The sequence below is a fragment of the Pinus tabuliformis genome, chromosome 7, assembly GCF_031772625.1.
Source record: "Pinus tabuliformis cultivar Carrire ecotype Pingquan chromosome 7, CPIR1, whole genome shotgun sequence".
Classification (NCBI taxonomy): Eukaryota; Viridiplantae; Streptophyta; class Pinopsida; order Pinales; family Pinaceae; genus Pinus; species Pinus tabuliformis.
This window is the reverse complement of record NC_142293.1, coordinates 1,141,550,974-1,141,695,152: the sequence shown is the minus strand read 5'-3', so window position 1 is coordinate 1,141,695,152 and position 144,179 is coordinate 1,141,550,974. Positions and strand designations below refer to the sequence as shown.

General features: G+C 39.9%; 1 pseudogene across 4 annotated transcripts; it reads left to right on the top strand.

Moving 5' to 3' along the window:
- Nucleotides 1-48,623: 48,623 nt before the first annotated feature.
- On the top strand, nucleotides 48,624-135,605 carry LOC149251540 (pentatricopeptide repeat-containing protein At3g12770 pseudogene; annotated as a pseudogene). Of its 4 annotated transcripts, XR_016266899.1 has the most exons (5): nucleotides 49,249-49,384; nucleotides 49,470-52,052; nucleotides 134,193-134,263; nucleotides 134,389-134,458; nucleotides 135,172-135,601. The product of XR_016266899.1 is annotated as a pentatricopeptide repeat-containing protein At3g12770 pseudogene, transcript variant X4 (transcript). The 4 variants fall into 4 exon arrangements; XR_016266897.1 differs by having other exon boundaries at nucleotides 48,624-52,052; nucleotides 134,193-134,253; nucleotides 135,172-135,605; XR_016266896.1 differs by having other exon boundaries at nucleotides 48,624-52,052; nucleotides 135,172-135,605.
- Nucleotides 135,606-144,179: the final 8,574 nt, after the last annotated feature.

Below are 144,179 nucleotides of genomic sequence, written 5' to 3'. Positions count from 1 at the left end.
CACAAATAAATACAAAATATATAGCACTAACCTAGGAACCATTGCATTTGTTTCACACCACATAAATAGAGCAAATAATAAGGAAAAAATTCTTTATGACTCAACAAAAATAGAAATATCTAGAGAAGAAAGTCTAGGTGGGATGTGTGTAGAAGGAAATATAAATTCTTGTAAAGGATTGCCCACTTCTCTCCTCTCTCGCCCACCCCCTCAGCTAAGAGAAGAGATCGCCCACCCCAACTTAGATATAGGCGGTATTAGCTTATTCATCTTCTCTCCTTGTGAGTGTAGGAAATATTTAGCTTCAGTGACCTTGAGCTTCTTATTGGTCTCATGTAGCTTCAAAATTCTTCTAAAAGCCCTAGGAGTAAGAAACAATGGATTCTTCTCAGAATTCTACTGGATGGTTCTAGTCTTTGAATTAAATTGTCTTGCACACTAGTGCTTTATTTACTTGAAGTCAAATACTTCTAGAATGCATGCAACATTCACTATAACTCTATGTCCCAAATTTTATTTCTTTGTCTCTCTTTAGGGACTAGGTTAAGTACCATTGAAATTCAGTAGACTTGTGGAAACTTTTTCTTTGTCTGGTTTAGGAGTTGGTTGTGTCTCCATAACTTATTCCTTTCTTCCCTTAGTTTCCATACTTCTCATTGCCTTAATGTATTATGGAGATGTGTGGCAGATTAATAATGCATGAGTGGAAGTCTTAGTTGTTAAATCCCTAAGTTACAATAGTATTCAATAGGATATCACATTTTCATGTACCACCTTCATCCAACCATGTGATAATGATAATGGAAGTTAATAGCTTACAAATGATCTTAAAGAGATGCAATAGAAAATAATTCATGTATACAATGTCTACGTAGTCAGTTAGGTAATCCTATAGTGACACATAGATAATTCACATAACTTGATATCAAGGTGGAGGCAGATATGGTTCATGTAGTATAATATAAATAACATTTTTTCACCTCGACGATCAAACTTAAGTGAGCTTTCAATTAGCCTAAAAAGGAGGAAATGGTTTATTTTTCACTATGTCTGGAACAAAAGTGGAAAAGTAAGTTATGTATCTTGTGCAGAAATGTGGTTGTGTGGAAGGTTGCTTCTGTAGAGGATTGAATGTGTGGGATACTGTGTGTGTGGAAGGATAGATGTGTGGGGGAATAGTTGATGAATTGTTTCACACACAAAGGAAAATGACTAAGTCAAGAATTTTTTGGGATATGATAAATACAATAGGAGTACACAAATACATCAATAGTGATAAAAATGAAAAACCAAGTGCAAGATCCATAAATTTTGAAGGAAGAAAAGATCCACCGTAAAACACAACATATGCGTCGAATTATGTAATGTATGCATCATGTCATACTTGCACCTAAAAACTCATGAAAAAACTTCACAAATGTGTTAAAATAAGGGACACGGGTTCCACTAAACATGCCATAAAGTGATTTGCAAATAAAATCAAATAAATATGAGTGAAATCACAATATGAATCAAACGCAATTTAATTATCCCAATAGACAATGAAGTTATAATTGCACAATTGAAAGAATCAAATCTAAGAAATGCAATACATTTCCAATAGAATTCACCTAATTGTGATCCATTTTGAGTGCTTAAGAAAATAAGTATGTGGGAGGCTCAATATGCTTGAAAATAACTGAAAACTATTTGGTTGGAAAGTCATAGGGTAATAGCTCTAATATGCAAAATGCTTGACCCTAGATATTGAGGTGAGGGTTGTATTTATGACTTGTCAAGCATTAATCAATGATCGAGATTTCATGCAACTAATTGAAGATCATTGGATAAGGTTTAATGAGAAGACTTGATTTAAGGAAGGTTACCAATTTTATTATATACTTAACTGATTGTGTGAACTAAGAACACTAAGTGAGTTGTAGTTAAAAGTGGAAGTGTGTTAAGCCCTATATAAGCCCCATGTTAACCCAAAAACCCCTTATTAAGACCTATATATTGAGTGATTACATTTCAATTTATATATTGTCATGTAGGCTAGAACCCCTCATAGTCCTATTTTATTATAATTGTACCCCTTGTATCTTATACATATACTAAGGAGGCCTAGCCTTAGGATCATCAAATATTGTCATGTTCATTGTATTTATTGTAAAAAAAGGTTTCCCCTTTGAAGTGGATTGTAATTATTGGTTTCTTATCATTTTTTTAACACAAATAAGAACAACTTTGTTATTAATTTTGTGTCTAGTCACAACAAAATACTCGAGATATTTACCTCATGTTCAGAATGATCAGGCATTTAGAAGGAAAGAAGGAGGTTTCTCTACTAAATCTAGTTAGTTTTTGCTACAATCCTTTCTACTACAATAGCTTATAATTTTGCTGGTGTAAATTCTACAAAATTGGCCACTAACCAAAATAGATTTGCATGGTAATATCATAAGCTTATGGTGTTGGATATATTGACATTTGATCTGTTGGGGCACTATTTGTGGTGCTTCTAGAGTCTTCGTTGTTCCTTTGGGCTATAAATTTTGCTATCTGAAGGAGCATTCCATCCATTTTGTCTTCCATAAGATGAATTGTATCCTGTTGGTTTTGTGCAGTCTCTGACAGAGCCAGGATTCGTTGACGAGTCTTTGAAACCTTGACATACCAGTCAAGTGGAAGATGAGGCATAAATGGCAGTGATGATCCATTGGACCAAGTGCACCTTTTTTTTTGGCGAGTGAAATCCTCAAAGTACCAGCGACTACAATTCTAAATGCCTTCTGAGGGTGAGAGACCACCAATGCCAGAGATGACCCAAGCATTCAAACTTAGAGCTATCTTTTTAGTTAAGACTAAGACCCTAAGATTGCTCGAGCACTAAGATCTGAGAGAGAGGATATGCCATAGTGGCAACAGAGGTTGCCAAGACACCTGTAGGTGAGGATTTGTGTAAAATGTTGTTAACTTCCCTGAAATAATTCTCTTCATGTTATGCTCTTAACCTGCAAGACGATACCAGAATACCAAATATACGAAGAAATATACCCAGAACATAGAACAATGAGAAATAACAGCAAGTATTTTATTATTCAAAAAGCAATGTTCACTTGCCTCTTCGAGGGGGCAACCTTCAATAGAGCTGAGCTCAATACAAAATAAGACACGATGCTCCTCGAGGGGAGTCTCTATCCTTTATATAGGATTCATACATGCAATACCATGGGGCAATACCATGGTTCTTATTAATACCATGGCCCATTTGCAACTAACTGTGGTCCCTTCATTAAATGTGGGTTAACCACTTACAATTATTAATATGGGCTTTATTGACTCTTTACTTAACTATAACTATGACTCAAACCTATTACATAAATAAGGGGGTTAGGGTGGGAACCTAACATGCCCTCCCCCATATGAATAGCCTTGTCCTCAAGGCTGAAGCTGTAGAAACTACTGAAGAATAGTGACTGGTTCCCAGACTGCATCTTCCGGAGAGGTGTCTTTCCACTTGACGAGGACTTCCTTGATCATGCGGCCATGCAGGTGTCGTTCTTGTGTGTCCAGAACCTGTTCAGGTTGGAGCCAGATTGACCCTTCTTCATCCAGTTCAATTAGACTGGTTTGAATTCTACAATTGTTCCCAATCACTTTCTTGAGGCATGAGACATGGAAAATTGGATGGATTTTTGCAGTGGGTGGAAAAGCTAGCTTGTAGGCAACTTCTCCAATGCGTTGAAGAACTTGATACGGTCCATAGAATTTTGGAGATAGTTTCTGACAACCCTTTTCTTTGAGTGATGTTTGCTTATATGGTTGCAGCCTCAAAAATACCTGATCCCCTTCTTGAAATTGGTGTTCTAAGTAATGCTGATCTACCTGTTGCTTCATGCGGTTTTGAGCTTGATGAAGATTCTCTCTAAAATGGGCCAGCATGGTGGTGTGGTTCTGTAGGAGTTGATCCACTGCTTGTACCTTCGAGCATCCCTTGATATAAGAAGTAGGGGAAGGAGGGAGTTGACGATAAACTACTTCATATGGAGTCATTTTGGTGGTGGCATGATAGTTGGTGTTATACCACCATTCAACTAGAGGTAACCACTGTAGCCAAAGATGTTGCTTTTCTGAAGTGAAACACCTAAGGTAGGTTTCTAGACATTTGTTGACTGCTTCAGTTTGGCCATCAGTTTGTGGATGATAGGAAGTACTGATTTGTAGTTGGGTACCTTGTAGTCGGAAGAGTTCCTGCCAAAAGTTACTGGTGAAGACTGGGTCACGATCAGACACAATGGAAGTGGGCATGCCATGCAATTTGAAGATCTAATACATGAAAGATTGAGCAACCAAAGTCGGTGTAAAAGGGTGGGGTAGGGCATAAAAATGAGCATACTTAGAAAGTCTGTCCACAACCACCATGATGACTAACTTGTTTCCTAACTTTGGAAGACCCATAATGAAATCCATAGAAACCTCCACCCAGATTGATGCCGGGATGGGCAATGGTTGTAATGTGCCCGGGGATTTGACTGTTTCTCCTTTGTGGCACTGACAGACGTCGCATTCAGCTACAAAAGTAAGAATGTCCTTTTTCATGCCTGTCCAAAAAATGATCTTCGAGTGCGAGCATACGTCTTCTGAAAGCCTAAATGTCCTGCAGTGGGAGATGAGTGCAACTCCGCCAAAATGTAGCTTTTGAGGGTGGATATTGGTGATATTACGACTCTGTCCTTATAGCGAAGAACCTCAACTTGTCACGAGTAGCCCGCTGTGGAATTTGGATCCACCTGCAATTGAGTGAGTTGGGAGAGCCAGGGATGTGAAAACCATTCCTTGTGAGCCTCTTCAATCCATTCTGGAATGGGAAGGGAAATTTCGAGCAAGGTACTTTCCTCCTCAAGTTGGTAGGATAATGAATCTGCTACAATATTTCCGTGCCCTTTCTTGTAAATTATCTCATAATCATATCCCAGCATTTTGGCAAGCCATTTATTTTGTTGTGGTGAGGATAGTCATTGCTCCAAAAAAATTTAAGGCTTTGATGGTCTGTGCGCATTTGGAAACTTTTCCCCAATTAGTATGGTTGCCAAGTATCTACTGCATGTAAGATAGCCATCATCTCCTTCTCATAGGTAGATTGTCCCAGATTCTTCCCACTTATTTGTTGGCTCATGAAGGCCAAGGGTCGACCTTCCTGCATTAAGACTGCCCCAATACCCGTACCCAAAGCATCACATTCAATAACAAAAGATTTGGTGAAGTCAGGTAGTGCTAAGACTGGAGTGGAACACATTGCATGTTTGAGAGCTATAAAGGCCTATTGTGCTTCATCATTCTAGAGGAATGAATTTTTCTTGAGGAGTTAAGTGAGAGACCTAGAAATGCGACCATTATTGTGGACAAATTTGCGATAGTAGCCTGTCAAACCCAAAAGTCCTCTCAAGCTCTTCAAGGTCTTAGGTTGAGGCCAATCATGTATTGCCTGGATCTTTTTTGGGTCCACCCTGACACCTTCACGCCCCACAATGTGGCCCAAATACTCAACTTCTTCCATGCCAAAAGAACACTTGGACATCTTGACAAATAATTTATGCTTGCGGAGTAGTTGCAAGAGCAGATCTACATGCTGAAGATGTGTGGCCCAGGTGCGACTATAGATGAGGATGTCATCAAATAAAACAAGGACAAATTTTCTGAGATATGGTCTGAGCAGGTGGTTCATAAGGCTCTGAAAAGTGGATGGGGCATTACAAAGACCGAATGGCATGACCAGGAACTCATAATGGCCTTCATGAGTTCGGAAAGCAGTCTTTGGAATGTCGACTTCTTTCATGCGAATTTGGTGGTAGCCTGAGTGAAGATCAAGCTTAGTAAAGAATTGAGCCCCATTTAGTTCATCCAGCAAATCATCGACAACTGGGATGGGAAATTTATCTTTGGCTGTCAACTTATTAAGGGCCCTGAAGTCTGGACACATACGCCATTCCCTATCTTTCTTGAGCACCATGACCACTGACGATGAATAAGGACTAATGTCGAGACGAATGATGCTTGCTACCAAAAGTTCCTTGATTATTTTTCTATTTCATTCTTTTGGGCAAACGGATATCTATGTGGGCGCACATTTGGTGGTTAGGCCCCTGGGACCAAAGTGATGCTATGATCATGTTCCCCTCTTGAGGGAGGAAGCTCATGAGGCTTGTCAAAGACTGGCAGATGGTTATTTAAGATCTATTTCATCTCAAGATGAATATGAAGAGAATTGGGTTCGAAGCCCTGGATGGCACTAAATTGAGCTATAACTCCATGGTGGCCCTTTTTTAACAATTTTTCCATCCGATGTGAGCTAATGATAGAGGGGGCTCCGGCCTGGAGTTCGTGGAGGGTATGTGTGTGGTTGTTCTGCTTAAAGCTCATATATAACTCCTGGAAATCCATTGTGATTGGGCCAAGTGTGTGAAGCCCTTCAACAACACCAAGGACAATGTCACACCCTCCCTTGTGTACTGTTAGAAAATTATATATTACGAAGCAATAGAACACATAAAATATTGCAGAAATATAAACACAGAAAATGCATAAAACAAGAGAGACACAGATATACGTGGTTCACCCAGTTTGCGCTACGTCCATGGAGAAACAACTAGTCCTTCCTTTTATATTATCTAGCAAACTAAAGAGATACAACCTACAGCAGATCCGTTGTAACACCCTCTTTGCTCTCAATCTCCTCTCTCTTCCTCACTTAGAATACAGATATGCATAGACGCAATACAATTCCCTCATATATACTGAGGGGTTGCCTTCTAGGCAAAAACCCTAAATTAAACATAACTTCTACCGTCAGATCATCCGCCTAATGAACGGCCCAGATTGACTAGAAATTACTAGACTTTTACAAGGCAATTTTACATCTATTTTTAGCTTCGAGGACGCTGCCCCCGGACCCCCCAACCGGGGGGGATTATCCCCCTTGGATCCCCACGGGGGGGACAAGTCCCCCCCCCCCCCCCCCCGCGTGGAGGGGTGTACAATCTTCCTGGGGTATACATTCAGCTGAAACCTTTGAATACAGAAGATAATCAAGCTCCACACCCAATAATCTCCCACTTGGAGACTAATTATAGCAACTCCACCGTTGCTTCATTTGCTAGACAATAACTCCACTTTGGACCTCGCTATTTCTCATCTTCTTCATCATACTTGAAGAACAATTGAAACTGAGCAGATTCTCAGTTTCTCCCTGGTTACAACTTTTGTTAACATATCTGCAAGATTCTGGCAAATGTGTATCTTTTCTAGCTTAAACTATCCATCTTCCAATGCTGACCGTATGAAATGGTACTTGAGCTGTATATGTTTAGTCTTGGAATGAAATGCAGATTTCTTTGCAAGATGTATGGCACTCTGGCTATCATTGTATAACCTGCCCAACTCCTGCTTCTTGCCCAATTCATCCATAAACCTTTGTAACCAAATCATTTCTTTACTAGCCTCTGTAGCATCAACATACTCTGCTTCTGTTGTTGAAAGTTCAACAACACTTTGGATTTTTGAAACCCAACTGATAGTTGCTCCACCTACAGTAAACACATACCCTGTTGTGCTCCTCCTATTATCTCTATCACCTGCCATATCTGCATCAACATATCCATGTAGAGCAATGTTTGAACCACCAAAGCATAATGCTTGATTTGTGGTACCTCTCAAATACCTGAGAATCCACTTCACTGCTATCCAATGTTCTTTTCCTGGATTGTTCATGTACTTGCTTACAACTCCCACTGCATGTGCAATATCAGGCCTTGTGCAAACCATTGCATACATTAAGCTTCCAACTGCTGATGCATATGGAACTTTAGACATATGAGCGATTTCTTCCTGAGTCTTGTGACACGCCTCCTTAATTAATTTGAAATGGCTAGCCAAAGGTATACTAACTGGTTTTGCATTCTGCATATTAAACCTTTTCAACACCTTTTCTATGTACTCACTTTGAGACAATGTTAATTTGTGATTCTTCCTGTCTCTAGTTATTCCCATACCAAGGATTTGTTTTGCAGCACCCAAATCCTTCATTGCAAATGAGTTTGCCAATTTCCTTTTGAACACATTTATTTCCTGCATGTTAGAACCTGCAACAAGCATGTCATCTACATACAATAACAATATAATATAGCTGCCATCATTTTGCCTTTTGAGATAAACACAATGGTTAGAGTGACATCTAGTATAACCTTGTTCAGACATAAACCTATCAAATTTTAGATACCACTGCCTTGGAGCCTGTTTTAAGCCATACAAGCTCTTCTTCAACCTGCACACTAGTTTCTCCTTCCCTTTTACCTCATATCCTTGTGGCTGTTTCATATAGATCTCTTCCTCCAAATTCCCATGGAGAAAGGTTGTCTTTACATCTAACTGCTCAAGATGCAAATCTTCAGCTGCTACTAGACTTGAAATAGTTCTGATTGAAGTCATTTTAACAACAGGAGAAAATATTTCATCAAAATAAATACCTTTCTTCTGTGCAAACCCCTTCACCAAAAGTCTAGTTTTGTACGTCTATTTTCCCCCATCTTCTTCCTTCAGCCTATAAACCCATTTATTCTGCAATGCTGTTTTACCTGCAGGAAACCTGACTAAGTCCCAAGTCTGGTTATGTGCTAAGGAGTCCATCTCTTCTTTCATGGCTTGCTCCCACTTCTTCCTCGTTTCTACCTACACTGCTTCTTCATAACATTATGGTTCACCAGAATCAGTCAACAATACATAATATAATGAAGGAGAGTATCGTTCAGGGGGTCTACTTATCCTGGCAGATCTTCTAACACCACTTTCAGGTGTTTGAAGTGCTTGTTGCTGATGTGGTTGTTGTTATGGCTGTTGGTCATTATGATTTTCAGGCACCATCGCTTTTCCTGTGATATCATCAAGCACTGTGTATTCTCTGTTTTCTTTTTCTTGTTTCTTTTCCTGCAACTGATTCTTATACAATACCTTTTCATTGAATATTACATCTATGCTCCTAATAATTTTGTGATTTTCATAATCATATAAGCGATAACCAAAATCATTAACACCATATCCAATAAAGGTACATTTCTTTGATTTTTCCTCAAGCTTTGTTCTATTTTCTTTGTTAATGTGGACAAAGACTACACAACCAAAAGTCTTTAAAAATGAGTAGTTTACCTTTTTACCTATCCATGCCTCCTCTAGAATACCAGCATCCAAGGAACTTGAAGGCCCTCTGTTTATTAGATAAACAACAATATCTACGACATCAGCCCAAAATTGTAAAGGCAATCATGCATGCAATCTCATGCACCTTGCACACTCCATGATTGTCTTGTTCATCCTTTCTGACACACCATTTTCTTTTGGTGTTCCTGGAACTATATTCTCTCTGCGAATTCCATTCTCTGAACAATACCTATCAAACTCTTTGCTGTAATATTCACCTCCATTATCTGATCTGAGACACTTCAACCTTTTCCCTGTCTCATTTTCAACCAAAGCTTTCCATTTCTTGAAAGTACCAAATACATCAAATTTATTTCGAATACAATAAATCTAGGTTTTTCTAGTTGCATCATCAATAAAATTAACATAATAACGAGAGCCACCAAGAGATGATACCTGAGCAGGTCCCCATACATCTGTATGCACAAGCTCTAATTTTTCGCTCTTCTTTTCTTTCCCAACTCTAAGGAATCTGACTCTCTTCTGTTTTCCATAAACACAATTCTCACAAAATTTTAAATCAACATGCTTCAAACCTGGTAACAAATTTCTTGAGTGAAGAATATACATCCCCTTATCACTCATGTGCCCGAGCCTATGATGCCACAATGCTGTATCTTCTCCTGTAGAGGTTAAAATGTTAACAAAATTAGAAATACCATTGCATAAATACAATGTACCAACCTTTTCTCCTTTTGCTATTACCAGGGATCCTTTAGTGACCTTCAAGGTTTTATCTGTGAAAGTAGTTGCGCAACCTTCACTTCCCAACTGCCCTGTTCAAATTAGATTTTTCTTCAGATCTGGAACATCACTTACCTTCTTCAATAGCCACTGATTTCCATTTTTCTGTTTTATGAAAATTGTACCCATTCCAACGATTTTACAAGGTTTATCATCACCCAATCGAACTTGTCTAAAATCTCCTTGAACATAATCATGAAAATGTTTCTTATCAGGTGTGGCATGGAATGAGGCCCCTGAATCTATCACCTAGGCATCAATAATATTTTCTAATGAAAGAATCAAAGCATCTTGCAACACATCACCTGTTACATTCACTTCATGATTAGTTTCTTGATGCGCATCTCCTTCTTTTCCCTTCCGAGACTTGCAGTATTTCTTCAGGTGTCCTTTCTTCCCTTATTTCCAGCACACTATCTCCGATCTGGACTTGGATCTGCCTTTTCTTGACTTACTGTGATATCCTAGGCTCTTGCCTCTTTCCATTTTTCTTCCCCTAGTCTCTGCAGTCAAAGCATTACCTGATGTCTCACTGGAGCTTTTTTGTTGCATTTCCTCACTAAGGATTGCACCAACATCATCATCAAACTTTAAAGTAATAGATCCAGAGACAGAGTTACTAACGGCCATAACTAAACCATTCCAACTTTCTGGCAATGAACACAGAAATAACAGAGCCCTAACTTCATCATCAAAATTTACCCCTACAGAACTTAACTGACTTGTAACTGTATTAAAATCATTTAAATGATCTGCAACAGATCCACCTTCTGACATCTTCATATTAAATAAATGTTTCATAAGAAATACCTTATTTGAGGCCTAGGATTTTTCATACAGTTTGGCCAATGCCGACATTAAACCCTGTGTTGTCATTTCCTTTGAAATATTAAACGCTACCGACGCCACTAGGCACAGCCGTATTGTTCCAAGTGCCTTTCTGTCAAGAATATCCCCTTCTGTGTTTGTCATACTCGTCGGCTTCTTTTCCTTTCCGCTCAATCGTAAGTACTGATCTCTCTGATACAGATAATCTTCCATCTGCATCTTCCACCACTGGTAGTTTTGGCTGTCGAATTTTTCGACCCTAAACATACCATCTTCTGCCATTGCTCCCACTCGAACCAAGAACCCTTCTCTCCTGCGAGTTTATCAGCCAAATAAACCTTTGGCTCTGATACTAGTCGTTAGAAAATTATATATTATGGAGCAATGGAACACATAAAATATTGCAGAAATATAAACATAGAAAATGCATAAAACAAGGGAGACACAAATATACGTGGTTCACCCAATTTGGGCTACGTCCACGGAGAAACAACTAGTCCTTCCTCTTATATTATCCAGCAAACTGAAGAGATGCAACCTATAGCAGATCCGCTGTAACATCCTCTTTGCTCTTAATCTCCTCTCTGTTCCTCATTCAGAATACAGATATGCATAGACGTAATACAATTCACTCATATATAGTGAGGGGTTGCCTTCTAGGGCAAAAAACCCTAAATTAAACATAACTTCTACCGTCAGATCATCCGCCTAATGAACGGCCCAGATTGACTAGAAATTACTAGACTTTTACAAGGCAATTTTACATCTATTTTTAGCTTTGGGGGCGCTGCCCCCGAACCCCAGCCGGGGGACCGCTGGCCCCCAGACCCCCCAACCAGGGGGGATTAGCCCCCCGGGACCCTCGCGGGGGGGACAAGTCCCCCCTGCACCCCCCCTCGCATGGAGGGGTGTACAGTCTTCCGGGGGTATACATCTGACTGAAACTTTTGAATATAGAAGATAAGCAGGCTCCACACCCAACAATCTCCCACTTGGAGACTAATTATAGCAACTCCACCACTGCTTCATTTGCTAGACAATAACTCCACTTTGGACCTCACTATTTCTCATCTTCTTCATCATACTTGAAGACCAATTGAAACTGAATAGATTCTCAGTTTCTCCCTGGTTACAACTTTTGTTAACATATCTGCAAGATTCTGGCTAGTGTGTATCTTTCCAGCTTCAACTATCCATCTTCCAATGCTGACTGTATGAAATGGTACTTGAGTTGTATATGTTTAGTCTTGGAATGAAATGAAGAGTTCTTTGCAAGATGTATGGCACTCTGGCTGTCACTGTATAACCTGCCCAACTCCTGCTTCTTGCCCAATTCATCCAGAAACTTTTGTAACCAAATCATTTCTTTACTAGCCTCTGTAGCAGCAACATACTCTGCTTCTGTTGTTGAAAGTGAAACAACACTTTGGATTTTTGAAACCCAACTGATAGTTGTTCCACCTACAGTAAACACATACCCTGTTGTACTCCTCCTGTTATCTCTATCACCTGCCATATCTGCATCAACATATCCCTGTAGAGCAATGTTTGAACCACCAAAGCATAATGCTTGATTTGTGGTACCTCTCAAATACCTGAGAATCCACTTCACTGCTATCCAATGTTCTTTTCCTGGATTGTTCATGTACTTGCTTACAACTCCCACTGCATGTGCAATATCAGGCCTTGTGTAGACCATTGCATACATTAAGCTTCCAACTGCTGATGCATATGGAACTTTAGAGATATGAGCCATTTCTTCCTGACTCTTGGGACACGCCTCCTTACTTAATTTGAAATGGATAGCCAAAGGTGTACTAACTAGTTTTTCATTCTGCACATTAAACCTTTTCAACACCTTTTCTATGTACTCACTTTGAGACAATGTTAATTTGTGATTCTTCCTGTCTCTAGTTATTCTCATACCAAGGATTTGTTTTGCAGCACCCAAATCCTTCATTGCAAATGAGTTTGCCAATTTCCTTTTGAGCACATTTATTTCCTACATGTTAGAACCTGCAACAAGCATGTCATCTACATACAATAACAATATAATATAGCTGCCATAATTTTACCTTTTGAGATAAATTCAATGATCAGAGTGACATCTAGTATAACCTTGTTCAGACATAAACCTGTCAAATTTTAGATACCACTACCTTGGAGCCTGTTTTAAGCCATACAAGCTCTTCTTCAACCCACACACTAGTTTCTCCTTCCCTTTTACCTCATATCCTTGTGGATGCTGCATATATATCTCTTCCTCCAAATCCCCATGGAGACAGGTTGTCTTTACATCTAACTGCTCAAGATGCAGATCTTCAGCTACTAGTAGACTTAAAATAGTTCTGATTGAAGTCATTTTAACAACAGGAGAAAATATTTCATCAAAATCAATACCTTTCTTCTGTGCAAACCCCTTCACCACAAGTCTAGCTTTGTACCTCTGTTTTCCTCCATCTTCTTCCTTCAGCCTGTAAACCCATTTATTCTGCAATGTTGTTTTACCTGTAGGCAACTCGACTAAGTCCCAAGTCTGGTTATGTGCTAAGGAGTCCATCTCTTCTTTCATGGCTTGCTCCCACTTCTTCCTGGTTTCTACCTGCATTGCTTCTTCATAACATTCTGGTTCACTAGAATCAGTCAACAATACATAATATAATGAAGGAGAGTATCGTTCAGGGGGTCTACTTATCCTGGTAGATCTTCTAACACCACTTTCAGGTGTTTGAAGTGCTTGTTGCTGTTGTGGTTGATGTTCTGGCTATTGATCATTATGATTTTCAGGCACCATCACTTTTCCTGCGATATCGTCAAGCACTATGTATTCTCTGTTTTCTTTTTCTTGTTTCTTTTCCTACAACTGATTCTTATACAAGACCTTTTCATTGAATATTACATCTCTGCTCCTAATGATTTTGTGATTTTCATAATCATATAAGCGATAACCAAAATAATTAGCACTATATCCAATAAAGGTATATTTCTTTGAGTTTGCCTCAAGCTTTGTTCTATTTTCTTTGTTAATGTGGACAAAGGCTTCACAACCAAAAGTCTTTAAAAATGAGTAGTTTACCTTTTCACCTGTCCATGCCTCCTCTGGAATACCACCATCCAAAGAACTTGAAGGCCCTCTGTTTATTAGATAAACAATAATATTTACAACATCTGCCCAAAATTGTAAAGGCAATCCTGCATGCAATCTCATGCACCTTGCATGCTCCATGATTGTCCTGTTCATCCTTTCTGATACACCATTTTCTTGTGGTGTTCCTCGAACTGTCTTCTCTCTACGAATTCCATTCTCTGAACAGTACCTATCAAACTCTTTGCTGCAATATTCACCTCCATTATCTAATCTGAGACACTTCAGCCTTTTCCCTGTCTCATTTTCAACCAAAGCTTTCCAATTCTTGAAATTATCAAATACATCATATTTATTTCGAATACAATAAATCCAGGTTTTTCTGGTCGCATCATCAATAAAAGTAACACAATAACGAGAGCCACCAAGAGATAATACCTAAGCAGGTCCCCATACATTTGTATGAACAAGCTCTAATTTTTCACTCTTCTTTTCTTTCCCAACTCTAATGAATCTGACTCTCTTCTGTTTTCCATAAACACAATTATCATAGAATTTTAAATCAACATGCTTCAAACCTGGTAACAATTTCTTGAGTGAAGAATCTGCATCCCCTTCTCACTCATGTGCCCGAGCCTATGATTCCACAATGTTGTATCTTCTCCTGTAGAGGTTAAAGCATTAACAGAATTAGAAATACCATTGCATAAATACAATGTACCAACCTTTTCTCCTTTTGCTATTACCAGGGATCCTTTAGTGACCTTCTAGGTTTTAACTATGAAAGTAGTTACGCAACCTCCACCTCCCAACTCCTGTTCAAATCAGATTTTTCTTCAGATATGGAACATGCCTTACCTTCTTCAATAGCCATTGTTTTCCATTTTGTTGTTTTATGAAAATTGTACCCATTCGAACGATTTTACAAGGTTTATCATCACCCAATCGAACTTGTCCAAAATCTCCTTGAACATAATCATGAAAATGTTTCTTATTAGGTGTGGCATGGAATGAGGCCCCTGAATCTATCACCTAGGCATCAATAATATTTTCTAATGAAAGAATCAAAGCATCTTGCAACACATCACCTGTTACATTCGCTTCATGATTAGTTTCTTGCTGTGCATCTCCTTCTTTTCCCTTCCAAGACTTGCAGTCTTTCTTCAGGTGTCCTTTCTTCCCTCATTTCCAGCACACTATCCCCGATCTGGACTTGGATCTGCCTTTTCTTGACTTACTGCGATATCCTGGGCTCTTTCCTCTTTCCATTTTTCTTCCCCTAGTCTCTGCAATCAAAGCATTACCTGATGTCTCACGGAGCTTTTCTGTCGCATTTCCTCGCTAAGGATTGCACCAACAACATCATCAAACTTTAAAGTACTAGATCCAGAGACAAAGTTACTAACGTCCATAACTAAACCATTCCAACTTTCTGGCAATGAGCACAGAAATAACAGAGCCCTAACTTCATCATCAAAATTTACCCCTACAGAATTTAACTAACTTGTAACTGTATTAAAATCATTTAAATGATCTGCAACGGATCCACTTTCTGACATCTTCATATTAAATAAACGCTCCATAAGAAATACCTTATTTGAGGCTGAGGGTTTTTCATACAGTTTGGCCAATGCCGACATTAAACCCTGTGTTTTCATTTCCTTTGAAATATTAAATGCTACCGACATCGCTAGGCACAACCATATTGTTCCAAGTGCCTTTTTGTCCAGAATATCCCATTCTGTGTTTGTCATACTCGTCGGCTTCTTTGTCTTTCCGCTCAATGGTAGGTACAGATCTCTCTGATACAGATAATCTTCCATCTGCATCTTCCACAGCTGGTAGTTTTGGCCATTGAATTTTTCGACCCTAAACCTACCATCTTCCGCCATTTCTCCCACTCGAACCAGGAACCCTTATCTCCTGTGAGTTTATCAGCCAAATAGACCTTCGGCTCTGATACCAGTTGTTAGAAAATTATATATTACGGAGCAATGGAACACATAAAATATTGCAGAAATATAAACACAGAAAACGCATAAAACAAGAGAGACACAGATATACGTGGTTCACCCAGTTTGGGCTACGTCCACAGAGAAACAACCAGTCCTTCCTTTTATATTATCCAGCAAACTGAAGAGATACAACCTACAACAGATCCATTGTAACACCCTCTTTGCTCTCAATCTCCTCTCTCTTCCTCACTCAGAATACAAATATGCATAGACGCAATACAGTTCCCTCATATATAGTGAGGGGTTGCCTTCTAGGGAAAAAAACCCTAAATTAAACATAACTTCTACCGTCAGATCATCCGCCTAATGAACGACCCAGATTTACTAGAAATTACTAGAGTTTTACAACGCAAATTTACATCTATTTTTAGCTTCTGGGGCGCTGCCCCCGAACCCCCGCGGGGGGGGGCCAAGTCCCCCACACACCTCCCCCCCCCCCCGCGTGGAGGGGTGTATAGTCTTCCTGGGGTATACATCCGGCTGAAACCTTTGAATACGGAAGATAATCATGCTCCACACCCAACATGTATGGCAAACATGTGGGTCTTTAACTGATAATCCCCCATTTGAAGTCTGACATTTTCACAACAGCCTTCACATTTCATTCTTCATACAGAGGCAGGATGACAGATAAATAAGTAGTGATAGCTGCACAAGGCCTCTTGTACTTTACCCAACTTGTTTCAAGACTCATACATGGTTTCATGCGAAACTTACCTACGAACAAAAACAAGCAAACAAACCACAGAGCAAAGCAAAAGTAGAAGCAATTGCAAAATGAGTAAACAAATAAATAAGCAAGCAAAGAAAGTAAGTAAACAAGCATGCAAGCAAGCAAATTGAAAGCAAACACTACTCCTACTCCTAAGCTAATAGAGCATGGGTTGTCTCACGTGAAGTGATACTTCCAATGTAGCCACCGGTGCATTGGTTGACCCATGTCGGTGAAGGCATGGTTTATGAACAACACAGCTGTGTGAACCAACAGATGTGAAAGATACAACAATGAAAATAGACACACTCCGAACTTACAAGCGTCCACAGAACAAAAATGAGTGAAAGCGCATGACATGCACTATGTGGGATTGCCATGGTGTTGTGCTACATTGTGTGCAGATGTTAAGCATATGCACACTCTTGACCGTGACATGCAAGCAAACGTGAGAAATGTAGACCACTTACATTGTGCAAGTTTTCTTGCTATGTAAGATTCCTCGAATGCATGAGCGATGGGATCGTGTAGTTCGAATGGAGGAAGTGAAATCTGAGTGTTGGATTGTTCTTTAGTGCATACATATGAGTGAGGAGCCTTAGGTGTTTGAACCATTTCCTGATCGAAAGTGAGACCAACCTCAACATAGCGAGGGCCTGACATAACCATCAGCTCGGGCTAAAGTGCCTCGACAGTTTGGGTGGTTTCGACTTCGTCGATAGATAGATCATCATAGACCAATGGCTTAGAGGGATTATCAAAAAATGAATCAACATCGTGATCAAATGATGAGGTAAACATATCACGACAACCAAGATCAGAAAACTCAGGATGTTGGTTGGCATCCTCATGATTTGATGAATCACACACAGGGGTAGATGAGAAGAAAGGATTTTCACCCTCTGTGTTTATGGAAAAAGTAGATGAAAGATCAAGTGGATTTTCAATGAATGATTTGTCCTCTCTGTTGTCGGATGATGGTATGACATCCGGTGTGTCCTACGAATGATCAACAGCGGGTACATCTGTGTATGGAGATGCACATGAAAAATTAGGAATGGTAGGATCATCAAGGATTCCATGAAGAAACGGAGGAGGTACAGACAGACAGGGATGGTCCCTTGCTGCCACTGGATGTTTAAGTTCCTTGTTATGCTCTTCATGAATGCCAACGCATGTTGATTGTGCAACACCAACTCTGTCGATAGATCAATCCTCTTTCAAAACAAGTGTGGAGTCTGGAATGGAAGAACACAAAACAGTGTCATTCGGAGGATGATCAGAATACGAAGACATAGGTTGAGGTACAAAATACATGTGACGAGGTATGGGACTCACAACCAAGTCTGCGCAACAATCGGAAGGAGCAATGTTGGGAAGTTGTGACGGTTCAACAAATGTGTGTTCATGCTCTCCCACATCACTCTGCGATGGTGGAGCTGTTTGATGAGGGGATGACGTACAGTCACTTGTGACAATGACCGTGTCCGTTTGTGATTGCGCAGCTCCATCACTGAAGTATGCTGAGCGGGGTTTGAGCTTGAACTTCTTTGTTATGAAACCAGCTCACAAAAAGATAGAAAAGATAGATGAATGCCTTAGAAATCAGCCTCTTCGAGGGGGCAACCTCCTTTACATTACACAAATGAACAATTCTTGGATGATACAAATGACAAGACCTCCTTTCTATATATAGGAGTCTAAGGGGTCATAATATAATCAGAGCCGACATAACAATAATAATGTAAGGGCACAATAATAACAATATGGGGACTACATGGGCACAACAATATTTTAAGGTAGTTGTACTAATAAAAATAAGGGGTTACACTAGTAGTATAGGGACCTAACATGCCCCTCTTCTTCAAAAAGTGTTGTCCTCAATGCTTGAGTAGTTCTTGATACTTCTGTATAAAATTCTCATCCTTCCATGTGGAATCTTTAATGGGTAAGTTCTTCCACTTGATTAGTACTCTGAAATTGATCAATTTCGTAGTTGTCGACTTTTCTGTTCTGTGAATGCTTCAGGTTCCAATATGATTTTTCCTTCCTTGTCAAGTTCTGGCAATATTGTTGGAACTGGGATCTTCGACAACTTTTGAATGAGTTCCCACCATGCTTCACCATTCTTCCATTCATCCCTTGCTTTGTTTATCAAATTTGGTTGGATAATTATACCAACCTCTACCATTTCTGCAACTATATCTTCAATTTTACTCCTTTGCGCATATGGATATCTATAAGGCCTGATGTTTGGAGGAACACTTCCTGGAATCAAATGAATAGCATGATCATGATCACGAATATGTGGGAGACCTTTGGGAGTCTCAAATACCTTGGAATGATTGTCCAAGACTTTTTGGAGATCTGGAGAAATAGATGATTTCGATATGGGAACCATTAGCAAACATAATTGTGCAATTACCCCTTGTTGTTCTTTTTTTAGAAGATTTTTCATTCCTTTAGAGCTGATTATCTTTCCTGGTTTCCCTATGATACCCCTTAATTCAACTTCCTTTCCTTCTGAAGAAAATTTCATGAAAAGTTCTTGAAAATTAAAAGTTATTGTACCCAAGGATTGTAGCCATTGGACTTTTAGTACAACATCAGTACCACCCATTGGAACGGAAAGCATTGGGCTATTCAGTACATATTCTCTCATGGATATCTTGATATTATGGCACTTTCTAGAGCAATTTATGGTTCCTCCACTTACAACCGTCACTTGACAGTCTGGTGCTGGATATAGGAAGCAATTCAATTCCTTGGTTATCTTACAATGAATAAAATTATGGGTACTACCCGAATCAATCAACACTATTACCTTTTTCTTCTTGATATGTCCTTCTATCTTTATAGTTTGAGGAGTGGTAATTCTAACCAATAAATTACAAGATATGGTCAGATTCATTTCTTCTTTCTCCGGGGTTGGTTCCTGGTGAGTATCCTTTCCTTTTGATGTTTCTTGATACTTTTCTTCCTGATATTTCACTGATTGAACCTTCTTCTTCTTGATATGTCCTTCTATCTTGAGAGTTTGAGGAGTGGTAATTCATGCCATTGCAATACAAGATATGGTCGGATCCATTTGTTCTTTCTCTAGGGTTGGTTCCTGGTGTATATCCTCTTCTTTTGACGTTTCTTCATCCTTTTTGTCATCCGCTTCACAATCAATGTAAAATAATTTCTTCTCAGCACACTTATGACCTTTAATATATATTTTTATCACAATTGTAACAAAGCCCTTTTGATATTTTTACTTCCAATTGTTGTGGTGTCAACCTTGTAGGTTGTGTAAGGCTAGGAGAACCAACACTTCCATCTTTATAGTTGTGAGGTGTAGACATTCTTGTTGCCATAATTTTGCTTTCCACTTTTGTTTCCAACCTGAATTCCTTCTCCAATGAATCAAGTTCCCAAAGACGAGCCTCATGTTAAATGTTATCCTTTAAATTCCCTATGGAAACATCAACCCTCTGCTTCTCTGGAATATAATTTTCCCTTATATTCAACTTTTGAAAGTCCTCAATGTGCTTTGCCATTGACCACTTTTGTTTGATATTTATCAATTGGCTAAAGAAGGTGTTGCTCTTTGTATCCTCATCATGTGTTATCATTTCCTCCGTGAAAATTGACCACGTAACAAGTGGTTTACAAGAACAAAGCCCTTTATACCATAGAAATTGATCCGGTTCTAAATATGAAGATGCAATACGTACCTTTTGTAATAGTGATACACCATGCAGATCAAAATATTTCTCCATCCGTGTATCCAATTTATCGGATCCTTGCCATCAAACTTCCTCATCTCGCATTTTCTTGATTTTAGGAGCTCGATATTGAAACGAATGTAACTCTGTAATTTCAGATCTTTAAGTTATGAAATTTCTTCCTGTAATAGCCCTTTGAGTCCTCTTTCTAATTCTGTAGTTCTGATCGCAGTTGGATTCCCGAAGAAAGATTTATTCCCAATCTCCCGCGATGACCTAATTATAGACTAGTTCAATAGAGTGAACTTGTACGACGTGACACATGTCACTATTTCAACCTTAGGTTCTAAAACTTATACCCAAACAAAATACAGTCTGTCCTCTTTCTGTAACTTCTTACGAAATTTCAATCTGATGCTCAGAGAGAAAGTTATGATGATTTTCCCAAGGTCACCTGTTTAGGATGTAATTCGGGAGTTTGCAAAAACCCTAACTTCCTCAGATCATATATCCAAAAATATAGCGAGCCAAGATTTGAAATTCGGACCCAAGGTTTAGACCGATTTCTTCTCAAATGGGTTTTTTTTAGCTTCTGAAACTTCGTAGTGAAAACGTTATAGCGAAAATTCCACGATGACTTGTTTTAGATGAAATTCTGGAGCTTGCAAAAACCCTAAATTCCTCAGATCATATCTCCGAAAATATAGCGATACAAGATCTGAAATTCAGATCCAAGGTTCAACGCAATTTTTTCTCAAATGGGTTTTTTTTTGCTTCTGAAACATCGTAGAAACAAAGTTATAGCGAAAATTCCACGATGACCTGTTTGGAGCAGCGAAACCCTAGAATCCAAAGCTCTGATACCAAATGTTATGAAACCAGCTCACAAAAATATAGAAAAGATAGATGAACGCCTTATAAATCAAACTCTTCAAGGGGGCAACTTCATTTACATTACACAAATGAACAATTCTTGGATGATACAAATGACAAGACCCCCTTTCTATATACAGGAGTCTAAAGGGTCATAATATAATCAGAGCCGACATAACAATAATAATGTAAGGGCACAATAATAACAATAGTGGGCTTCTATGGGGCACAATAATAACAACATGGGGACTACATGGGCACAACAATATTTTAAGGTGGTTGTACTAATAAAAATAAGGGGTTACACTAGTAATATAGGGACCTAACATTCTTCTTGGGATGGGTAGATTTCTTAAGACAATACTTGAATCTATCCCAAAGATAGGGAAATTTCATCTGACTCTTCAGAGCTTGAAACTGTAGATCACAGAAGCGCTGCCAAAAATCCATAGGCGATTCATGCAGAGCCTTCCGTTGTTGCAACAGTTTTTGGTCAAGGTGTTCTGCATCAAAATGATAAAAAGTGTCTTCAATGAGATCACAGAAGTGCTCAAGTGAGTGCACGTTGTCAGTTGATAGGCTGCACAGCGACCGATGTGGAGATTCACGAAGTGTGTATGCAAGCAATAGACTGGCATGTTCGTTAGAACATCCATCTTCCTCATGAAGCATGGAGAGGAAGTCATGTAAGAACTTAGGCTAGGCCTCTTCGACTTCACCATCATAAGTGAATCTAGACAAGAGATCGAAGAACTCCCTCATGATGGTGATAGATTCGGCATGCAAAAAACATTGTGGAGGGAGGAGAGTGCAAGCCTCCATGATAGATATGCAAAGGTTCAAAACAAGATGAGAGGGCACAAATTGTCATCTGGCCCTCCTTCTAGCACCAAAAATGTTGACGTGCTAGACCCGCCAACATGTCAGGGGATCTCCCTGGTAAGAAGTCCCAATTAGACCTCAGACCATTTGGTGTAGGAGTCCCAGCAGTGGGTCGTACGGTAATGCCTTGACCGTGGTTTCGCATAGAGGCAAGTAAGATGTCCTTGTTGGTGGCTAGGGTTTGACAACTGCAGTAAATCAAGGAAGGTGCATGAGAGGTTCTAATAAACGGAGAGCGAGGTAAATGTGCCCCTTGGAAACCTGTAATAGTACGCAGCTTGGAAGGGAACACACGAGCGAAGATGCACCACAAGCTAGAAAGCAAGATAGCGAGCAATCCAAAGTGATGTTTAAACCAACAACACATCTGCAACAAGATTTATACAATTGCATACAAAATAGTTCATACATAAATGCATAAGTTAAATAACACACATTGCTACAACCAGAATAGTCCAACTACAATAACAACATATGCATGAAAACATGCTAGCTCTGTTATATTAAGAAGTGTAAGTTCCGGTCATAAAATACATCCATGTCCAACCACTAGTTCCGATAGCGGAACATTACAACCACAACCGCCTGCTCCTCTAAAGAGATATACTAGCTCTGCACAGTGGAGAAGACAAGGCGTGTTGTAATATTATCCAAGCTTTCTCTAAGATACTCCTATCGAAGCTTGGATAACCAAAAGCCCTTACAATGAGTTATGAGGTACGATTTATAGCAAAGGGTGGGGTGACCTTTGAAATTCCCCTTTGAGATCGTTCATCTATCCTCATGACTCTTCAACTACTCTATGACTGTTACATTCAACTATTGACACTTGAACTTCCACTGGACAAGACGTTACATTACAATGCACATGTGCCCATGTGAGACAAAATGTCTTGAGCAAGCCATGAAAGACATCACTGGCATTCAGACTGTTGTGGTGAGACCAACTCTTTGACATGCTTGTGATGGTCGAAGGTGGTGAGTTGATGCCAAGCTTGGTTGTCCGTGACGATGTCCATGCGCTCAATGGTGACATCTTACTGAAGCAAACTCTTGCCTTCGTTGCATCTGGGTGCACTGATATGGCTCCTCTGTCCAACTCGTTTGATAGCATGAGCATAGTTGTCCTAGTGCGACTGGACTGGAAACACGTTGATGCATAGTGTCTACATTGCTCTCTAAGCATGTGCTGGTGGCCATGTGCATCAACTTGTCGAAGTACATGTTCAGCTCCAGTCGAACTTGCTTGTTGTCTTCACCTCAGTGAGTGTGCCGAATGGGTGGGATCGCATGTGTGTGCACAATGACATGCATGCTGTTGCATTCCCTTGCATGCAATCAACAACATTGCTCACCTTGTCTGCTCTGTGCCAGCTGCTGGGATGGATCTATAACTTATACGGGCGCAGTTTCATCTGTGAGTGCATGTTGTGTCCCCTGTTGTACATGTTCCTGCTGCAACTCATTCTCTCATCTATACAACTCATGTTCTTCCTTGATTTGCTGCTTTAGCACATGCAACTCCTTCTCTGTTGATCAGGTGCTCATGTCCTAAGTGTCGTAAAATGCTCAAAATTTAAAATGCTCAAAACTTGTTCAAAGTGGAACGACTGGAAAGTGCTCGTCTTCCTGATTCCAGGGCCGTGAATGGTTCGAAAAACGGTCGCCGTATGAGGAAGTTATGGCAAAAAGAAGAATTTCTCAATAACATTGAAAATTTGAATTTTTCAAAAAAAAAATTAAAAAAAGAATATTCCATAGAATATTCCTTGGAATATTCCTTTTTGGCAACCAATCACAGGCTGCCACGTGGCCTGGGTGACGTCAGCAAATGGCTGTTGGTGCGCATGTTAAAATTTTGGGAGTTCAAAGTTTTGAACCCGCGACCTCCATTGTAACAACGCAGTGCTCTACCAATACACCACCGCAGGTAGACTTGTCATGAAGGCAGGCGGAACTTTAGATAAGTTTTAAAGTTATATTAGGCAGGGTCCGTTGGGGGCCAGCCCCCATACCATGCGACCTCGGGCCCGGAACCTAGGGCTTAAGCCCCAACCGCCAGCACAATTAAACAATCAGCGCGCAATCCGAGGTAAACCGTTCACATGCGCATTAAAGACCGACAGTTAAATCCGGCAGTCAGGTCAGATTTGGTGGCGGAATTGGCGGACCGCCAAAATTGGCGGGCTTATCTGGCCTCCAACTATAGTTAGCTGGAGTTTTTCTAGGCGCAGGCTGGAGAAACTTTAATTGGCCATAACTTTGGCTAGGAAAGGCGGTTTTGGACGAATTTTTATTTTTATTTTTTATTTTGGGTATTTTCGACCTTCTGAAGCCATTGGTGTAGGTCTTACAGCCATCTGAGGTCATTTGCAGAGGTTTTGGAGCCGTGAAAGTTCTAGGAGCCACCAGGGCCCAGTATTGTGAAGACTGTATAGGGTTGCAGGTATCCATTGGAGGTGAACCAGTAGTCAATCCTGAAGGATTCAAGTGTTCTGAATCCATTTTTACCATCTATTCCACCTGTAGATGCTTCTATTCAGCTGTATATTCAATTTGAGCATTTAATTAAAACAAGGACAGGCCCATTTGGGAGCTTTGGACCCAGCAGACGTAGCCCAGGAGGGGTGAACTGCTTCATCAACTTCTTTTGCATCTGTGGTTGATTTATTTTGCAGAAAAAATTCGTTTTAGTGTGTTAAACAATAAAAGGAAATAAATCTGCTATACTTAAATGCGTCATGAACAACTGAAAATTTCATTCGTTTCTTTTCTGCAAGACATCGACATCATTTAAAATGTATATTTCTGAATTGAATACCTTGCAAACAATTTACAAGTAGTTTCAAATTCAGATCAAGTTGGTATCAGAGCTATGTTGTTGTTTCTTTGTATCAAAAGCAGTCAAATAAACTATAGACAGAGCCTGAAACGAGCCAAGAAGCCTTCGAAATGCTCTTGTTATACAATTGCAAAGTAGATAAATGCTCTTTCAGTCAATCTCTGGTGTAGTTGTCTTTTGATTGTTTTTGTGCAAAGATCTTCTAACTGTCTTGCAAGTATTGATGCTTACCAGGTTGAAACTTAAAAGAGGGGAAGGACAGTTGACTAGAGAATGAGAGAATCCTCAGTCAAGGAAGGCCAGAGAGCCATCACCTCCACCTTCAATTTCACCCTCAAGAGTCTCAGCAGAAGCTTCAAGAATGTATGCACATGAAGGAGAAATTCCTGCAGACATGGATCCAAAAGAAGAAGAAAGAGTCTTCAGAAAGGCTTTCTTGGACCTCACTGAAATGGTGAGGATATTGTACCAAGAAAGAAATGAGAAATTGGCTGGAGAAGGGTCCAAACATCCACAGGAAGGAGAGGGCTCTTCAGGAGGTAAGAAGGATGATGCTCATTCCAAGAAAGGACATGGAGGTAATGGTGATCCACCATCCCCATCGTCACCTTCTTCCTTTTCATCCTCGTCTTCTTCTTTTGTGCATAAGCATAGATCCTCTGGAAAAAGTCCTTTTTTGAAGCTTGATGTAAAATTCGAATTACCTATGTTTAATGGTGAAGTGAATGTAGAAAAGCTTGACAACTGGATTAGGCAGTTGGAAGTTTACTTGAGGATCCAGAATATGCATGATGATGCCACCAAGATTCAGTTGGCTTCTTTGAGAATGGATGGAGCAGCATTGGTCTGGTGGGAGGCCAAGACTAAAGAGGAGATCAAGAAATTTGGTAAGGTTACCTTAACATGGCCTGAATTTCTGTTAGCCATTAAAAAACAGTTTTATCCTCTTGCTCACATGCAGAAAGCCATTATGAACTGGCAAAATTTCAGACAACTTAAGGGTCAGAGTGTCCAAGACTACACCCAAGAATTCAGGAGAAGAGCTCTCTTGTTAGGGGTAGATTTACAGACCCAGGAAACCTTGCTGAAATACATTGGTGGCTTGCATAGCTACCTTAGACACACCATCTTGATGTTTAACCCTACTAGCCTGGACGAGGTTTGTGTCCAAGCTACCCATTTAGAGGCAAGGGGAAAAAATACATTTGAAGAGGGTAGAAACAAGCCCCCCAAGGGGAAAAACAAAGAGAAAACCTCCAAGGGAAAGGGCAAAAAGAATGCATCTGTCAAACAGGAGAGTGAGAAAGTGATATGTAAACACTGTTCTAAACTAGGCCATGAGGAGAAAAACTGTTGGAAATTACATCCTGAAAAAAGACCTCAATCTAACAAATCCAAAGGGAAACAGAAAACTGCTACTACTACATCTACACCACAGGATTTAGGGGATGATTCAGGTGATGAAACCAAAATTGCAGCCATGGGTTTGAAAAACTTGAAGGGAAAAGAAATTGAAACTCAAGCCAGCACTAGTACCTCAAACTGCCATGTACAAGCTCCTAATGAGGAAGAAAGAATTGAACTGTTTCATGTGAGGGTGATTTCAAAACATACTAAAATTGACACACTTTTTGATAGTGGGTCACAAGCAAACCTTATATCAGAGGACTTGGTCAAGCAGCTTAAACTTGAGACCGTTCCACATCCGAAGCCATATCCACTTGGATGGATTTGCAAAGATGCAAATTTACAAGTTTCAAGAAAGTGCACATTGCGCTTTGCAATTACTGCACATTTTATTGATACAGTTGAACTTGATGTGGTACCTTTTGATATAGCAGGAATTGTTTTGGGAAGTCCTTACTTGTTTGACAGGAAAGCTATCTTTCATCGCCATGAAAACAAATATCATCTTTTCAAAGATGGCAAGGAGTTCATTGTTAGAGCTCATTGCAAGAAGACAAATATAGTGATGGTGAATGCAGGACAGGTAAAAAGGCTGGTCAATTCAAGTAATAATTTTGTTCTTCTTATGATTAAGCCCAAGGTTGATGTGAATCATGAGTCATTTGACAATTGTGATCCAAAACTTAAGTGAGAACTGTATGATGTAGTTGATGCATATCATGAGATGTTTCAGGAGCCAACAGGTTTGCCTCCTAAGAGGGAGATTCAACATGAAATCCATTTGCATCCAGATTGTCCTCTTCCAAACATAGGCATGTACCGCATGTCTATTATGGAGAATGCTGAAATAAAGAAGCAAATCAAAGGACTTGTTGGACAAGGGTTTCATAAGGCCAAGTACTTGTTGGCGTATGTGTGCTGATTTCAGGGCCTTGAACAAGATAACGGTAAAGAATCGTTACCCACTCCCAAGGATAGATGATTTGTTAGACCAGCTGAAAGATGCTCGATATTTCACTAAGTTAGACTTGTGCAGTGGATATCATCAAGTAAGAATTGAAGAAAGTGACATTTGGAAGACAACCTTTAAAACCAAACAAGGACTCTTTGAGTGGCTTGTAATGTCGTTTGGTTTGTGCAATGCACCTGCAACTTTCATGCGGGTAATGGATGATGTCTTGCATCCTTTTCTTGATGATTTCGTTATTTTCTACTTAGATGACATCTTAACTTTCAGCAAGTCTAGAGAAGATCATGTCATGCATGTTAGGAAAGTACTTGATGTTTTGAAGAAGAATCAGTTATTTCTTAAAATGTCAAAGTGCGAATTTGGAAAGACTTCTTTGGTTTATTTGGGACACATAGCAGGAGGAGCTGCTTTGAGAATTGATCCTGCTAAGATCGAGGCTATTGTGAAGTGGCCTATTCCCAAATCCATAACAGAGGTAAGAAGTTTTTTGGGTGCAGCCCAATATTGGAGGAAGTTCATCTCTAACTTCTCTTCTATAGCAGCTCCTATGCATGCAGTGACAAGTGTGAAGCATGATTTCCAATGGGGAGGCAAGCAGCAAAAAGCTTTCGAATCTTTGAAAGAGAAGATTAGTTCAGCTCTGGTCCTTGCATTACCGGATTTGAGACAGCCATTTGAGATACAAACTAATGCTAGTGATTATGCCATGGGTGCAGTTCTTCTACAACATGGTAAGCCTATTGCTTTTCATTCTGAAACTTTTAATGGTGCTGTTGTAAATTATCCTACATATGATAAGGAGTTGTATGCATTGGTACAAAGCATCAAAAAGTGGAAACACTATTTGATGGGCAAACAAACTGTTATACATACCGACCATCAGCCCTTACAATACTTGCAATCACAAAGCAAGTTACAACAGTCACGATACTTCAGATGGATGGGCTTCTTGCAACAGTTCCATTTGGTAATAAGGTACAATAAAGGTACTCTGAATAAAGTTGCTGATATGCTTTCAAGGCCTATTATTGGTGTTGTTACTTTACTTAAGAATGATTCCATTGTACATGATAGTTACATAGAACAATATGCATCTGATGATGACTTTAAAGATGTGTATGCTAACTTGAGTAAAGGGAATCATGTAGAGGAAAATGACTATCACATGCATAACAATTTGCTGTTTCATTTGGGCAAGTTATGTATACCACAGGGGGAGAGAATAAATGGCATAAGAGAAGCTCATTCTTCTCTTATTGCTGGCCATTTTGGGGTAAGAAAAACAGTTGCACATCTACAGAGGTATTGCTATTGGCCTCGCATGGTAGATTCTGTTTCAAGGTTCATAAGAGGTTGTTCATTATGTGCTACAAGCAAGCCTAGTAATAGGAAGCTTGGTTTGTATACTCCTTTTCCGGTACCTTCTAGACCATGGGAGAGCATCTCTATGGATTTTGTAGGAGGTTTGCCAAAATCTAGAAAGCAGCATGATTATTTATATGTAGTAGTTGATCGTTTCAGCAAAATGTGTATACTTATGCCTTGTAAGAAAACTATAACTGCTGAACAAACTGCTGAATTATTTTTTCATCATGTATGGATTCACTTTGGTTTGCCTACTTCCATTATTAGTGACATGGATTCCAGATTTGTGGGGAATTTTTGGTCCAACCTATGGGAGATGATGGACACAAAGTTGAAGAAAAGTACTGCTTTCCATCCGCAAACAGATGGACAAATAGAAGTTGTGAACATAACCATTGTGCACCTCTTGAGAGGATATTGCAGCAAGCATCCCAAGCTTTGGGATGAACATTTGCACTACATACAACATGCTTACAACCGTGCCAAGCACTCTTCCACAAACACCTCACCGTTTGAAGCTTGTTTTGGTTACTTGCCAAAATCACCTCTTGATTTCATTCTTGAGAAAGATGTTGCCATTGAGGGACATAGTGATATTGACAAAGCTCGTTCATTCATTGAAATAATTCAGCAAATACATCAGCAAATTCAAGAACAGCTTGAGAAGAGTCAAGGCAAGTACAAGGAAAGACACGACAAGCATAGAGTCGATCACAAGTTTCAATAAGGGGATGAGGTATGGCTATACATTAGTAAGGAAAGGATGCAAGGAGAAGGTAAAAAGCTAAAGCCTATTCATTATGGTCCATTCAAAATCCTCAAGAAGGTTGGAAATAATGCTTTTCAATTAGATTTGCCTTCCTACATGCAAATGTATTCTTTTGTCAATGTGGAGAACTTACGTTTGTATGAACCTCCTTTGATTGTTGATCATGAAAGTGCTGTTCAGCTGCCATCTATAGAAGATTTCTTGCCAGAATTCTTAGATGAGCTGAAAGAAGATACAATCCTTGACAGAAGGACACGCACTTCAAGGAGGGGCAGTGTAGATTATGTTCGGGTTGGTTTCAAAGGCAGCAAACCGAACAAGGCAAAGTGGATGGAGGTGGACAGAGTGAGGGAGCTGTATCCTCACCTCTTTAACAGGTAGTTGAAGGCTTTTGGGGTCCAAAAGCTTCCCAATGGGGAGGCGTGATCAGGTGCTCATGTCCTAAGTGTCGTAAAATGCTCAAAAATTTAAAATGCTCAAAAGTGGTTCAAAGTGGAACGACTGGAAAGTGATCGTCCTCCTGATTCCGGCGCCATGAACGGTTCGAAAAACGGTCGCCGTATGAGGAAGTTATGGCAAAAAGAAGAATTTCTCAATAACATTGAAAATTTGAATTTTTCAAAAAATAAAAATAAAAAAAGAATATTCCACAAAATATTCCTTGGAATATTCCAAGGAATATTCCTTTTCGGCAACCAATCACAGGCTGCCATGTGGCAGGCCCGGAGGCCGCCACGTGGCCTGGGTGACGTCAGCAAATGGCTATTGGTGCGCATGTTAAAATTTTGGGAGTTCAAAGTTTTAAACCCGCGACCTCCATTGTAACAACGCAGTGCTCTACCAATACACCACCACGGGTAGACTTGTCATGAAGACAGACGGAACTTTAGATAAGTTTTAAAGTTATATTAGGCGGAGTCTGTTGGGGGCCAGCCCCCATACCATGCGACCTCGGGCCCGGAACCTAGGGCTTAAGCACCAACCGCCAGCACAATTAAACAGTCAGCGTGCAATCCGAGGTAAACCGTTCACATGCGCATTAAAGACCGACAGTTAAATCCAGCGGTCAGGTCATATTTGGTGGCGGAATTGGCGGACCGCCAAAATTGGCGGGCTTATCTGGCCTCCAACTACAGTTAGCTGGAGTTTTTCGAGGGGCAGACTGGAGAAACTTTAATTGGCCATAACTTTGGCTAGGAAAGGCGGTTTTGGACAATTTTTTATTTTATTTTGGGTATTTTCGACCTTTTGAAGCCATTGGTGTAGGTCTTACAGCCATTTGAGGTCATTTGCAAAGGTTTTGGAGCCATGAAAGTTCTAGGAGCCACCAGGGCCCAATATTGTGAAGACTGTATAGGGTTGCAGGTATCCATTGGAGGTGAACCAGTAGTCAATCCTGAAGGATTCAAGTGTTCTGAATCCGTTTTTACCATCTATTCCACCTGTAGATGCTTCTATTCAGCTGTATATTCAATTTGAGCATTTAATTAAAACAAGGACAGGCCCATTTGGGAGCTTTGGACCCAGCAGACGTAGCCCAGGAGGGGTGAACTGCTTCATCAACTTCTTTTGCATCTGTGGTTGATTTATTTTGTAGAACAAATTTGTTTTAGTGTGTTAAATAGTAAAAGGAAATAAATCTGTTATACTTAAATGGGTCATGAACAGCTGAAAATTTCATTTGTTTCTTTTCTGCAAGACATGGACATCTTTTAAACATGTATATTTCTGAATTGAATACCTTGCAAACAATTTACAAGTAGTTTCAAATTCAGATCATCTGTTCCGTTCTTTGCCTTCGCGCAATCTTCATGTCACACCGTCACCTCATAGCCTGAGTCTCCAAAGTTTCTTTCATCACAAGTGGATCTGCTTGAGCTTGCAACTTTGTTCCGCCTCTGTGTTGTCAACAACCTTCCTCTTGCATTCGTTGCATTCGGTATGCTGCCTTCAACTACTATTGATGGTGCTGGTTTTTGTGCTGTTGCTACCGTCATATCTTGATGTCCTTTTCTATGAACAACTTGATGTCTTCGTGGGTAGGAAAGTTCATAGACACTTGATCGACTGCATCCCCAAGTGTGCTCTGAACAGTGTCTTTGACTCTGCTCTCCTGGAAACCATTGTACCTGTGTTGCTGAGAGGCAGATGAACACCTGCAATACCTGGAGACATGGCAACACTCATGGCAAACAATCTGTCAGTTGAAAACCAAAATGAACTTGAGAACTGACTTGCAACATACCTGTGTGACTGATCATGAAGATTGCGCAATTTCTGTCGAGAGGTCAGGAGACTGACTTCAAAAACTGTGCAAGGCATAGTCCGGGCTGTCAGGAGGGAGACTGACTGCTGGAACTGCACAATGCACAGTCCAACATGGCCTACTTAGGACTGATATTGCGCAATGCATAATTTCAGTCAGCAGTGACATGCAACCAACAAATTGCATTGCGCAATTTCTGGGGCCAATAGGATGCTGCCTCCAAGAATTGCGCAATGCAAGCCTAGAGGTCAGTGCCTAGCTAGAATTACACAATTTCTGGAGGAAAGGCAGAGCCTTCGCTTCCGGAAATGCGTTGTGCTAGCCGGGCAAGGCATGGTCCGGGCCAAGGCAACCTAGTCTGGTCAACGGGCGACTGAAAACATGAGAAGTGTGAATGCATGATGAGAGATAAGTGCAAACAAGAGTGAATGATCATTCATGCAAACATTAAGTGCATGATTCAAGAAACAGGGAAGCATGGATGTGTGTGAAGCCAGTCTCCGCAAAGACTACCGTTTGTGCAAAAACAATTTCATGCATGCGACAACAGTGAGATGTTAAGGAAAATTGAAACGGTGCTAGTACAAGCTAGTATGCATGTAAACGATAGCAAGCGCTCACTGAAATCAAGTAGAAATCACTCACATAAAGCGAAACACAAAAAAATGACAGAAATGCAGCACAAGTCATGAACAACAGGCTTACCCCTAGACAACTGAGTTGAACGTGCTGACAACTCCTAGATGTAATGTGGGATGTCAGAGCTACAAGATCGATGTGAGGAATGAGCTCTACAATGTCCAGTTGATGAGTTTTGATAAGATCGAGGTTGTGACACGCATGCCACACATCTAGGAAAAGCGACACTCAGTGGGAGGTTTCTCAAAAGATCCTTGCATGTAACCTCCGACTGCTAAAAGTAGATCTCTGAATCAAGGGATGCCTTTTCATGCTGCCTTGGGAGAAGCAGTCCATGCATACAAATCAGTTTTGCTCGGTCCCAGAGGGAACCGGTCAACCCAACTGCACATGCAACAGTTTGCTCAGCTGAGGGAAAAAATGCGCATTTCTCGGAGGGAGCTGGGCTGGCTTCCCAAAGGGATTGCACAATTTCTGGGCAGAGCAACTGACTGCTGCCCAAAATTGCGCAATTTCTGGGCTGAGTAGCCCTGCTGGGAGGAATTGCACAATTTTCTCAATGAACAGTGACAGTCAGATTTGCACAATTCTGGAGCCTAGCAAGTTGCGAGACATAATTGCGCAATTTCTGGAGGGAAGGCTGGTTTCCCTCCAAAATTGCGCAATTTCTTGAGGGAGCTGCTCAGCCTGCAGCTGGACCAAGTCTGGTGAAACAACCTGTGAGGGGGATGCAACAAGCTTTGATGGACAGGCTGTCATTCTGCAAGAAAATCACTGAAGCTTGTACTTGACAAGGCAAGACATGCTGTTGTGAAAGGTTGGTAGGGAGGCTCTAAAACGAAGCTAAGGCAAAAATTTGGAGGGTGGTTGTAGTCGTTACAAGAGTTACATATATATGTGCAAGGATTTTTTTTATATGTTTTATAATATTTTATTTAAATTTTTAATGTGATGTGTGTGTATGTGCGTGTTTGTATGGGAGGCGATGGTAAGTGTTATCCAACTTAGGGTTTCTAGTGTAGGTTCTTTTTGTGGATGTTGATCAAGTGTGGATGGGCCACATGGATGAGTTGGGCATGTGTTGGTTTCCATTGATTAGTGAAGGAAAGATTAGTCTCTCTTATGGTGAGGATCGACAAAATATATGGTTGGATGAGGGAGTGGTTTGATTGACGCTCTCCTCAGATCACTACGTGAAATCAAAAGGATGAGCAATGAGATCTATGACATCAAACGAAGGGGTTCTTCAGGTCCTCAACCCTCTGTTGAAAAGTTTTTGCCATACGCATCTCCAAAACTGATAAACATGTTTTCTGAGGCAAGGTTTAAAGTTGATCCAAATATGGAAAATTTTGGTTCTCCATCGAAAAGTGTTGAGTGGCAGTATTATTCAATTAGACCCATAAATATTGTGGATAGATATGATTGTTTTCCAACTTTTTTCTACTATAAATTTGAAAGCAACTCAACCTTGTGCCAATTTAGTTGGGTTTTTACAGATCATGAAATTTTTTAGATCTTCATTTAAAATACAAATGGGAAGTCTTCCCTATTCTGTATTAGGGACTCAAACTCGATGAAAAATTTGAGGCAACACATCGAGAACAAGCTAGGCATACCGACGAATTCTCAGTCCTTATTTATTGAATGGAAGATGCATCAGGATTTATACCAAATGAAGGACAATAATATTGAACTTGAGGCTACAAGGAGGAACTTTGGGACCCAGAAATGCGAGTGGATCTACCTCCTACAAGGATGCGACACAAGGAAAGGCATCTAAAACAATAGATCAAACTCAATACAACCTAAGACCCTACATTGTAGAACAAATGAAGCAAGTGCCTGCCATGGAGGTTAAGCTTCTAGAAGTAAGCTACCTTTTTTCTGCTCTCCAATCCAAGGCTGTGATATGTAGGTTCAATGGTTTTTGGTCTAGATATCATGCTTTACATCAGCAGGTATTTTCATCCTGAACCCCCCACTATGATATCTATTTATGTTCCAAAGGCTTTTTTTATAATCCAAATTGACTCTTAATGCCTTCGTTTTGGGGAAGCACTGGGCTCTTCATCACCCCTTCGTTCCCAGATTTTGATGCCACAAAAATGGTGGTCTCAACAATGTCGTTATGGGTGAGGCTACTAAATCTCCCCCTCCCTTTCTAGCACAACAAGGCTCTAAAGGAAATAAAAAACACCATGGGAAAATTTAAAAAAAGATGGATCTCGAAAGAACAGTGAAATGCATATTTACCTTCGCCAGACTCTATGTAGAAATAGACCTCAACAAAGGCCTACTTGATCACATTCAACTGAAACATAAAAGCGTTTAGTGGACCCAAGTATTAGATTATGAAAACATGACATTTAGATGTTGAATATGTAACCAAATATGACACTTGCAAAACACGTGTCCACTAAAGATCCCAAAAAAGAAAAAGGGGTAGCCTCGCAAATCAAAAGGATGACAATCCTTTGATCTCAACCTCTCAGAAGAGGAACAAGAAGAAACCATGGAGAATCCTCCAAATCAAGTTGAAGAGGATGCATAGGTCCAAAAGGGAACTGTAACTCATACGAACGATTCACAAGAGATCTAGTAGGCATAGAACAAAAGAAAAATGAGATACATATAGAAATTGGGTCGGGTTTACAAAGAGAGTACATGTTTCTAAGAGCTCAGACTCAGATAAAGAATTCCCATTGAAGATAATAGGAAGTGAATTGGCAATGGTTCTAGTTGTTCCAAACTCAAGGGGATGGAAGAAAGTGCAAAAAACAAAAGAGAAGTTAAGTGATTATTATCACACTTAACTTCGAATCTTCATATGTAATTTTTTTCATTCTTTTTTCTCTTTAGATCACAAACTATGAGGCTTATGTTACAAAATGCTTTCAACATATGCAAAATGTAATTTTGTTTTTTTTTCAAGATGAACAAAATTATGAGTTTTTTTCTTGGGGATATATATATATATATAGAGAGAGAGAGAGAGAGAGATTATTGTAATTATTATTATTTTAATATATTTATTAAATATAATTATGAAATCATCAAATATTGTTGTAATGAATATCAACCATCATTATTTTTAATTATATTAAAATCCTTAAAATACATATAGCTATATGTGTATAACATTTTTTTGACATGTTTTATTTATTTGTTTTTTAATGTGATATATATATCTATATATATATAGATATCAACCATCATTATTTTTAATTATATTAAAATCCTTAAAATACATATAGCTATATGTATATAGCATTTTTTTTTGACATGTTTTATTTATTTAATTTTTAATGTGATATATACATATATACATATACATACACATATATATATATATATATATATTAACCATCATTTTTTTTAATTATATTAAAATCCTTAAAACATAGATAGCTATATGTGTATAGCATTTTTTTGACATGTTTTATTTATTTATTTTTTAATGTGATATATACATATATATATACACACACACACATATATATATATACACACACACATACTCACTCACACACACATATATATACACACACACACATACTCACTCTCTCACACACACACACACATATACGCTTGGTAGGACTACATCTTCATCATGTCCAACTTCTCACCCCTATCGGAGGGGGGATATATATATTTTGTAAGCTTGGTATGACTACATCTTCATCATGTCGAACTTCTCACCCCCATTGGGGGGATAGCACAAGATTTGAACCCAAGACTTCCGGTTTGGTGAGATTTCATTTCCACGGCCATTGCCAATTGAGCTTCCCCAAGCACACACACGCACACACAATTTTTTTAAAAACAATGTATTATAAGTATTAAGTCTTTAAATCATTATTAACTTAATTTAAATATGAAGTTGTAAATGTTATGGTTACAAAAATGAATCATTATTATTTTATTTTTTTAAATGTGATATGCATATTCTTAATTTTTTTGGAAAAAATTGTTTATAATTTTATCAATAAAAATTTTAAAATATAACAAATTAAATTGAGCTAGACTTATTACTTTTATTGTTACTTTAATTAAATGGACATTATGTTTTATTATTATTAATTATTTTTTATTTAATCCTTCACTACAACAACTCTCCATTTACTACAACAACTCCCCATTTTGGGTTGTCCAACCCCTCTCGGAGCAATAAAGGATATGCTCAAGGCCAATTGAATGTTGATTTTCCCCATGGGATTTCAAGGGAAAATCATTCTCAATTTGCGTTAATATTCTTCTGTCGTTGAGTATCCTACTAAGTTAACTTGTTTTGTGGATTATTTATTTACTAGTTGCAATTTAGTGGTTTCTCTATAGATTATTAATCTTTGTTAAGTAATTAATGAACTAAGTGCTTAGTATTGTTATTGTGTGAGTTTTTCTTCATGTTATAATGGTTTAATGGTGGTACACATCTTAACAACTCTCTATCCTCCATTTTTAGGTGATTTTGGAGCTGAGAAATCAATTGTTCTCATTTCAAAGTTATTGCTATTAGTTGGGAATTGCTAAATTGGTTTACAAAGATGTAGGGGGACTTCTCTTTTTTCCAAGGTTACCCTTTCACTCCTTAAGTCGAATTGGCAATGGTTGGCCATCTTTTCTTTAACCTCGGGCTATCTACAACAATCTTTTGCTTAGTGGGCATGTTTCCTTTGCCCATGGGCTGTCTACAACAATCTATTGCTTAGTGGGCATGTTTCCTTTACCCATAAGCGATGCACAAGATTCTATTTCTTACTAGGCATCTTTCTTTTGCCCATGGGTCATCTACAACCATCTATTGTTTGTTGTGCATGTTTCCTTTGCTCACAAGCTATGAACAACATTCTATTGCTTGTTGGATGGATCTTCCCTTTGCTTGCAAGTCATTGGTCAACTCATTTTGTTATCTAAATGTTTCCTTCACTATTGTTCAATTCATTTTGTTATATAAGTTTTTTTCTTCATTGTTGTTTGGTTCATTTTGTTTTCAAAGCATTTTTCCACTATTGGTGGACTCATGTTATTCTTTGAGTATTTCCTTCATTATTGGTTGACTCATTTTATTATGCTAGTGTTTTTTTCACTTGCTAGTCAACTTATTTCTTAGGCTAAGCATTTTCTTATTGTCAATTGATTTACCTTATGTTAAGATATTTTAAATTTTGTGTAGATGTTTTTGATTTTATGATAGTTTTAATGAATCATGAACACAACATGCCTTATCCATGTTAATTCATAACTATATATATAGTTTACTTGAAAACCCTAGTTATTGATACTAGTTAGAAGATCGAAGATGCTTTTTTTTAATGTGTAAGTGAATTTAAAACTACATTGTACTAATGAGTTGTTAGAGTAGTGCTTTAAAATGTTAAGCATGCAAGTTCAAGATCACATTCAAATTTTTCTTTAAAACTTATTTACATGTGAAATAAAAAAATATATTCATAAATTTAATAATTTAAAAAATTACCAATTTTATATATTAAGATATATATATATTTTTTTACACGAATAATTTCATAAAATATCATATTTTAGATATTATATTATGTTTTTAAAAATAATTTATATCAATATTTAAAATTAAAAATTAAAAAAATTAAATTCATAACTTAATATTTTCTAAAATTTTTATAAGAAAAATAAAAAAATTAAATTATTATATTTCTAAAAAATAATTTAAACAAAATAAAAAGTTAAATATACTTTATGGAAAAAAATAATAATTAAATATAAATTAATCCAAATGGATATTAAGATACAGAACCTTTAAGGAAAACTAATATGCTTATTCTATTGATTAATTAAAATATATTATTTTTTTGGTATCTATTAATGGTGTGGAAATAGATTCAACGCTATCAATAATCCTTGAAGCATCCATAATCTTGAAGTTTGACAAGCACAACCCAAAATCTTGAACAATCCCTAAGCATCCAAAATCTTGAAGTTTGACAACGACAACTCGAATTTTCAAAAAATTTAGTGAAATTTTATCAAAATCTTACCCATATTTTTATGATTTTCCATGCAAAATTGTAACCTCATTAGAATATCCTTTAACTATTTTGAAAATTCAATTTGCAAAAAGATGAAATTAAGTATTCAATTTGACTTTTCTCTCTTATTCCAAAGTTTAAGTTATATAAGAACAAAATTAACTAAATTAATGAAGTGTTGGGAAATAAATGAAATATTCCAAAATTTACAATCAGATCCAATCCAATAGGAAGTGTCTACATATGGAGGAATTCTCTGGAAAGTGGCTAGGCAAAAAAATTTCAAAATATCTCACACTAGCCGTGTTTGAATCATGTTTTTAATAATGGAAATAGATTAAGTATCATAAAAAAATCACAGGACACCCAAAACCTTAAAGTTTAACCTAGATTTACAAAAAATACCCAAATTTCCGTAATTTTCAGGGCAAAAAACAATTTAATTAGATTAAGACAATCCCATAAAAAAATCACAAAGCACCTAAAACCTTAAAGTTTAAGGACGGTAACCTAAATTTACAAAAATCCCTACCTAATTTGTATCGATTTTCTTTTCTTCTTTTCCAAGTAAAAAAACAGTTTAGTTTAGTTAGAATACGGCAATCCAATCCAATCCAATATGGTCAGATTATGACATGCATGTAGAGCGCTGCAACCCAATTTCCAAGATGTCGATTTAATGAAATGAAGGGATATATAGTGTTTCTGAACTTGTTTGTGTAATGAAAATAATGGCTATAGGGGAGGGATTCCTATTCTTGTGCAGGGACCAGTAGTTGATATAATACTGGTCCCACCAAACCACCAGTGATTAAGACTTGTGAAACCAAATTTTAAACAGAAATAAATAACATTATGTATAAATAAGTTTTAAATTATGTCCAAAAATCACCCATACATTGACTGGGCCCACAACTGTCCATAAATAGTATTTTACTACTTAATATTGCAAAACATATTGACCCAAGTAGAAAACAGCTAGAGCCATAAAGGCTTCCAAACTGGTCTATTCCAGAAGTACAAAACAGCAGTCACTTCAACCCCCACTCATGAGAACTCCAACTTTGCATCCCAAATAAATATGCCTACCTGCACATAACAAAAGGAATGTATGTCAGCCATAACTGCTGTGTTGTTCAACAACTAAGCACCCTATGTTCAATAAATGACACCCAACCCAATAACAATTAAATCCAATTTGTTCAATAAATGACACCCAACCCAATAACAATTAAATCCACTTTGTTCAATAAATGACACCCAGACCCAATAACTGCAATAAATGACACCCAACTCATTGTATTTCTCATTAAAACAAATCAAAGCACATGGATCAACAAATAAACAATTCCCAACCATTAGATCACAGCAAATTAAATCCATACCACACATTCAAAATGAAGCCATTGCAATCCATGTGCATCCATGTCCACCAATTAAAATCAAGTCCCCAAAACTATAAAACAAATCCACCCACTGTTGAAGTTGCATCTTATGCTTTCAAACTATTCAGCAAACTTGAAGACAACATCACAAAACAGTGGCCAATATATTCAAGTTAGTTATATCTTCTTACAGTTCTGTTTTCATTTATCAAATTTTTCTTACATTACAGTTCTGTTACAGTTCTGTTTTCATTGTTTTCATTTATCAGATTTCTTACATTACAGTTCTGTCCATTCATTTATCAGATTTCTTACATTACAGTTCTGTCCATAGGGTGGTGACAGTTAACCTATACAGTTACAATTAACCTTTTTTATACAGAGTTTATAGATCATTTTTTCTAGGATTACAAACAAATTAGTGCAGTAAGCTATCAAACATATTGCTCAGAAAGACAGCAAATCAAATAAGAGGACAAGATGCTATTAGATTTTAAGTCTGCTTAATAAAACAGGTGTTTTTAAGTTTAAAAATACTTGGGCTAGGGGAGGGACGCCATTACCTGTGCGCCCTCCCCTCCACCTGGCGGACAAGCACGTTGCAGGCACGTGGCCTCGTACGACACCACGCCAACTCAATCCGCCACCTGTTAAGGAACGTGTCAAGGGTTTAGTGTTTATTTAACGACCATGGAGGGGCTCATTTCCGCCTTTACCGCGCGATGTATGCTCCGACTGTGGGTTATTTTTAAGTCTGCTTAATAAAACAGGTGTTTTTAAGTTTAAAAATACTTGGGCTACATTAGTAATCCAGCTCGCTATTAAGCCATAGCTGCAAAACTCAAAACTTTAAAGGTGCCAATTTCATAAATACTAGTTTAAGTTCAGTTACATTTTACAATGGTCGCGCTTAAGTGGTATACCAGGAAAAACAGATACTGAAGAAACCCGTGAACTTACATGATTACGAGAGAAAATTTCACAAATATATCAAAATATAATGAAAAGTGAGACCTCTCAGCCGAATTTTAAGTTCAGTCACATTTTACAAAGGTCGCGCTTATTTTTGCTCATGCAACAAGCACATGGAACAAACTAAATAGGATTTTAGTGAACTATCGGTGAAGTAATATGAGGAGATGCAAGCCATTTGTTTCAAAAAGCCTAAGGACAAATTAATTGAAAGAAGAGACAGAGTAACTGTAAAGGAAACAATCAAAACAGGGCACTGAATCCAAATTTCCAGTAAGCATGGTAAACACCAATAAAATACTAAGCACTGAAGCAATAATTTCAACGATTCAAATTTCCAGTAAGCATGGTAAACACCAATAAAATACTAAGCACTGAAGCAATAATTTCAACTCTTTTGAAATTATGTAAAGATAGAGAAAACGACTCATTTAGACATTACATGAAAAACTAAAATCAAACTCACAAATTCCATATCAGTCAAGTGGGAAGCATTTCTAAGTTTTTGTAACCAGATATGCGAAGCAGAGGAAGACATGTCCCAATAATGTAAATAAAAGCACAAGTTTACCTCCATCGTAAAAATCTTGTTTTGACCTTATTTGTTGACCTTATTTGTTGCTTACCTTACAGGAAGCACTGAAGCAATAATTTCAACTCTTTTGAAATTATGTAAAGATAGAGAAAAAGACTCATTTAGACATTACATGAAAAACTAAAATCAAACTCACAAATTCCATATCAGTCAAGTGGGAAGCATTTCTAAGTTTTTGTAACCAGATATGCGAAGCAGAGGAAGACATGTCCCAATAATGTAAATAAAAGCACAAGTTTACCTCCATCGTAAAAATCTTGTTTTGACCTTATTTGTTGACCTTATTTGTTGCTTACCTTACAGGAATTGAAGGTTAGCTTACAGGAATTATTCGATCATCAGCTTCATAGGGATAATTTTTGCAGAAGTAATAAAGCATAATTTAACATATATTCTAATGTCTAAATGCATGCAATAATTTTATAGGTTGTTGCATCTATGGCAAAAGGAAGTTACTCTGCTCGTACAAGGAGAAGTGGCAGGAGAGTGACAAGGGGTGCGCAGCTGCGATGCACATCGTCCGATGATGACAGGCCAGCTGATGTCGATGCCAGCAATGCACCAGGGAACATTGTTGAAGATGACCATGTGACAGCTGCTGATGTTAACACACCATCAGCCACAGAACCACCATCAACAACAGTCCAAGGGGCAAGCTCAACTAAAAAAATCAGTGCTATAAGAGGATGGACAAAAGAACAAATGTTAGTTGCAATTGACGACATAGAGTTTAATGGATACTCAGTTCGGGCATCTGCAAAAAAACATGGTATTCCTCCCTCATCAATACATTATTGGATAAATGGACTGACTCATACAAAACGTAGAGGGCCTCTTACAGTTATGACTGAGGATGAGGAGGCCGAGGTGGTTGAGTGGTGTAAAGAGATGGCCCAACTGGGACATGGGCTAGAGTTGATACAACTCAAATCAACAGTTGCTCAAATCTGTCAAGGGAGGCCAAACCCATTCAAAGATGGGTTTCCTGGTAAATCATGGTGGTTTGGGTTTAAAAAAAGGCATCCAGAACTTGTATTGCGTACTGCTGAGGGCCTTGACAGAGACAGAGCATTAAATTTGCGCCCTGCAGTTGTGCAAAAATTCTATGACACACTTTCTAGTGCTTATGATAAACATTCTTATGGAGCAGACCATATATGGAACTGTGATGAAACAGGTTTACAGGCAGGGAGGAATTGTGGCATGCGGGTAATTGCCAAGAGAGGGAGCCGAAATGTGCCAAAGATTTTGCCCAAGAGCAGGGAGTGGATAACTATTTTATGTTGTGTTAATGCAATTGGTACTTCAATCCCAGGATTTTATCTATTCAAAGGTAAAAATCAACTGAAAAACTATATACAGAACTGCGAACCAGGTGCATGCATGGCTGCACATCCCCATGCATGGATGACTAAAGAACTGTTTCTAAGTTGGCTTTTTCACTTTGCTGCATCGGTACCAGGTGGCGTCTCGCCTAATAACAGACACCTTTTGATATTAGATGGCCATGGGAGCCACATGGCTGTACAAACAATTGAGGAAGCAAACAATTTAGGGATCGACCTATTGACATTGCCAGCTCATACCACTCATAGACTGCAACCCCTTGATGTTAGTGTGTTTGGCCCTTTCAAGAACTATTTCAGGTCGGAGCGTGCTGCATGGATGGCAAAGAATCCAGGGGTTGAGGTGAAAAGGTTTGAGCTAGCAGAGCTTGCAAGTAAAGCTTTTAAAAGGGCTTTGACACCATCAAATATCAAGGCTGGCTTTAGGAGGACAGGAATCTGGCCACTGAACTATGATGCTCTCATGCATGATACTGGTTGTAGCCAAGCGTTTCATGTGGATGGTCAGGAAGAAGGGAATGCCCAAACAGGTGTTGAAGTGCAAGAAGTAGATGACCAAGATGATGTTGTTGCAGCTGGTAATATGATTTCCTTGTCTCAAGGACACTTATATGCTGAAGATGATGAAACTGTATGTGAAACACAATATAACAATGAACAAATTCGCAGTAACATGGAGATTGTTCCACCAACTCAAGAACATGAAATTCCTGTTGTTGATATTGTTAATGTTATTGCTGAACATGCAGTTGACAATGACCAATTGACATTGCCAAGCCAAGTAACCCCACCTTCATGGCTAGCAGAAGCAATGATCAATATGAATGCACATAGTGTCTCAGCAACCAATGAAGAAAGCATGAACATGCCCTCACAACCAGCAGAATTGAACAGTGAAATTGTTCATTTTTTTGTGGACAATATATCAATGGAAGAAGATGAAGGACATAATGAGGCATCAAATGAAGATAATGATATAGTTCAATCAGTTCCAACAGAAACTGGAAGGGAAGTACCAAGCAATGACATGCAGGTGGGAGGGGTGGAGAAGACACTTGGACAATTCCTAAAGCTACCAGTACAGAGAGTATCAATGAAAAAAAAGCAAGGTGCACCAGGTAGTCTTCGTCTGGGCCGAAGCTCACAGTTACTCACCTCAGAGGACTATATAACCCTGTTAGTTGAGTCTGAAAAAAAGAAATTTGAAATGCAAGAATTAAAACAGAAAAAGAAGGATCTAGTCAAGGAGAAGAAGGCAGCAAGGATTGTTGCCGCACAACATCGAGCAGATGAAAAGATTGAAAGAGATAAAGCAAGGCAAATTAAGGACCAACAAAAGCAAATGGCAAGACAGGAAAAGGAAAAACGAAAGGCACAACAAATGCTTGAAAAGGAACAAGGGATGATCAATATGGTTGACAATGATACAAGAATAGCTAATGAAACCAGAATTATTTCAAACTCATTGGACTCCATTGCAGATAATACACCATTATTCCAAGATCTCATAAACATTCAAGTGCCTCACTATACTACTGAGGGTTTACCCACTTGCCTTATTCCTACCAGAGTTGGTGCCAATTCTATGTATGCTCATTACACACCTCCACTTAATGCAGGGACCAGTAGTGCAAATGTGAGGTATGGGTACTCAATACCTCCATGGTTGGAAGCTGCAAATTGGAGTCAATCATATGGCAGCAATCAACCATTTCCTAATCAACCCTTGACAGGTAGGCCAACCTACTTGGCTCAAGAAGGTAACTCGGGGAGTTTTGGCACTCAAGATTCTCAGGGCCATAAAGAATAGGGGTGTCATATGTTTTTGTTTGTAACCACATTATGATGTGGATTTTGGATGGATTGTGTCTTTTTCTTGTCACAAAAACATTCTGGCTTACAACCTAGGTTGTTTTATTGCTTTGAAACACTAACAACATTATGGTGCTATGCATTCACTACATTGAAAAGCCAACAGCAGCTTGGTTGGTTGTAAAGTAGTTTTATTTGCGAGTTAAGCACAAATGATATCAGTCCACAAAAGACACTACAATGATAACTTAGATACTTATTTCCCTTTTGAAATTGTTATGTCAATTCATATTATGTCTTGGGGCATCTTTTTCCACTGCAAAGATGAACTATATTTCACAAAATAAATCACTTAATACTTCACCATTAGCTTCAAAATGATGCTCCCAACACTGATAAGTGATTTCTTATGGATATTAAACCTTAGCAAATTGATTTCTTCTTACTAAAACAAGTACACCAGATCTCGAAAAGCATATTTCAGATATCAGAAAACATATACCAGACCTTAGATAAACACTTGGAAAGTCACCAACAGAAAAACATATGACTTTATTAGTCTCTTATGGTCAATGTGCAGTGGTCTTGGGCTTATTATTATTGTCTTATGGTATTTATGCAGTCACCGTAGCAATATGCTTTAGATCTAATTATTCATTGCAGTCAACAAGTATCATAGAAAGCAGGCCACTGTAAGCAGTTTTTCAACTTTGAAAGAATAACCTAGATCTAAGTAAGCTTACCTACAAGCACATACTTCTGTAAAATATCCCAACTCTCAAACACATCCATCTTCTATTGAATACAGAAAGAAGTCAATACACAACAATAGCTCAAAACCAAAACTGAACTAAACTTAAAGCCTACACAACATATTTACTCCACAAAGATCATAAAGAGTTACAATTGGAACTACTGGACTCTTTGAAGTCATTTTCTTCATTTTTGAAGTAATTATTATTTAAATTTGTTGAAGAAAACCTGAAACACTGAGATAATAAGACACAGAGCTGCAAATAAATTCTCAACCATAAATAAGTAAATAAATCCAACAAATCTGATTTTAATATAATCAAATATGTAGTCATATATAGTTCTAAAATAATTGAGCTAAGTATTTTTCCAAGGAAACGAACAAAATGCATGTGATAGACAAAATTGAATGGCATAGGCAAACATGGGAGATAGTCTTTAGGAACCTAACCCAAACTACTGCAAGCACTATATCGGTATTCATCAGATTAGTCCCATGGAAGTGAGAAGCTAACACAATGCTTGAATAAGAGTACTCATTGTAATCAATTCAATGGGAATCAGAGCCATATGTGTGAAATAGTTATAGGTATAAATGTATTACAGCTTCTACTAATATGGAGTTTAAGCTTAGTCAATTATATATGGTACATCAATTGATCCCGTGTAAGTGATTAGACTATACGCTTCATATTCCATATCCTTACATTGAGCTTATATCAGTAATATGTAAGAGTTATGATATCACTGTAATCAAGCTATACTAATACAGGAACAAGAGCTTATCGTAATTAAGGCATGTAGATTATGTGAACACTGTCCATAAGGTTATGCATTGTCATTACTAGTAACCAATACAGAGAAACAAGCTATCATAATATATGAATAATACGTAAGCTGCTTACACCATAGGCTCTAGTATCCTTCAAGAAGCAAACCAACATTCCGAAGAAGGACAGAGACAATCTGAAGATGGTCTGAGACATTAGCTTAGAAGGACTGAGGAAGCTAGATCTTTGGAATGAAACACTAGACCTTGAATCCTTACAATACCTGCTTAGGAAGGAATCCGCATACCTTCTTATCTGTATAACTCCCTTCAAACCCTCAGAACAAGACTAGACGCAGTAGAACCCTAGAAACAGCTTAGCCACCTTAAGACAGTCTGACAAACTTCCTACAAGCAAACAACCTTACATCTCATAGAAAACATAAGGTGGAAAAACAAAAAGAAAACATCCTAGAGCATGCGTTAAGGTCCCAAAATATTGTGAAAAAAGAATATAAGAAAGTGAAACAATCTAGTAGTCATAAGTTAGACTACTCGTAAGCTCAACCACGCTTCAAGAAGATCCATGTAATGATAGTGTAACTTTACCCACTATTTATTACTTTATGGTTCCATATAAACATCAATTCAATTCTTGTATTGCGTTATGGCCTTGGGCAACTCCTCCAAAGTCTTTGATATTTCTGTAGACTTTATCCCTATTCAACTCCTAGTAGAGTAAATGTAAGAGAAACAATGTTAGAGCTACTTGTTGTTGGAGATACTTTCCATCTAGCGATACAAACAAAATACCACAACAATCTTTATTGGACAGAACTAGCGATAAGAATAAAATACAACAACAATCATTATTGGACAGAACTAGTGGGGTACTCAATTAACACTGTTCAAAGCTTAGGTATGATAGTGTTAACACATATAAGATGTATTCAAATTAGTAGCAGTAACCTTGTTCAAATCATGATATCAAAGAACTAGTGGTTCAATTCCAATACCTGCTTAGGAAGGAATCCGCATACCATCTTATCTGTATAACTCCCTTCAAACCCTCAGAACAAGACTAGACGCAGTAGAACCCTAGAAACAACTTAGCCACCTTAAGACAGTCTGACAAACTTCCTACAAGCAAACAACTTAGAACACCACCGGCTTAGGAGTCTTACAATTCATGAAGTATGCCTAAATTATATGGAATGGTACAGAAGCTCGAAAGGCAGTTGAAACATTCTCTGTTCATGCTCCAATATTGAAAGGCAGCCTATAATATGGCAGGGACCTGAAGCCTCACAATCTCCTGGTGGATACGCGAAGAGGTGTAGTAAAAATAGCATATCTTGGCCTCGGAAGAGCATTTACAATTCCTATTAAGAAATATACACATGAGAATCCAAAACCCTAAACCCTTCAACAAAGCAGCTAATAAATTATACCTTCAACAAAACCAGAGGGCTACCATTATATCAGAAAACCATTATATCAGAAAAAAGCACAAGACCTTAACACCGAAAAGCTACAACATCATTTCCGTATGTTCCGAGTCTCACACTAGCTGCAAGCTTTGGAGATGGCAACCAAAACCAAGCTGCCATTAGAATCCAAAACCCTAAACCCTTCAACAAAGCAGCTAATAAATTATACATTCAACAAAACCAGAGGGCTACCATTATATCAGAAAAACCAAGCTGCCATTAGAATCCAAAACCCTAAACCCTTCAACAAAGCAGCTAATAAATTATACATTCAACAAAACCAGAGGGCTACCATTATATCAGAAAAAAGCACAAGACCTTAACACCGAAAAAAGCACAAGACCTTAACACCGAAAAGCTACAACAAAACTTCCAATAAGCGAGGTGAGGTGTTGAGAAACACACGGTGAGAGGTGTTGAAAAACACTTCAGAAAATGGCTGGTAGGATAAAAATCCTACCGGATAGAAGCCATCAGTCCAGAGCTCGCCACACATTCGGCGGACCTTCTCCAGTGCTCGCCGGACCTGCCACACCTGCAACAATTGGAAAAAATTAACAAATGAGCAAATGCAGAAGAAAAAAACCCAAAAAACCAGTGAAATACCACCGAAATTTGCAGTTACCTGTAAATTGGTACTGGCTCCTCCCCAAACAGCAAATAGCACGAATTAAACCACCGACGGTCCTGGCTGAACAGCAATTGGCGGACATGAGCTCAACAATGGCGGACCACCCTAAACCACCGACGGTCCTGGCTGAACAGCGATTGGCGGACATGAGCTCAACAATGGCGGACCACCCTAAACCACCGGCGGTCCTGGCTGAACAGCAATGGGCGGACAGGAGCTCAACAATGGCGGACCTCATGCACAGGTAATGGAGCCCTCCCGCGCCATCATCGGCGGAGGGCTTCGAACAACCACCAGACCCGAACAGAAAACCCACAGTTGGAGCATACATCGCGCGGTAAAGGCGGAAATGAGCCCCTCCATGCTCGTTTAATAAACCCTAAACCCTTGACACGTTCGGCAACAGGTGGCGGATTGAGTTGGCGTGGTGTCGTACGAGGCCACGTGCCTGCAACGTGCCCGTCCGCCAGGTGGAGGGGAGGGCGCACAGGTAATGGCGTCCCTCCCCTATAATGCTGTCTGAGCTCGTTTCATGCAAGAAAAAGCTATCCTCTGTGTTACTATTGATTTGTGATGCTGCCAAATAGTTGTGCTCTCTGAGAAGGCAAATTATTGTAACTATGTAGTACCTGGTTATAAATGTGACAGTATGTGAGAAACAGTATTAAGCAGCGAGTTTTAATGGGATTCTACATTTTGAATCATACAATATATATTTCATTGATTCTCCCATTTCATCTGCTGATACGTTGCCATATGCTCCTCAGTTGAGTGGATCCCTTCCATTATGGTCGTTGTTACAGTCCATAGAAAGTAAATTTGAATGGTATCATAGCTCGCAATTGGGTTCTCGGTCTGCCGGCAGCTTAAAAGACTTGTGTCATTGCAATTACATGAGGCTACGACTTCAAACAAAATACAAAACTAAAAAAAAACAGAACATAACGCTGATGACGTCCCAATCCCAATTGCAATATCTACCCAGCACCGATGGGTTGGCGATGCCTGTTTGTGTTGTCGTTTTTAAGACCATACAACAGAATCAAATTAGGCTTCAAATTCATTTATAACGTAAAGATTACTTCTTTGAGCAGTGGAATTTACAGTACTGAACTCTCTCCAACTCTTTCGTCCAAGCATGTGAACAATCTGGAATTGGGCCGAAATGGGGTTATTCGTGAGAAAGCCCAGTCAAAAGCGGCATGTAGTATTTGCCCATCTACTCCAATTGATGATTTTGTTTATATATTGCAGGGATGTGGTGATACCAAATCCTTGGCTCAAGGTAAATCAGTGCATGCACACATGTTTATATATGGGTTTGAGCATGAACTCATTTTAATGAGTAAGCTTGTGACTATGTACGCCAGGTGTGGAAACATGAATGATGCACGCCAATTGTTTGACAAAATGCCTAAACAATCGGTGTTCTTATGGAATGAAATTATCAGAGGATATGTGAGGTATGGCTTCTACGAGGAGGCTCTTGCTCTCTACCATCAAATGCAACATTTTAACATGAACCCCGACAATTTCACGTTTCCGTGTGTTCTCAAGGCCTGTGCTGGTTTATCAGATATGCAACAGGGCAGGGAGATCCACGATCTCATAATGCGTAGTAGATTAGAGTCAGACCATTTTGTGGGCAATGCTCTTGTAGCAATGTATGCCAAATGTGGGAGTTTAAAAGATGCACGCCATATCTTTGACAAAATGCCTCAAAGAAATGTGGTTTCATGGAATGCAATGATTGCAGGGTATGCTCAACATGGGCATGGTAATGAGGCTTTGGAACTCTTTCGTGAAATGCAGAGAGAAGGCGTGAAACTGGATTCATTTACCATGGCTACTGTTCTCTCAGTGAGCAGTCGAATGGGAGCTCTGCAACAGGGTAAACAGATTCATGCTTGTGTCGTGAGAGGTGGGTTTGAGTGCGATGTTTTTGTGGGCAGTGCTCTGGTGGACATGTATGCAAAGTGTGGAAACATGGATGATGCAAGCCAATTGTTTGACAAAATGTCTCAACGAAATGTGGTTTCATGGAATGCAATGATGGCAGGATATGCTCAGAATGGGTGTCACAGGGAGGCTTTGAATATCTTGCGTCAGATGAAACAAATGGGAGAGATGGCGGACTCTGTCACGATTGGATGTGCTCTCTCTGCGTGTGCACAATTACAAGCTCTCCAACAAGGCAAGGAAATCCACAATAACATACTCAGGACAGGGTTAGAGTTTGATGTCTTTGTGAGCAGTGCTCTTCTAGACATGTATGCCAAATGTGGGAACCTGAAAAATGCAGTAGAGGTCTTTGACAGCATGTGTTATAAAAATGTGGTAACATGGAATGCCATGATTGCAGGATATGCTCAAAATGGCCACGAGAGGGAATCTTTGGATCTTTTTTACAAAATGCTACAGGCAGGAGAGAAACCCGATTCAACAACTGTGGCTAGTGTTCTTCCAGTATGTGCTCATTTATCAGCTTTACAAAACGGTAGGGAGATTCACAGTTACATATACAGTAGTGGGCTTGAGTCAGATATTTATGTGGGGTGTGCCCTTATAGATATGTATTGTAAATGCAAAACGATAGAGCACGCACATAAAGTGTTTGACAAAATTTATAAAAGAGATGCAGTGCAATGGACTGCACTGATTGCAGGGTATGCCCAGAATGGGCAAGGTGATCAGGCCATTAAACTCTTTCACCAAATGCAAGTGGAAGGGATTAAACCCACTTCGACCACCATTGCTAGTGTTCTTCCAATATGCACTGACTTAACAGCTCTTCGAAAGGGTAAAGAGATTCACAACTACATATTAAGAAACGGATTTGAATCAGATGTTTTTGTGGGGAGTGCCCTTGTAGATACCTATGCCAAATGTGGAAGTATAGAGGCTGCACACTGGACTTTTGATAGGATACTTCAAAAAAATGTGGTTTCATGGAATACAATCATCGCAGGTTATGGAATGCATGGATATGGTGAAGATGCTCTCAAGCTCTTCCATGACATGCAAAAGGCAGGTACGAATCCAAATTACATAACATTTATTGCTATTCTGTCTGCATGTAGTCATGCAGGCCTAGTGGATAAAGGTTGGCAATACTTCGAGTCCATGAGTCATCAGTATGGTATCACCCCTATGGTGGAGCACTATACATGCATGGTTGACATTCTTGGACGCGCTGGGCTATTGGATGAGGCACTTGACTTTATCAAGAAAATGCCACTGCAACCTGATGCTGGTTTGTGGGGAGCTTTGCTTGGTGCCTGTAGAATCCATTGCCATGTAGAGATAGGGCAATATGTGGCACAACACATTTTTGAATTAGAACCACAAGACACTGGATATTATGTACTCATGTCAAACATGTATGCTGTGGCTGGTAGGTGGGATGAAGCAAAAAGAGTTAGAACACTGATGAAAGACAAGTGGCTGAATAAAAACCCAGGATGTAGCTGGATTGAGGTCAAGAAAAAGGTTTATGCATTTATTGCACGAGACAGATCATACCCCCAATCACAAGAAATCCATGCAATGCTAGAGAACTTGGCTGGGCAGATGAAGGAGGGAGGCTATGAACCTGCAAGGAACTTTGCACTGCAAGATGTGGAGGATGAAGATAAAGACTCCGGTCTCTGTTGCCACAGTGAAAAACTTGCTATTGCTTTTGGGCTGATTAATGAATTTCCTGGGATTCCTATCCGTGTCACTAAGAATCTTCGTGTGTGTGGTGATTGCCACACTGCCACAAAGTATATCTCCAAGATTGTCAGACGAGAAATTATCGTGAGGGATGCTAGCCGTTTCCACTATTTCAAGGATGGTGCATGTTCCTGTCGGGATTATTGGTGAAATGAATCAAGAAAACCAAGAAACTCAAGTTTAAACTTCACAAATAGGCTACACACATTCTTTGCGTTCTTTTCATGGTGTATGACCAGGTATGATATGTTATTTCTGACTTTGTATATCTTATATTAGATTGTTAGTGCATGATGTTTTGCGGAAAGATATTTGTTTAGTGGCCTGTTTTTTTTTTTCCATTCTATACAACAATTACTGGTATAAGGGATACAGCCTTAGTTGCCTCAATAAAAAGCTGACCATTGTTTTTCTTTCTAGTTAATGCGTTACTTGGAATTTCTCTCTGGATCACCTGGAAGCTTCTCATGTGTTGATTGTTGCAGCACCATGAAGTTTATCTCTAGGAGGAGAATGCAATTACTCTTCAGATCACCCGGATCTCTGCCCTGCTTTGACTGTTACAGTACTACTGCTATCAAACTCATCTCCTGAGTGAGAGGTTATGGGAGATACACTACCTGTTTCCACCATTTCCAGGATGACATGCATTATTTGCTTTAACTGATGTTAATTGAGAAATCCATCAACCATAAGATTACATCGCAAGAAGGTTATCCATATTACTGTAATGTCCCCTATGGATTGATTGCCTATGGGAGGATGAATTAGCCTATCAAACCCTGTAGGCTATAGTCTTGATAAAGGGGGAAAAACCCAATTATCCAATGTTTGGGGCAAGATTAGGTAAATTTTGGGTCGGATGTGACAAAAAGGCTCAAATTGGGGTTGCACTTGCAACCCCTCACATTAGAGTGAACCCCATCAGAAAATCTATAAGTACTGTAAAAGGGAGTTGGAATCATTTATCACCATGAATTTGGATTGGATATCTCTATTTTTCTTGAGCTGAGGCTCTAAAGGTTTAAGACCCCTTCTCTTTCATTAGCTTCGGTGGAGGTGATCCCACCCTATCTAATCATCTGTCTAGTTTCGGTGGAAGTGATCCCACCCTATCTAGACAGTTTTGGTTTAGTTTAGGGATTGGAGATTTTACCTTGTCCTGGCACAACATATTCCTTGGAGCAATTAGGTCTAGTCTGAGGCAGATTTGTTGTGCTTTCTCTGTACAATTAAGCGATTGAAGACATAAAATCTGTGCAACAATAGTGGGTACCTTCCAGGCAATTAATTAAGAAATACTACCTCATAATCAGCAGAAGCGACAGTGAATTTTTTGGAGGCTGTAAGGCCACAGTTGCAGGGCCTCAGGCTAGGGCCGCATTTTCTGTCCGATCCAGCACAACTTGGTAGCATTTCCAATCAGTTTTATTGCTCGTTCTTGGACAAATTGAGGGATTCTGAGGCAGCGAAGACAACTAGTGGAAGAGCTGAACTATCCAAGAGGCAACAGCCTAGTATTCCATCCTCTTAGTGATTCAGATCTTCATAGAAGGGCAGTTGAACTTACAACAGAGACGCCTAACCTATTGTGCATTCCTGATGTGGCTTATAATTCTATAAAGTGAGCTATTTAAAGACGTTTTTGAGGATAGATGCAATTTTCTGAGCTGCGGGTACCCTCAGGAAGGTGGCCGAGCATATTATAACTACTCTCTCAGACTAGTGAATTAATAAAGGGCAGTCCAGGTTTAGTACAAGAGAATAGAGTAAAATAGATATCAGTAGAACTCAGCTAAATTGGTTTAATAGTGGATCTGGTTATTTACATTTGCAAATAGCAGAATATTGGTGGAATATTGACTGTGTACATTCCCTGTTCATTGGACAATCAGTACTATTTATTGTCTGTTTGAGGATATCATATTGCTGTTGATTAGATTATTCATGCATTTATACTGTTGTTGTTGAATGACTTGTATATTATATGAAGGAAGGTTCGCTGTTGTGTGAGTAAATGAATTTCTGTTCAATTGGAAATCCTAGCTTGAATAAGAATGCTAAGCTGAAAAACTACCTTAGGATATTACAGTGGTATCAGAGCTAGGTTCACCTTGCCAGCCTATGATCAATTAGTTTAATGTCACTGACCAAGATCGTCAGGGAAGGATTCAATGGAGGATTGGCAGAAGCGAGCTTGGCAAAAAACTAGGCAAATGATAGCTGCTCAAATGCAATAGAACCAACAACCGATAATTCAGCTTCTGGTCACTACATCACAACATGTAACCAAGCCATTTGGCACCCTTCAGGCAATGCCTTGGATGACTAGTGGTCAAAGAGGGGAGTCTTCTCCTTTTGTTCAATCTGGAGTATCTAGTCTAGCCGTTAATGAAAGACCTATGCAAGTAAGGGTAACATCTCTGTTGACTCCAAAGGCATATGGTTGTTAATTTTTCACAATGTTCTATGCTGTAACAATTATTCAAACAATTTCTTCTTCCAATAGCATTCACTTTTCCAATATAATATTCAATCACCCAATAACAATAAGCAATTGCAGATAGAACAGTAAACAGTATGCACAATAGAAGACAACTAGGATCAATGGGACACAGAGATTTAGGTCAAAGACCAGGGAGAAACCCCAACTAGATTCTTCTTCTATTAGATCAAATGTTCAGCAGAGAAATAATCCAAATAGTACATCCATCAACAAGTCAAAGTCAAGCTTTGACTATCCCAATTCAACCAATCCAAAAACCATTCAAAGATGAGAAATATAGTCAAATCTGGTCAAAGTACCAATCTGCAATTTTCGAACCTGTAAACAGTCAACAACTGTCAATGACTTGCCCTAACCAATCAAACTGAACGGTCCAGCTGCTTAGAAAAGTTCAGTCAAACCAGCAATGAATGTGGCCTTCCTTCCTTAGTCAAACCCAGTCAAAACAGTCCACAGACTCTGCCAACAAATCGGCCAACAATCACAGTCAACCAGTGGTCAAACCCTAGCTCAAATCTACAGTCAAACCAGTCAAAATATGCCGAGAAGTTCAGTCAAAGTCTCCTTGATTTCGGCCTCCCAAAATAGATTAGAAATTTAGTCAAACCAAGTCAAATCAGCCCAAGTCAATGCTGGTCAAAGAATGCCCAAAACAGAAAGTCAATGCTGGTCAGTAGAACACATCTCTCCTTTGCACGTGTGAACTCGTCCCTGCAGTTTTCAAAAGTGTACGAACCATTTGATGAATGTGTGATGTGATGATGATGTTTCCAAGTGAGGTCAACGAACTTGTATTTATATGGGTTGGAGGAGGGTCAATTTCTCTCTCTAGGCCAACTTGACTTTTTCATGCTGACTTGGACTAGCATAATAATAATATTTTCCATGTGCAATTTGAATTTTCTCAAGTAGAAGAGGGGTCTCTTCAGGGGTTGTTGGGCTTCTCCAAGGGGGAAATTGCTCCCTCAACTGCCAATTTTCAACACTCCCTCTCAGCTAGGGAGGAATTTTTCCATCTGCATTATAAGTCATCTCGGATGTACATGTCTCATAATCGCTACATCCAATGTCTTCTCATCTCTATTGAAGAAGAAGAATCATCACAGGGGAGGTCAATTTACCACTAAGGTAAAGATCCTCCAAACCCTATATCCATCGACTGATCTTCATCGACCATAGGGGAGATCAATTTACCACAAGTGGTAAAGATCCTCCATACCCCATGTCATATCCAACATGATCCAGAGTGGTCAAGTGGTTGAACACCATGCATCTCGAATTTAGGGAGATCAATTTACCTGATGTGTTTGCCATAGGTAAAGATCCTCCATACTTAAATCTCTTCACTCATTGGCCAGATGAGTGGCAATCCCAACAAGCCCGACTTGTGGGTAGGATGCATGTTGGGGTATTTACTCCGCCAAGTCCCAAAATTGGCTAGGGGAGATCAACTTATCAAAGGATAAGGATCTTTTTGTAACACCTCCACCCCACATTTACCTGCTTTTACATGCCCTCCTGGTAAATGTGAAGCGGAGTGCCACTATGAGTGCCACTATGACATGACCCAACCTCCTAGTTCCAATTAAGGAAGTGGGGTCTACAAATTGACCACAAACTGACATCCTGTAGGGACTACAAATCACCTCGGGGCTGAAGAAACTCTCCACGTGGTAAATCCTTGAGATGCAACCTTGTTTCACTGACCTCGACCCCCAACAACACCCTTGACACTGCTTCCATGTAGTTATGAGGCTATAACCGCACTCATAAGCCTAGCTACCCATAGTTATGACCTAAAATCCTTGGTTCAATGCCTGTGGTCCCGAGATCTGAGCTACTTTTCTAGGCTAGCCTCCAGACCACTGCCCAAAACTTCCTGTAACTTTCCATAATCATATCTCTCATGAAGACAAGGCTAAACATTCAAACTTGAATAAAAAACTTGACGTACACTGACCAAAACATACTAGGCATTTCGTCAAACACATGGTAAACATGTAAGCTACAGGTCATGAATGCATATCTGAGTATAAACCGCTGTACTGTAGCTGAGAATCACTGAGAAGGTCTAATGCCCTCTTAAGTAGCTGCAACAACACTTGTTAGCCCATGCATTCATCAACTTATCAAACCTGAACAAGTGCCATAGGTAAAACATATTATAGAACCATGCTTATAACTAGCATATAATAAAAATATTAACCATGACAGAACCACCATCAAATCAACATAATAACAAGTACAAATACTCATAAATCACAATAGGAAAATAACTCTTATTAACGTATGCAAAAGCCAACCAAATCAGGGACTTCCACATACCACCTGACCATAGATTGAGCTGAACCAAATTTTTTTCAGCCAATCACCCCTGTGCCATATTGTTAAAATTGGCAACTAGGGCCAAACTCCACATGGGTCATCTTATTTATGACAGCTGATATTTTTATTAGATTCCTCTCTCGGAGAGGTGTAGGATTGATCTAAAGATCATCTGATTCTAACATGTACAAATGAAGATATGAATTTATTTATATTATGGACAAATTGTCAAGGTCGGCCAACAAGCAAAATAGGCACACAAGCCCCCAATTCATCCTCAACGTTGCATATAAAAAGAAGGAGACCTCAAGTCATTTTCACCATCATCTCATCACACATATCTCTCTCTCCTCTTGTGATTGGGCACACTATCCGAGGCAGTCTTCTCTCTCTCCACACGTGTGAACTAGGGTTTCCGTTTGCTGTGTTGACCGAGCTGCTGGGAGGCTATGTGACTTCGTTGACCTGTTTTGACTTCGGTTTGGGTGAGTAATCTCTAAGCAGGCTGTAATTCTGGGCATGAAAATCAAGGAGTTTTGACCAACATTGATTGTGGTTAGGGTTGACCGCAGGTTGACTGTTTGACTAGACTTTGACTGGGCAAAATTCCACTGTTTTGAGGGCTATTTCATTTTGCTGTTTGGAGGCCGAAGTTGATTGAAGTTGATCGAATCTTTGAGGGTCAAATCTTCCCTGTTGACCAGTGTTGACTTTTCTGGTTAGGGCTATTTTACTGCTGTTATAAATTATTAGAATTTGTAAATTGTACTCTCTCTGCTGAACTATTGAAGACTAAAAGAAGATTTGATCAAGGGTTTCCCCACATTGGGGTTTGTCCCTGGTTGGTGCTACATCTTGTGTCCTCTTGTCTTGGCTTGTCTTCTATTGTTTATGTCTATGTTCTATCAACATTTGACTTACATGTTTATGTGATTGCTAAATTGAAATTGATATTGGGCTCATAAAGAAATTGAATTAATTGCTTTAAAGCATAGAACATACCATTGTTGCCTAAAATTAACATGGTATCAGAGTTGAGGTGAAGACAAAGCCCAAGCAAGAGTGAAAGAGCAATCACCAAAGACAGTTGGACAAGGACAAAAGACTCAATGGGTTCCTCATCTTAATTCCCGGCTGAAGACAAGCTCCATGATAAATTTGACTATCATGGATGGAAGATGTCTCTTGACTTGACCTTGGAAGAGAAGGAAGTGATGGATTATGTGCAAGGTAAAATCCCTGAGCCTCCTTCAAATGCATCGGTTGTTGCGAAGACCAAGTACAATAAGACTGAAGTCAAAGCGAAGAAGATTATTAGGGTTTCCATTGACAAGCATCTGGTGGCCTATATCTCCAAATTGAAGACCTCCAACGAGATATACGACAGGTTGGTCAATATGTTCAAGGTTAGTAATGCTAATCAAATTCTCTTTCTCAAGAATAAGTTGAAGGATATTAAGAAGGGCAAGGATGAGGACATTCAATCCTATTTCTTGAGGATCACTGAGATCAAGAATGATCTACTCTCGATTGGAGAAGTCATTCCTGACAGGGAACTTACTCTCACCACCCTTGGAGGACTCCCACCTGAGTGGTATGTATTTAGAACCACTATACTCAACAATGATCGAATTCCAGGGTTTGAAGAATTGATGTTGAGATGCATTCAAGAAGAAACAAGAATGGTGGAGCAAGAAATGCCTTCTAATAGAAGCAACCCCATTGCATTCTCCACTCATGCCAAGAGGAAGAACAATGCAGGTTCAAAGAAGCAAAGTCAAGGAAGATCGGGATTCAAAAATGGAAGGAAGGGAAGATGCTTTGTTTGCAATAAGTTTGGCCACTATGCAAGGGAGTGTCCTAATAGAAGGGATACACCTCGAGATGATGACTATCATAACAACTCCAGGGGCAACTTCAACAACAACGATCAAAGGAATGGCAGGTCCAATAGCCAAGGAAAAAGGAATGCGGACATCAAGGAAATGGTCGACCCTCCAAGAAATCAAGGAACTCCAGGTATGATGAATCCAATGTTGTTAACTATAATAAAAAAGAGTACTATCTTATATTGGCCTTCTCCACTGCCTCTCCTCCAGACACTTTGGGAAATTGGCTGATTGATAGTGGTGCCTCAAGGCACTTCACCGGATACAAGGAAACCCTCTCTAATCTGATAGAAAAGGAGACAAACTTGGAGATCATCCTTGGAGACAATGCCACCTATCTTGTAAAGGGAGTAGGGAATGTTACCCTTCAACTGAATCAAGGTAACACTATTCATTTGCAAGAAGTACTATATGTACCCGATCTTAAGAAGAACTTGGTGTCCATTTTAGCAATGGAAGATAAAGGATTCAAGGTGGATTTTATCGATGGAAAGGTATGTGTTTGGAAAAGAAATTTCAAGGATGCTTTTACTCTTGGGTTCAGGGTTGACAATTTGTATCATGTTGGAGGAAGTCCATTGGGAACCATGTCTTGTGACACATCTCTACAATCTGAACTATGGAACCAGAGGTTCGCTCATCTTCATTATAAGGCCCTACCCGATGTGAGACAGATGGTGACAGGTATGCCCGAGTTAGAATCCAATGAATTCCAAGATTATTGTAGAGAAGCTGGCATTAAGAGGGAGACTACAATGCCATACACTCCCGAGCAGAATGGTGTGGCTGAAAGGAAGAATCGCTCTATTGTAGAAGCTGTCTGTGCCATGCTTCATGATCAAGGCCTTCTGAAGTTTCTATTGGGTGAAGCTGCAAATATTGCCGTGTATGTTCAAAACTAATGCCCTCATCAAGCATTGGACTCCCGAAGAAATGTTCACTGGTAAGAAACTCGACGTCTCTCATTTTAGAATTTTTGGAAGCCCTGTATATTTTCATGTGCTGAAAGAGAAAAGAAGCAAATTGGGTGCATCTGGGAAGAAAGGAATCTTTGTGGGCTATAGTGAAAATTCTAAGGGATATAGAATTTATGTGGCTGGTTAAAGGGAAGTTGAGATAAGTCATGATGTCACTTTCGACGAAGATATGGCCCTTAAGAAGATCAACAACCTTCCCATCTGAAGGAAGGACAAAGACGCTGACACAGGAAATCAGGGTGAAAAAGAGGACGAAACGATGCTTGATGTTGCTGAACCTATGGATCCTATTTATCCACTCCCTCATGAGCCTTCCTCCTCCAAGAGGAGACCCTCATGGCTTAGGGATACTCTCGAAGATGTTGAGAGGCACATTGCACCAAGGCAGACTTTCCGTGAAAGCAAGAAGCCAAACAGGTACCAAGGATATTTGATCGCCATGAGCACTATCATTCAAAATGAGCCTTCATCATTCGAAGGAGCCGTGAAGGAACAAGTATGGAAGGATGCTATGAATGAAGAATACGAGTCAATTATGAAGAATGATGTCTGGGATATGGTCCCTAGACCCAAGGACAAATCCGTTGTCACCTCGACATGGCTCTACAAGATCAAGCATGGAGCTGATAGAAGTGCTGAAAAATTCAAGGCTAAATTTGTTGCTCGAGGCTTCTCTCAAAAGGAAGGTGATGAGCACCAGTATTGCAGCAAGGATGCTGCAACTCCTGGGGCTACCACTTTACTTCATCAACCCAGGGTTCGTAAAAACTTGGAGGTGACAGGGCTGTATACACAAATAGATGTAATTGGTCTACTCTTTGTCACTGCTGAGCTGGGGCAATAGATTGCTAGGGTTTCTCAAACCAACCTTCTATTGACTAGAAGAAGTCTGATTACCACTTTGGAGAAGGGAAATTTTTAATTTACCCTAATTGGAAGAAAATAAATGTTGTCTATTGCATGAAGGAAAGACTGAAAGAAATGCTTGCAAACCAACATGAAATCCTTAATCTACTTGCTAATCTACTTTGCTTGCAAAAGAACCCTATTTTAACACGTGAGGTTTTAACTAGTCTAAGCATGAAATCTGATCTAAAGAGTGCTAACTGCTGTGTGCAAGAACAAATGTAAAAGAACTCTTTTTCTTTTTATCTTCTTGCTTGAAAAATGTAAATGCTAATCTTGCTCGGTTAAATGGTATGGGAGACTAGGTGTGAAGGAAAAGGAGGACAATGGTTCAGATGACTTGGAGGGCAAGTAGGGACCTAATCCAGGCTTTTAGTGATGAATTTTCTCTATTTGGGCTCAAAACATGCCACTACAGGTTTTCCTACAAGATGTCTACAAGAAGTACTAGTTTACCTACATGATCCCTTGTTGTACTACAGGAACAGGCTAAAAGCTTAAGGAGTGGTCTAGAAGGTGGGGTGGAGCTTGGAAAAGGTGAATAAGGAGGGAATAAGGCATGGGAGTGATAGGAACTTACTTAGAACTCAAGCCAAAGCTTTAAGATGGTTGGATTTGCTCAACAGAGATGGCTAGTTTTCCTCGTAAGATAAGAATTCGAATTGAGACCTTAGTGACTTTTGGCAATGATGGGTGGATATGGCTTGGCTGAGGCTGATGAGATGAGGTCTTCCTGCAATTTAGAATCTTCTACAATCAACAAACATCATTCTTGGCATTCATATATGAACTCCTCAAAAACAAGAAAGGTGTATTCGAGTAAAAGAAAACAGAGTTATCACCATTTACTTTGCTAAGCTCATGCATGGAAATGCTTGGAACCAATATGAAAGCGAGATGAGATTAGTGCAAAACTTAAAAGATTAGAAAATACCAACTGCAACTTATCTACGAAACTGCAAGATAATGACCTAATTAGCAAGAAAACCCTAAATTACACAAAAAGCTAGAATTCTGTCTTTTTGGGCTGCATGAGAAGTATTCCTCAAACCATGATCCCTGAAAGGGAGAAATGAGGTGAAAACCACTTGCTGTCAGCCTTTTTGAAATATATTCTTATCACTACAATGCTACTCTTAGAACTATTCACAAATGGAAGCAAACTAATCAAATCTACCAATACTTGCAAATTAACAATACCAAAATCAGTTTAACAACTAACTATGAGATAACCTAAGCATACATATACAATAAGAGGAACCTCTGCTGCTAGGGTTGGGCCCTAACCCAAGAGCTTCAGCCCTTTGAGTCAACTCAGTGTTGGATCAAGGGAATACTGCTCATTTTCATTAAAGAAATCAGAAATACATAAGAGTGCTTGGTTACAATGCTTCAACTCGAAAACTGCTTAGCTATCTTGAACAAAAAATCCGAATCCTAATGAGGCCCTAGGCCTCTTTATTTATACAACTGAAGTTACCAACAACTTCCTTAAATTTACGGAGGCTTGGCTCCAATCTCGAGATCAACTGGTCTTCAACTGTCACTAGCTTGGCTGCTAATGAACTTCATGACTCGACTGCTTGCAACTCCGAGTTGATGAGATTTGATTGAGGAATCTTTGAGTGAGTGAGGAGTTAAGGAGGGAGATCCTGTCTCCTAGAATCCCTCTTGCTTGTCTCCATTCGAGTTCCTGCACTTTAATTAGCCAAAATTTGCTCCAAAACCTGCAATCAATGCACATTAGACCACTAGACATGACATCTCATCTTTACTCTCCTCATTAAGCAAAACATAATTAAAACATGTAAAGAATGATGAGAAAAGTTGATTTTAGTAAGCTGGAGGTGCATTAAGGTTCATATAATTTACCCATTGATGGGCCTCATCAGAAGGTGTAGACTACGGTGAGATATTTGCACCTATTGCCCGATATACCACCATCCGTTTGATTATAGCCCTTGCTGCCTCGCAAGGATGGAATCTACACCAGATGGATGTCAAGACCGCCTTTTGACATGGTTCAATTAAGGAGGAAGTTTATGTAGAACAACTTGAGGGGTTCGAAGTTCAAGATCGTCAGACACATGTATGTAGGTTGAAAAAAGGCCTCTATGGGTTGAAGCAAGCTCCCCGAGCTTGGTATGAAAGGATCGACAACTATCTGATGAAGCTAGGATTTACAAGAAGTGAAGCTGATCCAAACCTTTATTTTAAAGTTGAGAATGATAGACCTCTCATCTTGGTACTTTATGTGGACGATCTCTTTTTGACAGGTGCAAACCCTCTCATTCACAAATGTTAGAGGGAGTTGGCTTCTGAATTTGAGATGAAGGACCTAGGACTGATGCACTATTTCCTAAGGTTGGAGGTCTGGCAAAAGCCAGGTGAAATTTTCCTCTCTCAAGGAAAATATGTTGTGAAGATATTGGAAAGATTTGGGATGGTGGACTGCAAGCCTGTGACTACTCCGATGGAACTTAACTTTAATAAGTTATGTGGTAGTGCTGTTGGACCTGAATTGGGAAATGCTTCTGAGTATCGTCAACTCATAGGAGCCTATTTCCATCACGGCGGAACTCATTCACAGGATTTCTCGGCTTCCCTGTGAGGAAAGGGACTCCGGGGAAATAGCTGGTAAAAGCAGTGATTTGGCTCTCGCGGAAGCCATGAAAACCAAATATATGCTGGAAAAGAAGAAGCGCGGCTATTCAATCGCGAGCATCAAGGATAAAGGCATGCACGTCGCCACCCAGCTCCTAGCCGGCAAAGCAATGCGGAAGTGCCATGTAGATGAAGTACCAACGCCTGTGGTTGCGTTGGCCGAATAGTGCGTGGAGGGCATCCAATTCAACTGGGTTGAGTTCCTCTGTGAGGAATTTTTGATAAACTGCAAGGAGACCCAAGAGCAGGGTAAGACCTTCCACTATGCGTGGTTGCTCTTATCCATCTTGCTGGTAGTAGGCAAACTATCGGCAGAGAGCCAGTTCCCGCCAATCGACCAAGACCTTCCTGAGGCTGCGAAGTACGCTTCGCTTCGGGCCAGGAAGGATGCAAAGCAAAATCACGTGGTCAAGGTGTTTTGGGTGTTGATGGAGGCAAGCATTCGGATATGGATAAATAGAAGGCCACGATTGTCTCCCACAGTGTACGCCACTCTGAAGAGCTTTGCAGAGTTTAAAGCGGACATGCACAACATTCATGTCTGGGCGTGCAAGGATCCAGTGCAGAAATGGGTGAAGCTTCCGTTCATCATAACGGATGATGCGATCTTCACAATGATGGAGTCATGGCCTCCTGAGTCGCGCGTCTCGAACTTGGTAGGAATGGAGAAGGCCGCAGCCTAGCAAAGGAAGGACACCAAGCTGCGCATTGCACAGCTGGCTGAAAAGAGGCGCTAGGAACAAGAAGCAGCGACACAGCAGAAGACGACTGATGCAACAGCAGTGTCGCAGACGACAGAAACCACAACAACACCAACAAAAGATCCCGAGGAGGGCCAGGAGATGTCCACGGGGCAATAAATAGGGGAAGTGGACAGGACAGAAGAGCACGCGAACCCCGGTTTAACATCGACCCAACTCAAGCGACTGCGCGACCTTGAGAAAACAACTCCCAGGAAGAAGGTAAAGGCGACAAAGATGTCTGTCGACCCGATCACGCTCACAGAAGGTGATCTGTTTAACATCAGCGAAACGATTCGCGAGGTCACAAAGGACGCGCTCCAGGAAATGAGGATGGAGTAGAACACTGTGTTGGGGGGCGCTCAGCGCGCAACTACAAGGCTTACAGGTACAGCCCCCCCAAACAGGTACAATGGCTTCGTACGCCGTAGCAGGAACAACAGAGGCCAAACAGATGCTGCGCGCCCGTAGTGACAATCCTTTCGTGTTGCTCGAAGGCGCCCTAGCAGCAGTAAGCGAGGTTGACCGGGGTGCGATGAGCAGCATGAAAGGTGTCGGTTTAAACTTGGCAGCCTTGTCACGTGAAACCCTGTACTAGTTACAGGATGGGGTCATCGCAGAGCTCTGCGCCAGGGAAGGCCGCGCGATCCAGGTCTTGAACGAGCAGAAAATCAACATGGATCAGCTCAGCCTCCAGCGTGATGAGTTGGTTGCGCAAGCTCGCAGACTGGAGCAGGCAGTAGAGGATGCGTGTAGGAGCGTCCCAGAGTTGGCCGTGCCGACAGAGCTACCAGCAGCAGAGCGGGTCCACAGATTGGCGGTCGGAGTTCGCGAGGCCAGGGAGGAAACGACGAAGGTTCAGTTGGAGCTGAACCTGCAGATCGCCGAGCTACGGTTGAAGGCGCAACCTTCCACGCCCCAAAGGTTAGAGAGCAGTGCAACTGCGCTATCCAAACATGGTTGGAGCAAATTGGCCAAGCGGTACAAGACTGCACCGGGATGTTGGATCAAGCACTAACCATGCTTACATACTTGCAGGAAGATCCAAACCTACAACGCCTAGAGACAGAGGTGCGCGAGTTGCAGCAGGAGTACAACAGTGTCCGGGGGACCGTGCAGACGGTTGTCCTTACTCAACGACTCGCTAAACTGCAGCAGGAAAGGGCACTAAAGGACCAGTTAGATGTCGCGCGACAAAAAGAATCCTTGCTTAAAGCGCACATCCAGCCATGGATCGATGAAGCTTTCACAATTACAGCGACCATTGAAGAAAAGCTGGCACAAATGCAGGGACTTTATGCAGTTAGACAGGAATGTGACCCTGCGTAGGAAGGTTTAGAGATACGCATGCAGCAAGTACAACAGACAGCGAAATAGTGTGCCGCGGACACCCAAGCTGCGCGAGGCCTGTTGGAGGGGCTCCATGCCAAGACCGCCGCACCAGCAGAGTGATTCGGGACGAGTCACGGTGATTGTGTTGGGGGATTGTTGGGCATGGGATCCCCTGCAACAGGTTTTGGGGCTTAAAGCTCGAGTTTTGGTCAATTGTATTGTAAGACTCCGCGAAGTACGAGCGCAGAGTGCGAAAGTCTAGGATGAGTCATAGGGTTGTCTGCCCTAAGAATTGTAAAATAATGTGAAGTTGTGTTGGCCTACCGGACCATGGGATTGTATAAATAGAGCGAGGCTCTAAGTGTAAAGATAGTTTTTGGTAAGAAAGCAAGTAATAGATAGATGCGAAGGTATGGTTAGAGCATAGAGTGACAGCTGAATTGTACTGGGTCATAGTGGTAGGAAGAGGCTTTGCAGTTGAGTGCGCAGAGGCCTAGTAGAGTCCGCAGCTGAGTGCGCGGACCCCTGCAGCTGAGTGCGCAGGGCGGAGTTGGGTATGTAAGTGGGATTGTACTTGGATTTGAAAGCTAATAAAAAGAAGTTTATTCTATGCATCTATTCTTGAATCTGTATGTTGATGTTATGCGTTACTTTACTCTGTTATTTACTGCGAGCAATTGATAATGACGTATAATTGCTTATATGTGAATTTAATCTAAGTAATCGGCTAACGGAGACTAATTAAGGAAGACTTGGGTAAATAACACGGGTCGCGCTACGACTAGAACTGCGCGAAGATAGTATCATAGGGCGCGGGGTGCCCACAGGTGCGCGTAGCACAATAAGTGTGAAGGTTGGACCGCGTACCAATCACCACATATCAAACATCCCTAGGGTGGGGAAACTTGGTTCCAACACCCTCCCATACTACTTTGGGTGAGATCTCAGTTCGCGCTCCGCAGACTGTTGCTGAAAGGGCCAGTAGTACCGGGATTTGCTTGGCTAAATCACTTCTGAACCTGGGTCAGGCCCCACTAAGCCAACACTTTTGGATGTTGTTTTTCTTTGGGTTTTGCTTTGATATCCTGGATGAGCAGGAAACAAAAATCGGTGGCTTTGAGCACCATCGAGGCCGAATACATAGCTGCTAGTATGGACTTCTTTGAGGTTGTCTGGTTGAGGAAGCTCTTTAGTGAGCTGTTTGGACATGTGTTGGATACCACCGTGATCTTTTGCGACAACCAGAGTGGGATCCGATTATCAGAGAATCCCGTGTTTCATGATCGCTCCAAGCATATAGATATCAGGTACCACTTTATTTGTGATATGGTACAATGGGGAGCAATAAGGCTCCATCGCATTGGGACTGATGAGCAGGTCGCTGATAGGTCAAATTCTTGGCCTTCTGAGAACGACTTGGAGTCATGGAGAGACCCTCTTGTGAGGGTCCTGTATGAGATGGACATTGAGCTCTGTGAGCTCTGGGGGGCTTGGGTTACTTCTTGGAGCGGTGAGCAACCATAGGGTGAGTGGTTCAGCCTTCCCCTAGTGGTTTGTTGTGTAAGGGTGAGTGGTTCATCCTTCCCCTGTGATACCCCTTGGTGACATGTGAGCAGGATGAGTGGTTCATTCTTCTCCTGCCGAGACATCCTACCCATGGAGTCTGGGACTCATGGGAAGTACTTCTCATCTGGCCAATGAGTAGGGAAATGAGGATAGGGACCATAGTACTACTGTTGGCTTAGTGGGGCTTGACCCAGGTTCAGAAGTGATTTAGCCAAGCAAATCCCGGTACTACTGGCCCTTATGGCAACTGTCCGCGGAGCGCGGACTGAGGTCTCACTCGAAGTAGTATGGGAGGGTGCTAGAACCAGGTTTCCGCACTCTGGGGATGTCTGATATGTGGTGATTGGTACGTGATTCAACCTTCGCGCTTTCTGGGCTACGCGCACCAGCGAGCCCCTTGCATCCTTCGTGTAGCTCTAGCCGTAGTGCGACTAGTGTTAATTACCCAAGTCTTCCTTACTTAGGTTCTGTTCACTAATTATTTAGAGGGTTTTCATACATAAGCATTCATACCAATGTTTATCAAGTGCGCGCATATAAATAAATAGATACCATTAACGCATAACATCAAAATACAGATCCACGAAATAGATGCACAATATGTCGAATCAAACTTATATTTATTAATAATCCTTTTCAAGTTCAGTTCAATACAGACCCAACTCCGCCCTGCGCACTCAGCTGTAGAGCCTCTTCCTACTACTACGACCCAATGCACTTCAGTTCCACTTCTATTCTCTAACCATGCCTTCGCATCTGTCTATTACTTTCTTACTTGCCAAAAACTAACTTTACACTTAGAGCCTCGCTCTATTTATACAATCCCATGGTTTGCGGACCATGGGTAGGTCGACACAACTTTACATTATTTTACAATTCTTACGGCGGACAACCCAATATTGCACGAAGCGGAAGCATTTTTTGGAAGCGGGGACGCCGAAGCGTCATTTTCCAAAAATCTAGGAAGCGAAGCATCCGCGGAAGCGTCTGCTATATATATATATATATTTTTTATATTTTTTTGCATTTATACTCAAAACATTCATCCCAAATACCAAATTACTTGTAGAAGACATGAAAACATGCATATTTTTGCATAAATCAAGATAGATATAACATCCATTGTACATTAATGATCTAGAATCTAGATTCTTCTCCTCTTGTCTAGCCTTTGCCTCTACCTCGATTGTCTAGGGATATTAGTCAACATTGCCCAATTTTGATCAAACTATCTAATTCAAGACTTAAAATATGGTAGAAAAAGCTTAACGTGTTTGATCGATGATTTTGACTTGATTGAAAGGTAATTTTTTGCTAAGGGTGTGTCGCATGACAAAGGAGTTAAACAATTAACACCACCAACACTAGGGTACATATAGGGCTTGGTGCTCTTGATTAAATGCTAATCGCATACCTTCATACTTGATATAATCTAATGAAATGCCACAATCCCATTGATCCTGAATCCCGGTACTACTGGCCCTTATGGCAACTGTCCGCGGAGTGCGGACTGAGGTCTCACTCGAAGTAGTATGGGAGGGTGCTAGAACCAGGTTTCTGCACTCTGGGGATGTCTGATATGTGGTGATTGGTACGTGATTCAACCTTCGCGCTTTCTGGGCTACGCGCACCAGCGAGCCCCTTGCATCCTTCGTGTAGCTCTAGCCGTAGTGCGACTAGTGTTAATTACCCAAGTCTTCCTTACTTAGGTTCTGTTCGCTAATTATTTAGAGGGTTTTCATACATAAGCATTCATACCAATGTTTATCAAGTGCGCGCATATAAATAAATAGATACCATTAACGCATAACATCAAAATACAGATCCACGAAATAGATGCACAATATGCCGAATCAAACTTATATTTATTAATAATCCTTTTCAAGTTCAGTTCAATACAGACCCAACTCCGCCCTGCGCACTCAGCTGTAGAGCCTCTTCCTACTACTACGACCCAATGCACTTCAGTTCCACTTCTATTCTCTAACCATGCCTTCGCATCTGTCTATTACTTTCTTACTTGCCAAAAACTAACTTTACACTTAGAGCCTCACTCTATTTATACAATCCCATTGTTCGCGGACCATGGGTAGGCCGACACAACTTTACATTATTTTACAATTCTTACGGCGGACAACCCAATGTTGCACGAAGCGGAAGCGTTTTTTGGAAGCGGGGACGCCGAAGCGTCATTTTCCAAAAATCTAGGAAGCGAAGCGTCCGCGGAAGCGTCTGCTATATATATATATATTTTTTTATATTTTTTTGCATTTATACTCAAAACAAACATCCCAAATACCAAATTACTTGTAGAAGACATGAAAACATGCATATTTTTGCATAAATCAAGATAGATATAACATCCATTGTACATTAATGATCTAGAATCTAGATTCTTCTCCTCTTGTCTAGCCTTTGCCTCTACCTCGATTGTCTAGGGATATTAGTCAACATTGCCCAATTTTGATCAAACTACCTAATTCAAGACTTAAAATATGGTAGAAAAAGCTTAACATGTTTGATCGATGATTTTGACTTGATTGAAAGGTAATTTTTTGCTAAGGGTGTGTCGCGTGACAAAGGAGTTAAACAATTAACACCACCAACACTAGGGTACATATAGAGCTTGGTGCTCTTGATTAAATGCTAATCGCATACCTTCATACTTGATATAATCTAATGAAATGCCACAATCCCATTGATCCTGAATTCCTGAAAACTGTTAAGTCTGCTGAATTTTGAATAGGATATTAAATTCTATTTTCTCCATATGAAGTCCAATGACGCTGGAACCACTCTCAAACATCCTGAGTCATTTCATGGTAATGTTAAAAATTTAAGTAAAAGGATGAAAATGAAAAATAAAGGAGAATGTCACTTTTACTTTAAGAATTTAACATTACCATGAGGGAGCATCTGCTATATTTATATTTTTTTTGCCTTCATTCGTCACCCTAACCCAAGGTGGACCCACCCCCAACAAGCAAACTCACCTAAAATTAAAAAAAAAATTGAAAAAAAAAACGATTTTCTAAACGCTTTTCCGGAAGCTTTTCTGGAAGCGTACGCTTCCTCCTCCGAAGCGCCGTACGAAGCGTGCTTCGGCGCTTCGGAAGCGGCGCTTCCGTACAACGCTTCCAAATTTCCAGGAAGCGGCTAAAAAAGCCGAAGCGGCGCTTCCGAATTTGGAAGCGCCGCTTCCAGCCAAGCTTCCTAGGCGCTTCCGTACGGGACGCGCTTCGGGGCTTGGAACCGGGGGGGGCGCTTCGTGCAACACTGGGATAACCCTATGACTCATCCTAAACTTTCGCGCTCTGCGTCCGTACTTCACGGAGTCTTTACAGTACATTGACCAAAAATTGGGCTTTAAGCCCCAAAAACATGCTGTGGGGGGGATCCATTGCCCAACAGGCCCCCAACACAATCATCGTGACTCGTTTCGAGTCACTCTGCTGGTGCAGCGATCTTTGCGTGAAGCCCATCCAGCAGGTCTCGCGCAACACACTGTTCGACTGTCTGCTGTACTTGTTGTACATATAGCTCTGAACCTTCATGAGTAGGGTCACATTCCTGTCCAACTGCATAAAGTTCCTGCATTTTTGCCAGCTTCCCTTCAATGGTAGCTGTAATTGTGAACGCTTCATCGATCCATGGTTGGATGCGTGCTTTAAGCAGGGCTTTTTTTTGGCGCGCGGTATCTAATTGGTCCTTCAGTGCCCTTGCCTGTTATAGTCTGGCGAGTCGTTGAGTAAGGACAACCGTCTGCATGGTGCCCCGGACACTGTCGTACTCCTGCTGCAACTCGCGCGCCTCAGTTTCTAGGCGCTGTAGATTCGGGTCTTCCTGCAGGTGTGTAAGCATGGTTAGTGCTTGCTCCAACATCCCGGTGCAATCCTGTGTTGCCTGGCCAATTTGCTCCAACCCCATCTGGATAGCGCGGGCACGCTGCTCTCTGACTTCTGGGGGCGTGGAGGGCTGCACCTTCAATCGCAGCTCGACGATCTGCAGGTTCAGCTCCAACTGAACCTTTGCTGTTTCTTCCCTGGCCTCGCGGACTCCGGCTGCCAATCTATGGACCTACTTTGCTGCTGGTAGCTCTGCCAGCACGACCAACTCTGGGACGCTCCTGCATGCATCCTCTACTGCTTGCTCCAGTCCGCGAGCCTGCGCAACCAACTCATCACGCTGGAGGTTGAGCTGGTCCATGTTGATTTTCTGCTCGTTCAGGACCTGGATCGCGCGGCCTTCCCGGGCGCGAAGCTCTGCGATGACCCCATCCTGCAGTTGGTACAAAATTTCACGCGGCAGGGCGGCCAAGTTCAAGCCGACGCCTTTCATGCTGCTCATCGCAGCCCGGTCACCCTTGCTTGCTGCTGCTAGTGCGCCTTCAGGCAATACGAAAGGGTTGTCCATACGAGCGCGCAACATCTGTTCGGCCTTAGCGGTTCTTGTTACGACGTACTAAGCCACTGTACCTGTTTGGGGGGACTGTACTTGTAAGCCTTGTAACTGTGCGTTGAGCGCCCCCAACACAGTGTTCTGCTCCATCCTTAGTTCCCGGAGCGCGTCCTTTGTGACCTCGCGGATCGTTTCGCTGATGTCAAACCGATCACCTTCTGTGAGCGTGAATGGGTCGACGGACGTCTTTGTCGCTTTTACCTTCTTCATGGAAGTTGTTTTCTCAGGGTTGCGCGGCTGCTTGAGTTGGGTCGATGCGGAATCAGGGTCCGCGCGTTCTTTTGCCCTATCCACTTCCCCGGTCTGCTACCCCGTGGACATCTCCTGGCCCTCCTCGGGCTCTCTGGTTGGTGCTGTTGTGGTTTCTGCTGTTAGAGCTGCTACTGCTGCATCAACCGCTTTCTGTTGTGTGGCTGCTTCTTGTTCCTGGCGCCCCTTTTCAACCAACTGCGTGATGCGTAGCGTAGTGTCCTTCTTTCTTTGTTGGGCTGCGGCCTTCTCCATTTCTGCCACATCCGGGGCGCGCCACTCTGGAGGCCATGACTCCATTATTGCGAAGATCACATCATCTGTTGCGATGAACGGAAGCTTCACCCATTTCTGTGTTGGATCCTTGCACGCCCGGATATACAGATTATGCATATCTGCCTTGAACTCTGCTGCGCTTTGCAAGCTGTTATGAATCGTAGGAGACAGGTGCGACCGTCGGTTGATCCACATTCGGATGCTCGCCTCCACGAACACCTAGAACACCTTTGTCTCGCGAATCCTCTTCACGTCTTTTGTAGCCCAGAGCGAGGTGTACCTCGCAGTTTCGAGCAGATCACCCTCAATAGTGGGAAACTGGCTGTCTTTCGGCAGCGTCTCTGCAACCAACAGGATGGATAAGAGCAACCACGCGTAGTGGAAGGTATTACCTTGCTCCCGGGCCTCCCTGTAGTTCGTCAAAAACTCATCGCAGAGGAACTGCGCCCAGTTGAACTGGACCCCCTTTGCACACTGTTCTGCCAACGCAATCACATACGCTGGTACTTCGTCGACGCGACATTTCTTCATTAGCTTGCCGGACAGTAGCTGGGTGGCTACGCGCACCCCTTTGTCCTTAATGCTTGCTATTGCGTACCCTCGCTTTTTCTTCTCTAGTTTATACTTGGCCTTCATGGCTTCTACGAGGGCCAAGTCGTTGCTTTTCCCTGCTATGGCCGCGGGGTCGTGTCCTTTGAATGGTAGTCGAGAAATTCGGTGAATTAGGTCGGCCGTGATGGGAATAGGCTCCTCCAGCCAGAGATACCCATCATGCACCAGGCACAACAGCTGCCTAATGACGAAAATGGTGATGGGCGCGCGGTGGTAGTGGGGTATCCATCGCAGATGGAGTAACCCAGCCTTCTCCACACCACGCAACCATTTCTGCTTCATTAACTTCTCCGTGGCTAGGTGTGGGAACTTCTCGCTGTCCGCGAGGTCCCAATCCTCAAACTTCATGGTAGGTATTCATCCCAACGGCGGACCTTCAAACCTTATACCATCGGGGAGGAGCGGGGTCTGGAGCGCACTCTTCGTGGCCTCCAGGTCCTTCGGTATCTTGGCTTTCCCCTTCCACGGGGGGACGTACGGAGGTAACTTTGTCGTGGAAGGCATTTGTGAGACATCCTCCGCCTCATCGTCTTGCGCCTCAATTTGAGCGATCAGAGCTTGCAAGTCTTCCTCCTCCTCGTCTGTTTCAATGGTGACGGCTTTTCCCTTCTCTGCCATTGACAATTTGCCAAACCGTGGGTTTCTTGGGGATACACAGATTGGCCCCATAGTTTGCTTATCTTTCTGCGGCCGCGGCGTTTGTGGTGATTTTGGAACTTCTGGCGTAACTGCCGCCTCTCTAGGCTCCTCATGGGTCATATGGGGCTCCGCGGTATCTTCGGCTAATCGAACTCTTGTTCTAGCAGCAGTCATCGTGTCTATAGTCAAAGGTGGTAAGAGTATGCAGCGCTCACTGCTCTGTAACTGCTCAATTCTCACACAACCAAGTGTTGCCTCGAGGCTAGCCCCGGGGATTTTATAGTATCGTTTGAATTTGAATTCGACCATTCCCCCCACTTCTAAGCCATCCATGCTTTCTTGGTAGCAGATCGTCCAAAATCTAGCTCTTAATTTGTGTCTTAATTGCTCGCCGCCTGCTCATTTTTTCCTTAAATTGAACCTCTTGTCATGAACAGTGACACAAACGGTCACTTCCCAGCCTATCTGCGCTGTAGCACAGCCCCCTATGCGCGAACGCGACCCTTGTGACATACTGATCCTGCGCGCAACCTCCTTATCGTGCAGCCCCCATATAGACTCTTTTATAGTCCTGCGCTCTCTTTCAACTGCTTGGAGCGCTGAGACTATGCTCCCTACGGATAGTCAGGTGGTCGCACCACCTGTGCGAGGCTTTAATTCACCTTCCAGCCCGGTCCGCGGGCCCTCCTCAGTTACCCTCGCACTAGTCAGCGCCTCGCGCTCTTCCTTATGCGGTGTGCTCCCTTGGTTACTTTGTTTGATAAGGTGCGTTGTAGCCATGGTAGCAGAGCCACAAATTCTAGGCGACAATCTTCTAATGCAGTGGTATGGCTGCCCATATCTTGTTCTGTCATTCTATTGACGCGACATGCTTGTGTGATTTCGGTTTCCATTTTTTTGATTTCTGCGTCCATTAACGTGCTTTTCTGCCTCAGTCGTACCTGATCTTTTTCAAGTTCGCAAAGCTTAAGGTTCCCTCGCCAAATGGCTTTCTGAATCTGCATATGTTCATCCTCGCGCGACCGCATAATTCCTTCTTCTTGGTCCTCGCATACTGTCCCAATTGTGGGAGCTATTGCGTGGGGATTCCTTTCCTCCAAAACTATGGCCTCGACTCTGCTTGTCGGCTTCAGAATCATTTCTGCGCTTAGGTTTTTGTACATGGCCCTATAGGCCCATTGGACTGCTGGTATGCGCAAGTCCTAATCGGTTCGGCTCGCTTGGTGGACCCTGTTCAGGACTCTGCATACCTTCTTGAATGCTTTTACGTGGAACATTCGTGGTGTGTCACTTTTCCTGCTGCTGCGTCTTGTTCCGATTTTCGATCCTTAGTTTGGGGTGTGCTTGTGTGGACTGTACAACACATGTCTGTACCCATCGACACATGTGGGCGTGCAAGCTGCTCCGTCCTGGCTGCTCGACTCTCGTTCGAAACTGGGGGCTTCCAAACCGTAGGCGCATCATCCTTGTACATCCACGGCAGTCCTCAAAAATTTCCTTGATGTGTACCCCACCATCGTGCGGGGGTTATGTGTAGTGCCCACTTCAACACATCGAACCGCTGCTGTTCTGGTATTGCGCTTTCAAATTTGCTCAGGAATTCGTCCACCATTGTTAGTCCGTCATATGTCGGCAACTCTCGTGCCTCTGTTGTCACGCAACACAGTGATTTAACCATCATGTTGCAATTTAGCGTTGTCACTTCGTGCAACCGATTTTGCCAGCGCTCTACTTCTTCGTTTGAATCTGAAGTGTAGGAGCTTTCGCGCTCCCACGAGATTCTCCCATTTGCAGTCGGATTCACCCGATCTTGGTCTCGCGTAGTTATCTTGTAAATACAATCCAGCTCATCGTCGCTTTCATCGTCGCGCACTGGTTCAGTGTAGCACACTCCTTCGGCTGGGTCCAATGGGACTACTATGCGTAGCGACTTTTTCTCGAAGATCATTTTGCGCTTCTTCAGATTGATGACTCCGTTCATATCAGTGGCCCAGTCGATTCCTAACAGTGCGGGATAGGGATTGCTGTCATCGACAATCTCTATCACTTCAAAATCCGTCTGTGTGCTCGTGCCTTCAATATCAACTGTTACCCCTTGCAACCTCCCCATGGGAAAAATCTTCTGTTGGTTCGCCATTCGTAATTGAATAGGGGACCACTGTAACGTGGGCCTGCCCATGCATTCCCATGTTTGCTTTGGTAACACATTCGCGTCCGAACCCAAATCTAGGATTACTTGATCCATTTCATACTCACCAATCTGCGCAGTCAATCTCATCTCCCTTCCAGTGCACAAGGCATGCTTTCCCAATTTCCGGACTACGCGTGGTTCTCCTGACCCCGCGCACCTAGTGATCAGCTCCTGTAGTCCCTTAATTGCCTTGTTGTCGCGCAGCAGTTTCATGCATGTCTCCAGAAAGGTAGTAAGCATAGAAGGATCCATCCCTCGCTCTGGTTGATCCTTACTACCTGAAGTGGAGGCCTTTGCGAAGCTCTTCTTAGCTTCCATGAACGTCTCCTTTGCACGTTCTAAGTCAAACTCAGGTTCCTTTGCGGGAGCCTTGCAAACCCATGTATCTTCCTCGGGCTGCTTCCCCTTATCTTCCCCCGTGGTCGCATCGCTTCTGAGCATCATGTTCACATTCGAGTCTTCTTCATGCGGTTCAGACCTCATCATTTGTATATTCTGAGTCGGAGGAGGCTCGAGTACCCCTTTTTCGCGCATCTGTGTGATCAACGTAGGACAATCTATTGTTTCATGATCAAACTGAGCACAGTACGAACAAGATATCTTCGTCGGGTTGGTACAATCGCGGGCATAGTCCCTGGTCCTCCGCAATTGTAACAAATTAACTGTCCGCGAGCCCTTCCTGGTCCCATTACTCCTCGTCCTCGACCTCGCCCCTAAAATCTAGCATGCTCCATCCCTGCAGCTGGGTCGAGGGCTCGCGTTTCTATCTGCATTCTATAGGCTGGGGTCCAATCCATCATTAACTCGTGGCTGCGACAAGTGCGCTCGTTGTGGCCTACCAACCTACAAAAATTACAAAACAGTTGTTGGGGTGTCGGTGTATATTTCTGCAACAAATGACAATTATCCGTCGTGTGTTTTCCTCCTATTTGACAGATTGCGCACCATAACGTGGGTGTCACACTCGGCCTTGCTTGTGCCTCTGGTCTCAATGGCATTAGCCCCCCTCCTGCGAAGTAGTTTGCAAACACTGGACAATGATCCTTGTCATGGCCCTGGCCTTTGCATTTTATGCACCATACTTCTTCGCGTGCCTCTGGCCGCGGTACCCTATCCTACTTCAAGCTTTGCATTTCCAAACATAGATTCTGTAGTTGTACATGGATTCGCTGAACTCCCAACCCAGTGTCTTGTATCAGGGTCTCATGTAATCTCATCGCCATCTCCAACGCTTCAGCCTGGGTAGAAAGTTTCTGCTGTGACAGCGCTGTCCTCAAGTGTGGTGTCAGAGATGCTACAAACCATGCGCGATGTTGTGCATCTGTTAGCGTCATATTGGCCTCGTAGATCGTACTCTTCAGCCTTTGGTCTAGATCCCAGGGAGTCTCGCCTAGAAGCATCGCGATCTCTTTAAACCCGATGATTGACTACGTCTCTGATTTAGGCCTGCTAAATTCTCTGTTCAATGCATTCTGGATCTCTGCTATCCTTGCATTTGGGTGGTCGTTAGAGTGCTTGATGTACCACGTCAATGCGCGATCCTGTAGCGCGCTCACCAATGTAGCCTTCTTAATATTGTCGTCCGTGACACCTTGTGCTTCCCATACTGCTCTTACCATGAACTAGAATTGATCCGGATCCTCACTCCCTACTCCTTTGAATACCGATAGTTTGATCGCGCTCACCATCCCGAACTGTGGAGGTGGTGGAGTGGGCGGGGATGGGGGTGAGGGAGGTGAAGCGGGTGGCGGGGTGGATGGAGGTAACCGCAGAATCCGTTGCCTTATCAAACTGACCGCGCTTCTCGGAGAAACTTTCGCGAGCTCATCCTCGCTCTCCCGCAAGGGTGAAATTAAGGGACTGTTTTCTAATTCTTCACTGCTTCCGCTTTTGTAGATTCTTCCACTCCGCGTAGTCCCAAACATTAATTTATTCACATAACCCGCTTTTCACATAAGAGCGTCTTAATCCAGGTATTGAAAGATTTAATATACTTACCTTGCGGTCCCTTGAGAAAACGTCGTTCTGCCTTGCTGTAACTGACGGTTTTGTCCACTGTGAACTCAGTGATAAATCCTCCTATTATTCGGTCGAGCCAATGGTCCACAGCTCGTGCTATCTTATCCTCAGAGGCTTCTAGTCTGTGCACTAGCTTCGGAGTCCACACTATCGGTTGGTCGAGCCTATACCTTCCTTGGTTGTCGACTAACCTCACGATCCACTCATACAGCTCAGACGGAAAGGATGCAAAGAAAATCTCGTGGATTTATGTATACATGTAGCGATTCAACCACCTTTTCTCAGATACCTGCAGAGTTCTATTTTCCTGTGTCGCGAACTCGTGAATTTTCTTATCCAACCACTCTTCAATTTCCTTCTTTGTTGGGTTCCAGTGGCACGACACCAGACATCCCTTATGCAGATCCCGGTCTCTGCAACGGAACCATTTGTTGGCTTAGTGGGGCCTGACCCAGGTTCGGAAGTGATTTAGCTAAGCAAATCCTAGTACTATTGGCCCTTTCGGCAACAGTCCGCAGAGCGCGGATTAAGGTCTCACTCGAAGTAGTATGGGAGGGTGTTAGAACCAGGTTTCCGCACCCTGGGGATGTTTGATATGTGGTGATTGGTATGCAATTCAACCTTTGCGCTTACTGGGCTACGCGCACCAGCGAGCCCCTTGCGTCCTTCGTGCAACTCTAGCCGCAACGCGACCAGTGTTAATTACCCAAGTCTTCCTTACTTAGGTTCTATTCGCTAATTACTTAGAGGGTTTTCATACATAAGCATTCATACCAATGTTTATCAAGTGCGCACATATAAATAAATAGATACCATTAACGCATAACATCAAAATACAGATCCACGAAATAGATGCACAATATGCCGAATCAAACTTATCTTTATTAATAATCCTTTTCAAGTTCAGTTCAATACAGACCCGACTCTGCCCTGCGCACTCAGCTACAGGGGTCTGCGCACTCAATTGCGGACTCTACTAGGCCTCTGTGCACTCAACTGTAGAGCCTCTTCCTACTACTACGACCCAATACACTTTAGTTCCACTTCTATCCTCTAACCATGCCTTCGCATCTGTCTATTACTTTCTTACTTGCCAAAAACTATCTTTACACTTAGAGCCTCGCTCTATTTATACAATCCCATGGTCCGTGGACCATGGGTAGGCTGACACAACTTTACATTATTGCGGACCATTGGTAGGCTGACACAATTTTACATTATTTTACAATTCTTAGGGCAGACAACCTTATGACTCATCCTAAACTTTCGCGCTCCGCGTCCGTACTTCATGGAGTCTTTACATTACATTGACCAAAACTCGGGCTTTAAGCCCCAAAAACATGCTGTGGGGTGGATTCGCTGCCCAACAACTACCGATGGATGCATCGGTGTACTACCGTACTCCCTATGCTAGGATGTCTGATATTGATCTGGGATGAATGGGAACTGACTTTGGGTCAATAAGAGTGGTATGAGACACTCTCTTTTGATTGGGACTGGCTTCGGGTCAGTAGAGAATGGTATGATACATTCTTGATCACTTCTTTTTCTTCATAGTTCAATAGAGCAGTGCATGGATGGCAGAGATGGTACATATTGGCAGATGGATTAGCAGGTGGAGTTCTCCCTAGTTGAGAGGGAGTGTTAAAATTGGCAACTAGGGCCAAACTCCACATGGGTCATCTTATTTATGACAACTGATATTTTTATTAGATTCCTCTCTCGGAGAGGTGTAGGATTGATCTAAAGATCATCCGATTCTGACATGTACAAATGAAGATATGAACTCGTTTATATTATGGACAAATTGTCAAGGTCAGCCAACAAGAAAAACAGGCACACAAGCCCCCAATTCATCCTCAACATTGCATATAAAAAGGAGACCTCAAGTCATTTTCACCATCATCTCATCACACATATCTCTCTCTCTTCTCTTGTGATTGGGCACACTATCCGAAGTAGTCTTCTCTCTCTTGACACGTGTGAACTAGGGTTTCTGTTTGTTGCATTGACTAGCATGGCCCGAGCTGCTATGAGGCTATTTGATTGTGTTGACTTGTTTTGACTTCGGTTTGGGTGAGGAATCTCTGTCTAAGTGGGCTGGAATTCTGGGCATGAAAATCAAAAAGTTTTGACCAGCGTTGACTGTGGTTAGGGCTGACCACAGGTTCACTGTTTGCCCAGACTTTGATTGGGCAGAATTCGATTCATCTTGCTGTTTGGAGGCTGAAGTTGACTGAATCTTTGAGGGTCAAATCTGCCATGTTGACCAGCGTTGACTTTTCTGGTTAGGGCTCTTTTGCTACTGTTATAAATTATCAGAATTTGTAAATTGTACTATCTCTATCTATTGAACTATTGAAGACTAAAAGAAGATTTGATCAAGGGTTTACCCATATTGGGGTTTGTCCCTGGCTGGTGCCACATCTTGTGTCCTCTTCTCTTGGCTTGTCTTCTACTGTTTATGTTTGTGTTCTATCAACATTTTACTTACATGTTTATGTAATTGCTAAACTGAAATTGATATTGGGCTCATAAAGAAATTGAAGTAAAATTGCTCTAAAGCATAGAACATACCATTGTTGCCTAAAATTATCACATATTCCAAGCATGAATGTGGGATCTCATGGGATAAACCAAGACATAGACAACCAAGGGAATCCATAGGTTAAACCACCTCCACCCTCAAACTACCGTGATCTCGCCAAAACCAATCAAGAGATCACAAACCAAAACAAGCTAGGATGCCTTAGAATTCCTTCTTCATACCTTGAGGAATTTGTTTGTCTCCTCCCACTTGTCTGTTGAGAAATCTAGAGGGCAACAAGTGGAGGTGATTTCTCTTACTTTGATAATTGCTTGTGATGTATTTTTACTTTTCTTGATTAACTTCTTCTTTTCTTATTATTATTAGTGTTCTCTATCATCAAACAACTACCAAATCATAAAGAGAAATTAGACAATAGGACATAAGATATAGGTGATTAGCCAAGGCCAAAACCTCTCCAACTGAGACAAAAACCCACTAGAATCCTTCTCTTCTTATAGAACTTCAATTGACGAATTCCAAGACCTATGACCCTTGACCAAGACACTCCAAGACCAAGTCATCCTTCCTTCTTGATGAGTTTTCCTTCCACAACTTCCATCAACAAACTTCGACCTTCCATCAACTTCTCAAGCAACTTTGACCCCAACAACAATTTTTGCAACTTTGACCTAGCAACTTCACAACTTCGACCTTGATGCAACTTCAACAACTTCGACCTTGCAGCATCACAGCTTCGACCTTGCAGCTTCACAAATTCGATGCAACTTCAAAATTTCATCTAGCTCAAAAACCCTAACAAAAGAGAGAGAGAGAGGGAGAGGCCCAAAAACTTTGATCTTGATCTTCTTCTTCTTCTTTGTCCTTTTCCAGCTTCTATTTCGAGGAGATCAAATTTGCTCGAGTGAGTGTGAAAATGAGGTTGAATTCCTTCTTATTTATAGGCTTGTGAGGGGTACGAATTGCTATCTTGAGGCTGACTTGCCCCTTCATGTAGGTCGACTTGATCTTTGTGCCATGACAAGGTCTTGGAGGGTCTTTTTGACTTTATTTTGACTCGATAATTTTTTCTTCACAATATATAACTTGCCCAAATGGGTCTTCAATACATGACAATGACTGAATTGACTTATGACAAACCTAGAAGCACTCAATGGGTGTTTGACCTAAAAATAAATTTCCTTTGAACATGAAACCCATGCCTCAAGAACACAAATAATATTTTTTTTCTTTTTCTTTTCGTTAAATACATAAAATCACAATTACATATGCCATTATGAAGACTGAACCTAGTTACATATTTTAACACTCCCTCTTAACTACAGAGGTATTCATAATCCATACAAGGTACTTGGACATTCTCAATTTGAAGAATTCCCATAAGAAGAGTCAGATTGGTAACCCATCTATATAGCATCATATCATCTAGCATTGTCACATAGCAAGGCTTTGACTGACAACTCTATCTCTCCACAAGATTGGAGCACAATGCTGGCGAGACCAATGATTTATAGACACCCTCATCGTTATCTCTCTCGGAAGGTACCCCACCTGAGTTCTCTCAGAGTATGTTCCATTAGGACTATTCTTATCTTGGATTCCCAATCCTCAAAGAATATCGGTCCTCTATGACTACTCTTATCTTGGATGCCCTACCACATCCTCAAAGAGTATCAGATGTCAGATGCTTACCCAATCCTCCATTCTATCTTCCCAGGTGAAGACAAGAATGATGTGTTTATCTCTTCCTCTCAATTAGGGAGGATATGCCCATTCCAGTGAAGGAATGTACCCATTCCTATAAAAGGAATGTATCTAAGATCCCTCTTAATCAGGGACTTGACCAAGCTCCCTCTTGACCAAGGACTTGCTTCCAACAACTCTTTAGGTGGAGATCATGGGACAACTAGCTCCTTGAAGAGCTCCTCCTTTCGATGTCGTGAACTTCTTTTTTTTTCTTTATTCAGGAGTCTTCATCCTTTTGGGACTTCTTCATAGGGCATCGACCATCCATCACTTTCATTCATGAATCATGTCAGTCATGTCATCCTTTCTTTCATTGGAAAGTGATCCATTAGTCCATATCTGGCCTTTCCTTCATACCTTGCTACCTTCTTCGCATCTTTATCCTACCACATGAATGTCATTTGTGGATGACATCTACAACTTTTCCTTTGGTAGCCTTGCATTAGCCCATCTAGATATTGTTCAAAAATAGAAAATGAACATTAAATCAAAAATACCTTTGTGATGGTCTTTCATCATGACATCTCCTTGTTTGCATCAGCATCCTGCATATATATTGACACATCTCCAAAAAGATATACAACGTCAAGGGTCTCTTTCTTTTTCAGACTTTATCAGGATCTTCATATCTTTCCCATGGAGATATCATAGTCAAATCTTCTAGTCCTTGGATGTTGATTGCCTTCTCCATAGTTGCATTTTTTTGATCTTTTCCTTTCTTTATTCACACATTTCCTCCCAAGAACTTCCATTCATAGTTCCTTCGACTTTGTCAACCACCTCATATTTCATATGAGGACATATTATGTTGATTTCATCTAGTGTGAACCATGCCTTCGTGCATCCTTTCACAAAAGGTGATCCTTTCTTTTGATCATGCTCTTGAGGTAGAGCACTCATTCATGATATGACTCTATTTTATCAAGTACAAGCATACATACCTCATCTCTTTCTTTTGGTCACCTAGACTTCCTTCGACAACTTCCTTGATTGCAAGAACTTCAATCCCTTAACCTCTTCACTTCTTTTGACATCATACCATCATCCCATGAATCCCATACAAGTTGGAATTCCTGGCTAGACACTTGCTTCTTCCAGAAGGCGAACCTTCCAATGAAGATTCCAACAGAGGATCTTGATCATCCTCATCCTACAAATGCTCCTTTTAAATGATGTATAATGAGATTTATACTAGATGACTTTTTTTCCCATAAGTACTACTTATGCTTGTAATGAGGTTACCAGGAGCTACATCCTTCTATAGGTGACAACCTTAGACTTCTATTTCAGCTATCTTTCATGCTTCTTTATGATCATGTCACGAGCTCTCGCTTTCAATTGTATGCTTCTATGATGCCATCTCCTAACATGATGCATCCTATCATGCTTCTAATGATTCCTACCATGATAGTTATACTTTACATTGTTACAACAAACTTGAAACAGAAACTTGAAAAGAACTAGGTGAGAAAGACTATCTCAATCATAATAGAGATCTTTTACTTCCTCCTTGAATTTCTTCTTTTCAGCTTCTTCCACTTGTTCAGTGATATGGGCTTCTTCCCTTCCTCTTTTGTTGTTGTCCTTCTTGAGCTTAGGACAATCTCTCTTGTAGTGCCCATATTCTTGACGTCCATAGCATTGAACTTTCACCATATTCTTCTTCCTTCTTTGACGACCAACTTTTCCAAACTTCCCTTTCCTCATTGCCATGGCAGCGTATGCTTGACTTTGCTCATTTGATCCTACATCATTCTTTGCCTTCAATCTGGTTCCTTCTATCTTGCATAGTGACCATAGTTCATTGAATGGAGTAGCTTCACTTTCCATAGATGCTTGATGTGAAGTTGCCCCATTCCTCTGGTAGTGCATTGAGCACTATGGTAGTCATTTCCTTGTTAGACATTATTTCTCCCAACTCTTGAAGTTGATCCCTTATTTTAGACACCCTTATAAAGTATGAGGCTATTCCTTCTTCTTTGATATCTTCATCTTGTCTGTATATTTTCCCTTTCATGTATTTTGCTAGAGCTTGAGCTTCTTCTTTTGGCGGTTAGACAATTAAACCCTTAACATGCTCAACGACTTCATTTTCTATGAGGATCAAATCTATCCTCTTCTTCCATGCAAGAAAATTTTGATGACCCAACCAATTTATTGCTTTCCTTGCAAAATGAAGTCATATTGATAGATAAATATAAATATAAAGATACTTGCTTGTCAAGTGAAGATACTCCTATATCATGAAATCTTCAGCTTGATGCCTTCTCGATTTTGATGATGATGTAGATAATAGAAGATGTCTTCTTGGTGAAGATGCCTTCCTTCAAAAGTGATCCTTTACTCACAGGGTGATCACATTGATTCCTTGATGATGACAATGCTATTTCCTACTTTTCTTTCTTCAAGTCAATGCTAGTCAAACTTGTTTCACAACCTCAAATTTTCTTCCCTTTTTTAGAATTTCGGCTTGCTGTAGCAGGTTTGCAATTTCAACGTTTTCTGCAGAAACCCTAGGTCACACGTGTGGCTGGAATATGGATAAATTTTCCTCCTTTCACTTGACCTTGACTCCTCTTTACAATTCAACTTGCTAAATAGTCCTTCTTTGACCCAAACTTTGGCACCTTTGAGTGACTGCAATTTTTGGCTTTCACAACTGCAAATGATACCCTAACCTTCACACGCGTGGAGGAGAATTAGCCCAAAACAGATCATAAAATGCTTCGCTCCTTTATTATTCCTTTGCTAGGTATTGGGTTCCTTTCTCTTCCTTTATCGAACTCTTCTTGATGATTGATGCTCTTGATGTTTCCAAGATGATTTCTTCATACTTCCTCCCTTGAGTATCCTTCTTTGTGCTGCCCTTCCTTGATGTAGTCACCTTAGCTCTGAAACCATGTACTTTGATAACTGCTTGTGATGTATTTTTACTTTACTTGATTAACTTCTTCTTTTCTTATTATTATTAGTGTTCTTTATCATCAAACAACTACCAAATCATAAAGAACAATTAGACAATATGACACAAGATATAGGTAATCAGCTAGGGCCAAAACCTCTCCAACTAAGAGGAAGCCCACCTGAATCCTTTTCTTCTTATAGAACTTCAATTGACGAATTCCAAGACCTATGACCCTTGACCAAGACCCTCCAAGACCAAGTCATCCTTCCTTATTGATGAGCTTTCCTTACACAACTTCTAACAACAAACTTAGACCTTCCAACAACTTCTCAAGCAACTTTGACCCCAGCAACAATTTTTGCAACTTCGACCTAACAACTTCACAACTTCGGCGTTGATGCAACTTCACAGCTTCAACCTTGCAGCTTCACAACATCGATCTTGCAGCTTTATAGCTTCGATCTTGCAACTTCACAACTTCGACCTTGCAACTTCACAACTTCGATGCAGCGTCGAAATTTCATCTAGCCCAGAAAGCCTAACGAAAGAGAGAGAGAGAGGCCCAAAAACTTTGATCTTGATCTTCTTCTTCTTCTTCGTCCTTTTCCAACTTCTATCTTGAGGACATCGAACTTGCTTGATTGAGTGTGCAAATGAGGTCTAATTCTTTCTTATTTATAGGCTTATGTGGGGTACGAATTGCTATCTTGAGGCTGCCTTGTCCCTTCATGTATGATGACTTGATCTTTGTGCCATGATGAGGTCTTGGAGGGTCTTTTGACTCTATTTTGACTCAATAAATTTTTCTTTACAATATGTAGCATGCCCAAATGGGTCTTCAATGCATGATAATCACTCAATTGACTTTATGACAAACCTAGAAGCATTCAATGGGTGCTTGACTTAAAAATAAATTTCCCTTGAGCATGAAACCCATGCCTCAAGAACTCAAATAATAAATTTATTTTCTCTTTTCATTAAATACATAAAATCACGATTATATATGCCATAATGAAAACCGAACCTAGTTACATATTTCAACACTGTCGAGGGCTTCCTAAAGAAAACCATCTCCATCCCCAACCCTTGGGAATTTTCTTGAGGCCACCTCACCTAGTTCCAAAATCTTCTGGCAATCCAAAGCTCAACAAAGAAATGAATCCCATCACACCATGGCTATCTAGGAAATGGCAAGGCAAAGTTGAAACCATTGTCAAACCTAACAAAACGCATGCTAATGACAACAAATGAACCAAATAACCAATGCATGAACCATGCATTCACATCTCAACTAGGAAATCACACATGCAACCTATTCCCTATAAAATCTTCTCGTTGAAGCTGTTGATCCAACCTTCTCCTTGCTTTCCTTCCCCTCTTGGTGTTCTCTCTCTTTCTCACTTGACCCAAGCTAAAACTGACAAAAGGGTTGTGAACTGATCCTCAAAAGCCTTTTTATGATTGAGACCTCTTTTTTCTTCATTTTCCTTCTAATTTCCCTCTCATGCAACTCTGTGTCTCTTCACCTTCCTTTTCTCCTATTTTCCTTTATTTTCATAAATAAATGACAATTAATGCCTCTTTGCCTTTGCCAATGCATTTACCGATTTCCTTAGCCATCAATAAACCGAAAGTGATGCCCATTATAGTGCTTTTCCCAACATTCAGCTTGGAATACATGTCCCATAAACTTGGCCTTATTTTGTCTTTATTAACTTTTAATCTGGGGCTATTACAAACCCATCCCCCTTAGGGGAACACTGCCCTTGGTGTTCTATGACACCTATAACCAGTAAATCGCTGAAAACAAAACATACTACGTATGGAGCTTTATAACATAGCTCGATGCAATATTTACAATAAACAACTACTACAAACCATGACCAACATGACAAACATGACAATCATACCGCTTATTGGAGCTTTATAACATAGCTCATTGTAATGTCTACACACACACACACACACATATACACAAAAACTTATTTGTTTGACCCAACAAATAATGAAGGATACAAAGTTCACATCTGATTCACCATCTCCCATGTAGCTTCATCGGGCCTAAAGTGCTTCCACTACACTTTAACGTGCTCGATTGCTCGGTTCCGGAGCATGAGCTGTTTCCACTGCAATATGCATTGTGGTACAAAGCTCACATTTGATTCACCATCTCCCGAATTTGTTTTTTGCTCTGTTTTGGGTAAATACTCTCCACACGTGCGAGGAATTAGTGTTGTCTGATGTAGGAGGAACCGAAATATCATAGTCACACTAAGAGGGCAGATTTAGGGAGAAAAACAAGTTGATTCTCAAGCTGAGTTGAAGAAGAAAGAGTCTCCACCTAGAGCGAAGGAAAGTGAGGAACAATATCTCTCACACATACTTCAACTAGGGTTTCTGAAGAGGCCGAGGGTTGCAGGTTTGATCCAAGAAGCCGAAATTTGAAGGATAGACTAGAAGGAGGAGAAGCAAACAATTTGACCATCGTTGACTCAAGGAAGAATAGGTTAAACTTAGAAGCCTTGTGACTTGGACTTGGAGAGGTTAATAGGTCAAGGGTTTTGGTCTTGGAATTCATCACTTGAAGATTCTATAAGAAGAAAAATTTGTTTGGATTTTCCTCTCAAGTTGGAGAGGTTTTGGCCCTGGCTGATCGCTTACTTTCTGTGTCTCTTGCCTCATTATTGTTTATGGTTTGGTCGCTGTTTGATGAAGAAGAACACTATAATAATCTAAGCCAAAGAAGAATCTAATCTAAATAAGTAAATAACATTCACACACAGTTATCATTGCTAGAGAAATCACTTAATCCTAAATGCCCTAGATTTCTCAACATGGTTTTAGAGCTAAGGTGACAAAATCAAGGAAAGGGCATCTCATCAAGGGACGCTCGAGCATTCAAGGACCAAATTTTGAGGATGGCATCAAAGCAAATCTAAAAGATCACCTTGAAGTCAAGATCTACAAAGTGTCAAAACCCTAGATCAAAGAAGAAGTCTACACCATAAGAAGTCTTGGGATCCTCAAGTCATCATCTAAAGACCACAAAGACCCTGCTCAAGTTGAAGAGATCTACAAATCAAAGTAACTTGAAGACTACTCATCCAAGAGAAGCAAGATCAAGGACATTGTCATCATCATCAAAAGTTCTAAGGAAATCTCCCTCTCGTTGAAATAAGGATTTCATCTCAAAAGAAAATCCTTATCCTTGAAGAAGATCATCCAAGAAGCATCAAGACATCATCAAGAAGTCATCATCAATCATTATCAACAAGGACATCACCATCAAAGGATCTAAAGTGATCTCCCTCTCTGTGGAGTCAAGGATCACTCTTGAAGAGAACTATCTTCATCAAGGAGAAGTTCTCTATTATCTATATCATCATCAAATTCAAGGAAGCAACAAGTTGAAGAAGCATCTTCACAAGTAAGTATATTTATGTCTACATATGAATCTATTAAAATGTCTTTTTGCAAGAAAAACAACAAATTGGTTGGGGCTTCAAACTTTCTTGCATGAAAGAAGAGGAGAAATCTGAATCTCATTGAAAATGAGGTCATGTAACATGTTAAAGGCTCAATCACCAAATCTCCAAAAGAAGATGCTCAAGTACTTGCAAGGTTTATAAAATTGGAAGTAAGGGCTCAAAGGATTCTCATAGAATCCATCAAGGATCCCCTCATTCCATATGTATATAAACTCGAAACTTCAAAAGAAATATATGACAAATTGGTAGAGTTGTTTTCTATAAGCACTGCAGGAGAAGTTATCTCATTAAGGCAAGAACTCTACAAGCTAAGGATATCAAAAGAAGAAGGAATAGCCTCATACTTTATGAGGATATCTGAAATAAGGGATCAACTTCAAGATCTGGGAGAAATAATGTCTGACAAGGAGATGACCATTGTAGTACTAAATGCACTACCAAAGGAATGGGGTAACTTTACTTCAAGCATTTATGGGAAGAAATAAGCTACTCCATTTAAGGATCTATGGTCACTATGCAAGATTGAAGAAACCAGGCTAAAGGCAAAAACTGATGTAGGATCAAGTGAGCAAAATCAAGCATATGCTACAATGACAAAAAGAAAGGGAAAGTTTGGAAAATTTGGTCCTCAGAAAAAGAAGAAGAACATGGCTAAGATTCAATGCTATGGATGTCAAGAATATGGGCATTACAAGAGAGATTGTCCTAAGCTCAAGAAGGACAATAACAAAAGAGGAAGAGAAGAAGCCCATATCACCGAAGAAGTGGAGGAAGTTGAAAAGAAGAAATCCAAGAAAGAGGAAGTAAAAGATCTCTACTATGATTGAGATAGTCTTTCTCACCTAGTTCTTTTCAAGTTTCTGTTTTCTGTTGTAAGATATGGCCATCATGAGTCACTAAGGAGCATGATAGGATGTATCATGGCATCATAGAAGCATTGAAATCAAGAGCTCGTGAAATCATCATAGAGAAGCATGAAAGATAGAAGTCTATGGCAGTCACCTATGGAAGGATATAACTCTTGGTAACCTCATTAGAAGCATAAATGGTACTTATGAGAAAAGGGAAAAGTCATCTAGTACAAAGCACATCATACATCAATCAAAAGGAAAACATTTGTTGAATGAGGATACTCAAGATCCTTTGTTGGAATCTTCATTGGAAGGTTCACTAATTAAAAGGAAGCAAGTGTTTCATCAAGAATTCCAACTTGTGGGAATTCATGGGATGGTGGAATGATGTCAAAAGAAGTGAAGCAGATCAAGGAATTGAAGTTATTTCAATCAAGGAAGCTACTGAAGGAAGTCTAGATGACCTAAAGGAAAATGAGGTATGTATGCTTGTATTTGATAAAATAGAGTCATGTCATATGGTTGCAGGTAACATGGATAAATGCTCTATCTCGAGAGCATGATCAAAAGAAAGGATCTCCTCTTTTGAAAGGATGCAGGAAGGCATGGGTCACACATTGACTAGATGAAATCAACATAATATGTCCTCATATGAAATATGAGGTGGTTGACAAAAAATGGAGGAACTCTAATTGGAAGTTCCTGGAAAGGAAATGTGTGAAGAAAGAAAGGAAGAGATCATGAAATATGCAACTATGGAAGAGGCGATCAACATCCAAGGACTGAAAGATTTGACTATGATATCTCCATGAAAGATATGAAGACCTTGATGAAGTCTGAAAAAGAAAGAGACCCTTGACAATATATATCTTTTGGAGATGTGTCAATATGTATGTAGGATGCTGATGCAAACTGAAAGATGTCATGATGAAAGACCATCACAAAGGTAATTTTGATTTAATGTTCATTTCTTATTTTTTAATAATATCTAGATGGGCTATGCAGGGTTGCTAAGGGAAGAACTGTGGAAGTCTTCTACAACTAACAATCATGTGGCAGGATGAAAGGTCCTTAAGGAAACATGATATGAAGAAGGCAACAGGAAACATGATATGAAGAAGGCAACAGGAAACATGATATGAAGAAGGCAACATGGCATGAAGGAAGGCCAGATATAGACTAATGGATTACTTTCCAATGAAAGAAATGATGACATGACTCATGGATGAAAGTGATGGATGGTGTGTTACCTATAAAGAAATCCCGAAAGATGTAGACTCTATGGCTTCATGACATCAAAGTAAAGAGTTCTACAAGCAGCCAATTGTCCCATGATTTCCACTTACAGAGCTGCTGGAAGCAAGCCCCTGGTCAAGAGGGAGCTTGGACAAGTCCTTGATTAAGAGGGAGCTTGGGTACATTCCTTTTATGGAATGGGTTGGTCTTCCTTGGTCGAGTGGGAGTGACAAATATGGTTCTCTACTTCATGTGTCATGCACTAGACCAGGACTAACAACTGTAAGTCTTAGTGAAGGCCATGAGGAGAGATAGACACATCATTCTTGTCTTCACCTGGGAAGATAGAATGGAGGATTGGGTAAGCATCTGACATTCGATACTCTTTGAGGATGTGGTAGGGCATCCAAGATAAGAGTAGTTGTAGAAGACCGATATTCTTTGAGGACTGGGAATCCAAGATAAGAATAGTCCTGGTGGAACATACTCTGAGAGAACCCGGGTGGGGTATGTTTCGAGAGAGACAATGATGAGGGTGTCTATAAATCATTGGTCTCGCCAGCATTGTGCTCTGATCTTGTGGAGAGATAGAGCTGTTAATCATAGCTTTGCTATGTGAAAATGCTTGATGATATGATGCTATATAGATGGATTACCAATCTGACTCTTCTTATGAGAATTCTTCAGATTGAGAATGTCCAAGTACCTTGTATGGATTATGAATACCTCCCTAGTTAAGAGGGAGTGTTGAAAAATGTAACTAGGTTCGGTCTTCATAATGACATGTGTAATCATGATTTTATGTAATTGATGTAAAGAAGAAAATAAAATTATTTTGTAATGCTTGAGTCATGGGTTTCATGCTCAAGGAATTTTATTTTATAGTTAAGGCTCCCATTGTGAGCCTTTAGGGTTGGTCATCATGTCATAAAGTCTAATGAGTCAATGTCAAAGATTGAAGACCCATTTGGGCATATTATACATTGTAAAAAGAGAAGTTAATTGTGTCAATAACCCTCCAAGACCTTGTCACAAGCTATGCCTCATGTCGGCCTTCTAAAAGGATGAAGATGTTTCTAGACAAGCATGTCGACCCAAGTACAAGGTGAAGTCGACCTATTTTGAGAGACAATCCACTATATATAGAGAGGACTCGACCTCCATTTGGACACCATTCGATCAAGCACAAGAAGGATAGAAAAGAAGAGCGAAGATCACAAGAAGAGCCCTATCACCAAGCGAAGGAAGAAGGATCATAACCGAATTTGTTTTCTGATCTGTTTTGGGTTAATACTCTCCACACGTGCGAGGAATTAGTGTTGTCTACTGCAGGAGGAACCGAAATATCACAGTCACACTAAGAGGGCAGATTTAGGGAGAAAAATAAGCTGATTCTCAAGCCGAGTTGAAGAAGAAAGAGTCTCCACCTAGAGCGAAGGAAAGTGAGGAACAATATCTCTCACACGTGCTATAACTAGGGTTTCTGAAGAGGTCGAGGGTTGCAGGTCTGATCCAAGAAGCCAAAATTTGAAGGATAGCCGAGGAGGGAGAAGCAAACAATTTGACCATCGTTGACTCACAAAAGAATAGGTTAAACTTAGAAGCCTTGTGTCTTGGTTAAGGGTCTTGGTCTTGGAATTCGTCTCTTGAAGATTCTATAAGAAGAAGAATTTGTTTGGGTTTTCCTCTCAAGTTCGAGAGGTTTTGGCCCTGGCTGATTGCCTACATTCTGTATCTCATCTCATTATTGTTTATGGTTTGGTAGCTGTTTGATGAAGAAGAACACTATAATAATCTAAGTCAAAGAAGAATCTAATCTAAAGAAGTAAAAAGCATTCACAAGCAGTTATCATTGCTAGAGAAATAACTTAATCCTAAATGCCCTAGATTTCTCAACATGGGTCACATATTTACAATAAGCAACTACCACAAACCATGACCAACATGACAAACATGACAATCATACCGCTTATTGGAGCTTTGTAACACAACTCATTGTGGTGTCTACACACACACACACACACACACACATATACATATACAAAAACTCATTTGTTTGACCCAACAAATAATGAAGGATTCGTATCTGATTCGCCATCTCCCATGTTGCGTTATCGGGCCAAAAGTGCTTCCACTGCACTTTAACTTGCTCGATTGCTTGGTTCCGGATCATGAGCTGTTTCCACTGCAATATGCTTTGTGGTACAAAGCTCGCATCTGATTTTCCATCTCCCATGTAGCTTCATTGAGCCTAAAGTGCTTCCACTACACTTTAACTTGCTCGATTGCTCGGTTCCGGAGCATGAGTTGTTTCCACTGGTTCTAGCTGGAATTCTCCCTCCGGTTCCACCTGCAATACAGACCAGTCTATCGCATGATCAACATCCTGGACATATCACTATCGGAGGCAGTGCAAGTCTGTAGGCCACCGGTCCAATCCTCTCAAGGATCTCGAAAGGACTGCAACACTGAGATGCCAACTTGGCACATGACCCAATCCTCAAGGAGCTCCTCTTGGGCCTGATGTGCAAGTACACATGCTCCCCAACTTGAAACTCCTTGAATGCCCTGTCCTGATCTAAATAACTCTTCGGCCTGTCTTGTGCTGCCTTCAAATTCCTCTTAATAACTTGCATTTCTTGTTCCATCTCTGCCAACATGTTCGGTCCAATCAACACCCTGTTCACTGGATCACTCCAACTGATAGGAGTATTGCAACTCAGCCCATAAAGTGCCTCAAACGAACTCATCTTTAAGGATTTCTGATACCCATTATTATACGTGTTGTTGCCTAAAGTGTACACCTAAGGCGCAACGCTCAGAGTAGGGGCTGTCACTCTGATCCCTACTCATTCCATTTAGACTCTCTCCTAGCTAAGTCAAGGGGGGTAGTCCCTGTAGGTGGATGGATGATGGGAGACCTGTTGGAACAACAGGGTCTAGGAGATCTAGGGCAAGGCAACTTGTTATTAATGTAACTTGGTTATTAATTAAGGCAAGTATTAATGATATGAGCAATGTTAAGATAGATTCAATTAAGCTTGATTAGGCAAACCACAAGATAGATTAGTGCCTTTATACAACAATGCTCAATGATCAATCAAAGTACTTGCTAAGAAATTATATCAAGCTACGGAATAACAGTGCTGCAAAGAGATGTTAGTATGAGCAATAAAGATGGTGATCTGCAACAGGGATAATGGAAAAATACTACCACTTAAAGAGATTACAGTGATGACAAAGATAGAGCCAAGTGACCAGGGCAAGCATAAAAATTGCAAGATGCCAATGCTTCAAATGAGATGAGTAAGTGCCTCAACAATTTAATCAATATCCGGATCAATGACAATAAGAGTGCAAGGATCAACTCTAAACACAAGAAATATAATGCTGAAGGAAGAACTTGGAATTATTCAATGAAACATTAGTTAACTCCACAATGATTATGCTTGCAATATTTAGACACGTTAAGATGATGAAGCGTTAAGGCTGCTTAATGAGCTTATGACCATAAAGACAGCAATATCAAATGTCTTAGTTATAACTTATAATGCTTACTAGGAGTTCCTCACTTATATGATGTATCTGTTAGAAAACAAGTGAGATTTAAATAATGCAAATACAAAGAGCTAAGGACATATGCGATTAGCTAACAGTGATAAAAGCAACAAGGAGTTAGCATCTAGATCGTTACATACCTCTACCACCAATGAACTTCCTTGGCTACCAGATGCCACAATGAACACACAAGCAAATGGACAGTATATTTCACTCAGAATTCGGAAGATACCACTGTAGAAAAAAGATCAGACTTCTGCAAGAATGATATCAGTCTCTTAAATGATCATATCAGTCATCAGGAATTTCTTAAGCATAATGTAGAAATCAGATTTGATCTATACACTTGCAACTCCTAACAAGAGAGTAGCAAAATGAAATCATTAGTGGCTAGGAGGAATGAGTATCCTCTCAATACTTCGACGAGATCAAAGAGGAAACCAATACTGTCATCAATCCACTATCGTTCAAGCTGCAAAGAATGCACAAGTCAACCGATAATGAGCTTCAGAAACCAAGGGAAAGCACCAGACCTGCTCTCAGTCCATAAATAGCCCACGGTTAAGTAAGATCAGTCACACCAACACCTCACAGTTAAGCAAGAGTGAAGGCCAAAACAATTATTAAATTTCCTGAGTGTTAATATGATCAATTATGAATGTTTTAGGCCTTCTATTATTAGGTGTGCAATGTTTCAGATCTGATGTATCTAAAGGCTGCAATAAGGCCATTGTTGAGTAGAATTTGAGGAGTTGGAAGCTTGCAGCCTTGCCCCAGAGGCTGATATACCAATGCAAATGATCAAAGGTCAATGTTTTGTCTTCGAACGAGTGACAGAAAATCCTCCAAGACAAATGGTAATACCCCTGCAACCACAGACGTTAGTCCTAGATCATGTATAATAAGGAATGGACCACAAAATTCCCTGTGCTAAGGAAAGATCAGACTTCAGTAGCCACTGTTAAAGCATAGTCACATGAGGTCAGAGAGTTAAAACAGTTGGTATAATTCTTAGTGATTATTATATAATTATATGATTATTATTATATGCCTCGCGGTCTTCCCTTACTAGCTGGTGTATCAATGCAAACTCTGAAAACACAAATTTTAGGCCACACATAAGTATCGAAATCTCTCCAAATTGACATGCTAGGCCTGCAGCCACCCACTGTCAACCTTCAAAAAAAAATTATGAGCATTCATAACTTATACTGACAAAGTTTCAAGTCAAAACCAATTTCAAAACCCCAAAATTTTCGTTTAGACATGCAATGCGGGCAGATTAGCATATAGACGTATCTGTGATGCCTCCAGTAGTTTGTGGCTAGAGTAAATAATCCCAACGTGCCTGCGGCTAGGGTTTTTAGCCCAAAAAATCCCCATGGCTGCCCTAGCAGCCCTAGATAACCCTGAAATATGAACTTTTCGGACTCCAAAGTTGATCAAATGGGCCTGCAATGTAAACTGGAGTTAGCCTATTTGGCTCATTTTTTGAGGGTCACATTTGTTCTAAGTCTAGATCTGGCCTCAGTTGATGCCTGCAAGCCCTACAGGGGCTAATCTGACTGCAGGCATCAACTGAGGCCCTAAGTCACCTGACACGGGGATTCGGGATTCGTGGTGTCGGATTCGGACACATTGACCCCCCGGAACAAGACATGTAGGATTCGTTATATATTATTTTATTAAAAATATATATATATATATATTAAAAATTAGATATTTCTTACACAAATTTTAATTAATGATACAAATTTATTGATTTCAAACATAGATCTTCATCTATAGCATGCATAGTACATACAAAATTCAAATACATGTCAGTGGTACTGGTCACATAAATCATGATTCATAATTCATAACTGAAAGACAACTTACAACTACAAGATAGTAAGATAAACACACTGACAACACATTTCTGTTTAAAGCAAAGTGATAAATATCTCGAGGCATTGAAATCTAATATTGGTGGAGAGTACAGCACTAATGAGATTGACTCATTTTGCAGAGAGCATGGTATCAAGTGGAAATTCACAATCTATGCCGGAGCAGAATGTGATTGTGGAGGCATTAGGTCGATTTTGTTTATGTTTCTAATCAATGACCTGGGATAAAAGGATTTAAATTACCCCAGATTTTGCAATGTGGGGCAAGCCTCAATAGCATGTTATTTCACATAAAAGTTGTAAACCATACACACGCTGCAACTTTGTGCATAGTTGCGCCCAGAAAAGATATGGAAACAAGAAAACCAAGTCCAATCAAAGAGAATGTGAAACATTCTATTGAAAATCTGGATGATACATGTAGAAAAGGAAAAATAGAAACCACCATTAATGACTTACAAATAAAACGGCTATCTTGTGATCCTATAGTTGAAAGATTCCTCAATCAAAACTTCTCGTTCAAATAACTTACTTGATTGACATCATCATGAACAAAACCTTAATAAGTACATCCTGAATATTTACTCAAATCCGACTTCCACTATACATTTAGGATTTCCAATATACATCTAACCATGTTACACTATATCTTGCTAGAAATAAAGGGAATGCAACCAGAAAATATCTTTCAAAAGATGGTCTGGACAAACACAGGTCACTTTTCCGCCAAATGAATCCTGTGCACGCTGTCAAAAATCAGGACACGCTAGTGAATTTCATGACATGCTTGGGATTTGATGTGTCCTGATAGGATTCGACGTGTCCTGATAGGATTCGACGTGTCCTGTTTTTTGGACACGTTTTTTGGGCGAATCGTGTCCGACACGCTGGATTCGGACACGTGGCCCCTATATAACGAATCCAGTTACTTAGTTGAGGCCAGATCTAGCCTTAGAACAAATGCGACCCTCAAAAAATGAGCCAAATAGGCTAACGGTCTTCAGAAAATGGGCCCTCAAACCCTAACCGTCTAGGGTTTCTGAGGTCTGGAAGCCTCAAATGCTAGCTTCTTCTACAATCCTTGAAAAATTTGACTTGCAAAACAAATGAGGAAACCCTCGTCTTCTCGTTCAGATTTTTCGCTAATGTCTTGGTCTTTGGCACCTGTAGGTTAAATCAAAATAGCCATTCACAATATTTACAAAAATTTCAAAATAAAATCCCCAAATTATTATTTACAAGGAGAAATTAAAATTACAAAGGGTTAGTGAAAATATTTACACAATGAAAAAAAAAACATGAGTCCAAAAAATTATTAAAAATGATTCACAAATTAATTTACAATAACTACAAATAAAATTACAAGCTCTAATTAATAGATAAACTCATTATAGCACAAATAAATTTAAATAGATAAGATAAATAATTTTTTATGGTGAGCAATGGGCAAGATATCTGCAAAGCCAATCATTAGATAAGCCTTGAAATTTAACAAAGTGGGCTCTTAAGCTTTCTTGTCTTGGGAGTTGGTTGGTCCAATCGAAGACTTTCCCTCATGCCCAAGATCTGAATACCATAAATTCTCTACACACTTAAGATCAAGTTATTAGATCAATAGGGGCTAGATAGACACCATAACCCTCAAGATCTAGAGATACCTGCTAGATCAATCAAGTTAAAATGCTTCTCTAAACCTAGTAACTAATGCAAGATACCTGTGCAAATAGTTAATCCAATCATTGGCTAAAGAAATAATAACTTATAAAATATTATTCAATAGAGCATTAAGAACATGATCAAAAAAATTTACCACAAGAAGCAGAAGAGGAACACCACCATGAATAAACCCCAAAGTTTTTTTTTTATTGATCAAAAAGTATTACAACCAACAAACCCTGACTCGGAGCTTCTTTACAAATTTTTCTGTGTTGAGAAGCAAATGGCTTCTAATTTATAGATAAATCCTCCAAGTGGAAAATAATGGCTAGTTGGCTTGATCTCTGTCAAAATAATCTCGATCGTTGATAAATGTTTGATCATCTTTTAATCTCCACCGTTGAAAATCTTTATTTTTGAGGAATTTTCTAATTTTTCATTTAACCCATTTTTTATTAGCTCAAAAATAATTATTTTGAGCTAATTTCCTCAAAAAATTGACTTTGACTTAACCACCAAGGCCTAGGGGTCCAATGTTTCTTGAAATTTCCAATATTACCTTGGTGGGGGACCTTCAAAAATTATTTTCTTTAAAACCCACAATTTTTTCCACTTGGAGAATTTTATTTCTTTAGGATTTTAATTTTGACCTTAATTAATTAATTTTCTAGCTGAGGATTTTAATTTTTTTTGCCAAAAAAAATAATTAATTGACACTTGAAGGGATTAATAATATTTCCACCCTCTAATATTTTAGCTATGGTGTCTAAGTATGGGGGACTATGCACTAAAATATTTTTTACATAAGATAATAACATTTCAACTCTGTTACCGATTATCCTAGATTAAAAAAAAAAACATTTCAACTCTCAAAGGGGGAACACCCGTTTGTTATAGACCCTCAATTTATTACCCAATTTTGCGACTTAATATGATCTAGTAAACCAAGTGATTTGTAATAAAATAATTTAGTCAATTAGTTTAAATTATTCCCAAATCATTTTTATAAAGGACTCGACTAAAACACTAGGATTCACCTAAGATCTTGACGATAAATTCCACACTAGTTTTGGGGTGAGGTTGGAGGGAAAAACTCTACCGATTATCCGTGTTTAGAAACACAAATGAATCAGTGAGACGAAAAATCTCCTAGGATGAAATTCGTCGCCAAAATAATAAGCTTACCTAGGTTATTACATACACGCATGGTCTTACTAGCATCATTTACATTATACTTGCAGAATTTGGGTTTACAACTCTGATAAATTGATGAATGATGATGATGAATATTGAATATCTGATTGCTTGAACATGATGGAATTCCTTTGCAAAAATATGTAATGCTATAGGGTAGTTGACATGGAGTGGTCAACATCTAGCTCTACTTGGGGACATGTTGCTTCACTGAAGGAATGTGAGAATTTAGAATCTACACCCAAGGAACACACAATTTCATATAAGTAGCGTCTATCCAAATATAATCCAGAAAATCATCATATAACATTAAGTACATGAAATAGAAACCCTGTAACCAACAAGTAGACCAAATGATTTCTAATAAAATAATTTAGCTAATTAGCTTAAATTATTCCCAAATCACTTTTATAAAGGACTCGACTAAAACACTAGGATTCACCTAAGACCTTGACGATAAATTCCACTAGTTTTGGGGTGAGGCTAGAGGGAAAAACTCTACTGATCATCTGTGTTTAAAAACACAAATGATTTAGTGAGACAAAAAACCTCCTAGGATGAAATTCATCGCCAAAATAATAGGCTTACCTAGGTTATTACATACACACAAGGTCTTACTAGAATTAATTGCATTATACTTGCAGAATTTGGGTTTACAACTTTGATAAACTGACGAATGATGATGAAAAATCCTGAATATCTGATTGCTCGAACATGATGGAATTCCTTTGCAAAAATATGTACTGCTATAGGGTATTTGTGGTAAACATCTAGCTCTAGTTGGGGACGCGTTGCTTCACTAAAGGAATGTGAGAATCCAGAATCTGCACCCAAGGAACACACAATTTCATATAAGTAGCGTCCATCCAAATATAATCCAGAAAATCATCATATAACATTAAGTACATGACATAAAAGCTCCATAACTAACAACTATTCTACTAACATGAAATTTAAATCTAAGCTAAAGATTGAAATGAAAATTAATCTATGAAAAATAAATGTTGAACTGAAATGACAGAGAGCAGGGTTAGAAATACGATACAGAGGATGCCCGATGGCATCAAATGTTTTCGATGAAGTCCATCTTGAGCATCTGTTGACTTTTAGACAGATCCATGGGTTGTTTCTCTGATGTGCCATGTGCAATTTTGAAGCTTTTGGGACATTGAGACATCTCAATGTTGTGTTGTATACAAGCATTAGATTTATCAAGCCTCTTTTGCTTTTGACTTCTAACTTGTTGAGGCTTGTTCCTACTTGACATTGATGATTTATCTTTTAGATCCTTTTTCCTTTTTTCCTTTTTTCTCTTCTTCTTGGTAGACCGTGGTGCTGATGATGATGTGATCAAAGTAGACCTTTTTGCCTGATCATGGAAATGCTTAGATGGAAAATTTGGAGCATCCAAAACTTCTGTAACATGCCTTTCTTCATTCTGCATCTGTTCTGTCATGAATGATGGATCAGTCTCACAAGTGTTATGACTAAGACCAATTCCTTGATTTTTCCCAATAGTTATAACTTGATCTTTTTCAATTTCCTTTCTAACCATGTCATTCTCAGCTAAACCTTCCTTAATGGGATAAGCAACTTTCTCATGAAGTTCACAACAAGATGTGACCAACTTCAACGGGTTAGGAGGCATATGATTTGTTGAAATCTCTTTGATTTTCTGACATCTATTATCTAGACAAGGTTGAAACTTGTGTACCTGTAATTTTTCCATTTCTTCCAACCTTTTTTGTATGGAACTCATTTCCCTGGCATGCCTTACTATTAATTTTGCTTGATTGAGTTCTGTTTTCACGAATCTGTCTTGTAGAGTGATCTGATTGGCCTCCATAGTTTTCATTTCCCGCGAGTGATTATCCTTCATGGCAGTCATTTCCTGGGTGTGTCTTGCTTCCATTGCAATCATATGATTTTGAATAATGGACATCTAATTAATGACTAAGTTCCATTATCTTTAACCCGTTTTCCGTGGCATTCATTTCCTTGTCATGGTTTTCCTCCATATTTATTATAAATTGTGCTTGTTTTTCTTTTGTGTCCTTTATTACCTATGCATGACTCGCTTTCATGGCTTTTATTGCTTGAACATGTTATGCTCTCATGACAAGTAAACAATTTTGCATGGAAATCCTTTCTTTGTCATGATCTGCTTCCATGGCTTCTATCCTATTTTGAAGATTGGCCTAGTTAACTTCCATGTTCTGAATCATTTGTGTATAATTGAGTTGCATATCCTTAATCATCTGAGTTAATTCCTTAATAGGATGTTCATGATTTTCTATAGGCGAGTGATATTCCTTACCAACAACATTAATTTGATTTCTCGTCCCTACCATTCTACTTTCTGTGATTCTTTTGACAACATGGCATGTAGCTTCATCATGAAGAGCGATGCAAGGTCTACAATAAGGCGGAGCATGCTCAACAAGATTATTACTTCTATGGTTCTGTAATTCATTTCCTGGAATTTCAGATTTCTCAGATGCTTTCCTACATTGTTCCATTTCTTCCACCAAAGTTTGGGTAGCCTTATAATCATTAGGCTTGGCACATCTCAACTCATAAGAATTATCAACGGTAAATGCATCAAGGTAATGGAACAACAAAGACTTGTCTAGAGTTTTATAATCACAAGATAAACTCTTAACAATATCATTAAACCTCTTATTAAATTCTTTAACAATTTCATTCTCGCTTTTCTCCATGTTGTAAATAGCTTGAAGTAAATCCTTTTGGTTCTTTTGATCTCCATATCCATTCATAAAGGCATTGATTATAGCTTGCACAAAATCAAAAGAATTATCTGGAAAATCATAAAACCAATCCATAGCGTCTTGTTCCAGAGAGAGGATAAAGAGGCTCATCTTTACATCTTCATGATTATAGTCAGCACCTCTAGCATATTTACCCAACCAAGAGCTAAAAGCCTTGAGATGAGCTGTAGCACTAACCACATTAGTTCCTTGGAAAGAAGGCAACTTGTCAAGGCCATTGTCAGGAAGGTCATTTGGATAACCTTGAATGTTAGCAAAGTTACAAGGGGCAAACAAGTCCATGATATCTTGCTCACTTGACCTTGAAAGAGCAAAAGAATATTAGAGAGAGGCTCCTGTCCAAGATTAACAAGAAATCTACAAGAAGAAAGCTTCATGTAGAAATCCTTGCCTAAAATGAAATAAGTGGAGTCTCCACCTGAACAAGAATCAAACTCCAAACTCCAAAATGCAAGAACCAAAAAGTTAGTCAGGGAGAAACAAATGGATATCAAGGAGGGCTTCCTGTCTGAGGAAAATGGATGAATAAGTGGAGTTGCCACCCAAACAGGAAACGAACCGAAATGTCCAGGTGCTAAAGGTGCAGATAAAGAAAATGAAAAGATTAGTGAGATGACGAAAGATAAGGTGATGAAAAGATGAAGAGATATAATGGTGTTAGAAAATGTGGCGTTGATGAGATAAGAAATGATGAAAGATGAAAGATTGAGAAGATGTCATTGAAGTGATGAGAATGAAATGTCCCCGACAACGACGCCAATAAATGTTGTCGCCTAAAGTGTTCACCTAAGGCACAACGCTCAGATTAGGGGCTGTCACTCTGATCCTTACTCAGCTAAGTCAAGGAGGGTAGTCCTTGTATGTGGATGGATGATGGGAGACTTGTTGGAACAACAGGGTCTAGGAGATCTAGGGCAAGGAAACTTGTTATTACTGTAATTTGGTTATTAATTAAGGCAAGTATTAATGATATGAGCAATGTTATAGATTCAATTAAGCTTGATTAGGGAAACCACAAGATCGACCAATGCCTTTATACAACAATGCTCAATGATAAATCAAAGTACTTGCTAAGAAATGATATCAAGCTACAAAATAACAGTGCTGCAAAGGGATGCTAGTATGAGCAATAAAGATGATGATTTGCAACAGGGATAATGGAAAAGTACTGCCACTCAAAGAGATTACAGTGATGACAAAGATAGAGCCAAGTGACCAGGACAAGCATAATAATTGCAAGATGCCAATGCTTCAAATGAGATGAGTAAGCGCCTCAACAATTTAATCAATATCCAGATCAATGACAATAAGAGTGCAAGGATTAACTCTAAACACAAGAAATATAATGATGAAGGAAGAACTTGGAATTATTCAATGAAACATTAAGTTAACTCCACAATGATTATGCTTGTAAGATTTAGATGCTTTAAGATGATGAAGCATTTAGGCTGCTTAATGAGCTTATGACAATAAAGACAACGATATCAAATGTCTTAGTTATAACGCTTACTAGGAGTTCCTCGCTTATATGATGTATCGATTAGAAAACAAGTGAGATTTAAATAATGAAAACACAAAGAGATAAGGACATATGTGATTAGCTAATGGTGATAAAAACAAGGAGTTAGCATCTAGATAATTAAATAACTCTACCACCAATCAACTTCCTTGGCTATCGGATGCCACAATGAACACACAAGCAAATGGACAGTATATTTCAGTCAGAATTCGAAAGATACCACTGTAGAAAAAAAATCAGACTTCTGCAAGAATGATATCAGTCTCTTAAGTGATCAAATCAGTCATCAGGAATTTCTTAAGCATAATTTAGAAATCAGATCTGATCTATACACATGCAACTTCTAACAAGAGAGTATCAGAATGAAATCATTAGTGGCTAGGACGAATGAGAATACTCTCAATACTTAGACGAGACCAAAGAGGAAAATAATTCTGTCATCAATCCACTATTGTTCAAGCTGCAAAGAATGCACAATTCAACCAATAATGAGCTTCAGAAACCAAAGGAAAGAACCAGACTTGCTATCAGTCCATAAATAGCCCACGGTTAAGTAAGATCGGTCACCCCAACACCTCACAGTTAAGCATGAGTGGAGGCCAAAACAATTATTAAATTTCCTGAGTGTTAATATGATCAATTATGAATGTTTTAGGCCTTCTATTATTAAGTTTGCAATGTTTCAGATCTGATGTATCTAAAGGCTGCAATAAGGTCACTGTTGAGGAGAATTTGAGGAGTTGGAAGCTTGCAGCCTTGCCCCAGAGGCTGATATACCAATGCAAATGATCAAAGGTCAATGTTTTGTCTTCGAACCCGTGACAGAAAATCCTCCAAGACAAATGGTGATACCCCTGCAGCCACAGACGTTAGTCCTAGATCATGTATAATAAGGAATGGACCACAAAATTGCCTGTGCTAAGGAAAAATCAGACTTCAGTAGCCACTGCTATAGCATAGTCACATGAGGTCAGAGAGTTAAAACACTTATTATAATTCTTATGATTATTATATGATATCTTTTAGTGTTTCTAGGACTTATTATTGCTAGATCTCCATGTGATTAGGCTCTACATTATCATGCTTCAGATCTGATAGTTTGACAGTCACAAAAAGGCCACGGTTGGAAAGGAGTTGAGACCCTAATGCCCTGATAGTTTGACAGTCATAAAAAGGCCACGGTTGGGAAGGAGTTGAGACCCTAATGCCTTACTAGCTGGCGTATCAGTGCAAGCTCTGAAAACACAAATTTTAGGCCACAAATAAGTATCGAAACCTCTCCAAATTGACATGCTAGGCCTGCAACCACCCACAGTCAACCTTCAAAAAAACATTTATGAGCATTCAGAACTTATACTGACAAAGTTTCAAGTCAACCAATTTCAAAACCCCAAAATTTTTGTTTAGGCCTGCAATGAGGGCAGATTAGCATATAGATGCATCTGTGATGCCTCCAGTAGTTTGTGGCTAGAGTAAATAATCCCAACAGGCCTGCGGCTAGGGTTTTTAGCCCAAAAAATCCCTGCGGCTACCCTAGCAGCCCTAGATAACCCTGAAATATGAACTTTTCAGACTTCAGAATTGATCAAATGGGCCTGCAATGCAAACTGGAGTTAGGTTTTGATTTTTTTTGCAAAAAATATGGATCAAACCCTTGATTTGCAGTCAGTTTAGCCCGCAGCAACTTAGGCCAGATCTAGCCTTAGAACAAATGCGACCCTCCAAAAATGAGCCAAATAGGCTAACGGTCTTCAGAAAACGGGGCCACAAACCCTAGCCGTCTAGGGTTTCTGAGGTTTGGAATCCTCAAATGCCAGCTTCTTCTTCAATCCTCGAAAAATTTGACCTGCAAAACAAATTTATGAGGAAATCCTCGTCTTCTCGTTGAGATTTTTCGCTAATATCTTGGTCTTTGGCACCTGCAGGCTAAATCAAAATAGCCATCCACAATATCTAAAATAATTTCAAAATAAAACCCCCAAATTAATTATATACAAGGAGAAATTAAAATTACAAATGGCTAGTGAAAATATTTACACAATGAAAAAATAAAATACATGAGCCCAAAAAAATATTAAAAATTATTCACAAATTAATTTACAATATCTACAAATAAAATTACAAGCTCTAATTAGCAAATAAATTTTTTATAGCACAAATAAATTTGAATAGATAAGATAAATAAATTTTTATGGTGAGCAATGGCTAAGATCTTTGCAAAACCAATCGTTAGATAAGCCTTGAAATCTAACAAAGTGGGCTCTTAAGCTTTTTTGTCTTGGGAGTTGGTTGGTCCAATTGAATACTTCCCCTCACGCTTAAGATCTAAATACCATAAATTCTCTACACACTTAAAATCAAGTTATTAGATCAATAGGGTCTAGATAGACACCATAACCCTCAAGATCTAGAAATACCTGCTATATCAATCAAGTTAGAATATTTCTCTAAACCTAGTAACTAAAATTCCTGTGCGAATAATTAATTCAATCAATGACTAAAGAAATAATAACTTGTAAAATATTATTCAATAAAACATGAAGAACATGATCCAAAAAATTTACCACAAGAAGCAGAAGAGGAACACCACGATGAATAAACCCCAAAGTCTTTTTTTTTATTGATCAAAGAGTATTACAACCAACAGAGTCTGACTTAGAGCTTCTTTACAAAATTTTATGTGTGTTGAGAAACAAATAGCTTCTAATTTATAGATAAATCCTCCAAGTGGAAAATAAAGGCTAGTTGGTTTGATCCCTGTCAAAATAATCTCGACCATTGATAAATGTTTGATCATCTTTTAATCTCTACCGTTGAAAATCTTTTTTTTGTGGAATTTTCGAATTTTTCATTTAACCCATTTTTTTAGCTCAAAAATAATTATTTTGAGCTATTTTCCTCAAAAAATTGTCTTTGACTTAACTACGAAGGCCCAAGAGTCCAAATTTTCTTGAAATTTCCAATATTTCCTTGGTGGGAGACCTCCAAAAATTAATTTATTTAAAACTCACGAATTTTTCCACTTGGAGAATTTAATTTTTCTAGGATTTTAATTTTGAGTTTAATTAATTAATTTTCTAGCTTAGGATTTTAATTTATTTTTGCTAGAAAAATTAATTAATTGACACTTGAGGGATTAATAACTTTTCCACCCTCTAATATTTTAGCCATGGTGTCTAAAGTATGAAGGACCATGCACTAAAATATTTTTTACATAAGATAATTACATTTCAACAGTCAAAGGGGGAAAAACCGTTCGTTATAGACTCTTAATTTATTACCCAATTTTGCGATTCAATATGATCTAGTAGACCAAGTGATTTGTAATAAAATAATTTAGCCAATTAGCTTAAATGATTCCCAAATCACTTTTACAAAGGACTCGACTAAAACACTAGGATTCACCTAAAACCTTGACGATAAATTCCACACTAGCTTTGAGGTGAGGCTGGAGGGAAAAACTTTGCCGATCATTCATATTTAGAAACACAAATGAATCAGTGAGACGAAGAACCTCCTATGATGAAAGTCCTCGCCAAAATAATAGTTATTACATACACACATGGTCTTACTAGCATCATTTACATTATACTTGCAAAATTTGGGTCTACAACTCTGATAAACTAACGAATGATGATGATGAATCCTGGATATCTGACTGCTCGAATATGATGGAATTCTTTTGCAAAAATATGTACTACTATAGGGTAATTGACACAGAGTGGTTAATATACACAAACTCAACCAGTGGAAGATAGTCTTCCCACTTCCGTTGCTGATGCATGACATACATCCTCAACATGTCGTTAAGAATCCTGTTGACTCTGTCTGTCTATCCACCTATATGCAGACAATAAGCTGTACTGAAAGCCAACTCTGTCTCCAAACTTGCAAACAACTCTTTCCAAAACCTAGAAGTGAACTTGGCATCTCTGTCGGATACAATCTTCTTAGGAACACCATGCAATTTCACTATTTCCCTTATGAAAATTTGAGCTACCTCACTAGTTGAATTCGTAGACTTAATTGCAATGAAGTGAGCTACGTTACTTAACCTATCAACCGCAACCATGATAGAATCAGTTGCTTCAATGTCCTCGACAAACCTGTAATGAAGTCCATGGAAATGACCCATTTCCACTCTGGAATTGGAATCGACTGTAATAAACCACTTTGTTGCTTACACTTTGCTTTTACCTGCTAACAGTCGAAGCATCTCACAACAAACTCAGCCACCTCTTTCTTCATTTTCGACCAATGGTAGAATTTCTTCACTGCTGTCAATGTCTTTTGATATCCCAGGTGACCGGAAATCGGTTTGACATGAAACTCCCTCAAGATAAGCTTCTTGAGCTCATTGTCATTTTGTACATAAATCTTGTTCCTGAATCATCTATCGTGAGATGATACTCCTCATCCCTATTACCTTCACCCTACTGCTGGAACCTGTGCCTCAACCGCTGATACTTGTCATCATGTTGTCGTGCCTGTAAGATCTGATCTTGTAAATCTGTCCCATAAGAACTCACTGCTGCAATGTGATTCACTTGCACTTTCCTACTAAGAGCATTTGCAACCCTGTTCTCCTTTCCCTTAATGTACTTGATTTCAAAATTAAATTCACTGAGAGTAGCTAACCATCTATCTTGCCTGACATTCATATTAGGTTGATCAAACAAGTACCTCAGTCCATTATGATCACTCATCAGAATAAACCATCTGCCAAGAAGCTAATGTCTCCACATCTTCAATGCATGAATGACAATTGCCAACTCGAGATCATGCATCACATAAATCTGCTCGTGCTCATTCAACTTCCTTGACTCATAGCATACCACCTGTCCTTCTTGCATTAGGACTCCACCAAGTCCTGTGTTGCAAGCATCTGTACAAACCATAAACTCTTTGTTAGGGTTTGCGATCTTCAAAACTGGAGCATTTGTAAGCAAATGCTTCAACTGTTTTAAACTAGCTGCACACTCTTCAGTCCATTCAAACTTATTTCCTTTTTGCTGCAAAGATGTAATAGGATAGGCAATTCGAGAGAAGTTCTTGATGAGCTGCCTGTAGTAACCTGCTAGTCCCATGAATGATCTGACCTCATCCACGTTCCTAGGAGCTACCCACTCCATGATAGCTCTAATCTTTTCTGGGTTCATTGTTATACCTTCCTTGGAAATAACATGTCCCAAGTAATGAACTTCAGTCTGAAAGAAACTGCACTTACTAATCTTGGCATACAACTGATGCTCTCTCAATAATCTTAACAGTGCTGCTAGGTGCTTTGTATGCTCTTCCTCATTCTTAGAATGTCTCAATATGTCATCAATGAATACTATGACAAACTTGTCCAGATAAGGACGCAAAACATTATTCATCAAACACATGAAAGTAGCTGGAGCATTAGTAAGATCAAAAGGAACTACTACAAACTCATAATTCCCATACCTGGTACATAATGCGGTATTGTAGATGTCCTCTTCAAGGTTGTAGGGGAACGCCCCCGCCCCCACGTCCTTGCTCTGAATTTGCGCTCCACTCGGGAGCTAGTCAAGAGAACGCTCCCTTTAAAACAAAAACTCTCCTTGGTTTTTCTTGGGCGATTAGGGGAGCAGTTGGGAGCGGCCGCTCCTTGACCGCTCCCCTATGCTCCAGGAGCGATTTTTAAGAGGGGGAGCGGTTGCTCCTTGATCGCTCCCCTATGCTCCAGGAGCGATTTTTAAGAGGGGGAGCGGTCAGGGAGCGATCGCTTCCGACCGCTCCCCCTTTTAAAAATCACTCCCGTCCGGCGCCGAAAAAGAAGGCCGTGCGACCGAGAGAGAGGGGCGACAACCTAGAGGGAGAGGAAAGGGAGGGAAAGGGGAGGGGGAAAAGGATAAAAATACCCTCTCCCCTCCCATTATTCACTTCATCCATTGGAGAGCAAGAGGAGCAAGAGAGAGTTTGGAGCTTGGAGAGAGGAGCTTGGAGAGAGCAAGAGAGAGGAGTTTGGGGGAGCTTGAGGAACTTGCAAGGGGAGATTAGAGCTTGGGATTGAAGGCCAAAGAGGTAGGATCTACACTCTTATTTAACATTTTTTTTTATGTTTGTTGTTAAATAATTTTTTTTCTCTATTTCCCATTCCCATTCCTCCATTTTTTTGCAGACTCAAAACTTCAAAGTTCAAACATCATGGTTATATGGCTTGGCATTTTCTTTTTCTTGGTTTCTTTTTTGGTTATTATGGTGTTGGAGACCAGGAGGGTTGATCATGATGAAGAAGTGGGTTATAGTGGATTTGATGAAAACCCCAAAGAGGAGTACCTTGGTGAGGAGGAAGAGAGTGAACATGATGGGGCCCAAAAAAATAAACAAGACCAAACCCCATTGTGGGAATATGTTTCTAGGCTTGAAGGAGGGAAAAGCGGGTGGAACCACTAAATTTGCATGCCACCATTGCAACAAAACTTACAAAGGTTCATACACTCGTGCCAGAAGGCACCTCTGTGGGAAAAGGCCATGGGATGAAGATAAACCAATAGGAATCAAAACTTGTGCAAGTGTGTCAGCAATAGATAGAGCCAAATACATAAGGGAAGAGGAGGAAGCCCAATACAAATCTAAAAAATCAAAGGGTTTCTTTGAACATAGCTCACAATCACATCAACATGCACAAAGAACTCCTTCAGCATCCTCCCATGGCAGTGGATATGGAGGCACAGGAACAAACATCTCTTTAAGGTGTAGAACCATATCAGATTTCCTTGACGAAGGGTGTAGGAATGATGTGGATTAAAAAATTTACTGGTTTCTCTATGCATGTGGGATACCATTCAATGTTCTTCGCTCACCTTATTGGCATGAAATGGTTTTTGCCATAAATGATGCCCCTAAAGGATACAAGAGCCCTGGGTATGACAAGGATAGAACCGTTGGACTTGATCATGAAAAAGAAAAAATATCACGTTCTTTGAGTAGAATGAAAAATTCTTGGATTGAGCATGGGGTGCCCATTGTATCTGATGGATGGACAAATGTAAAAGGCAAGCCATTGATAAGTGTTCTTGCTGTGTCTGTTAGTGGTGCCATCTTTCTTTCAGTGTATGATTACTTAGAGAAGTTCAAGACCGACATTATCATTGCAGAACCATTACTTGAAACAATTGAACATATTGGGCCATACAATGTCATCCAAGTCATCATTGATAATGTTGCTAATTGTAAGGCAGCGGGAGCAATTATTGAGGATAAATACCCCAACATATTTTGGTCTAGGTGTTTGGTTCACACAATGAACCTTTTGATGCATGATATTATTAAGAACAAAAACCAACAATACAAATGGATTGGTGATTTGTACAAGAGAGGCAAACAAATGATAAAATTTATTACAAATCATAACAATACCCATGGGATTTTCCGCAGTCACTCAAGATTGGAGCTGTTGAAGATTGCGAAGACTAGATTTGCTAGCTATTACCTCACCTTCAGGCGCCTTTTGAAGGTAAGAGAGTTATTGGCTAGCATGGTATCAAGTCCACGCTGGCAGGTATTAAAGGACAAGGCTACAAATGCAGCTGACAAGCAAGGTTTTGAACAAGCGGAGGAGATCGCTCTTGATGGTCTATTTTGGGCACATGTGAGGCAAGTATTGGAATTCACCAAGCCCATCTATAACATGAATCGTTTTGCAGATACAAATAAATCAGTGATTGGGGAGGTGTATGAGCAGATGGATACCATATTGTGGCAACTAAAAGATATTGTTCAGAAAGATGATCCCAACTTGTATACACTGATTCACAATTGTGTGTACACGGTGGAATAAACTTAATGTTCCACTACATGTCTTGGCGTATATCCTTATGCCGAAATACTACTCTCCATCTTGGTTGGGCCAACCTGCACCTGGGGGTGGGGTTAGGGTCAAACCCCATACAGATCTAGAGGTATTTACAGCATATATGCAAGCATTAGACAAGTTGGTACCTGACAGGGAGGAGTGTGCTAATCTGTGTCTTGAATTAGGTAGATACTTCAGTTGCAATGGTTTGTTTGGTTCTTTGCATGCAATGGAAGATAGAGACAGATTTGATGCTTTCACATGGTGGGAAGCATATGGCGGCATGGGACTTTTGCCAAAATTGGCAAAAATAAGTTCTCTCACAGGTTGTAAATACTTCTTTTGCAGAGAAGTGTTGGAGCACCTACAACTTCATACATAATGTGAGAAGAAACAAACTCAATGAAAACCGAGCAAAAATATTGGTTTATGTGCACTACAACTTTAGGTTGTTGAGTCATTATTGTGATCGGGCTTATGAGTTTCCAACATATAAAATTTGGGACAACCACCCAGAGGATGATAATATGGAGGATGACACTATACATCTTGAAGAATTGGAAGCAAAACTGATGAGAGATGAAGATGAAGCAACAACAACCATGCCACCCCCACCATCCAGTAGCAGTGCCAATGCTCAATTTCCAAGTATTGTTCCTTTGCTGCTGCCGCCTCCATGTACATCCTCACGTGGAGGGCATGTGCCTTCTGGTCTAGTCGTGTGACTATGCGGGAGGAGACTCCTAGAAGACCACCACGACCTGCTCAGAAATTAGACATTTCTCGTGGCAGCAAGAGGAAGTTGTAGATAATAGATTTACTTGTCTTTTCTAGTTTCTAGTAGTTTTAATAATTGTTGACTCTTTCATATTTATTATGATATTTTTTGTAAACAATATATGACAATTTAAGTTTGAAGTTTGAAGTTGGCAATTATAACTCATTGGTAATGAATTATGAATATGATGCTTCGTGAAAGTTGAAAGTTGTTTCATTTCATGTTAGATATTCTTTGTTGTAATGGTTACACTTAGCTTACAAGTACAACTTTGGTGATCAATTATGATAAATGTTATATATTGAATTTTGAAAGCTTGAAACTTTAAGATTGATGAATCATGAGACTCAATATGTTGTATGTTACTAACTTGTGGATGTGGTTGATGAAGATTATAACTTCTAGATGATTGTTGTTATATGGTTCAATCTATGTTTTTTATGCTTTTTATATCTAATTCATCATTCTACATGCTTCTGTTGACATATATGCATCAAAATAAAATAAAAAAATATATTATATAAAATATCGCTCTCGGAATCGGTCCCAAAATGGGAGCTTCTGAAAATGTCGCTCCCGCTCTCGCGTCTGCTCCCACTTCCAAGTAACCTTGGTCCTCTTTCTTTGATGCGTATTTAATGGTTTCTTGATCTCATGTCAGTCTTCAAGAACACTGTTGCTCCCCTCGACTGATCAAACAAGTCATCAATCTGCAACAAAGGATACCTGTTTTTGATTGTCACCTTGTTCAACTGCCTGTAATCAATACACAACCTGAGAGTACCATCCTTCTTCACAAACAACACTGGTGCACCCCAAGGTGACACACTTGGCATCATGTATACCTTATCAAGCATTTTCTTAAGCTGCAACTTCAATTCCACTAACTTCGGATTGCTCCTCCTATGAGGTGCCTTTGATGCTGGTGCTGTTCCTGATACCAACTCAATAGAAAAGTCCATTTCCCTGTGAGGCAGTAACTTTGAAATCTCTGCTGGAAATACACCTTGAAACTATTGCAAAACTGGATAGCTCTTTAAGAATTCAACATCCTCAACATCCTTCCCTTTGTCACTGGAAATATGAACTGCAAATAATACCTACCCTTTCCTGCAACTGCACTTTCCCTGCATAGCTATAACTATTCTCACCGATGTAGGCTTCTTCTTACCCTAAAATATTCTCTTATCCCCATCATCACCCAAGCACTCTATAGCCTTCTTGTAGCAATCTACCTTAGTCCTGTGAAGGTAGAATCAATCCATACCCGAAAGCATACTGTACGAACCCAAAGGAAGCACATTTGGATGTGTTGATGTAGGCATACCATTCAACTCAAATGCACAAGCTCTCACCCAATGATGAACTCTTTTCTTAGTACCTGTAGCCAATTGCACCAACCAAGAATCTGCATGCACTTCTTTACTCAAGCCACACTTATCCACCAGGTTAGGATTAACATAACTATAATTAGATCCAGGATCAAATCAAAATGGAAACAACTCGATCACATAACTTACCTTCTATCTCAGTATTGGATGCCTAGTGATCCGCTTGCTTGTTATCAAATGTTTCATAAATCCAAGAAATTCTCTGTCCAACATCCCCAACTGTTTGTGCCTCTTGAGCAGTGTAGATCTGAGGCCTGCCACGCTGATACAATGAACAATCCTTCTTGCTACGATCCTTGCCACATATCCAAGACTGCAATGGTTCTCTACCACTGCCTTTATTCTACTGCTCTTCAGGTTAAGATCCATGTGCCTTCTCTGCTCTACTGATATTCTTGTAAGGAGCCATATTCTCTTTCTCACCTGCATCCCGAGGTCTTTCCTGCTTCGAAGGCCATTTTCCTTTGGTCTTGTCATTACCTTTCCAATCATGCTTAGGCTTAGTCTTGCGGTTCGCCTGCTCATAACAATGCTTCAACTTCCCGATGACTTCCTCCAATGACCTGTTGAAGAATCAAGGGCAATTAGGTATAGTGTGATTCTGCTTGACTTGATAACAACTTGTGGAGTCTTTTTACTTTTTCTTGTTAGCTTAATATTCTTCTTTGTCTTATTAATGCATGTGTGTGTACTTTATCAAATTGCTACCAAAACATTAAGAACAAAAACACAAGATGTTGGCTTTCTGCGAGGGCCAAAACCTCTCTTATCTTGAGAGGAAAACCCTTCAGTAAATTTCTTTTATTGAAGCTTCTTATTGATCAATGCCAAACCCTAGACTCTTGACTAGAATGTAAGCACAAGTCAAGTCCTATCTCCTTTCTGCACTTAGTTCCCTGACACTTAGTCTTCCTTCTTGCGGCACTTCGTCCTCCTTCTTCCGGCACTTCGCTCTTCTTTCAACTGTTGGTAGACCTTGTTGCACTTGCTCTAGAAGAGATGTTTTATCCTTGATCCTTAGTACACATAAAGAGGCCTTTCTCTCTTGCCCAACTGAGCTTTTACTTGAGATATAGTTGCAGACCTGTTATTATAGTAGTGTAGCTCTGTTTCTTCGCACGTGTGTGGATTTCTTGAGAGATTCACCTCTTCCTTCTTCGCTTGAGTGAGCTCCTTCTTCGCTTGAGTGAGGGGCCTTATAGGCCTAATTATCTAGCCCAAACAATGAAGTTTATGTGACTATGATAGAGGGCTGTTATGACCGTAGGGAGACCCTCTCCTTTTCGCACGTGTGACTGTATTCAGCCCTAGAACAAACTTCCAAGGCTCGATATTTCGTCTTCCTTTGCTGCACTAGAGGCTCCTTTTCTTCGCTCTTCCTTCACCTTAACTCGTCTTCTATACTCGCTGATTTCAAAGGAATGGATGCTTGACGTTGGAGGAGTGGACAACCTCTATATATAGAGGACTGTCCCTCCTTTTAGGCCGACTAGAAGACTGTAGGCCGACTTGACTTATTTAATTCAGATTGCTTCTTTTGATGGTGCCACATGCTTGGAGGAGACTTGACTTTGCTTGGAGGTGTCTTCTTTGACTCTAATACATAATTATACCTAGTGTAACATGCCCTTAAGGTCTTCAACATTTTCTTTTGACCATTTGACTCACCTATAGCACTTTAACATGTGCCAGACCTATTTCAATGAGCAAGAAACTCATCGACATATATTATAAAGCTAATATTTCTTTTCTTGAATAAATACAAATATCAAAAGTATATTTATGAAGACCGAACCTCGTTACATTTTCTTCAACATGACCGAGGCTCATTATACTCAATCCGATCCTTGAATGCTAATGGCAGTCCACTGATGAATCTCAGAACCTTCGCCTTCTCATCCTTAAGATACGACATATACCTCAACAACTCCAAGAACTTAGTCGTATACTCTTCATCTGTCATAGATCCCATCTTCAATTCATAGAACTCCTTAGCCTTACGTCATAATATCTCTTTGGCAAGTACGTCTTCCTGAAGAGTCTTTTGAACTCATGCCAACTTAGCGCCTCCGTTTTGATGCCTCTGACGTGCTTCACATCTTCCCACTAGATGTCTGCCTTTCCCTTGAGACTGAAATTAACTATCTTGGATTTCATATTCTCTGTATAGTCATGCAGCTCGAAGAACTTCTTCATCCCAAGCAACCATGCTTCTGCATCCTCCAGTTTCTTCATCTCTCCATCGAATGTAGGAGGCTTGGCTTTCTTGAACTCATCTAGAAAGTATCCCTTCTCACTCCTCCTGTAAGGATGATAGCGATGATGACCATAATGTTTATTTGAACTAGAACTAGAATAGAACCCATAACCACTACCTTTCTTGTCAGGTGTATCCATCCATTTGCCACCTCTAACCATGTCATCCCTGTCTGACCTGTGCCCTCCATGAGACCTGGTACCATATGCCCCATTAGTCCTGTCCTCCTATCCATAACTGTGTCGTGGCTATCCCTGTCTTTGTAAATCTGATAAACTTTGAAGAATCATTGCATTGACCTCTGATTGCTTTTCCTGAGCCCTGGCAAGCCTTTCTTGCGACTAAATTATCTTGTCATTATCTGCCTTGCAACTCTTGATTTCTGCTTTCAGACTTCTCAAAGTGTCTGCTATGTCAGGAGAGTACTCATCTCTTTGTTGCTTATTTGATCTATAAGGAGAGTCACGTGAACTGTAATCCACCACTTTGCTTGTCATCTCTAATCTTCTACTTCTTGCAAACATACCATGTCAAATAAACCAAATATAAACATAGTCAAACATACCTTAGAGAAGTTTAGGGGAGGCTATTTTGTCTGCACAAATCAATCCAGATTAGCACAATATACATGTATATATAGAATGACACCAATCATGTCAACCTATCGACGTCATGCACTGTAACACCGGCTAGATACATGACAACCATAGCTACTACAATGTATGCATATGACTGATATGCATGCATAACAATCACATCTTGCCCATCCAGTCCAAGTGTTTGAACTTGGAAGCTCTGATACCAATCTGTAACACTTCCAACCCCACATTTACTCGCTTTTACAAGCCCTCCAGGTAAATGTGAAGTGGAGTGCCACTATGACATGACCCAACTTCCTAGTTCCAGTTAAGGAAGTGGGGCCTCCAAACTGATCACAAATTGACATCCTACAGGGACTACAGATCACCCAGGAGCTGAAGAAACACCCTGGGTGGTCAATCCCTGAGCTAGAACCTTGTTCCACTGACCTAGACCCCCAATTGCACCCTTGACACTGCTTCCATGCGGTTATGAGGCTATAACCACTCTCATAAGCCTAGATGTCAGCGATTATGACCTAAAATCCTCAGTTCAATGCCTGCGGTCCCGAGATTTGAGCCACTTTTCTAGGCTAGCCTCTAGACCACTGCCCATAACTTCCTGTAACTTTCCAGAATCATATTTCTCATGAAGACAAGGCTAAACATTCAAACTTAAATCAGAAACTTGACCTAGGCTGACCAGAACATACTAGGCATTTTGTCAAACACATGGTAAAAATGTAAGCTACAAGTCATGAATGCATATCTGAGTGTAAATCTCAGTACTTTAGTTGAGAATTACCGAGAAGGTCTAATGCCCTCTCAAGTCGCTGCAACAACACTTCTTAGCCCATGCATTCATCAACCTATCAAACATGAACAAGAGCCATAGGTAGAACATATTATAGAACCATGCTTATAACCAGCATATAATCAGAATATTAACGATGACAAAACCACCATCAAATCAACATAATAACAAGTACAAATACTCATAAATCACGATAGGAAAATAAATCTTATTAACATATGCAAAAGCCAACCAAGTTAGGGACTTCCACGTACCACTCGAACATAGGTTGAGCTGAAACAAATCTTTCTTTCATCCAATCACTCTAACCTATCTTCCTGAGCTCCAGCGAATAAGCTATAGGTTTTAGTGTGTGTGCCCATCCGAACAAAACAAAGAATAAGAAATCTGGGTCTAATTCCACTACTATATGATCTCACATATCCACGTGGTTCATAGCCATGAAGCTAATCAATGTTCCAATAGAATATCGTAATCTCTACGTGTGCATTGAGTGTGGGCGGTAACCTAAAGACTTAGTGGGTTCGGGAGGTTCTAGATCCCACTCAGGAAATAGAATCTGTCTGGTCCGCACTCAGTCACCCCACGATCAAGCTAGCGTTATTCATTCTACAGCAGGAACGCCATATTCCAAGCATGAATATGGGATCTCACGGGATAAACCAAGACATAGACAACCAATGGAATCTAGAGGTTAAACCACCTCCACCCTCAAACTATCGTGATCTCGCCAAAACCAGTCAAGAGATCACAAAAACCAAAAAAATCTTGGATGCCTCTGAATTCCTTCAACATACCTTGAGGAATTTTCCTGTCTCCACCCACCTGTCGAGGGCATCCCGGAGAAAAACATCTCCACTCCCAACCCTTGGGAATTTTCCTGAGACCACCTCACCCGGTTCCAAAATATTCCGACAATCCAAAGCTTAACCAAGAAATGAAGATCAATCGTGACCCCTTCTCGAAAGGGTCACATGCATCAGTCCAAGTTGCTCTCTGAAGACAAAGAACTTCCCTTTCGGCAAAGGCTTGGTAAGACTACCAACTATCTACGCATTAGTCAAGATGTGTTGGAGCCTTACTATTCCTCTTTGCACCATACCCCAGATATAGTGATACCTAATCTCAATGTGCTTGGACTTGTCATGAAACATGGGATAATTTGAAATTCGGATCCCACTTTGATTGTCGTAGTATATCACAGTCGTATCCAATACCTGCTCAAACAACTCTCCAAAGAGCTTCCTCAACCATACTACCTCACAACTAGCCATGCTAGCAACAATGTATTCAGCCTTAGCCGCACTAAGGGAAACATACTTTTGCTTCTTGCTCATCCAAGATATCATGGAAGACCCCAAGCTAAAACAACACCCATATGTGCTCTTCCTATCAAGAACGCTACTAGCCTAGTCAACATGAGTTTATCCATGAAGTCTCAACTCGCCAAAAGTATATGTCAATCCATGATTGATAGTACCATGCAGGGATCTTAACACATGCTTAGCAACAACCCAATGTGCATATGTAATGGCTCCAAAATAAACTGAATCAAAGTGTTTACAACAAAGCATATGTCTGGTCTACTGTTTACTAAGAATATTAATGCCCCAATCAGCTGTCGATACTCAAGAAGATTTTCCAAGTCAGGTCTAGCAGCTTCACCACATGGTTTCTTGATTTTTATTTCCATTAGAGTGCCCATAGACTTACACGTCACCATCCCAAATCTTTCCAACAACTTGACAACCTATGTTGCCAGGAAACGTGGGTTCGGGGACGGGGACGGGGACGGGGACGGGAACGGGGACGTCATTTTTTGAAACAGGGTGCGTGGGTTCGTCGGGGGTATATTATAATTTATATATATAATATATAAATATTATATTTTATAAATTATAATATATGTGAAATTGTATATTTTTCAACTTTAAACAAGAAAACTAAAATACTTGTGATTTAAACTTTAGATATTTAAGCATGCACATCATTGAACATTCAACATTCACAATGAAATTTCAAAATTTCTAGTGTTATATCAAGTGTGGATTGGAGTTTACATATTAATAAGAATCATGATATATGTCCATAGTCATTCTACATTCAAAATTTGCCTTAAGGCATCTCCAAACAAAAACTAGGAAATTTTAAAATACTAAAATAAAAATAGCTAATAGTGAACAATGGCTTCCTCAAGCCATGTCATCAACATCACTCAGATTTTCAGTTAGCATGCTCTCCAGGTAGGAATCACTCTCATCTCGAGGCTCTTTCTCATCCATAGCAACTGGAGGTAGCTCAATAAGGCCATCTGGTTGTATCTCCTCACCCACACACATAACATCATCTGTGTATTGGTCCCATCTCTTGAAAGGACCCTCCTTGTAACGAAGATCTTTTCAAGATATGAGACAAAGTGTGCTATGAATGTACACTATGTTCTCTGCCTTCTTTGAGCCCAACCTATTTCTCTTTACTGAATGGATAAAGACATAAGTACTCCAATTCCTCTCGAAAGATGCAGAACTAGCTACTTGGAATATTAGGGGAAGCCCATTAAATTAATTAAAAATTTAAAAATTAAAATTAAAATGAACTCCAAAGAACCCGATTTTGGGGTTCCAAGTACCCATCATCAGGGTTCTTTGTACCTGTCAAGACAAAAGAACCCAATTTTTTTTAATGAAGAACCCGGTTCTTTATAGAAGAACCCGGTTCTTATGGGTTCTTCTCAGAAGCACCCATCCAAGAATCCGGTACTTGGGTTCGAGAACCCGGGACGGGTTCGAGAACCCCACCCCCGGGTTCGGGAACCCGTGCAACATAGTTGACAACATATTTTCCTTGAGAAAGGAAAATCTCACCAGGTCTCTGCCACACCTCTAAGGCTAGGAAGTAGTGCATCAAAGCAAGATCTTTCATCTCAAACTCAGAGGCCAACTCCCTCTTACATCGGAAAATAACAGGCTCTCCACCTGTCAAGAATAAATCATCAACATATAATACTAGAATGAAAGGCATACCTTGGTCAACTTTGTAGTAGAGGTTCGGATCAACATTGCTTCTAGTAAATCCAAGCTTCATTAGATAGCTATTGATGCAGGCATACCAAGCCCTAGGGACTTGCTTCAATCTATAAAGGGATTTCTTTAGTCTGCACACATGAGTCTTCCTGTCATGTTCCTTGAAGCCCGGTGGTTGCTCCAAGTACACTTCTTCCTTGAGAATGCCATGTAAAAATGTGGTCTTCACATCCATCTAATGAATTGTCCATCCTTGGTTAGTAGCAAGAGAGATGATAGATTGGATGGTAGTATATCAGGCAATAAGTACAAAAATATCATCATAGTTCTCTCCCTCTTTCTGGGAGAATCCTCTAGCCACAAATCTCACCTTGTACTTTTAAACACTTCCATGAACGCCATGCTTGATCTTGTATATCCATTTTGAAGTCACAACAAATTTACCTTCTAGTCTCAAAACCACTTCCCATACATCATTCTTCATGATGGACTCATATTCTTCAGCCATAGCATCCTTCCAAACTTGTTCTTTCACAACTTCTTCAAAAGTGCATGGTTCAACCTGTATAATGTTGCTCATAGCTACAACGTATCCCTAGTATCGACATGGCTTCTTGTTATCTCTGAAGGTTCCTCTTGGGGCAGCATGTCTCTCAACATCCTGTAAAGTGTCACAAAGCCATAATGGTCTCTTCCTAGTAGAGGAAGGATCACATGGAGGGGGATCCAAAGGATCCATGGGTGCCATGGGTTCATTAGCAAAATTAGGCTTAGGCTTAGGCATAGGAAGCTCTTCTTGTACATCCATGGCATCATCTTTTCTCTCAACATTGGTAGGGGAGGAGTGTCCCTTGCTTTCCCAAGAGTAGCATCTTCATCAAATGTCCAATCCCTGCTAAAGCCTAAACTCTATATTCCTTTGACCAGGTACATATATTTAAGTTTTAGAATTTTCACAATAACCATCAAAAGTACTTTTCTTTCCTGAAGCTTCTAGCTTTGTTCTCTTCTCTTTCGCCACATGAAAGTAAACGAGGCAGCCAAAGATCCTCAAGTGTCCAACCTCGGGCTTCACACCTGTGAAGACTTCTTCGGGAGTCTTGTCACCTAAGACTTGGTGAGGACTTCTATTTTGAACATAGACAATAGTGTTAGCAACTTCTCCCCATAAAAACATTGGCAACTTTTGATCATGCAACATAGCTTTGGCCACTTCCATGACAATCTTGTTCTTCCTTTTAGCTACACCATTTTGTTCAAGGTTATAAGGTATGATGGTCTCCTTAATTCCGGCTTCCCTACAAAAGTACTTGAATTCATTTGAAGTGAATTCTCCTCCATTGTCAGTCCTCAAAATTTTGATCTTCTTTCCGGTTTGATTTTCCACTAGTGCCTTGAAGTCCTTGAACATGTCAAATGCTTGGTCCTTTTTCTTTAAGAAGAAAATCCATGTCTTGCGGGAAAAGTCATCCACAAAGATTATATAGTACAAATAGCCACCAAGAGAGGTCACAAACATGGGTCCACAAAGATCAGAATGTATAAGTTGAAGTATTCCATTAGTCTTGTTGCTACTAGAAGGAAATGGTCCCTTCACATGTTTTCCACTTGCACATCCTTGACAAACTCCATCATGATCTAGTCGTATCTCAAGCATCCCAGAAACCATCTTTCTCACATTAGGCAAAACTTTGTAGTGAAGGTGAGTGAATCTTCAATGCCACAGCTCACATTGATGAGTACTATCATGGACCAATGCTTGGATTGGTCTTCCATTGACTTTGTAAAGGCCTTCAATTCTAGATCCCAGAGTGAAGGCATCCTTCAAGCTAGACTTCCTTGGCCAAGCAAGGACTTTTCCATTTATGAAAGCAACTTTGAATCCTTTGTCCTCCAAGGCAGATATAGATACAAGATTCTTTTTCAATCTTGGCACATATAAAACATCTTGTAGATGTATAGTTTGACCAAAATCCAAATGAAAAGAAACAGACCCAGTCCCCTTAATAGGATATGTAGCATTATCTCCAAGAATAATCTTCAAATTGGACTCCCTCTCAACCAGGTTTGAGAGGACTTCACGATAACCAATGAAGTGTCTAGAAGCCCCACTATCTACTAACCAACTATCAAAAGAATCCAAAGGAGAGGAACTAGAAAGAGCAGAAATAAGAAAGTATTTAGATTGAGTTTTAGCTGCATTATTATCATACCTTGAATTTCTTGATCTCTTAGGACGATGAGACTCTTCTCAAGTAGGGGATCCTCTCTTCCTTCTTTGATCAAAGTTGTTCCTTGGAGCACTTCTTCCTTTCGGACAATCTCGGGCATAGTGACCATGCTTGTGGCAATTGTAGCATTGGATCTTGGACATGTCCTTGAATCCTCTATTGTTGTTCTTGAATCCTTGACCTTGCTTTCTTGACTTCCAATTTGAGGGCCTTCCTTTCTCTTTCTTCTTCTTGGCTTGGGCAGAAAATGCAGTAGGTTCTCCTTCTTCATGCTTTTGAATTCTTCCTCTAGAGATCATCCTGGACTCCTCTTGAGTGCACTTGCCTAAGAGCTCATCAAATGTGGGGAGCTTGTCATTGTTGCTAATGGTTGTGATAAATGTTTCCCAATACATAGGGAGGCCTCCAAGTGTAATCAACACCATCTCTCTATCAGGTACAATCTCACCAATAGACAAAAGTTGATCTTTGACTTGTGATATCCTCATGAGGTATGCTTGAATGGTTTCACCCTTGTTCATCTTGATGTCCCTGAGTTGATTCTTCAAAGTGATGATATGGCTCAAATTGTTGACCTCATGCATTCCAATTAGCTTGTCATACATTTCCTTGGACTTCTTCATCTTTGACACATAAGTAATCAAATGATCCTTCAAGGAATCAATAATGATTTTTTTAGCTTTGATTTCTCCTTTCTTGTACTTGGACTTGACAACAACAATTGCATTCTCCAGAGGCTCAGGTACCTTGCCTTCAACATATTCCATAACATCATTCTCTTCCAAAGTTAGATCCAACCTAACCCTCCAAGTAACAAAGTTGGAGGAGTCATTTAGTTTCTCCTCAACCTTGAAGTATGAGGTAGACATCTTGACCAAGTCAAATGATCTTCAACAACAGATAAGATATCTTCAGAGGGTAATTGCTCTTGTCTCCTTGAGCTTGTCTTCACCTTAACTCTGATACCTGTTAAATTTTCACAACGTTCTATGTTGTAACAATTACTCGAACAATTTCTTCTTCCAATAGCATTCACTTTACCAATATAATATTCAATCACCCAATAACGGTAAGCAATTGTAGATAGAACAGTAAACAATATGCACAATAGAAGACAACCAAGATCAATGAGACATAGAGATTTAAGTCAAAGAACAGGGAAAAACCCCACTAGGGGGGAAACCCAACCAGATTCTTCTTCTATTAGATCAAATGTTCAACAAAGAAATAATCCAAATAGTACATCCATCAAGTCAAAGTCAACCTTTAACTATCCCAATTCAGTCAATCCAAAAACCATTCAAAGATGAGAAATATATTCAAATCTGGTCAAAGTACCAGTTTGCAATTTCCGGCCCTACAAAAGTATAGTCAATAGTAGTCAACGACTTGCCCTAACCAGTTAGAGTCAATGGTCCAACTGCCCAGAAAAGTTCGATCAAACCAACAATGAATGCAGCCTTCCTTAGTCAAACCCAGTGAAAACAGTCCACAAACTCTGCCAACAAATTGGTCGACCTTCAAAGTCAACATGTGTTCAAACCCTAGCTTAGAACTGTAGTTAAACGAGTGAAAGTATGCCTAGAAGTTCGGTCAAACTCTCCCTGAATTCGACCTCCCAAAACAAATAAGAAATTCAGTCAAACCAAGTCAAATCAACCCAAGTCAATGCTAGTCAAAGAATGCCCAAAATAGAAAGTCAATGCTGGTCAACATAACTCTTCTCACTCCTTCACACATGTGAACTCGTCCTTGCAATTTTCAGAAGTGTAGGAACCATTTGATGAATTTGTGATGTGATGATGATGTCTCCAAGTGAGGTCAATGAACTTGTATTTATATGGGTTGGAGGAGGGTCAATTTCTCTCTCTAGGCCAACTTGACTTTTTCATGTTGACTTGGACTAGCGTAAAAATAATATATTTCCATGTGCAAATTTGACTTTTCTCAAGTAGAAGAGGGGTCTCCTTGGGGGTTGTTGGGCTCTCCAATGGGGAAATTGCTCCCTAAGCTGCCAATTTTCAACAATGGTAACATTGAAGCATCTACTCATAAAGAAGAAGAAAGAACAGAGTAGTAGGCAAAAACTTTTGCAAAATTGAAAGAGCTAAACAGAAAAGGCTATTGCAAAATTGGAAGAGTTGAATAGAATGAGTGCAATATCTAAGGAATAGTTGGAGGTAGTACCCAATGTGGAAAAAGTCGACCTCGGGAATAAATCAGCAAGGGTCCATAAATTGAAAAAGTCGTTAAAGTCGGTACGTTTTTGAAAAAATCAGCAGAAACTCGACAAAATTAAAAAAATACAAAATATTCATTTTTTAAATTTGTATTTAGCATCTAAAGTATCCACAGCATCAAATAAATGCATTTCCACATAAACATGAAAAGAAAGCTAATATATAATATGTGTATGAAGCCTAGTGCTACATCACATATCAAAATAGTGAATCAAGTACTGAATCTTGAGTCTTGACTCAGTCTCAACCCTCAAGAGTCAAAATATCAACAAAAAATATAATAAATGTATATCATGAGTCATCTACATTTCATAAAGTAATTAGTCACTAAGATTTTGTGCCCCTTTTACGGGAATAGGGAACGACTTTGCCTTTTCCTCTAGAGGAAGAAGGCTGTGCCGCTAGGGCTACAAATGGACTTTGTCGTCCTCTAGTAACAAACAAAATTTGGTGGCCTCTGTCCTCTGTTGTTTCACATCCTAGATGGTGTCACCTCCTCCTCGTCATCCTCCTCTTGCTCTGCCTCCTGACCTTGCTCCTCCTCCTCCTTTACCTTTGGCTTTCCCTCCCTTGCAGCTGCTACCTCCTCTGCCTCTAGTGCCTCTGGATCCACATCTAACCAAGCAGGGATCGACTCCATGGCAGGTCTCTTAGTCTCAACCCTCCATGTAGTAGTGGTATCAATATTGTCCAATGAGATGGCTTCCACATCAATTGTTTTCTGAAGTTGTCTCACCCACAATCGGAGATTGTAGTAGACGTAGACCATGTCATTGAGGCGTTGGGACTCCAATATGTATTAGGGTCATAGATTGTAAATTAGTACTTAGAAAATTTAAATATTAAAAATAATAAATGAATTGAAAAAATTAGTTCGATTTTTTTACCTGTTGCGTTTTTTGCTATATATTTTGTCAAATAGACTCCAGTTATGCTCACACCCAGAGGAATTGAATGTTTGGCTAAGCACTCGAATGGCAAGCTTTTGGAGATGGGGTACCCTGCCACCATAGCTTGTCCACCAAGCTTCTACAAGTTAAGAAAAATGAGAAACATAAAAAAAAAGTTAAAACATTGAAATTCTAAACTTGAAGCAAATTATGAAGAGACAATGAATTATGAAATTTGAAAGTTGAAACAAACTGAAGCTTATCTGGCATTTTGGTCGTCCTATTCTTAATAGCCATGGTAAACCAAATGTGCCAATTGCCATCCTAGATATCTCCATTTCTTTAGAAATTTCTTCACGTTCTTGCTCAAATGCCACCATCCTCTCAACACAAGTGAGGAATCCATCCATCACCTCGGCATCAAATCTAAAATCACAAGAGAAAGAAAATGCGGGGTTGAGGTAGATACCTGTAGCATGAATGGGGCGATGGAGGGTATTGTTCTGTCGCTCATCAGTCACTCTCCATACCAACTGTTGTTTCTCTGACCCCTTGTCTCCCTTATCTTCATAATAGGCACAAATGGCTTCTTTGGCCCTATCCATGTTCTCATACAAGTATCCCATTGCGAGTTTGTTTCCATTAACCAACCGAAGAACCCTTACCAAAGGTTTTGAAATGACACACACCTCCTCTACTCTTGCCTAAAAGGTTTGATCATATGAAACTAGTTTGCATATGCCCTCTCCCTCTAGTTTGTGGCTAATAGATAAAGCACGCCAATCTTGTGAAAGAAACATGCTCTTTACATCCCACATAGAATTCAACAGAGACTGAAGAGATATGAAAGTAGTGGCAAATCGTGTAATGGTAGGATGCACCAACTCTTTGTTGTTGGTGAATCTTCTCATCAAGCTAAGCACAAATGCATGATTATATATAAATTTTGTTATGCTCTTAGATGATTCAACAATATCCCTCACAAGAGGAATCTTACCTATATCCTCCAACATCAAGTCAATATAATGAGCAACACAAGGTGTCCAAAACAAGTTAAGATACCTCTCCATAAGCAACTTGCCAGCAACAACATAATTTGCAGTGTTGTCTGTTATGACTTGGACAACATTTTGTGGACCTACTTCCTGAATGAAGATGTCCAACAACTCACATAATAAACGTGCATCTTTAATGTGTGCAGATGCATCAACAAAATTCATAAACATTGTCCCCTTGGGACAACTTGTTCGTTTTTGTAGCATCACAGGTGTTCTAGTCTCAAAACTTTGTGGGGAGGCTAAAACACATGAGATATCCACAACCCAGAAATCGTTTTTGGAAATTCCACCTAGAGAAGGCTCAATTAGATTATTAGCCGATTTTTAAATATTTCCAAGTCTAAACTTAGGGAATATGGTTAATTAATCAATATTAATTGAGATAAGGTGATAATTCTCTAGAAACTCACATGGATCGACAGGGATTTAATATGGGCCCTTGATTAAGTTCTAATCTTGGCTGTTGCTGCTCCAATAGAGGATTATAAGAAGAAGTTGATTGGTAGATGGAGAACACACTCATGAGAACCACAAAGAGTTTGATTTTCTTGGAGAGTTTGATTTTCTAGAGAGCCAGCAGTGCTGGGAGAGTTCAAACTTTAGTAGGGAAGCAAAGACAAAGAGGGGCAGGGACAGTGATTCAGAGGAAGTTTTCTAGATTCGAAGAGGCAACAACAAGAGGCCGAGTTATTCCCAACGAGGCAATGCAGAGGACTGCGTAGTCAGCTTCAGAGGTCAATTCGATTTAGCTGGGGGAAAATTGATTCAGCTTCCAAAGGCTTGCAAACTCTTTTAGAAGGCCGAAGAATCATTTTCCTTAGCAGAGACAGGCAAAATGGCTTCATCAGAGATAGTTTTGGGTTAGACCTCCAAGGGTCTACGCAAAAGCTTGCGCAGAGGGTCCAAGAAAACAAGTTTTCTGAGCAGAGTTGTGCCAGGGTTGCTTGTGGAGGAAGGGAAATTCCCTTAGACAATTTTGCCCAAATTTTCTTGCTGTTTGGATTGCTAGTTGGGCATCCATAGATTGTACTTAGATTTCACTGCTGCATAATGATAAAACCCTCAGCTGTTGCACCGATTTTCTCGAGTTGGGTTTTTCTGGGGACTTTTGTCCAAAAATAACTGTGTTAATTATTGTGTGTGTGCTAGTATTTTCTCAGTTTCCAGCGCTATTTTTCTTCCGCAGTTTATTTGCGAAAATCATACTGTGAATTATTTGATATTTGTCGTAGTAGATAAATTTAGGAAAATAATTTCCAGTTGCTGTGATAGATGAAATTTTCACACAACTAACCAAGAAGTTAAGAAGGGTTCTACCCTTCTGGTCAATCCAACCATCTGACATGACTATGCATCCATTGTGTTCCCATGATGCCCTGAACTCCTCCAATCTAGCAGTGCAATCACTCGTTTCATTTTGCAGAACAAGCCCTCTTAACCCTGCAAAGGTAGGGGCTTTGTACCCCGGGCCAACAACAACAACATCAAACATAGGCTGGTAGAATTGGTTGGTCTTGGCAATGTTGAAAGGAACATCACTCCATAGAAGACACTTAGTGACCAACTTGTCAGCTTCTGCCTTTTCCTTTTTTTTAAGTTCCAATTTGATGCCAGGTTGTGCACCCAGTGTGGTTTTAAGAACAAAAAAAGATGAGAAATATGAGAGGCTGGGACATGTGGGTGTGGAATGTGATGTTGAAGAACCACTCTCACTTCCCCGCACTCCTGAGACCCCTATAAGTTGGTTTTTTACAGCTGCCCTGATGTCTTTTCCTTCTTCTTTATCCATTAATGATTTAATGGTCTGCCAGATTATTTCTGGGGTTGGATTTTGGCACAGTTCTATATTTTGCCCCAGATGGAATTTTAATCTTTTGCCACCCCTTGACATATGCTTGCCACACAACTTGCAAGTCAAATATTGTCTATTGACCCCCCACTTTCAGGTATAGGATCAAGTTCACCATATTCTCACATAGGGTCCAAATTCCTCGGTATTTTGTTTGAAACTTTGAACTTGAATTTGAACCTAGGACACAAAAAAAATTGAAAAAAATAAAAAATTGGCCATTACAAATGTAATTGTTGATTTTAAATTTTAAATGCCTCTTCTCACTCACTTGAACACACTCAGAATCACTAAACAAGGGTTCAAATTTTTTATTCTTGGAAGTTGAAACATGAAAACAATCTATACATTTTGAAGTTTTGATTCAATCTAGATTCTAAACAATGTTTTGATTCAAATTTTTAGCAAAAATAAGCTAAAAACAAATTAATAGAAATATTTAAGAAGCCATGTGTAACAAAGATTGAGATAGAAATTAAAATACATACCTGGCAGCAGCAAATCGACACCTTGAGTCTCTCACGTTGAGCAGTGGACAAATCTACAAATCCACACCACAAAACTAGTAAATCTCCTCGTCATGGGCAATGGCAAGCACCTCCTCTCTCCACAGGGATGAATGGCAGAAAGAAGAGTGAAAAATGAGTGATTTTTCGGCCTTTTCCCTCATTTATCCGTGGCCTAGGCGGGCTTCGCGATTTTTTCAATTGACTCCCGATAACATCGTGACTTTTTTGTTTTCTAAAAAATCGCCAAAAAATTGGCTAGCCCAAAAAATCAGACTTTGCTGATTTTATCGCGACTTTTTCCACACTGGCAGTAAGACAACCAGTGGAGGAGCTGAACTGTCCAAGAGGCAACAACCTGGTATTCGTCCCTCTTAGGGCTTCAGATCGTCGCAGAAGGGCAGCTGAAATTACAACAGAGACTCCTAACCTACTGTGCATTCCTGATGTGGCTTATAATTCTGTACAGTGAGCTATTTAAGGACGTTTCTGAGGAAAGATGCCATTTCTGAGCTGCAGGTGCCCTCAGGAAGGTGGCCGAGCATACTGTAACTACTCTTTCAGACCAGTGAATGATAGAGTGCAGTACAGGTTCAGTACATGAGAATAGAGTAAAATAGATGACAGTAGAACCCAGCTAAATTGGTTTGATAGTGGATCTGGTTATTTACATTTGCAAACAACAGAATATTGGTGGAATATTGGCTGTGTACATTCTCTGTTCATTGGACAGTTGGTCCTATTTATTGTGGGTTTGAAGGTATCATATTGCTGTTGATTAGGTTATTCATGCAGTTTTACTGTTGCTGTTGAATGACTTGTATATTATAGGAAGGAAGGTTCACTGTTGTGTAAGTAGATGAATTTCTGTTCAATTGGAAACCCTAGCTTGAAGGAACCTAGGATGAAAAATTACATTAGGATATTACAATTACAGACTCAGGAGGCCATGGATGTTCTATGATTTTCTACATTTATCTTTTGATTCTCTTTTGTTTGTTATCCTTGGAGTAAATTGTTGGCACATGATGTGTTGCAATTTTTTTATGTCCAGCTACATAAATTTCAATCAAATAGAATGATTGTCTAAACTAAATCATGCATATAGTCATAGTGTTGATTTCTGGTAGCATTAGATGTGCTCTAAGTCTCAAATTTTGCAGGGAGGCTTGGGCACATGTATTCCAAAGAACCCAGAAAGCGTTTTGGGAAATTCCACTCAGAAACAGTTTTATTAAAATGATTAATTATTTTTAAAGGGACCCTAAGTCTAAACTAAGGAAAATAAAATAATAAAGGGTATTAATATAAACTGTGGGTGTAACTTCTAAAAGAAGACGAGGATCAAACATAAATGATCTTAGCCATTGATTAGCTTCTAATCTGGGTCATTGAATGTCAACGAGGAGATTATTTAAGGAGGCTTGAGGGTCATTTGGAAAAACACAGAGTGAGTTCAGAAGTTCAATTTTTTGAAGCAGAGTAGCTGCCAGGAGAATTTCGATTGTGAGCTTTTGCAGAGAAAGTATCCGAAGGGAAATATTCCCTAGTCGGAGAATACTCAACAAAGAAGGCAGAGGGAGATCCAACAATGGCAGCGCTGAGCCAGAGGGGCGAACGCAGAGCCACACAGAGGCAACGCAAAAGCCAAGAGGGAGTTCAAAATTTGCAGAGGGAATTCGAGTTTCAGAAGCTGGGAGCCAAGGTGTGAGACCGGGAGGCAGAAATCGAATCACCTGGGCAGCAAATCGACCAGCCAGAGGATTGATGCTGTCCCCAGTGAGCTTGACGCTGGGCTGACGCAGACATTGCACAGAGGCAATCAGAAAAGCCAGGGGCAATCTTTCTGGGGTTGGATAAGCCAGGATTCCTAGTGATAGTGTGAGGTAATCTCACAAATCTCTCTGTCAGGATTATTCTCTGTAACTGGATTGCCGGGAGGGTTTTTCCGAGGACATCTGTCCAAAAATAACTGCGTCAAGTGTGTTTATGTTTCTCTATTTTTTTGTTCTTTTTTTGGGCAAATTAATTAATTAAGTGAATGCTGCAGTAGTATTAGCTTCGATATTTGCTGTAGGAAGTAATGAATAATTTGTTTTAGTAATTAACAAATAGGAGAAGTTTAATCAGTTGCTGCAGTAGTAGATTCGTATGGGATTCTCGAATTTTCACATGGCATCGGAGCAGTTCAGGTGAAGCAAGAAGAACAGTGCCAGAGAACCCAACGCGGAGCAAAAGAGGGAGATCGAAATAGCAGCAAGAGGTAGTAGTAAGAACCCGAGAGAAGATTTTCGACATTTGTGGTAGAGATGGCAACCAGTGGATTGAGGGATCTGGATAGGTTGGACGGAGCATCCAACTATGTCATTTGGAAGGCTAGAATGCCATTCTTTCTAGATGAACATGCCCTCAAGACATATGTCGACAGCGTGGTGGCTATGCCTGCAGAAGCAGATCTGTTGAAGAAGTACCGAGCTGAAATGGCAAAGGCAAAAGGAATGATCCTCGATGGAGTGAAGGATCATGTTGTTTGTCACATCGCTAGTAGAGGGACTATTAGGGAGATGTGGGATGTGTTGTCTACGCTATATCAGGGATCTTCCGAGCAATGGAAAATGTACTTGGAGCAGAAGCTGAGGTCTGCTCAGATGTAGAATGGGGAGCGTGTGGATCCATTCCTCACGAAGTTTCAGGAGACCCGTGATGAGTTATCTGCTGTGGGGTCTACACCTCATGAATCAAATTTCGTTAGACTGGTCCTCAATTCAGTCCCAGATGAGTGGCAAGTCTTTGTCCAAAGTACCTTGGGCAAGGCGAGTTTGCCGAATTGGGATGAGAAGTGGGCAACTCTTAAGCAAGAGGAGCTGAGGAGAGACTTGGTCAAATGTAAACTTGATGGAAGCAGCAACAGTGGGTCGAAGTCCAAGGAGGAGGAGGATAATGCAGCCCTTGCATCTAAGGGGCAGCAGGAGCAGCGGAGGTGGAAGGACGTCTCGAAGATAAAGTGCTTCAGGTGTGGTGAGATGGGTCACTACACTACACAATGTCCTCTCAGGAAGAAGGACAAAGATGAGAAACATGATCCAAAGGCTGCACCCGCGAAGATCGAAGAGAAAGAGTTTGCCATGACAACCGAGATACCTCCAGGAGGAAGGTGGGATGATTTGGAGCTATAGTTCGAGTAGGATCCTTGAGGAGCCCACCTCTCAGATCAATTCCTTGCCACGGGAGCCCAGATCAGAAGTAGTAGGATGGACTAATGTCGGATGGTGTCGAGGAGTGTTGGAGAGACAGTTGCAGTGGCTAGGAGTGCTAGAGACTGAGCAACGCAGAGCAGAGTTGGCAGCAGTGCAGATGGCACAGAGCAGAGGTCAGTAGCAACGCAGTAGATTCAGAGGGTTAGCGCAGAGACTAGCAGTAGTCAGGTTTCAACATTCACATGGTATCATACTGAACATAATTAGTTTAGTAATTTGGGATGTTTTTTCGTTGCTGATGGAGTAGCAACAACAATTTACAGTGCAGTGGCAGTGGCAGTGCTAGCAGCAACACAGATGCAAAATTTCAAAGGTAGTTGCAGTATAGATGCAGTGTTGACAGTGGCAGGGTCAACAACAGTACAAATGCAGCATTTGCGCAGTGGTTGGTGCATAGCATGTCAGACATCAGCAGCGCAGAGGACGATGTTATGAAGTCAAAGTGATGCTTCAGTGATAGGCATTGTTAGATCACATTCCTCACTAAGAGGGAGTGTTGGTTTCTGGTAGCATCGGATGTGCTCTAAGTCTCAAAATTTTGCAAGGAGGCTTGGGCACATGTATTCCAAATACCCCAGAAAGCGTTTTGGGAAATTCCACCCAGAAACAGTTTTATTAAAATAATTAATTATTTTTAAAGGGACCCTAATTCTAAACTTGGGAAAATAAAATAATTAAATGGTATTAATATAAACTATGGGTGTAACTTCTAGAAGAAGTCGAGGATCAAGCATAAATGATCTTAGCCATTGATTAGCTTCTAATCTGGGCCGTTGAATGTCAACAAGGAGATTATTTAAGGAGGCTTGAGGGTCACTTGGAAAAACACACTGAGTGAGTTCAAAAGTTCGATTTTCTAAAGCAGAGCAGTTGCCGGGAGAATTTCAATAGTGAGCTTTTGCAGTGAGGGGCAGGGATAGTATTTGAAGGGAAATCTTTCCCGGTCGAAGGATACTCAACAAAGAAGGCAAAGGGAGATCCAACAGTGGTAGCGCTGAGCCAGAGGGGCTAACGTAGGGCCAGAGGGGCTAACGCAGAGGCAACGCAAAAGCCAAGAGGGAGTCCGAAATTTGCAGAGGGAATTCGAGTTTCAGAAGCCGGGAGCCGGGGTGTGAGACCGGGAGGCAGAAATCGAATCACTTGGGTAGCAAATCGACCAGCCAGAGGATTGACGTTGTCCCCAGTGAGCTTGACACTGGGCTGACGCAGACACTGCGCAGAGGCAGCTAGAAAAGCCGGGGGCAATCTTTCTGGGGCTGGATCAGCTAGGATTCCCAGTGATAGTGTGAGGTAATCTCACAAATCTCTCTGTCAGGATTATTCTCTGTAACTAGATTGCCGGGAGGGCTTCTAGAGATGTATTCAGATTTTACTACTGCATAATAATAAAAACCCTCAGATCTGCTGCACCGGTTTTCCCGCATTGGGTTTTTCCGGGGACATTTGTCCAAAAATAACTGTGTCAAGTGTGTGTATCTTTCTCTATTGTTCTGTTTCTGTTTTGGGCAAATTAATTAATTAAGTGAAGGCTACAGTTGTATTAGCTTCGATATTTGCTGTAGGAAGCAATGAATAATTTGTTTCAGTAATTAACAAATAGGAGAAGCTTAATCAGTTGCTGCAGTAGTAGATTCGGGTGGGATTCTCGAATTTTCACACATAGGTCATTAGAATAATACAATATTACACGGGGACATGTTCTTGGTGGTAAGGGCTGCACTCCTGCAACATGGGTACTCCAAGGGGGATGTTTCTGCACTACCATGATTCCTTTTGACCAAAGTCTGCCATTTTGTGAAAAGAAAAATGACAAAATAGCAAACTAAAAATAAAATGAATGTTAACGGTGTACACAAGTGGACGAGGAGAGACCTGATGAAGTGCAACTCAGGTTGGTTGGTCTGTCATTGAGTATTCGTCAGAATGCTAATGATTCTGATTCAGGTAGCGACATTACCATGGTTAGTCATCATTCCTTCCTGCAGTGGTTGATGTAAACACTAGTGGGGCATTGCTTTGAGCAATGACTCTTATTTGCCATTTGACATGTTCTTAGCTCAGTTATGACATAAGTCTATATCTTCAGAATTTGTGAACTGTGAGTATTATATTATGTTACATCATGTATTATTTATGATTTATTGTGTTACATGTAATGATGTATGATATCGAGTCATTGTTAGGTATAACATTTCGATGATTTATGTTTCAGTTTTCATATATTTTAATTTTATATTTTTAGTAGTCAAGTGAGGTTCCCTATGTCGGAGAGCCGGATGTCCCCTATGATGTTCCCTAGAATTTGGGTGGTGCTTCCAGATGTCCTCCAAATGCATTTCCCTGCTCCTATGTTCTGCAGACTTGATCGAACATTGGAATAATATATTCATTGAGTAAACTGAGATGGATAGTGGTGAGTTTTGTGGATCAAAGCAAAGGCTTCCTAATGTAGGGTATTGTAATTTTCTGTGATTAATGCTGTATGTTTTTGAACACCAAATGAGGATTGCAGATAGATGGACCATTTAGACTGCACATGGATTGTTGTATTTATGCTGTGATCGATTTAGTCTGGTCTCATTAAGTTTCATGTTTTTATATGTGAGCGCTTCTCTTGTGATGGAAAGAAAGATAAAACATTTCTATTGTTATAGCTTAAAATATTGGTATTTTATCTTGATGTAAAATGAAAATACATCAAAGAGATTATTAAGTGAGTCTATGCAATGAGGATTCTGTGTTTACTTGACATCCTTTGACTTTGAAGAGCAAGTACAACAAGTAGAAACCAATCTCTGTTTTGAGCCTTCTTTATTTTGAAATTTGAAGTCTAAAGACATGCATGGAAAATAGACAACTCCTATAGATGAAAGTTAGATCTACTCAATGTTAGGCAGTGCCCATATAATCTACAATATTATATCTTACTGACTGTAATTGATCACTTGAATGGATTGTAGGTGCCAGTGGACCATTTTGAGCCTGCATAATGGAATTTCAAAGCATGCAATAGTCAGACGAGTATGTTTATGTGAGGTTTCACTTCTTGTGTTCATCCCATGAATGAATAGATTTATGGATAGTTTTATTCAATAATCTATCTTTGCTTGGATATTTGATAGCAAGTAATCTGGGCATTTTTTTTTTCTGGCACAGATGATCTGGAGTACAGCTTAAAAGAACAGACAAGGAGACAATATGTTTCCTTTGAGGGTATTACCAAGAGGTGAAATCAATGTTGCATCTTCTGCTCGATTAGAAATAAGTTGAACAGGGAGTCTGTCATTGATTCATTGATGTCTTGTAAAAAAATTCAGTGTCTGATTGCATGCTTTTCAAGGTAAATCATGCATGTAGTTATAGCCTATAGGTCATTAAATAATATTTTTATAGAGAATACAGAGATGGATATAGTGATTTTTGTAAATCAAAGGCTTTTATAATGTAGGGCACTGTAATTTTCTAAGCTTACTGCTGTCTGCATTTGATCACCAAATGATGATTGGAGACAGATGGACCATTTGGAGTGCACATGGATGGTGTTTGTGTGCTATGGACAGTTTCATCTGTTTGCATTGTGTGTCAAATTTTTGTACTTGAACGTTAATATTTTGATGGAAGGGAAGGTGAATATTTATATTATTCTAGATTAACATATTGATCTTTTATCTTTTGATGTAAAATGGTAATGCATGAAAGAAGTTGATGCACCAAGGATTCTGTGTTTCCTTGATATCATTTTACTTTGAATTATAAGCACAGCAAAGAGAAATCATTCTTTGTTTTGAATCTCGTTTATTTTGAAGTCTAATGACATGCATGGAGATTAGACACTTGCTACTTATGAAGGTTAGATTTCCTTATTGTTAGGCAATGTGCATATAATCCACAATATGTTATTTCCTACTAACTGTACTTGATCACTTGAATGAATTGTAGGAGCTACATGGAGTATCTCGAGGCTGCATTATGGACTTTCAAAGATTGTGATATGTGAAGTTCCATAACTCGTTCATCTATTCATGAATGAATCATTGCTCGGATATTTGATAGCAAGTGATATGGAGCTTTCATTTCTTCTGCACAGAAGATATGGGTTTCCGGTTTAATGGAACAGATCAAGAAGACTTGTTTCCTCAACAGTATTATTAAGAGTTGAAATTATTGCTGCTTCTTCTGTTTGATTAGAAATAGGTGGAACAAGGAGCCTGTTGTGAATTGCTCAACCCTCATCATATATTGTGATTTTTAAGACAGTGGGAAAGGGCAAAAGGATCATAGCTTTGGAAAACAAAAAAGGAAGTCATCTTCGCTTTCTTCCATTCAGTTCTTGAGATTTTGTAAATGTCTACTTTCTTTGATTATAAATTTAACCTTACAAGGACATACCTATAATAAAGGATTTGTTCTATGAAAGGACATGCTAAAATCAGTACCAAAAGCAATGATTAAAATTTTAACAATGGTTCTACTGTTCAAACTCAAAGACACATGACTCAAACTGAAGAGCCACACAGCTATAGAATAAGGGTCAACTCAGCACTGTAATAAGTAGACAGACTAGAAATATTTATACTACTCAAATGTTGAAAAAGAATAGAGACCATTCTACTCCATGACAGTCCATCATATGGCATCAAAATATGCATTTGCTCATCTAAATAGGAAAGTAAAACTAGTACTATAAACATACATGATAGTTTATAAGCCAATGCCCTGAAGGTCAAAAACATGCAGTTTAGATATTGCAAGTATATAAATGCAATATATGACATATGTACTACATAGTAGGAACTCAAATTACATACAATTATCACACAATCCCACACTTCTTGAGATAAATACCTAAAGCTCAAGTGTGGCCTTGGTGAAACTATGAGGGAGGCCACTGTTTCCTCACCAACCCTCTTCCACACTTTTAGCTGTCTCTTCTGTGGCTCAAGGGAGGATTCCCTAGGGTCGAATTGCTGGGATTTTAGGGCAATGAGTTGCAAGGTGATTTTAAAGAGTAAATCCAGCAAAATAGATTCAAATGAGGATATTACTTAACGACATATATGCTATAACTACATGCATGATTTACCTTGAATATCATACTATCCTATTGAAAAGTATGCAATCAAACACTGAATTTATTTACAAGACATCAGTGAATCAAAATGACAGGCTCCCTGTCCAACTTATTTCTAATCAAGCAGAAGATGCAGCCTTGATGTGTTCATCCATTCATGAATGAATAGATTTATGGATAGTTTTATTAATAATCTATCATTGCTTGGATATGTGATAGCAAGTAATCTGGGCATTTTATTTTTCTGGCAAGATGATCTGGCGTGCAACTACACCTTAAAGGAACAGACCGGGAGGCAATATGTTTCCTTCGAGGGTATTACCAATAGGTGAAATCAAGGCTGCATCTTCTGCTCGATTAGAAATAAGTTGAACAGGGAGCCTGTCATTGATTCATTGATGTCTTGTAAAAAAATTCAATGTCTGATTGCATACTTTTCAATAGGATAGTATTATATTCAAGGTAATCATGCAAGTAGTTATAGCCTATAGGTGATTAAGTAATATTTTTATAGAGAATACAGAGATGGATGTAGTGAATTTTGTAAATCAAAGCAAAGGCTTTCATAATGTAGGGTATGTTGAGAAATCTAAAGGGCAAGAATTAGAGTGATTTCTCTTTACTTGATAACTGCTTGTGAAGACTTTTTACTTATTATCTTTGTTACTTATTATTATGTGTGTATATCATCAAACAACTACCAAAACAAGAAGAACAAGAACACAAAATATACTCTGCAAGCCAGGGCCAAAACCTCTTCACTTGAGAGGAAAACCCGCAAATCTCTTCTCTTCCTTATAGATTCTTCAATTGACGAATACCAACACCTTAAGACTGAAACCAATACCCTCCAAGACCAAGACCAACCTCTCCGGATTATGTGCTAACCTTGATCCAGTCAAACCCAGTCAAATCTCTTCCAAAAGCACTTCTTCAACTTTCCACTGCAAAATTTCGGCCTCTACTGCAGACCTGAAATTTTCGGCCCTCCAGCAGTTACTGTCTTCGCTTACCTCACCCTAACTTCTGGAGCTTGAGGATGACCTTTGGTGACCTTCACTTGACCTTCTTGCCTTATTTTCTCCAAGATCGAACTTGTAGATGAAAACCCTAGATCTGCTGCAGAAACCCTAGTCCTCCTTCGCATGTGTGAGAGAGAAATAGCCCAAACAAAAGTCTTCTTCGTCCTCTTCCTTCTTCGCTGCTTCTTCTTCCTCCTTCTTCGCTAGAATGAGTGATGGATGAATGTCTCTCAAGGAGGTCGAGTTTCCTCCTATATATAGGCTCTTCAAGGTGGATGTGGCTCTTCCTTTTAGGCCGACTTGCCAGCTGCCAGGCCGATTTGGTCTTGGAGGGTATTTTGACACTTTTTATGACAAAAATAATTTACTTTACAAGTTACAGTGTGCTGGAAGGGGTCTTCAACTTATGACAATGACTCTTTTGAATTCTTGACCTAGGACAAACCCTAGAAGCACTCAATGGGTGCTTGACCTATAAGATAAAATACCTTGACTCCGAAAACAACAATAATAATATTCTTTCATTTTACAATTTACAACAATCAAAAGTACATTTCATATTTATGAAAATTGAACCTAGTTACACATTTTTCAACACTCTCCCACTTACCTTGGGAGGTATTCGTAAATGATACATGGATATTCTCAATCTGAAGAGATCTCATAAGAAGAGTCGGATTGGTAACCCATCTGTTTAGCATCATACCAACCAACATTGTCACATAGCAAGGCCTTGAATAACAACTCTATCTCTCCACAAGATCAGAGCACAATGCTGGCGAGACCAATGATTTATAGACACCATCATCATTGTCTCTCAAGGTACATACTCCACCCGGGTGTTCACAGAGTATGACCTTCTTTGGACTATTCTTATCTTGGATAGCTAGTCCTCAAAGAATATCGGTCCACGACTACTCTTATCTTGGATGCCCTACCTCATCCTCAAAGAGTATCAGATGTTAGATGCTTACCCAATCCTCCATTTTGTCTTCCCAAGTGAAGACAAGAATGATGTGCCTATCTCTCCCTCTCAAACAGGGAGGATACATCAAGAAAACCAAGCTTGTTTCTCAAATACACAAGCTTCTTATTAGGAAGAGATTTTGTCAATATGTCAACTACCTGCTCATCGGTGGAGATATACTGTAGCTGCAACACACCATCTTGTACTAGCTTCCGAATGTAGTGATACTTGTTGTTGATATGCTTTGTCTTTCCATGAAACACTGGGTCTTCAGACAATCGTATACAACTGGTGTTATCACAATGTATCACTGTAGGGTCCATTGGTCCTTCAAATAGGTTAGATAGCAACTTCCTCAACCAGAACGCTTCTCTTCTTACTCACATGTTACAATAACTCTGCCTCAACACTACTCAAAGCAACTGTATCTTGCTTTCGGCTCATCCATGAGATCATGGAGGATCCCAAACTGAAACATCCTCCTGTAGTGCTCCTTCCATCTTGCTCACTACCTCCCCAATCGAAATTTGTATATCCAATCAGGTGGACATCATTCCTCCTATCGTACTTCAGGCAGTAGTGGATGGTTCCTTGCAGATATCTCATAATATGTTTTGCTGCTATCCAATGATCATGCTTCGACTCCACTTGGAATTGACTGAGAACATTTACTGCAAAGCATATGTCTGGTCGAGTATTCACCAAGTACATCAGTGAGCCAATCAATTGTCTATACTTGGAAGGATCCACAGGGCTTGATTCAAAACTCCTTAGTCTTTTCAAATTTGTGATCATCGGGGTTGTCATTGGTTTGCAATCCATCATGTCAAACCTCTTCAACATCTTGATCACATACTTTCCTTGACCTAGATAGATTTCATTAGGTCCTTGCCAAACTTCTAGTCCCAAATAGTAGTGCATCAACCCTAGATCCTTCATGTCAAATTCTGCTGTTAGTTGCTTCTTGCATTCTTAATTTCGACCTTCTACTCCTGTCAAGAGAAGATCATCCAAATACCGAAGAATGATTACTGGTTCACCCTTCACAACCTTAATATAAAGGTTCAGATCAACAAAACTTGTTGTGAAACCTAATCTCTGAAGGTATGCATCCATCCTAGCATACCATGCCCTTGGTGTTGGAAAATGTAACTATGTTCGGTCTTCAATAATGTACTTGAGTCATTATGTAATGTACTTGTCAACATAATAAAGAAAAGAATTTTATTATTATTATTGTGACTTATTAAAGCATGGGTTTCATGCTTGGGTCACCATGTTTTAGGTCAAAGTCCCCATTGAGGACTTCTAGGATTTATTCTAAGTCTATAGAACTAAGTTGCAGGAAACGCAGGGTAGGAGGTCGTTTCCGTATGGAAACGGAAACGAAACTCTGAAACGCATGTGGTACGGCCGTGAAACGTGTTTCCGGCCGTACTGGCACGTTTTTCGATGCGGAAATGTGGCCAGTACGGTTGGAAACGCGTTTCACGGCCGTACAACGCACGTTTCCACTTATAACTTGTGTTTTTTATTTTTTATTTTTAATTTGTTTTCTAATTTATTATTAGGTTTTCCTAATGACTTCTAGTTGCTTCTAGATGCCTGTCTAAAGTTATAAAAGTGAACTTTTGCCCTAGTGTTGATATGCAGTTCATCAGGAAGTTTGATATTCTCTTTTATTTTTCATTTTCATCATTTTACTTAAATTTTTAACATTACCATGAAATGACTTAGGATGTTTGAGAGTGGTTTCGTTCTCATTGGATTTCATATGGAGAAAGTAGAATTTTAGATCTCACTCAAAATCCAGTAGACTTATCTGTTTTTCAAGATTTCAGGATTGGGGGGATTGCAATGTTTCCATTGGATTTTATCATGTACTAGGGTATGGAACTTGTATTTAATCAAGAGAATCAAGCCCTCTATGCAAGGGAGACTCCCAATAATCAAGAGCATGTAGGGTACTAGGGTATGAAACTTGTATTTAATCAAGAGCACTAAGGTCATTCGACTATGTAGGAGGAGACTCCCAATCAAACACGAGACAAGAAATTAGAAATTTCTCGTGGCTGATTTTGGATATTTCTATTTTCATTATGTGATCATTCATGAGTAAATGTGATGTAAATTTAGAGACTTATAGTTTATGCATCGACAATTGACAATTTTATCATAATGTAATAAATTAGAATGTATCATATATGATTTATGATTGCACATATTTCTTAAATGTCCTAATATATATATATATTCGTGTTTCCCTGTTTCCAAAATTTGGGGAGGTCGCGTTTCGTATCGGTTCCCGTTTCGGAAACTCGTACCCGTTTCCCCGTTTCGTGCAACCTTGCTATAGAATTATTGTACATTTAAAGAGACCCTTCTTGGGCTTTTGAATCATGTAAAAAGGTTAAGTATTGAGTCAAATATGAATTATGGAACCTCCACACCATGTCGGCTTGAAGGAAGATCAAGTCAGCCTAAGACCTATTTGAACCCACAAGAAGCCTATAAAAGGAAGGACATCGAATTCATTTGGAGCATCACTTCTCATCAAGTTCGAATTCTCTTTACTGGGTAGAAGTGCGAAAATCCTGTCGCTGGGTAGAAGTGCAAAAATCCTGTCGCTGGGCAGAAGTGTGAAGTGGGTAGCTGGGATTGTCTGTTGCCGGGAAGCCGAAGTGAATGCGAGTTTGGGTGAATCAAAGGAGTCAAGGAAAATCGAAATTTTGGTGGTGGTCTCTCTTTGTTTCGTGCTTTGAATTGGGAGATTGAAGTATTCCAAGTTGGACTGCTGCCGGAAGCTGTTAGCTGCTGCAAGTTGCTGCATAGTCGAAGTTGCTAAGAAGAGGCGAATCTTTTGGAGGCCGACTTGGTGTGGAGTCAAGGTCTGGTCTTGGTCTAGGGTGAAGAGTCTCAAAGATACTATTGAAAGGAAGAATTACTTCAACTGGGTTTTCCCCTCGAGGGGGGTTTTGCTTGGCATGTGCCTACATCTCGTGTTCATTGTTTATGTGCTGCTGCTTTTAGTAATTGCTTGATGAACTAAAGAAAGAAGATATAAAGAATCGTAATAATAAGAAACATCACAACTAATCATCAAGATCAAGAAAATCTTTACTGCCTTTCTGATTTAACAACATGGTATCAAAGCTTTGGTGAAGAAAGAAGAAAAAGGCAGATCCATTCATAGGCACTATCTTAGGGAAGGAATCTATTATACTCGAGGAATATGTCTAATTCAATCAAGGGTGAGAACAAGCTTGAAGGAGCATCTAACTTCAGATCTTGGAAGAAGAGGATTGACCTAATCCTCAAGAAGAACAAGGCGTTGGATTTGGTAAAAGGAAATGTAAAGAAGCCTACAAAGAAGCTAGTGATGCCGACAACGAGAAATTCAGAGATTTAGAATTGGTGGCTATGATTCTGATGGTAGAAGGGGTAAAAGACAATCTTGTCCCATTCATAGCTAACCTCTATCATGCTCAAGAGATCGAAGGGATCGAGGAAGAAAGCTGACATGTCTAAGATAGAGTGCTATAAATGTCATAAGAAATGTCACTACAAAAATGACTGTCCCGAGAATCCAAGGAATAAGAAGAGAGGAAGAGATCAAGGGAACTTTGCTGAAGAACGAGACTCAAAGAAAGTCAAGCCTGAAGAATCTGACATTAGGGACTTACAATATTAAGTCCTTGCTTGCAGTTTTATATATCTTGTTTTATATGTTTAGAATTTATAAGTTTTTAACATATTTTGGAAAAGACATTTCTGTATTATTTATAGGTTTCCCTCAAGCTTTGGAGGGAGCTCCCAACAATTCTCAAAGATAAGTATCTCACTTCTTTTCAGTTATATAAAACACTAATCACCTCTCTCCCTTTGTTGTCTTGACTAGGGAAAAACATCTGTAAGAAGGAGGATATCTCAAGGCAAGGTTAGTCAAGAAACAAAGGTATGCTTTGAATACATTGATTGAAAGGATTATTCATTTGATGATCTATTACTAACCTTGTTATGACTATCTGTATTGAATCTTAGTGATTCTTGTTTAGGTGATTCATCTCTTGATAAATCTACCCACCCCACTCATATTCTTGATTGACTATGTAGAACACTAGATAGGTTCTGGAAAACCCTAACCGAAGGGTATGCTAATGTGAATGTCTGAAATCCTAAGCTACTTAGGGTGATTGTGAAATGTTAGTTGAAGTTTTATTGATGATGTCTTGTTTGGGATTTTGGTGTGATCTGGAAATCCTAACTTGTTAGGGTTGAATGATAAGGTCTAAAATCCCAGAACCTTTGAAGTTTTGGTAATGTAGGGTTTGCTATGTTTCTACATTTGAACCCTAGCTGATTGGGGTTTGGTGGAATATGTGTTATGAATTGGCAACCTAGCTTATTAGGGTTTGGTGGAATGTGTGAGCAAGACCCTTATATTAGAATTGATTTACTTGGTATGTGTGTGATGACTGATCAAACCCTAGTGTAATCAAAATGAATGCGTGTCTAACTCTTATTTGACATTGTTGCGAGGTTGGGTTTGACTAACACATGATATGAAATATATTTTTTCATGATGATAAAATATAGGCATATATATAGATATGTCCTTTTGGTTGAAGTCCTAGGTTGGTTTAGGTCAAATGTATTTATGCCATTGGACATATGATATGCTTATGTATGGTTATGAATTCCTAGATATGTGAGCTGACCTAGTTATTGATGGTCATGAGTCTTAGGATTTAATGGAAGTCCTTGTTTGAGATTCTAGGATGATGATATCTGAAAATGTAGGGTTTAGCAGTTAAATCCTAGTAGTAACATTGTCTAGTAACAATCTGAGATCTATGTATAGATTGTGAAAATGGAATTTTAAGGTTAAACCTTAGTTAAAGTAAAATCTCTAGAATATGATGATTTGAGATTTGTATAAAGTTTGATGAATTTGTGAATACTAGGGTTTTGTAGTTGAACCTTGGTCGAAATAGAAATCTCTATTGACTATATGATAACTTGAGATGTGTGAGAGATTTGTTGCAATTTGAATTTCTGGTTGAGATTGATGATTGCTCAGAAATCTAGTGTTTGCAACTAACCCTAGTAGTAGCTGGTCATGTTAGTCACTATTTGATGGTTGATTGAAAATCTAGGAGTATGGAACTAACCCTAGTGGAAGTTGGTCAGGTTAATGACTAAGCTGTAATTGACTTTGATTAAATATTTTGTATGAAATCTAGGGGTATGGAACTAACCCTAGTGGAAGTTGGTTAGGTTAATGACTAAGATGTAATTGACTTTGATTAAATATTTTGTATGAAATCTAGGATTTGTATGAATCCCTAGTGTGAAGCCTAATATATGTATTTTGAAAGGTTGTTAGATACTTTGTAGATCTATATTTGTGTGAATTGTTTCTAGGGTTTTCTATATGTTGTAGTAAGGTATGTCATACCTTGGGAAGACACATTGAAACCCTAGATGGAATGAATATTGTTATGAAGTAGTGTAGGGTGTATAAAGTCCCTAGCAAGATGTTGAAGAGTATATGTCTCTTGTTTGTAAGTCTGGGTATCTAATATGAATAAAGTTGAAATGCTTCTGTGATTTTGATATGGCTAACATCATGCTTTTATAGTTTTGGTTGTACTTGCTATTGAAGTTGTGCAGGTACACAATCTTCAACTTGGTGAAGATGCTCATTGATGTGATAAGCATGATGGGGATGATGATAACTCTGATGAAATGGTTGGAATCCATGAAAGATTCTCCGATGTCAAAAAGAAGAAGTTGATCTGCTAGAGGAAGCATGAATATAAGAGATCTCCCTAAGATTAAGAGGGAGTTCGGATTAAGAGGCACTTCCTGATTGAGAGGGAAGGCA